We start from the raw sequence: 144,179 nt of genomic DNA on the forward strand, positions 1-144,179 counted from the left end.
CTCAGAATAAATTCTGCGACGGAACAGCTCGGTCTAGTAAAATTAGCGTTTGGAATTCATATAGCACTTTCGTCACGCTGCAATGTTTTAAATAGTTTAATGCAGCGCTCTCTCTTCTTCTTTATAATGCTAGAAGAATGAAGTAGTTTTGCTGCTCATATTCACACAGAGTTCTCACAGACTTCTTTCTTTATTATTTATCGTGATTTCATCAATATAATATTTTTATCTGTCACATCTACCGAAACTTTTTTTTTATGTTTTTATATTAAATAATTATTTTTGGATTTTTTTAACACCTGATCTTGTGTTTTTTTTTTTTTTTAAACTCCAGAATAGTTTTGTGTGTGTTTTGTGTGTCAAATTACCACAACACCATTATTATCTTGTATTATTTAATCTCAAGGAGGTTGCTTGGTGTTGGTGTCTCTTGTTAATTTCACATTGTATTTTTCACATTGTATTTTTGAAATGTACCTGCCTCCTCACAAACAAACTGTCCTCTTTGAAGGAAAACACTCAGGTGGCCTGAGGAGTCCTTATCTAAGGGAGTTCAATCTGGTCCAGAAGTCCAAGAGATCATGCACAGCAGCAGATGACATGTATGTCTCCAGGCTGTGGTCATACAAGAGCCTGCATCTTTTGTCAGACCAGACTGAACCCAGGGCCATCACTCTCTGGTCTTCCTTCCACGCTTTCTTCCACGCTGTGTCTGTGGTGGTGGAGTTGTGGCAGGAGGAGGAGGAGGAGGATGGTCCAACTCACTTAGGTGGGTATTGGGTGTGATTTCGCCCCTCAACCCCTTATTTAAGGTTTGATAAATGAGTTCCTCACACATGAGGCATTGGCCCTCCTGCTTACCCTGCAGTTTGGTGGCAGCCATGCAGGCAAAGGCCTCTTCACGAGTGAAGAAGGCTCTGAGGGACACAGAAGCCTCCTGAATCAGCCTGAGTGCTGAATCCTGCACGTTTCTCCCCTTCCTGGGTCTTTTGTTTGGAAGGTGGAGGGGAGGAACCTGCGATTCTGTCAGGCCTCTACTGGGCTCGGCCTTCTCCTGGCTGCCACTTAGCCCCGCCTCCTCCTGGCTGCCACTAACCCCCGCCTCCTCCTGGCTGCCACATTCCACAGCCTACTCCTGTGTGCCACATTCCACGGCCTCCTCCTGGCTGAGGTCTTCCTGTGTATGAAAAAGGGACATAGTTTTAATTTTTTCTTCATCAATCACACACAATTTTCACCTCATGACTGTTGCAAATTGAATGTTAACAAATATAACAGACTATCATTCTGAGCCCAGCATTTTTCATTCTTGTCCCAATTATTTTTGCCACTACTGTCTATTGATATGTAAAACACTTTATAAAATAAGCAATTAGTGATCAATAATAAAATCTAGTAAACCTCATTTATTTTTGGACAAGAAATCTGTAGAAGAATGCTATACCTGGCTCCAGCTGGGCTCTTCCACTTCTTCCTGACTGGAAGTCCCAGGTTGGACATCAGAAGCCTCAGCTGGGGTGGAAGATAGGGTGGAAGGAAGAATGGAAGGAAGGGTTGAGAGGGATTCCTTGACTTCAGTCTGGTCTGACAGAAATCGCAGTCTCTCATAGTACCACAGCCTGGGGACATAAACGTCATCTGCTGCTGCTCCGGATCTCTAGGAATCTGTGACCATCTTGTGCTCCCTAAGATAAGTGCTCCTCAGGCCACCCATTTTGGCTTTTAAATAGGGGATGGTAGCCGTGGGGACCACCGGCTTCACCAACTCCAGCAGTTTCTCCAGTGCTGCCTGCCTCTTTTGTTTATGATTATAATGCGGGTGTTTGATGTGCCACAGACAGGGCAGCTCCCTGTATTTGTCTATGAACAGGGGGAGGAAGTTGTGGTCATTGAAGCCATCCATTTTATCTACAATACACAAGACAAACCCTAATGTCAGGCTAAAGTCTCCTAATCTTGTCCCAATATAGGTCTCAATCTACAAGCAGTATAGGGCCAAGTTTAAATGTTACCTTTGTTATCACAATCGGCGCCTCCGATACTCCTTCCTCCGCTCACAGCTCGTACGTACTATGCACGCGTGTTACGCTTTATATACAGTGCGCATGTGTGAAACTCTGACCGCCCCTGACGTTCTTTCTAGTCTATTCCCCGCCCTTTCTCGTTCAGCGCAGTGGGGGAAGAGCACATGGCGGAGACACAACAGGTGCGTGCTAATTACAGCAACGAGGAGGAGGAGGAAAGCCCGCAGCCAGAAACGTCCCGATCCCGGAGGAGACAATTTAAGGCATCAAATATGTCCTTTGTGGAGATGGTGGAGATGGTCGACATACTGAAGAGGGCCGACTATGACGGGAAGTATGGACCTTACCCCAACCCCAATGTCAGAAAGGCCAAGATCATGGTGAAAGTTGTGAAGAGTCTGCACAGAAATTTTGGGGTACGGCGATCCAAGGATCAACTGAGGAAGCGGTGGTCGGACCTCAAATTAAGTGAGCACGATCAGTATAGAAGGATCAGGAGAGTGCTTCAAAAAAGTAAGTAGTTGTCCTGTGTTCCTAGTCTTTATTTTTATTATGTTTGTGCTGCTCCATGTGCTTTTCTTTACTGATGTACAGTTTAAAATGGCAACTTTCATGTTCATGGGCACATTATTCGTTCATAGGAAACATTGTTCGTTCAGCCAATAAAACACCATGCTTTGCCCAGATGCATTTCAATACATATTTTATGGCCTACTTCTCTTAAAATAATTTTGCTGTCTAGATGGATTAGTAACTAGAATGAACTGCAAACTAGATTCTTTGTAAGGAGAGGACACTCAGCAGCTGTTTACACATCTGGACGCTAGAGCACTAGTGTGGGACACCAGAACACCCTTTTTATTGGGGGCCCACACAGGTGCTCCAGTGTATACTATAGGGGTGACTCCATCTGTGAAGCTTGTACAAAACAGGTAAGTATTCAAGCTTTATGAAGGAAATCAATATTTCTTCATCTTGGAACTCTGCCAAAACAGACAATTTTACCCCACTTCCAAGCAAAGTTTCATATTCCTATTTCTGCCATCAAATATCTGTGTGCTACGTATACCTTTTTTTTTTTACATAGGATAGAAAAGACTCAGAGGACACCACTCATCAGAGGAGACAACAGACCCCCCAACTCATGGTGTGTTTTTGTTTCTATATTTTTAGGTGATCGTGATGTTGTGGATGAAGATCATTTCACCAGTGAAAGTGCCCAGATCCTGATCGGGGAGATCATGGGGTGTAATAGGGATTTGGAAAACATCAAGCAAAACATCAATGATGTTCAAAACAAAATGAAGAACATCATTGATGTTTTAGGGAGAGTTTAAAACCTCTCGAAATCCCTAATTTGGTTGGCTTTGTTTCCTGAAATTTTTTTTCACATTTTTTAATATATTCTCGAAAAGCCAAATTTTGAAGATGGAGAAAAGAGGGGAATGTGGGGGAAGTGGGACTTTAAAATGAGGCGCCGGAGGTGCCTCCATCCCTGTATGCGAAAATATCATAAAGGTTGGGACTTTAAATGAGGTCATGGAAAACATGCAGGTACAGGGGGTGACAATGCAATTTTATTGGTCAAGTAAATGCATAAAAACAATTCAAACAGAACCACATCCTGTAAAGAAAGACATTATGAAAAATATCATTCCAAAATCGCAGCACATGTATTTGTGCATAAGCGATCGGCATCAAGGATACAATCAACTTGGCGCCGCATAGTGGTCTCATTGAGCGATTTAGTGCATGTACAAAGATAAAATATACAAATGACAATACCACAGCACAACAAAGGAAACAAATATTAATATGTAAAAACCATAGTAATTGTTCTTGAGATGTTGCAATATAAACATGTGTAGGTGTCCCAAAATGTCCGACGCGTTTCGTGTGGGATACACTCATCAGGGGCCAGATAGTCAGGGATTTCTAAAAAAGTAAAGCAACATGAAGTGAGTCTAACTGATAGCGCATATTCACAGCGAAAAAGGAATGGGTCACCCTAAAACACTTACATGTGAATAGTGCAGTGGGACATGACAAGTACAGAGCCAGGACCAACAGATGCCTGTTGGTCCTGGCTCTGTACTTGTCATGTCCCACTGCACTATTCACATGTAAGTGTTTTAGGGTGACCCATCCCTTTTTCGCTGTGAATATGCGCTATCAGTTAGACTCACTTCATGTTGCTTTACTTTTTTAGAAATCCCTGACTATCTGGCCCCTGATGAGTGTATCCCACACGAAACGCGTCGGGAATTTGGGACACCGACACATGTTTATATTGCAACATCTCAAGAACAATTACTATGGTTTTTACATATTAATATTTGCTTCCTTTGTTGTGCTGTGGTATTGTCATTTGTATATTTTATCTTTGTACATGCACTAAATCGCTCAATGAGACCACTATGCGGCGCCAAGTTGATTGTATCCTTGATGCCGATCGCTTATGCACAAATACATGTGCTGCAATTTTGGAATGATATTTATCATAATGTCTTTCTTTACAGGATGTGGTTCTGTTTTGAATTGTTTTTATGCATTTACTTGACCAATAAAATTGCATTGTCACCCCCTGTACCTGCATGTTTTCCATGACCTCATTTAAAGTCCCAACCTTTATGAAATTTTGAAGATGCACACAGTGTGTCAACATGTGCTATCTGCCATCACGGGAGATCAATGTATGCATTTTGGGGGTGCAACCCCTTCCTCAATAATAAAGTAGCTGAGAGGAAAGGGTTGCACTAACAAAACACGTCCCTTGATCCCCCATGTTGGCAGTTAGCACATGTTGACATTTGGCAATTTGTGTGCATCTTCAAAATTTGGCTTTTCAAGTGGTGACTTCACCCCATCTGAATGCAATATCAAACACAGTTTATAAATACTCATGTCTATTATTCTATAAAAGTTGAACTTTGTAAGTTCCAGATTTGTGTATTTCTTGTTGGTTTTAAACATGCCTGTTTTACCTTAAAAAGACATTTCTACTTGTATTATTAATGTCACCTAAAAATATTTTATACAACAAACATGTTGGTTTTTTTAAAAACCTTTTATAAATGCACATGTGATTGTGCTTGTATTAAAAATCTTGATAATTAACAATGTGTGGCTTCTTCTTTCATTGCTCCTAAACTTTTTTTGTGTTAAAATTTGTGTTTTCTGAGAAAATGGGGGTTATTTCCTAAGGGAAAATCCACTTTGCACTACTGCAGTTTCAGTGCAGTCTCAAGTGCACTTGGAGTGCAAAGTGTCTTTGCCTTTAGTAAATAACACATTTGCATTTTACTAAATCATGCTATTTTCAGGACTGCCCACATTTCAGTAATGGTCAGCTAAAAGAAACACAAGCAGTAAATGTAAGCAAATAATTTTTCGGTTAAAAATATTTTTTTATTTAAAAAATGTCTCAGACATTGTCTGGCATATTGATGGCCCCCCTACCCGCAAAGTATTCCATGTATCTTAGACAGACCTCGTGGGGCACTCAGGGGGGGCAAGCCAGGATGGCCAGCTTCAAGCGCCGTCAGGGTTGGTTCATTGAGATTAATTCTGGCTTAGGGCCCAACTGAGCCAGCATAGTTCACAGAATGTCTCCTTAAAAAGTTGTGGAGAACACAGCAAGCCAGCATGATGTGATTAAGTTTATACTCCGCCATGTGTATGGGTGTAAGAAATAGACAGAACCAGCTGACCATTTTTCCAAACATGTTCTCCACCACTCTTCTGGCTCTGGCCAGCCGGTAATTAAAAACCCTCTGGTCCTCATAGGGAATGTCCGCATAAGATGGTCCCCCAGCGCAAACGATTCATCCGCAAGGAAGACGAATGGGAGTCCTTCCACATTGTCTTCTGGAGGTGGCAAGTCCAAGCTGCCATTCTGGAGACGCCTGTAGAACTCCGTGTGGGCGATGACTCCACCATCTGACATCCGGCCATTCTTCCCCATGTCCACATACAGGAACTCATAAGTAGCCGACACCACCGCCGACATCACGATACTATTGAACCCCTTGTAGTTGTAATAGTATGACCTCGAGCTGGGTGGTGGGACGATGTGAACATGTTTCCCATCAATTGCCCCTCCGCAGTTAGGAAAGTCCCACCGCTGGGCAAAGTGGGAGGCCACAGTCTGCCATTCCTGTGGGTTGGAAGGAAACTGTGGAGCCAAACAAGAAAAAAATATTAATAATCATTTTGCACATAAACATGGAAAGCAGATTAGACACAAACATTCTTGCCCAACATCAGTATAACATTTATTTTAGGAAGTATTTAAAGACAAAGGTCTAAGGTCCACCTATCAGATTCCCCCCCCCTATCATGGGCCATTTTATAAAATTTATGGGGGGGGGGAGATGTTTTGGACAGGTAACCCTCTCCACTTCACAGAGAGATGAATGCCTAAATAATGTATATTACTTTGGCCAGCCCCTTCTTACTTTACACAATTTTGTAGCCCACTGGACAGGTAAGAAGTGTAATAATACAAAGAGATAAATACACACTGTACACATTTTAGCACATGTTTACATTCTGCAATTACCTAGCAAGATAATAATAGGATACAAAAACTTTAAACAGTACCATTTGAAAGTATTCAGGCAGGCCCTTGCACTACATGCTTTGGGAATTCATCCATAAATCTGACCACAAAAGAGGTGGGTATAGTGTGTATGGGTTTGGCAAAGTCAGTAGATAGAGGATTGGTATCAGCTGAGTTAGCAGTTGGGGGAGGGAGGGTTCCAAATGATTTTGGGACCCAAAAAAAAGCCTCTGGCACTCTGCCTGAATTTTAAACACACATCACAATTTTCAACATTTTAGGGTGTGTTTAGGGTAAAGCACTACTATGGAGCTGACAAAATACATTGTTAATTGAGTAGATGAGGTGGATATAGGGCCAGGAGAGCATGCTGGGGAGGTAAGTGAAGGCAAATATGTATGAAGGACAAAAAAACATAAAATTCCAGCATGCATGAGGACAAAGGGGACATTCACAGCATATTATAATCATGGTAATTAGGGAATGAGGAAAGAAATACAATACATTATAAAACATTAAATACAATAAAATGTGATGTTAAAGGATAAAAATCTTACCTTAATATAATCCTTCTGCAGGACCTGGATGATGGCAGAACAGGTCTCTGGGATAATGATCCCCAGAGCTTGGGGGAGATGCCTGTTGAGAACTTAAGGTCCTGCAGACTTCTCCCCGTCGCCAAGTACCGCAGGGTGGCGACTAGCCTCTGCTCCGGAGTGATGGCTTGCCTCATGCAGGTATCCTGCCTGCTGATATAGGGGGTCAGCAAAGCTAACAAACGGTGAAATACGGGGTCCGTCATCTGGAGAAAGTTCCTGAAATTGTCAGGATTATTCTCACGGATCTCACGGAGCAAAGGCATATGACAGAACTGGTCACGCTGGAGCAACCAATTCTTGGTCCATGAACTCCTCTTTGCCCTGTTTATGGACTGGGCTTGTGTCAAAGTAAGGACCCCAACACCAAGCCCCCGCACAGCACAAACTCTACGATGAGTACGTACACGCAACATGGCTTCAAAACGGTCGGCTGCTCAGAACGAAGTAACAGAACGCACTGAAGAATAGCAAGGCCTGTGAAGACCGACCTGAAAATCAGTAACGAACGAACAAGAACACAATGACAAGTCAATGGTAACTCGCTGCACGCACTGAAGACCAGATACAAACCCACAAGCACAAACTGAACAGCAGAAATACGATCTAAAAACCACGAGTCTGAAAAAGCACAAATCGTCTCTCACCAAACTTTTACTAACACGAGATTAGCAAAAGGAGCCCAAAGGGTGCACGCTTAGTACTGAACTGCCCTTTTATAGTCTCGTCGTACGTGGTGTACGTGACCGCGTTCTTGACGTTCAGAAATTCCAACAACTTTGTGAGACCGTGTGTATGCAAAACAAGTTTGAGCCAACATCCGTCGGAAAAACTCCATGGATTTTGTTGTCGGAATGTCCGATCAATGTCCGACCGTGTGTACGGGGCATTAGACATAAGCATGAACTCTCAGCTGAATTTATTGTCAACTAATAAATCCAGGCTGATGCCTCACCAAGTGCAACAAGAAACTTGACCTCACATTTTTTAATTGGGGTCACTGTAAGGCCCCTTTCACACTGGGGCGGTAGGGGGCGTCGGCAGTAAAACAGCGCTATATTTAGCGCTGTTTTACCGCGGTATTCGGCCGCTAGCGGTGCAGTTTTAACCCCCCGCTGGCGGCCGAAAAAGGGTTAAAACCCCTCGTATAGCGCGGCTATAGCCGCGGTATTACAGCGGTATTACTGCGGTATAGCCGCGCTGTCCCATTGATTTCAATGGGCAGGAGCGCTTTAGGAGCGGTGAATACACCGCTCCTTCACCGCTCCAAAGAAGCGGCTGACAGGAGATTTTTTCTTCTCCTGCCAGCGCACCGCTTCAGTGTGAAAGCCCTCGGGCTTTCACACTGAACAAACAGCGGAGGCTGTTTAGGGGCGGTTTGCAGGCGCTATTTTTAGCGCAATAACGCCTGCAAACCGCCCCAGTGTGAAAGGGGTCTTAGGCACTGAGCTCTTTCGGCACAGTAGCAGCTCTCCAGCAATAGCAGAGTGAAACTCCTTACCCATAGTTATTGGACGTGTGCTCACCATTTGTTAGGTTGTTCATTTTTAATTTATTCATTTTCGCTGTGTTGGTCCAGTTCCTTTTCGGGATTCATTTCATTTCATTTCTTCGGGTTCATTATACCCGGTATGACTTTGGACAGATCTGAATTCATTGTGAGTAGCTGTGGTTGTTAACCACTTCCTAGCCCCCCTCCTCACCAGGCCATTTTTTGTGATAGGGCACTGCGTTATTTTAACTGACAATTGCACGGATGTGCGACACTGTACCCAAATATCATTTTTGTCCTTTTTTTCCCCACAAATAGAGCTTTCTTTTGGTGGTATTTAATAACCTCTGTTTTTTTTATTTTTTGCGCTACAAACCAAAAACGACTGACAATTTTGAAAAAAAAAACAATATTTTTTACTTTCTGCTATAAAACATATCCAATAAACAATTGTTAAAAATCCAATTTCTTCTTAAATTTAGGCCAATATGTATTCTGCTACAAATTTTTGGTAAAAAAAATCCCAAAAGCGTATATTGATTGGTTTGTATAAAATTTATATCGTCTACAAACTATGGGATATATTAATGGAATTTTTACTTTTATTTTTTTGTTAGTAAATTGGGGTGATCAGGGACTTAAAGCTGGACTGCAATATTGCAGTGGACAAATTGGACTCTAACTGACACTTTTGACACTTTTTAGGGACCAGTGACACTAATACAGTGATCAGTGCTAAAAATATGCACTGTCGCTGTATTAATGGCACTGGCTGGGAAGAGGTTAACATCAGGGACGATCAGAGGGTTAACTGTGTGCCTAGCTAGTGTTTTAGTTTGGGTTGGGAGGTGCTTTTACTAGGGAAAGGCATGGATTCATGTCCCTGCTTTGCAGGAACACAGGACCCATGCCTTCCTTACTGACAGAACAGCAATCTGCCTTGTTTACATAGGCAGACTGCCGTTCCGCCTGTGTATCGAATGAACAGCATGTGCCGTGGACAGCGGAACTCACTGATCGGCTCCCGCTGTGTAGAATGACAGTGGGAGCGAGGCACTCACGCACTTGCGCCCACTACCCAGAAGTAAAACTGCTATAGGGCGGTTGGCATCTGGTTAAGGAGCAGGCTGCCGTTACATCCTTAACAACCATGACTCATCTGCTGACAGCAGAATGTATAGAAAATAAATGCTGGTTAAAAAATGTAAACAAAATAAATGCTGGATTAAAAAAAAAAAGAAGCAAAACAGCATAGGGCCCTCCCAATCCATACAAGGCCATTTGGGTCTGGTATGAATTTTAAGGGGCACCTATGAGAAAATAAAAAAGAAAGAATAAATAAAACAAAATATGTCTGACAGCAGATGAGTCATGGTTGTTAGGGACACAGCAGCCACCTGCTCCTTAACTACCAGCTATTTACAATGAATTCTGATCATCATCGAATGAATTAAAAAATGTAATGTCATACGAATGAAAAAATGAATAAATGCATTTATTTTTTTTCATTATAACTTTTTTCGGATTCGTTGCCAATCAATTTTGAAATTCAGATACATTTGAATCTCCGAAAATTAAGTTTTCGTCCAAAAAACAAATCTAAACAAACCGTATCACAGATGTGTAATAGTTATAATAAAAACAAGTGAGACTGAAAGCTATTCCCGACCTCTCACAGGGCAGTTTTAAGAGGGGAAGGGAAAATATATGTAGGAAAAGGATGGAGCTTTATGTCATAAAGAGGTCTGGAAAATTAAGTCAGGCCAGGAAGTTTAGATCTGCTTAAAACCTGACAAGAGACAGCCTGGCAATTAACTTATGGGAACTCTGAGGTAGGTACGAAATGCGAGCAGTGTATGGGAGTGCTTGGTGCTGTGTGCTGAAAATATAGTAGTGTAGAGTTGGATGTGCTGTGTACAGGTGGGGTGTCCTCTCAATACACTGTGCTATATGTGATATATTCCACACATATGTTACATATTCCAAACCACTTCACTCTTAACACTGTAATCTATGTTAGATATGCCATATCTATGCCAGCCATCAAAGTATTGTCTTATACCTAAACATATGCTTATTGTACCACCCCAATCAACAGATAGGCACATGTTTGCTAGTTAATAAAATATAAATGATTCTAACGACATACTATAATGGGAATATTTTAAAACTGGAGCAGCTGTTCTTGGCAACCAATTAGCTTATATCTTTCATTTTCAAAGCCAACTGAACAATCCAAAGACAGAAGCTGATTGGTTGCCATGTACAGCTACTTCAGATATTTGATAAATTCTCTCATTAGTCTAATTCCCTTGAAAAATAGGTAAAAAGAATACTACTTACATTTCCTCCAAAATGTATTATAAATGTAAGTTGAAAATAGTAGAAGATAGAAAAAAAGAATTCTCACAGACTCAGTAAAAAAACTTCCCAGACATAAGCTGTGTCTGTACAGAAGCCTGACATATTAATGATGTGTGATGTAGTAGTTTTGAGCAGAAAGACATCCCAATGTGTCTAATACAGTGTATGTGACTAGGAGAATGGTCAGAGAATTGGACAGGGAGCTTGTTTAGACAATACATAAACAGTGTAATCTTGACGTGGTTTGAGATAAGAACTGGCCTGGAAAATGAGCGATAGTCTGAGTTATGCAGAGTGTGAATCATCAGTTCCTGCTAAGGGTAAAGAAAAATTTCTAATAGGTGTGACTATAACAGATAGTATCTAAAGAACAAATGTATGAGTTCACTTTAAAAAAATCCTAAGGCATGACATACTTTATTATGTTAATAAATTCTAATAGTGTACCTAGATCTAAGTAGAGTATCACTGGTGCCCTACTTTATGTCTTTATGTAGATAGATAGATAGATAGATAGATAGATAGATAGATAGATAGATAGATAGATAGATAGATAGATAGATAAGCAGTTAGTTAGGCAGGCAGATTACAGATAATTATAATTTCTATTAGGAAGTACATGGGTTTAAGAATTTAACAGGTTCATCGATTAAATGGCTGATACAATCCCCTGTTATGAGATCCATGAGCTATGGCTTGCTTACAGCCTATATTATTATAGACAATATCAGGTTGGAGTTAAAATCCACACTGCAGAGATGACCTAACAATACATTGTGCACAGATATGTCCATCCTTGTCCATTAAATAGTATGATTGGACTTGCTATAATAATGCCACCCCTGCCCCAAATATACTTTTCTTCCAAAATGCCATTGTCCATATACTATTTATTTTCTATGGCAATTTAGGATCATTTATAAATGGGGCAGTGTATCAATGAAGTCTAAGAAATACCAAATGATAAACAGAAATAAATATATTTGGAGTTGATATTCCATTTTGCAAAAGTGTCTTTTGTATAAAAAGCAAAACAATTTTTGCTAAACATGTTTGTTAAAGGAAGCCATTCCTGGGAAAAAGATGGAGGCTGTTGTTCATGACTCCTCATTTTACAGATATTAGTTGCCTGGCTTTTATGCTGAACCTTTTACTTGAGACAATACCCAGGATTCCTGGGCCAGGAACAGTATGCAGATAAAACACAATAACTGAGACTGGTCATTTTTGTTACCAATCTGCCATGGTAGCTGCCTTTTTTTAAAAAAAAAAAGGGTGCACAAAAATCACCTGATACTATCTCCCTTATTTACTGCACCCTCCCTATCTCTATAGTAAAAATAAAAGTTTAACTGATTAGGGCTACTGGCGACAGGCTATCATGACTGACATTGGATTTACATCATTGAATGCCATGACTGACATGGATTGCCGCGCTCGAGGCTGTGACTGACATTGATTTACTTCTGGAGACATTCATACATTTCATTTTATAGGAAGTATGTGTTTTTTTTTAAGTCAGCGTGTGTTTTTTTAACTTATGTTAAATGTACTTTTGTACTTATTCCCTTGGAGGGATGGATATTTGGTCACCCCCTTATTATGAAGGGGGCCACCAGATTCCACCATACTGTAATTCCCATTCCCCTACCTCTTTCTTTTCATTTTTTTTGTTTTCTTTTCTTTTTTTTTTCTTTTTTTACCATTTTGTTACATTCTGCCACCAAACCAACACAGTGTCACTATAGTGACACTGTACTGCTCTAGGGAGGGGACCAGGATTTTCTTTTTACACTATGATTGCTTAATAAAGTGATGATACTTATATGCTATCACATGATATCAGGGACAGTGGGTACAATGGTTTGTTTTCCACTGTGTCCATTGAACACTGCGGGTCACAGATAGAACCTCTGTGCGGCCCCTAGGGGCCTATGACATCCAACGAGGATAACAAAGCTCCATATTTTTATGATTGGCGGGGAAGGAGGTGGTTAAGCAACCAGTATCATTCTATCGCAGTAATATTTTAAACAAAAATTCATATAAAACATCAAGGGCTTTTTTGAGAAACTACAGAACATTCCCACCTAGTTTGCAAGAAAGTTTACACATTCTTCCACTTACAATGATACTCACATATTTATATGCTACATATGCTCAATATGCATAAGTGCCTTAAAGAGTTTTTAATCCCTCAAAACACTACTATAGGCCTCAAAATACTCATCCGTTAACAATGGCTTTTTATTTGTCTAAAATACACCAACAGCAAAAACCTCTTACCGTGGACAGTTTGCTCTTCTGTCCACTTGAGAATTTTTCCATGTTTCATCCCACGGTAAAATGTTTCAACAAATGCATTGTCCATCATATAATAAAATATCCATCTGGGGTGGTACTCCTTGTAATGGATATATTAGGTGTGCACACCCAGCAAAGCACAGAGATGTCACCAATAAAGTCCTGGGAGATACAAAAAAAGTCAGTGGTTTAACTCTTCAGTATCCACCATAAATGAAAACATCTTTTTAGAATGGCTTGACTATTTACAAATCTGGGAAGGAAAAAGGGAAGTGGAATATGGGACTTTAAATGAAGCCATGGCCTGGTAAGGCCACGTGCTTCCATCCCTATCAATGCGGTACAAAAAATGAGGGCAAGAGGGTGGTACTTTGAATGAAACACGTAGCAGCAACTGAGTATTGGGTGGACATGTAAAAAAGTATTTATTGGTACAAAACACTGATATACACACATAATATATATAGAGGAAAGTAGGGAAATGAATCCCACATAGTAACCATGATAATAATATGGATATGAATTGCATGACATAATAAATCACTAGAATGTATCGAATTTGATATGTATACAACATAATTTCAAGATAATGCCTGCATGACCTATGGCCTTACTATGCCCAGTAAGGTTGGTATGGATAAACATGATTATAAAAAATTGAATTGACCACATGATTGGTACAGTACATGGCATATATTGGCTCTACGCGTTTCGTGGTGTGCGAACCACTTGTCAGGAGCAGGCACATGGTAAATCTACAGTAAAAAATTGAATAAAAATTGGGTCTAAATATTCTTTCATATACCATTATGTTAGAGGGGGAACCCCCCTACAACATGTTACTTACAGTAAACCTTGTACTGGTGGTGTAACGCTAGGAATCGCGGGTCACCCGGAGGCATCATGGTCGGAAGCTGTGGTGGGGACATGTCCAGCATATATCAGTGTTTTGTACCAATAAATACTTTTTTACATGTCCACCCAATACTCAGTTTGTCAGGAAGGGCTACTTAGTCAGTTTCCAGACTCAGTGCTGTCTGCTCTACAGCGTTCCCTGTGTATCCTGCAATTACCTACCTGACTTCCGTTTCTGTTGTGACCCGGCTTGCTTCCTGACGTTCCTGTTTCCTGCCTGTATCCGACCCCGGCTTGTCCCCTACTCTGCATCTGCCTGCTCCTTCTGCCACTTTGCTGCCAGTCTGCTGACAACCTGGCCTGTAATTTGATTCTGCTTCCACTTCAGCCTCTGTTCCTGACGTTCCTGTTTGTGTATGACCCAGCCTGCCTGTACCTGCCTTCTCTTCAGCCTCGAGGGTGCCACCATCCTTTCTGCTGCACCTGCACTTCTGCCTGTGGGGACCGGTTGTCTACTCACTCCAGCTACCTGCCTACCACTGCTCTGGGATACCTACAGACACCTAAACAGCCCGGCTGAGTGGTCTGAAGGTCTGCTATAGATGTTAACAGGGGACAAGTGGGATCCCATGAAAGAAAACGGGCATCACGGCGGCTTCTGTCTTCTCCCTCCTCATCCGTCCTCCTTAGCGGCCAATCGGAATGCTTCTTCTTTCGGTCAATCGGGAAACGGTCTCAGACCCGCTAACTGATTGGCCGGGAGGAGAATCAGTGTGAAAATAGCGAATATTCATTCGCTATTGTGACACAACTGGGTTGGCTCGGTTCACAGTGCTCTGTGCCCCGAACCCACAGTGTTTTTAAGCCTTGTAGAGCCTCTGGCTTTGATCATGTGCTTCAAAAAAACACCCCCCATTGGAATTCATGCATCCAGCATCCTGCATGGAGGCCGGATGCATGGATAAGGGGGCCAGCGCCTCTGCACCCTTAATGGATGGACAGCCCCTGACTCCAAGTTATATTGTCTCTTAGATAATACACTCACTTTTATTGCAAGATAAAAAAATAAATCTTCTCTCCTTCCTAAACTGTGGCTTAATCAAGCTGTTTACATATTGTCCAACCGCTATAAAATACTTGTGGCTATTGTCTTTCAGCTATAACACTATAATTTTTATTGCAAGAAAATAACCACCTCGTCTATCTTAGAAGTGATTAATCCTTAGGGAGTATCTCACCAAAAAGGACATTTTTGTTGCAGATGATGCCTAAAACATGACATATACAGCTATCTTAACCCAAGCAAGAGATGACATTTCTGGGGGTGGTCTGTACACCAGCTGTGTAAGGAACACTTTCAAGTTGCAATATTGCATTGAATTTTACAACAAATGTCAGTGCTGCAGTTTGAAAATGAAAGGTAATATTTAATAAGGCTTGTGACGCAATTGTATATGCTATATTATTTTTTTTATTTGCTGTATTCCCACAAAAGTGTAGTTACCCTTTAACCACTTCAGCCCCGGAAGGATTTACCCCCTTCCTGGCCGCATTTTTTTGCGATTTGGCACTGTGTAGCTTTAGCTGACAATTGCGTGCTCAGGCAACGATGTGCCCAAACAAAATTGACATCCTTTTTTTCTCACAAATAGAGCTTTGTTTTGGTGGCATTTGATCACCTCTGCGGTTTTTATTTCTTTGCGCTATAAACAAAAAAAAGAGCAACAATTTTTTAAAAAAAGCAATATTTTTTACTTTTTGCTATAATAAATATCCCCAAAAATGATATAAAAAAACAATTTCTTCCACAGTTTAGGCTGATATGTATTCTTCTACATATTTTTGGTAAAAAAAAATCGTAATAAGTGTATATTGATAGGTTTGCACAAAAGTTATAGCATCTACAAAATAGGGGATAGATTTATAGCATTTTTGTTATTATTTTTTTTTACTAGTAATGGCAGCGATCTGTGATTTTTATCATGACTGCGACATTGCGGGGGACAGATTGGACACTTTGACACTATTTTGGGACCATTGACATTTATACAGCGATCAGAGCTAAAAATAGCCACTGATTACTGTATAAATGTCACTGGCAGGGAAGGGGTTAATCGCTAGGGGGCGATCAAGGGGTTAAGTGTGTTCCCTCAGTGTGTTCTAACTGTGAGGGGGATAGGCTCACTACAACAGTACAGAGATCACTGCTCCCGATGACAGGGAGCAGTAGATCCCTGTCATGTTGCTAGGCAGAACAGGGAAATGCCTTGTTTACATCTCCCAATTCTGCCTCTCCTCACCACAATCTTGGGCTCCAACGAACATCGCGTTCACTGGACCCGTGAGCCTGCTCCCGCAACCCGCTAGGCGGGAGTTTTAAAGGGACATATGGGTACGTCCTTTTGCCTGCCAAAGCCATTCTGCCGCCATAAATCAGCGTGCGGCGGTCGGCATGTGGTTAAGGCTGGGTTCACACTGTAGTACGGAGCAGCACACAGCAGGGGTCCAGTGCGGCCCTGTTCACTGTTTCAGGTCCAATTTCAATCCGAATCTTTGGCTGAATTCTGACCTGAAATGGACCAGAAGACGCACAGAACTTCTGTGCAAATCGCTCTGCAGCCGTCCTGGAAATGTGCACACCGGCTCCATTGAGAGCCAGTCACAATCTTCTGACATACCTGTACAAATTGGAAGCAGGGAACAGTGTGAACCCAGCCTAAAAGATTGGTGCTTTTTTCCATAATACATCATTCCAATGACCCTTTTTCCACTGTGTTTTTTTAAAACTTTGGCAGTGCCCAGCTCCTTTGCCTTTTTTTGCCTTATTTGGCCTCTTAGCTTAAAACTTGGACAGGATTTAACAATAGCATTCGCCCCTCTACGGACTTCAATAAGATTTGTCATTAAGTTTGAGTTCAGAAAATATTTACCCAGATTAGCCAAACTCTTGTAGAATCAAAGCAAGGTAGGTTCACCCATCAGTAATGAATAATATAATATTAGCTAAATGTTTGCAATCTTGTATGAGAATTGTGTGAAATAGCACAAAGTTTGAGGAGGGTGGAGGCATGTCTTGAGTAAGTAAGGTATTAGCATATTTTCCAGAGCAAAGTTTGTGATCAAAAATCCAACTTTTTTTACCGAGTCAATATTTACAAGCATAGCACCATATTTTTAGCATCTCTTGTAACTATTGCACCATTTATAATTACTTAGATAAATGTATATAGGAAAATACACTTTATGAATATGGTAGAGCAGTCTTCGTTATCAGCTCTAGTTCTATGCTCATTTTTAAATTAGAAGAAATTCTTTTTATTAAAATGTATATATAGAACATTACTTTAAAGTTAGCACAAAACAACCTTTCCCTCTCAAAGTTTGCAAGTAGAAGTATTTAATTGCACTATTTTACACCATTATTTCAACAATTCACAGTCTCTTTACAGCATGTGATACTGTGTGGCAAGGCAATTATTCTCAATTTCATCTAATTTACTGTACGTGTAATGTGTCATATGGACTCTTGCTGACAGCTGTTGCTCAAAATGGAAGTCATGGAAAGATTTCCTCTGAAGTCGTGTTGGGTTTCTTTCTATTATATATGTAATGCTGGCAATATAACTCCCTTTATAAAAATAAAAACATGCAAAGACCCTTGTCCTGTGAAGCTTGTGTACACTTTTTAGAAACTTTATATCTTGACTGCTCAGATTACTGGTGCTTGTGTACATTTATTTTTCATAATAAAAGAAAAACAGTGTTTTTAAAGCATGTTCATTAGTCATATAAAAAATCCAAAATTGTTATCAGCAGTTTGGGATATCTGATGCACTAATACCAAAAATGCCAGTGTGTATGCTTATTTTGAAGGAGAAACTTCAAGTACAGATGTAAAAAGAACACACAGCATTTTCATAAAAAAACAGAAATGTACCAATCTTTTCCAAATTGTATAAGATGGTACAAAGTTTCAGAGCACTCTGTAACTACCAGCTAATGTAAAATGAAAAATCACTTTCAGTGACCTGGTAAAATAAACCCATTATTATATCTGCCAGGCAAATATTCATTGCTCCCAGCTTAAAATGGAACCATACTCACCTCCAGCAATGCAATATCTGTGAACTCCCTCTCTAGAGCTGACATTTTTGCTAGCTTCTTCTAGGTTTGGCATCTTCAGCCATCTTGACTGCCTTGGCTGGGATGATGTAATGCCAGTGCATGGGGGTTAATTCACCCCCACTCCTGGAAGAGGCCAGAATTGTACACTGAGCTGCAAACTCATGCACAGCTCAGAGTGCAGTTTAAGAAGTTGAGTGCCTTTGTGAGTTAAGTGGCTTTGCACAAGCAACAAATTCTGTCTCTTAAAATGATAACATTATTTTATTAAAAAAACTTTCTGCTCTCAAAATTTTAAATGTACACTAAGGTTTCAATTATCTAATCAACAGGTAAAATGCTATCCACAGGACCATTTAGCACGTCATGTCACCCAGCTGCATTTTTTTCATGGATTTATTATAGTAACCAGAGACCTGGAAACTATACATGGCCATCTGTAATAGCAGTTTGAACTGTTTTGAGGCATTTTATGGAGCATTATGAACGCCTTGTATAAACACAAAAATGGTTCATATAGTGAACTCGGTGAAAAGTTGTTCATTTTAAGGTAATTGCAAAGGACAAGGGAACACTGGATCTGGAGGAAAACTGGTTTAACCTCCTCATACAGAAATACTTCCTCACAGTACGAGCTGAATTATGATCTGTGCTTCAGTCCGACATGGATGTACAGTCAGGGACACACTTGGAGATCTGTGCAGGTCTGTGCAGTTGCCTGCCTGTCATTGGCATGAACAAGTTGCCTATATGTGGCTGCACAGAACACCTGTACATTCTGTACTTGTGAAGATAGCTCTTCGCAAGGGTATACCAATCTGTGCACCCCTGTGAATCAGGCCTAATACAGTACAAAGACAGTGCAGTGAGAACTATTAAAAGCCCAGAGACAATACAAAATCAGAAAATCTGGATATGTCAGATTCAGAAATTTTAGATAGTAGGAGATCATTCTGAGAGAGTTTCTTAATTCAGAGCTGGTGGGATCTTAGGAAAATTCAGCACTGGGAAAGTTTTAGTAGATAGTGGCACTGGCAAAGTGTTAATAGAGTTTGGCCCTGGCATAGTCTCAAGACAACATGACAAAATCTTAGAAGAACGTGGCACTGTCATAGTCCTAACAGAGCATAGCACTGGCAAAGTCTCAGGAAAATTAGGAAAGTGAGCAGAAAAGACTGCTTCCATAAAAAGGCAGTCTCACAATAGGAAGAGACCATCTCACATTCAAAAAATGCCATCTCACATTCAGCAGATCCTGTCTCACATCTAACAAAAGTGTCTCACATTTAACAGGGTCCCACTCACGTTTATCAGTGGCTGTCACACTTTTAACAGAGGGCTTAATTAATCAGGAAATACATGTATCGAAATTTGGCCTGTTCATCAGGAACTGGCCTAATTTTGATGTGTGTGTTCCCTTCTCTGTTCAACAGAAGCCGATCTAACGAGTAAACAGAGGTTTCAGATCAAGCAGGAGGACCACTACTCGTAGCACACAGGATACCCCCAGTGTGGATAAACCTTGCGCATTCTGGGAATGAGACATGAGGGATATTGTAATTGTTTTGTTGGCATGTGAAAATGTAATGCACACTCCAGCACAGAAGGTGAGGGACTATAGCTGGCAAGTGCAGCTTCACCTATAGCATCGGGGGAGAGATCGGGGGGGGGTTCAGACATCCACAGCTAATGGTGAAGACAAGGGCCCAAATGATAGAAAAATTCTTAGGCAGACAGAGGTCAACTTAGACATCAGACAGTAAGCATAATTCATGGAAAGGCAGAGGTCAGGGTGGGAAGCGGAAAATAAGCATAATCCAACCACAGGCAGATGTCATGGCATGTGGCAGACAGTAAACACAATGCAAGGATAGGTGAGGACCAGGGAGAGTAGCAGAAAGTAAGCATAATCTAGGGAGATGCTGAGATCAGGGCAGGCACAAGACGAGCAATCTAGGAACGGGCTGGGGTCAAGGCAGGTAGCAGACAAGAGAGTAGACAGGGTCAGAATCAAGCATTAGAGTAAAAGAGTACAAAGTCTATGTAATCTACTGCAAGCCGGTGGCTTGTGATGTACAAATAAAGTGCCAAAGGTGCTGGGGTTAGTTAGGGCAGAGGTGAGCAGCAGGGACCCAGCCCCAGGGAGTGTTGCCACCAGCCAATTAGAGCAAAGGAGGCTCTAACTGGCTATATACACAGTATATATATATATATATATATATATATATATATATATATATATATACATACATATATATATCTATACACACTCACCGCCCACTTTATTAGGTACACCTTGCTAGTACCCGGTTGGACCTTTTGCCTTCAGAACTGCCTTAATTCTTTATGACATAGATGTTAGCATAAGATGATAGCATCACGCAGTTGCTGCAGATTTCTCGGCTGTACATCAATGGTGCAAATCTCCCGTTCCACCACATCCCAAAGGTGCTCTATTAGATTGAGAGATAGGAGTAGCCTCTATAGCAGTAATGGTGTTAAATAGTAGAGAATTGTACCATCATTCACAAACTTGGAGATAAAGAGGTCGGGAGCTTGGTCCCAAACCAAGCCTCCTTAAAGAACAAGGGCAATTGGACTATCTTGGTATGATATAAACTAAAGTAAGTTCAAGTATGTAGGCAGATATGTAAAAAAATGATATAAAGGTTTATTAATACAAAATTAATAACACATAATGAATAATCAGATACAGATTAAAAACATGGTAACAATCCATGTGTATCACCAAGATAATGATCCCCAAACGAGGAATATCACAGTGGGATAGTTGATCACGGATAACATCTCAACTTAGTTTCACGGTCTAATGCCACTTCGTCAGGAGGATATCTGTAATTTGATTGCCAAATGATCAATAACAATACAATTGACCAGAATAGTAACAACATTTAATACAATAATGTCAATAACAATATATATATGGGGGGGGCAGACCTGCTTACCCAGAACACTGGCAGGCACAGGACACAGGATGTTACCAAAGGTTCCCCTGCTGTGACTAGGGGGGACTTACAAATCACTGGACTTTTATCTAAATAGGTGGAATAAGACAGATGATATGGGTAAACTATGTACTTGAGGGGACTGGGAGTGAAAGGATGTGACTGTGATGAAAGTGTTGGAAAAAGAGGAAATTGGTGAGGTATTGTGTGTGAGTGAGGAAGTGAGAAAGCATGAAAGGGAAGGGCGGGGGGGAAGGGGTGAAAGGAAACATAAAACGGGGAAAGAGAAGGGGGAAGGGCAAAGGAGAGGACAAAAATAATGGAGGAGATAGAAGTTAAGAAACAAAGGGGTGGGGAAAACGGGGGGAGAGGAGGAAAAAAGTGAGGTAAAAGAGGGAAGGGAGGGAAAACAGAACAGGAGGGAGGGAAAAGGAAGATAAAGGGAAAGAAGGGAGGAGGGGGGGTTGAGGGGAGGGGAAAAGGAAGGGGGAGGGGGGAAAAGAGGGGAAAAGGGAGAGGAGGGAAAAGAAGGAAAGGAGGGGGGAGCGACGGGAGGGGGGAAGAAAAGGTGAAGAGAAAGAGGGGAGCAGGAAGGGTGAGGCCAGTGGAGGGATTGTAAAAGGGAAAAGGAGAGGGAAGGGCATAGTATATACCTTATATGCAATTACAATAAGTTTGGGGGGCCCGGGAAGTAGGATCCAGCTGAGGATGGGGGTACCAATTTGCACCACTTAAGGGGAGAGGTAAGAAGTGGGGGTGCCGTAAAGCACGCACACTCCTGCCCAATGTGAGTGACCTATAAGGAAGAAAACAGTGACCACAGATGAATAAACAGCCTAACTTACAGCTTCATTGAGAGAGACTGCGGGGTGGCTGCAATTAGAAGGTATACCAGCAAGGTATACTTACTGTGAGTTTGCTGAGGTAAGCGATTCCTGGGCCCAGCGTCCAGAGCACTAGCCTGCTTTATGTAGTTCCCGACCCAGCGGTGTTTCACAGGTGCCAGTCATCGCCGGCGTGTGACGTCACTAGGTCAGAACTCCCACAGTGCGCACACGTGAATGGATTGCGCGCACACATGCATGCTCATCCTATGGCCAGAGGGTGGAAGCTCATGCCAGGACGTGCACAAGTGGAAGAGGCGGTCCCATGTAAGCGAGACTTGTCTGTCCACCAGGGAGGTCATCTAACCGCCACATGGGAACAAATGGAGGGGGTGCCAAGATAGCGGAGCATGTCACAGGGGAGAGCAAGCAGCAGGGCTCAGATAATATGTCAATGTAAACTAGAAAATACAACAATTAATAAACAATGAAAATAAATATATAAGGCAGTAGAAAACAATAAGAAATAATGTAAATACAATTATGTACAGGGATTAAATAGATACCCTTTTATGCCAAGACAACCTTTAGTAACTCATATTGGAGGCTCATGGGTATGTGGGGCCTCAGGCTGCAGCAAAAAGGTAAGGCAGAGAGAAGCAAAAATACAGAAGGAAATTAGAACATGGCACAATACACAAAAAACAGGACCAGGCATAGGCAGAGCTAACCAAATTAAGCAAGTACTCATGGTACATATATGTAAATATACACATAAATATCTATGTGTCCATATTGTATAAGCCGGACATCAGAGAAACCTAAGAGACAACTTCAGGGGACAGGGTTTAGAGGAATGGTCTAAAAGAATTAACCTTGTTCAGGCCGGGTGGAATAGTGGCGTTGAGCCTCTTGATCCAGAGGGTCTCTCACTGCAAGAGCACCTTGTCACGGTCACCCCCCTGCAATCAGGGGGCACCGCCTCTAGGGCCAAGAATTTAACAGCTAAAGGATTAAACCTGTGGTAAAGGCCTATATGCCAGCCAATGGTGGTAAGTTTCCCATTCGTTGAATGATAGAGATGATCTCCAATTCTCTGTCTTAATTCCCTGATAGTCTTCCATAAATAAAAGGCCTTGCAGTTGTAGAACATTAGAGAGACAACCCCGGTGGTGCCACACTGAGTTAAAGTATGGGGAGTGAAGAGTTCCCCGTTGGGAAGTCTAAAGGTGGTGCCAGTAAAGATCCAAGGGCACCGATGGCATTGCCCACATTGAGAGGTGCCCCTTAACCCCAAGGGATGACTAGTGTCAGGTCGATAATGACTGCTGATTAGGCAATACTTTAGGTAATTGGCTCTTCGAAACACCAACTCTAGGGTGCTACGAAGATGTTTATTTAGGATATAGTGGTCTGTTAAGAGATGCCAGTGCTTGCAAAGGATATTACAATTGAGATCTGGAGACTATGGAGGACATTGGATTACAGTGAACTCATTGTCATGTTCAAGAAACCAGTTTGAGGTGATTTGAACTTTGTGACATGGTTCATTATCTTGCTGGATGTAGCCATCAGAAGATGGGTATACTGTAGTCATAAAGGGATGGACATGGTCCACAACAATACTCAGGTAGGCTGTGGCGTTTAAACAATGCTCAATTGGTCAGGAGGAAGTAGAGAAGAGACGTTGCTGGACATGGCAGCAGAGGAGATGAAACGTCTGTGGTAATTACTAAGGGAGTGAAACTGATAAAATCACCTGTGCAAAACATTGGCGATCCTGAAAACATGACCTCTTGGGGGTACTTGAGGACTGGAGCTGAGAAACTTTGCATTACATGACAGACTTGGAGGATTCCTTCCAGCTATATGCCGTGTTACAGAACAGCCTGGGATTCATAGACAGCATCAGTGCAGGAACATTCTGGAAGGGAAGATTTCTTACTTTTATAAGTGGTGGAAATCTATGAAGATGCTGTGGCTGTGACTGTTGCTGTGTTTAACAAAGACCTTGGCTGGGTATTAAGCTGAAAGCGCTTGTGATCCGTAATAGGAGATCATAGGAAGTTGGAAAGCGGCAGTGTGTCTAGTGGTGGAAGTCATCTCTCTCTTTCATATCACATTCATTGGGTGCATCATTCGTCATTTCACATTGATGTCACTACACTGGATGGACATTATTTGTTGTTATTTTTTTACTCATTCAATCACATTTTTTAGAAATTAGTGCAACTTCTTTATTGAAAAGTGTATGCTATTGTGTGTATCTCAAGTTGCAGCTTGGTTTAATTTATTCACTTTGATTTTGATAGCGCAGTAATTACATTTTGCTTGTACAATGTCAATTGGTACTAAGGGGCCAAAGGTGTGCCAAAAAAAAATATCCTCAACACCATTACACCACCACCAGCCTGAACCATTGATACAAGGCAGGATGGATCCATGCTTTTATGTTGTTTATGCTAAATTCTGACCCTACCATCTGAATGTTGCAGGTGAAATCGAGACTCTGCAGACCAGGCAACATTTTTCCAGTTATCTATTGTCCAATTTTGCTGAGCCTGTGCGAATTGTAGCCTCAGTTTCCTGTTCTTAGCTGACAGGAGTGGCACCCAGTGTGGTCTTCTGCTGCTTTAGCCCATCTGCTTCAAGGTTTGATGTGTTGTGCATTCAGAGATGGCATTCTGGATACCTTTGTTGTAATGAGTAGTTATTTGAGTTACTGTTACCTTTCAAACTAGTCTGCCCATTCTCAACAAGGCATTTCTTTCCACACAACTGCAGCTCACTGAATATTTTCTCTTTTTTAGACCATTCTTTGTAAACCCTAGAGATGGTTGTGCGTGAAATCCCATTAGATCAGCAGTTTTTAAAATACGCAGACCAGACTATCTGGCACCAACAACCATGCCAAGTTTAAAGTCACTTAAATCCCCTTTCTTCCCCATTCTGATTCCCATTTGAACTTCAGTAAGTTGTCTTCATCACGTCTAGATGCCTAAATGCATTGAGTTTCTGCCATGTTATTGGCTGATTAGCAATTTGAGTTACCAAGCAATTAAACAGGTGTACCTAATAAAGTGGCTGGTGAGTGTGTATATATATATATATATATATATATATATATATATATATATATATATATATATTATATATATATACTGTACATTGTATGTATACAATACTTGTGACTTTCACTAAGACGTTATATCTTGTGCTGAAGGACCAGACTTTGGAAAATTATTTTTAGTTGGCCATGGAAGTATACACCTGTGTAGTATTATTCCAGTGAACAAAACTGTAATGCAATGTAATTCTAGCCATAGAACGATAGACTAATTTAGAGATGACACTTGATACACTCGTTGATAGGAATTCACCCAAGTTACAAACAACTGCAATCCATATTTTAAAGCTTGCATATCCTGCGCAAGAAAGAAGGTTGTATTGGTCTCCTGTAGATGTCTTTGGATTGGTGCTATAAACCTCTAAGAATTTAAGTCATAGCTCCAACAAATCTCATGAAGGAAGCTACAGTCATGACTTAGACTCAGCAGAAATATCTTTTTATATGAGATTTGATATACTCATGAGTAATATCTATTTTATTCACGGTCATTGATATAGGTTGTTACCTCAGACGTTTCTCAACTGGCAGAAGAAAATGTCCTTGATTTTCTAACTCTGCACTGCAATTAGTCTCAGTTATTGTATGCCAGGTCTTTACTTAGGTGGCTCTTAAAATGAAATACAGGCTCAAAGTGAAATAAATTAATAATAACATAGCAGGGGTCTTTTGTAACAACATTTTTATAATGCAATAGGGTTGATTTACCTACGGGGTTGAGAAGGTTTACTTAGCAAAGTGAATGTTCAGTCAATGAATTGAACATTGTAAAGATGTGTTCCCTTTGAATACCCATTCAGGTGCAGTGAAAATTAAAACAAAAAAGAATACCTTATCATGATTGCATTAGTGATACTGATTCATTTTATTCATTAAGTTAAATGAATATTTAACTTACTAAGTAAAAATTCTGTGCTATTTTAGTACATCAATCCTACTGTGCCATGAACAGCTTGAAATGTAAAATCAAAACCGCTTGCAATTGAAAATGTGAAATACTAATGATGTGCATTAGGGAGTCCCTGGAAACATTTAAATATAACACATATAATATATCAAAGCTGTGTTTTTTCCATTCATTAAATAAAGCATTAATAGGAAAGGAGGGTCACCTGAAAGGAAACTATAGCTTTATGTAAAACTGCACTGACATATTAGACCTGGCCTACCCTGCCAAAAATAACTGAGACCCTCCTTAACACTGTCTGGACTGTATGGGGCATGCAGAAGTTGACGGGCACCCATGTAATACTAAAGACGGGAAATAGGGTCTTTGTCCCCACTTTTCTCTCCCATAGTAGGTCTTCCCTCTCCTGATTTTACTGGAGCCTGAGCTTCTGTAAAGACTAGGTACCCTCTTGTAAAAAAGAATAGGGTTCTATAGGCAATTTAGTTCTCCAATTTTATTAAACTGTATCTCTGGCTGGCCAAGATACATTTACACTGTTATGTTGACTCATTCCAAAGATGAGAGACAAGTATTTTTCAAAGTGTATCTCTAGTCAAAAAATTATTTTGGCTTTGAATAGTGTAGGAGCGGGTTAAATCCCAATTAAGTTTTTTTTTTCTTGGTGTCGGTGTTCCCTAAACTCCTTTTCTGGGGATATGTGTCCCATCAGTATCTTTGCTAGCGACTTATAAAGGGATAAACTTCCCAAAGGGGACACAGACAGTAAAAAACCTAGCAAAGGTTCTAACCATGGAGTTGAATGGGGCAAGGAGGAGGGCTGGCCAGCTTTTGCCATAATGTGTCAGTGACATCCTGGGTAATGTCATTGACCAAATATGTCCTTGGCCCAGGAGCTGTCATTCATAGTGAACAGCAGTCAAGAGAAGACATGTCAGTGGGCATTGTTCAGCCTGATTTAAATGGATCTGCATTTCTAGATTACATGACTGATGATTGATTCACATAGTAGGGCATATGTTTTTTAATAAAAGAAAAGTGTGGGTATTATGGTGTTCAAACCTCTGGTCTCTAGATGTCACTATTTGCAGTTGTTATATTTATAATACTTCCTATACTCTATACATGTTTGTTCCAGTTCCTTTTCTGTTATGAGATATATTTAGGCCTCATGCACACTATGCTTTTCTGAATGATTTTCCCTTAAGAGGAGAAAAGTAGCATTAAAAATCGTGCCTAAAACTGTGTTTTTCAAACAGGTTTAGGCCTGTTTAGATGTATTTAGGTGTGTCATTCTTTTGGGTGTCCATTAATTTAATTGGCCAGAATAGTAAATTATTACTCCTCCTAGCATTTAGGCATGTTTAGTAGTTTCAGACATTCTTTTCTCCCCAAAAGCTCTTTTCCTGTATGCAATTTTGGTGCATTCAGATTTTTCCTCTGCTTCTAAATACTAGGGATGGGCGAACGGTCGGCCTGAGCATAAGTTTGGGCCGAACTTTGGTTGTTCGGATGTTCTGAGAACACCGAACAATATGCGATGTTCGGGGCAAATTCGAAAGCTGCTGGAACACAGTTAAAGTCTATGGGACATTTTTTAAATTTGGCGCGGGGTTCCCCTTAATTTCCACATCAGACCCAAAGGGCCTGGTATGGGTTTTAGGGGGACCCCCACGCAATTTTTTGTTTTAAATTTTGGTTCGGGGGTTCCCCTTAATATTCATACCAGACCCGAAGGGCCTGGTAATGGACTGGGGGGATCCCATGCTCTTTTTTTCAATGATTTTTATCTACAGTGTATTCAGTATTCAGACCCCCTTAAATTGTTCTCTTTGGTCCTAAGTATTCAGACCCTTTGCTCAGTATTTAGTAGAAGCACCCTTTTGATCTAATACAGCCATGAGTCTTTTTGGGAAAGATGCAACAAGTTTTTCACACCTGGATTTGGGGATCCTCTGCCATTCCTCCTTGCAGATCCTCTCCAGTTCTGTCAGGTTGGATGGTAAACGTTGGTGGACAGCCATTTTTAGGTCTCTCCAGAGATGCTCAATTGGGTTTAAGTCAGGGCTCTGGCTGGGCCATTCAAGAACAGTCACAGGGTTGTTGTAAAGCCACTCCTTCCTTATTTTAGCTGTGTGCTTAGAGTCATTGTCTTGTTGGAGGGTAAACCTTCGGCCCAGTCTGAGGTCCTGAGCACTCTGGAGAAGGTTTTCATCCAGGATATCCCTGTACTTGGCCACATTCACCTTTCCCTCAATTGCAACCAGTCGTCTTGTCCCTGCAGCTTAAAAACAACCCCACAGCATGATGCTGCCACCACCATGCTTCACTGTTGGGACTGTATTGGACAGGTGATGAGCACTGCCTGGTTTTCTCCACACATACCGCTTAGAATTAAGGCCAAAAAGTTCTATCTTGGTCTCATCAGACCAGAATATCTTATTTCTTACCATCTTGGAGTCCTTCAGGTGTTTTGTAGCAAACTCCATGCAGGCTTTCATGTGTCTTGCACTGAGGAGAGGCTTCCGTCGGGCCACTCTGCCATAAAGCCCCAACTGGTGGAGGGCTGCAGTGATGGTTGACTTTCTACAACTTTCTCCCATCTCCCGACTGCATCTCTGGAGCTCAGCCACAGTGATCTTTGGGTTCTTCTTTACCTATCTCACCAAGGCTCTTCTCCCCCGATAGCTAGTTTGGCCGGACGGCCAGCTCTAGGAAGGTTTCTGGTCATCCCAAACCTCTTCCATTTAAGGATTATGGAGGCCACTGTGCTCTTAGGAACCTTAAGTGCAGCCAAAATTTTTTTGTAACCTTGGCCAGATCTGTGCCTTGCCACAATTCTGTCTCTGAGCTCTTCAGGCAGTTCCTTTGACCTCATGATTCTCATTTGTTCTGATATGCACTGTGAGCTGTAAGGTCTTATATAGACAGGTGTGTGGCTTTCCTAATCAAGTCCAATCAGTATAATCAAACACAGCTGGACTCAAATAAAGATGTAGAACCATCTCAAGGATGATCAGAAGAAATGGACAGCACCTGAGTTAAATATATGAGTGTCACAGCAAAGGGTCTGAATACTTAGGACCATATGATATTTCAGTTTTTCTTTTTTAATAAATCTGCAAAAATGTCAACAATTCTGTGTTTTTCTGTCAATATGGGGTGCTGTGTGTAAATTAATGAGGAAATAAATGAACTTAAATGATTTTAGCCAATGGCTGCAATATAACAAAGAGTAAAAAATTTAAGGGGGTCTGAATACTTTCCGTCCCCACTGTATATTGCCGAGACCCGACAATTCAGTACAGCCACGATCAGTTCTAAATGACAATTTTTCCTTTAGAAATGTCATTTTGCTGTGGTACTGTTCTAAACACGGGAAAAATGCGCCACTTTACAGGCATACTATAGACACCCCCCAGGCACGATAGTTAAAGGAATATTTCATTTTTATTGTTTCACTTAAAGCATTAAAAAAATCACTGCTCCCGAAAAAACATCCGTTTTTAAAAAAAAAAATTGCATTGATACATGTCCCCTGGGACAGGACTGAGGTCCCCAAACACTTTTTATGACAGTAACTTGCATTTAAGCCTTTAAAATGAGCACTTTTGATTATTCATGTTCGTGGCCCATAGACTTTAACAGTGTTCGTGTGTTCTGCCAAATTTTTTGCCTGTTCGGTATGTTCTGGTGCAAACCGAACCGGGGGGTGCTCGGCCCATCCCTACTAAACACCTGTAAACACCAGTGTGTGCATGGACACATAGGCTAACATAGAGGACAGGAAAAAAAGATGTCAAATGGCTGTAAAATAGGCGTTGGACAGCTGCAGTGATCAGGAGGCCATAGAAGTCTGCACATGTGATATGAATGCCTGAACCTGTTACTAAAGCCCTCTATAACTACTCTGCCTCTCAGACTATGGGACACAACACATAGTTGAAAAGAAAATACACTATCTTGAATCTAAAATCATCTTAGAACAATGTGCTAATATAAAAGCATTAAAAAATATAAATGCCAAAGTAAAATCCTTATCAGACTAAAGCTTTCAAATATGTGTAGATCTTTTTACTAAATGCATATGTTGTAGCATTCTAATATCTTATATATCAGAAATATTTACATAAATAAGCATGGGTCCCTGTTTCATCTGGCCACAATGCCTTTTTTTTTTTTTTACATGTAACGGCTGGGTAACTACTTTTATGAACCAAGATTCATAAGGGCGGCACAGTGGTCTAGTGGATAGCATTTTCACCTAGCAGTAAGAAGGGTCACTGGTTTGAATCCCAACCACGACACTACCTGCCTAGAGTTTGTATGTTCTCCCTGTGCCTGCGTGGGTTTCCTCCGGGTACTCCGGTTTCCTCCCACACTCCAAAGACATGCTGGTAGGTTAATTGGATCCTGTCTAAATTGTCCCTAGTATGTATGAATGTGTTAGGGACCTTAGATTGTAAGCTCCTTGAGGGTAGGGACTGATGTGAATGTACAATGTATATGTAAAGTGCTGCGTAAATTGATGGCGCTATATAAGTAACTGAAATAAATAAATAAAAAATAAAATTTGGCAGGATAATTACATACATTGTAAAGAATAAATATAATTAACACACATGAGAGGGATTCTAAACATTTCAGTGATAAAATGTTCCACAGTGAGAAACAGTATTGATCGTGTTTTTACACTTTGGGAGGTATTTAACAAAACTGGAGTACACAGAATCAGGTGCATCTGTGCATAGTAACCTTCTTTAGCTTGTTCAGTTAAGCTTTGGTTACTACAAACAGCTGCACCACATTCTGTGTGCACTAGTTTTAGTGACTCTCCCCCATTGTGTAATTTGTAGCACAACACTCAGTGTTCAGGTAGGATCCCAGAGATTATTAATGCATGTACCAAAAGACAAAAAGATCTCAATAAAATTAGCTCTACTACCAATAAGTCCAAAACATGTAAACTTTATTAAGTACCGAAACTAGTTAGAACAAATGTATAGCAATAATAACCAATAAAATAATTGGAACTACAGTGCCTTGATAAATTATTCTTACCCCTTGAAATTTTTCACATTTTGTCATGTTCCAACCAAAAATGTAACTGTATTTTATTGGGATTTTTATGTGATAGACCAACACAAAGTGGCACATTTTTTTATTTTTTACAAATAAATATGTGAAAAGTTTGGCATGCATTTGTATTCAGCCCCCCTGAGTCAATACTTTGTAGAACCACCTTTCGCTGTAATTACAGCTGCAAGTCTTTTTGGGTAGGTCTTTACCAGCTTTGCACATCTAGAGAGTGTAATTTTTGCCCATTCTTCTATGCAAAATAGCTCCAGCTCTGTCAGTTTGGATGGAGAGTGTCTGTGAACAGCAAATTTCATCAAGGCAAAGTCTTGCCACAGATTCTCAATTGGATTTAGGTCTGGACTTTGACTGAGTCACTCTAACACATGAATATGCTTTGATCTAAACCATTTCATTGTAGCTCTGGCTGTATGTTTAGGGTTATTGTCATGCTGGAAGGTGAACCTCTGCCCCAGCCTCAAGTCTTTTGCAGACGCTAACAGGTTTTCTTCTAAGATTGCCCTGTATTTGGCTCTATCCATCTTCTCTAACCAGCTTCCCTGTTCCTGCTGAAGAAAAACATCCCCACATTATGATGCTGGCATCATCATTTTTCACGATGGGGATGGTGTGTTCAGAGTGATGTGCAGTGTTAGTTTTTTGCCACACATAGCATTTTGCTTTTAGGCCAAAAAGTTCAATTTTGGTCTCATCTGACCAGAGCACCTTCTTCCACATGTTTGCTGTGATCTTATGTGCCACTTTGTGTTGGTCTATCACATAAAATTCCAATAAAATACATTTGTAACATGACAAAATGTGGAAAATTTCAAGGGTTATGAATACTTTTTCAAGGCATTGTATTCCCAACATATGCTCCCCATGTGACACGGTATGAAAGCTGAAACAATAAAAATAGTATTAAAAAAAGAAAAAACACATATAACCAAATGAGGGAATTTCAAAGGGAAAACATTAATTGCGGACCTGGGTCTTTAGTACAAATGTGCATAGACAATAAACAAAGTAAAACATGGCAAATAATAACAATAAGTAAGTTGTCTCCAACATGTAAATGTAGCAAATGTTATAAAAGAAAACCTCAGAAGCACAATATATGTACTACATTTAAAGCTGAAGTCTGGACTCAAAAATGTTCATTTAAAATTATTTCTCATTACCCACTAGGAATGTAAATTCACTTTGCATGCATGAAATTCCTATTCAGTTTCAGTTATTACCTTGTAAGAAAAAAAAAAAGCAGTGACATCATCATTGTGCTGTACATAGCCTGCACGGTGAGCAGAGCTGTTGGAGTTACCCAGCAGGTCCTTTTACTACTACAGGTTGCCTGGGGAAAACTACAGAAGGGCAGTTTATTCTAAACTAGCCACCCTGCACAGGAGGAATACCCAAAGCCCACCAAGTTTCAAGCAAGAACACATATGGCTCTGATATTTAAACAATATTTGCTAATACTGGATTTCAGCTTTATGCGCATCCAAAATAATAAGCCCCTATACAAATGGGGGAGGTGGTGGTGCCCAAGTCATATATCAAGTAAAATGTACAGCGAGCCATAAACAGGGAAGGCCAAGCAGTGCTCCACAAGAGTTGTGGCATGCTTTGTGGCATCATCTACTCTTTTGAGACAACAGATTGGAAGCCAGATTTATATAGTTTATTTAACTGGCTTTTATATGTTAATCTGTTTCGTGTTTGTTGAGAAGTGAACATAATATATAACTCATATGAGTCTAATATCATACTTAACATAGGCACAAATAGCAAGCCACTAGTTGATAGAGTATATATATTTTTTTTACATATCCTAATTCATGTAGGTAGTAGTTCCATACAGAAGCTTCCAGGTAATCAATTAATAAATCAGGATTTTCTATAATGAATACTTGTTTGGATAAACGGTAATAATAACTTAACATTTTTACAGTGCTTCACAAACTGTTGGCGCTGTATAAATCCTATATAGAAATAATAATAATAACACTTTTTCCCTTTTAACCAATGTCCATATAGTATTTTTATTGTAATAATTTACAATACACTTTTTATGCCAAAATAATAAAATACTGTATGTTACATTCATCTTGTCAGGATATGGCACCTCTTTTTATTAGTCATTAACTCCCACTGAAGCTTTTTAAAAACATTTGGGTTCATTTAACACATAGCCATATCATGTTGTACATTATATTTTATAATCAATTAATGAGCTATTAGTAATCAGAAAAAACACAAGAACTGTCTTATCTGAACATAATCCCTTTTTTTCTAAAAGACCGTTCTATTCTAGTTGTTACAGCTCATTACTTAAAACCAAAGCTGACCACTTTTAGCATCTGATTCTTAAAAGCTGGGATTATGTTTTGCAAATCAGTTTGCTTCCTAGCCTGAGATTAAGGTAAAATCTGCTAAGGACTAAAAGTTGACTTAGAGCATTAGGAAGGATTAATGTTTATCTATGGTGAAGCTGAAGTCTCAAGTTAGCATGTTTACACACTGCTACGGATCACAATTTATTCAAAATTACTATAAAAGATCCACACTCACTGCCCTTACACATTGGCATTATGTCATTATAAGACCAAAATCTATATCAGTAGGCCAGTTGTTTGTATAGTTAAGAGCCATCTATTATAATAAACTTGAAGATTTAATAAATACCATAATACAGCTTTACAGCTCTTGGTTTTCTTGTACATCTTGTTGCCGAGATTTCTCAAAGATTTGTTTCTTGTGTCTTAATTCTTATGTGGAAATGTTACACTGTGGGAGTTGATTTACTAAAACTGGAAAGTGAAAAGTTTGGTGCAGCTGTGCATGGTAGCCAATCAGCTTCTAAGGTCAGCTTTTGCAAGTAAGTTTTGACAAAATAAAATCTGAAAGCTCATTAGTTTTTGCGCAGAGCTGCACCAGATTTTGCACTCTCCAGTTTTATAAAGCATCCCTTTTGGGGTTTTTTACGCTAAAAGAAAATGAGTTCAACATAGTTATTAAGGCTTATCACTTGCTGATGGGACTAGAGGTCAAATTCAATTCAACTTACACATTAAAATATAATAAAACCAATAGACTCAATATGTGGTATGAATGGCCGCGGCCCTTTATTACTGGCATGATGATATATATAACCAATAATAATTACCAATACGTTTTACCTTGATGATATAACATTTATAACCATACATAGATTATAAATACCAATAGTTCAGCTTTAAAAGCTCAAACCAATCAAACAATGACAAAACCACTATCCCTTATAACAGAAGGAATGTTCAAAACAAAAAGGGAGGGGGAAGGACCGCGACAAAGGGAGCAAGGGGTGCCTTTTTCTTCTGCTGCAGCCGTTGTTCTGAATAAAATCGTTGGTTTTAATGCTTTTATAACCTCCTCTTTGTTTTTATAGGTTCGTTGGATCACCTGATCAGCTGTAGAATTTTCAAGAAGTTTAAAAGTCATCTGACAGGTAAGTGACCAATTAAATAACTGAAATGTAAAATATTTAGCAAACTGTTATTGATTTGTCCCTATTCCCATAGGTAGGGGGGCGCTATTGCGTTCCCTCTACCTTCATGGGACTAGAGGTGAAATTCAATTCAACTTATGCCCCGTACACACGGTCGGATTTTCCGATGGAAAATGTCTGATCGGAGCATGTTGTCGGAAATTCCGACCGTGTGTGGGCTCCATCGGACATTTTCCATCGGATTTTCCGACACACAAAGTTGGAGAGCAGGAGATAACATTTTCTGACAACAAAATCCGATCGCGTCGATTCCGACCGTGTGTGGCCTGTTCCGATGCACAAAGTGCCACGCATGCTCAGAAGAAATTCCAAGATGGAACAGCTCGTTCTGGTAAACTTAGCGTTCACAATGGATACAGCGCTTTCGTCATGCTGCAATGTTAAAAATGGTTTAATACAGAACACTCTCTTCTTCTTTATAATGTGACAAGAATTAAGTAGTTTTGCTGCTCATATTCACACACACTTCTCACAAAGTTTTATTTTTGTTTTTTTATTGGTATTCCCTGAATATATTGTTAATAGTTGTCACATCTGACATAATTTTTTTTTTTATTTAATTTTTTGGGGGATTTTAAGGCTTTTTTTTTATTTAATGTTTGTATTTTTTCAAAGGCTGATCTTTGTTCAATGTTATTTTTATTTTTACTCCAGAATATTTTTGTGTGTGTTTTCTGTGTCAAGTTACCCCAACACCATTGATATCTTTTATTATTTAATCTCAAGGACATTGTTTGTTGTTGGTGTCCCTTGTTCATTTCACATTGTATATTTGAAATGTACCTGAATCCTCACAAACAAACTGTCATTTTTGAAGTAAAACACATAGGAGAGTATAATTCAAAACAAAAATCCTTTATTAAGGGATCAGAACCAAACAAAGAGGAAGGCAACACTGGATCAACAGGAGAAATTAGCGAAGCCTGGGACCCCATGGCAGACATAAATTCTTGAACATCAAAATTGGTGGCCTGAGGAGTCCATATGTAAGGGAGGGCAGTCTGGTCCAGAATTCGCAGAGATAGCAGCAGATGACATGTGTGTCCCCAGGCTGTGGTACCACAAGAGGCTGCATCTTTTGGCCGACCAGACTGGATCCAGGGTCCTCACTTTCTGGTCTTCCTTCTACGCTTCCTTCCAGGCTGTGGCTGTGCAGTTGGAGATGTGGCAGGAGGAGGAGTAGGACCTGGAGGAGGACTGGGAGGACCTGGAGGAGAGGGAGGATGAGGAGGAGGACCTGCAGGAGGAGGAGGAGGACCATCGCAAAGGTGTGTCTGAGCTGTAATTTGGCCCCTCATATCTTTGTTAAGAGCCTCCAATATGAGCGACTCACACATGGCTTGTTGGCCCTCCTCCATCCTCTGCATTTTATATGCAATGACGGCAGCAATATCCTCCTCCACGGTGTGTGATGCTCCCAGGACCTCTGTAGCCCTCCAAAAGAGTCCTCTGGCAGCCTCCTCTAGGGCACTCCTCCTACTGCCACTTTCTCTTTTCAGGGGGGGTGGAGGGACCTGCAGATCAGCCAGCCGGCTCGGCCCTGCCACCTCCTGGCTGAGACTTCCCTGTGTATGAAAAAGGGACATGGTTGTAATGTTTTGCATCATCAATCACAATCATAAATTAGTACTCCCAACTAACATCTAGTTAACATCATTGATTGGACAAGCAGAAATATTTAGAGGAATGCTATACCTGGCTCAATCTGGGCTCCTCCACATGTGGCCTGGAAGGCCCAGGTTGGGCGTCAGAAGCCTCAGCCGGGGGGGAAGGAAGCGTGGAAGGAAGACTGGAGAGGGATGGCCTGGGTTCAGTCTGGCCTGCCAGAAAATGCAGCCTGTCATAGTACCACATCCTGGGGACATAGATGTCATCTGCTGCTCTGGATCTCTGTGAATCCAGGACCTTCTTGCGCTCCCTTAGATATGTGCTCCTCAGGCCACCAATTAATATCTTTAAATATGTGATGTCTGCCGTGGGGATCACTTGCTTCACAATTTCACACAATTGCATCAGTGCTGCCTTCCTCTTTGCTTGGTTCTTGAAATGGGGGTTTAATCTCCCACAGACAGGGCAGCTCCCTTAACATATCTACGAATACTGACATGAAGTCATTGTCTTTCAGTAGCATATCCATGTTCACTGCAAGACACAACACAAGACAAACCCTAATGTCAGATAAAACTCTCCTAATCTTGTTACAATATAGGCCTCAATGTAGAAGCAGTATAGGCACAAGTTTGTCTCTTACCTTCGTTCTTACAGTCGGCGCGTCCAATGCTCCTTCCTCCGCTCACAGATCGTACGTAATACGCACGTGTGTTGCGCTTTCTATACACTGCACATGCGTGTAACCCCGCCCACCCCTGACGTTCTTTCTATTCTTTTCCCCGCCCATTTTCGTTCGGCGCAGTGGGGGAAGAGCACATGGCGGAGTCACAGCAGGTGCGTGATAATTGCAGGAACGAGGAGGAGGAGGAGGAAAGCCCGGATCCGGACACGTCCCGATCCAGAAGGAGACGTTTTAAGGCCACAAATATGTCCTTTGGGGAGATGTTGGAGATGGTCGACATCATGAAGAAGTCTGACTATGACGGAAAGTATGGGCCTTACCCCAACCCCAATATCAGAAAGGCCAAGATCATGGCGAAAGTGGTCAAAAGTATTCACAAGAATTTCGGGATACGAAGATCGAAAGATCAGCTCAGGAAGCGGTGGGCGGACCTGAAATTAAGGGAGCCAGAGCAGTACCGAAAGATCCGGAGAGTGCTGCAAAAAAGTAAGTAGTTGTGCTGTGTTCCTATTCTTTCTGTCTTTATTCCGTTCGTGCTGCTCCATATGCTTTTCTTAATTATAACGTTTAAAAGGGCAACTTTAATGTTCATGGGCCCATTATTCGTTCGTATCAAACATTTTTCTTTCGGCCTCTAAAACAACATTGTTTAGGCCATATGCATTTTCCCACATTTTTTTTGGGCCTACTTGGATGCCAAATATTTGTTTGTGTAGATGGGTTTGTTACTCTAATGAAATGCAAACTAGATTGTGTGTAAGGACAGGACACTGAGCAGCTGTTTTCACATCTGGACACTGGAGCATTAGTGTGGGACACAAGAACACCCTTTTTATTAGGGGGGGCACACAGGTGCTCCAGTGTATACTATAGGGGGTCTCCATCTGTGAAGCTTGTACCAAACAGGTAAAGTATTGCAGCTTGACAAAGGGCAAGAAAAAAAATACATCTTGGAACTCGGCTAAAATAGACAATTGTACCCCACTTCCAAGCAATGTTTCCTATTTCTAGTTCTGCCATCAAATATCTGTGTGCTAATTATAACATTTTTGTTTTACATAGGGGAGAAAAGACTCGGAGGACACCCCTCATCCGAGGAGACCACAGACCCCCACCTATGGAAGAAGGTGAAATACCACCAACACAAGCTGAGCAGGAGGAGGAAGAAGATGTGGTGGAAATTGGCACCACAACAGGTGAGTGTCTGCGACCACAGACTCAGGTAAGAGATGGATGGTGGCAGATTTTTGATACCTGTTTTTGTTTTGTTTCTCTCTTTTTAGGTGATCGTGATCCAGATCCTTTCACATCAGAAAGTGCCCAGATCCTGATCGGGGAGATCATGGGGTGTAATGTCAAATTGCAAAACATACAGCAAAAAAGCAATGATGTGATTAAAAAAAATAATAACATCATTGATGTTTTGGGGCGAATTTAAAACCCCACAAAATCACTTTTTGGATTGTGGTCCAATCTTTTAAATATTTTTGCAATGTTTTGAAAAGCCAAATTTGGAGGATGCACACAGTGTGCCAACATGTGCTATCTGCCATCACGGGAGATCAATGGACGCGTTTTGGGGGTGCAAGCCCTTCCTCAATTATAAAGTAGCGGTGAGGAAGGGCTTGCTCCCCCAAAACACGTCCCTTGATCCCCCGTAATGGCAGATAGCACATGTTGACATTCGTAAATTGGTGTGCATCTTCCAAATTTGGCTTTTCCAGGGGTGATTTCCCCCCATCTTAACGCTATATCAAACCCAGTTCCTAAATACTGATGTCTGATATGGCCTTCAGGTTTTACCTAATGTGAACTTTGTAAGTTCAAGTTTTTTGCCTTTCTTGTTGGTTTTACACAGGCCTGTTTTATCTTAAATGGACATTTCGATTTTTGATAATGCTACTCCAAAAATTGTTATACAACAAACATGTTGGTTTGTTTTAAAAACCTTTGGTAAATGCACATGTGATTGTGCAGGTATAAAAAAGTTGGTTACTCAAGAATGTGTGGATTATTGTCTCAACACTACAACACTTTTGGGGTGATGTAATTGCTGTTTTCTGCGAAAATGGGGGTTATTTCCTAAGGGTAAATCCATTTTGCACTACAAGTGCAGGTTCAGTGCAGTTGCAAGTGCACTTGTAGTGAAATGTGTTTTTGCATTTAGTAAATAACAGCCAACAGTGCTTTGTATAATAAGGCTACACAATCACGACATTTTCTGGACTCAACACATTTCTGTCAGGGTCAGCTAAAACAAACACAAGCAGTAAATGTCCACAAAGAATTTCTTTGTTTTTTTATTATAAAAAGGCTTCACAGATTTGCTGGCATATTGATAGCCCCCCTACCCGCAAAGAACTCCAGGTAGCGTAACCGGACATCACGGGCACTCAGGGAGGGCAAGCCAGGACGGCCACTTTCAAGCGCCGTCAGTGTGGTTTGATGTATGATTCTGGCCTCAGGCCCAACTGAGCCAGCATAGTTGGCCGAATGTTTCCTTAAAAAGTTATGGAGAACACAGCACGCAAGTATAATATGGTTCAGTTTATACTCCGCCATATGGATGGGTGTCATAAATAGGCGGAACCGGCTGGCCAGGATTCCAAATGTGTTCTCCACCACTCTTCGGGCTCTGGCCAGCCGGTAATTAAAAACCCTCTGTTCCGGGGTGAGGGTCCTCATTGGGAATGGCCGCATCAGGTGGTCCCCCAGCGCAAACGCTTCATCAGCAACGAACACAAATGGGAGTCCTTCAACATTGTCCTCTGGAGCTGGCAAGTCCAAGCTGCCATTCTGGAGACGCCTGTAGAACTCCGTCTGGGCGATGACTCCACCATCGGACATCCGGCCATTCTTCCCCACGTCCACATACAAGAAGTCGTAATTAGCCGACACCACTGCCAACATCACTATACTATTGAACCCATTGTAATTATAATAGTATGACCCCAAGTTGGGTGGTGGGACGATGTGGACGTGTTTCCCATCAATTGCCCCTCCGCAGTTAGGAAAGTCCCACCGCTCGGCAAAGTGGGAGGCCACAGTCTGCCATCCCTGTGGCGTGGAAGGAAACTGTTGAGGAAAAAACAATAAACATTACTATTTTTGCTCAGAAACATGGCAAGCAGATTAGACACAAACATTATGGGGCAACCTCCAGATAGCATTTATTAAGGGGAATTTAACAAGGCCAAAGTATAAGGTACACCTATCATATCCCCCTCCCCTCTCATGGGCCATTTCTAACATTATAGGGGGTGTGTGGAAATCTTGGACAGGTAACCCTCTTCACTTCATTGAGAGATGAATGCCTTAATAATGGGTATTACTTGGAACAGCCCCTCCTTAGTTACAGTATTGGCAGCCCACTGGACAGGTAAGAAGTGTCATAATACAAAGATAGAAATACACACTGTACACATTTGAGGACATTTGGACATTCTGCTATTACCTATCAAGATAATAATTGGATCCCAAAACTTTAAACAGTACCATTTGAAAGTATACAGGCAGGCCCTTGCACTACATGCTTTGGGTAATTCATCCATACATCAGAGCACAAAACAGATGGGTATAGTGTGTATGGGTTTGGCAAAGTCAGCAGATAGATGATTGAGGATAGATAGAGAATTGGGATCAGCTGACTTAGCAGTTGGGGGAGGGAGGGTTACTAAAAATTATTTGGGGACACCACAAAAAAAAAGCCTCTAGCACTCTGCAAGAATTTAAAGCAAAAATAACATTTCCAAACATTTTAGGGGGTGTTTGGGGTAAAGCACTACTATGGAGCTGAAAAAATACATTGTTATGTGACTACATGAGGTGAATATAGGCCAGGAGACACCATGCTGGGGAGGTTATTGAAGGGCAATTATGTATGAAGGACCTAAAATAATAATTACATAAAAATCCAGCATGCATGAGAACAAAGGGGACATTCACAGCATATTCCAATCATGGTAATTAGGGAATAAGGAAAGAAATACAATATATTAGCAAACATTCAATACAATAAAATGTGATATTAAAGGATAAAAATCTTACCTTCATATACTCCTTCTGCAGGACCTGGATGATGGCAGAACAGGTCTCTGGGATAATGATCTCCAGAGCCTGGGGGGAGATGCCTGTCGAGAACTTCAAGTCCTGCAGACTTCTCCCTGTCGCCAAATACCACAGGGTAGCGACCAACCTCTGCTCCGGAGTGATGGCTTGCCTCATGCAGGTATCCTGCCTGCTAATATAGGGGGTCAGCGAAGCCAACAGACGGTGAAACACGGGGTTCGTCATCCTGAGAAAGTTCCTGAAATCGTCAGGATTATTCTCACGGATCTCACGGAGCAAAGGCATATGAGAGAACTGGTCACGCTGAAGCAACCAATTCTTGGTCCTTGAACTCCTCCCCACCCTGTTCATGGACTGGACTTGTGTCAAGGTCAGGACCTCAACACCAAGCCCCCACACAGCACGAACTCTACGAGGAGTATGCATACGCAACATGGCTAGAAAACGGTCGGCTGCTCAGAACGAAGTAACAGAACGCATTGAAGAACAGCAAGGCCTGTGAAGAGCGACCTGAAAAACAGCAACGAGCGGACAAGATCGCACAGAAAACTCCAATACGAACTGACTGTACGCACTGAAGAGCAGATACAAACCCACAAGCACAAACTGAACAGCAGAAAACGATCTGAAAACCACGAGTCTGAAAAAGCGCGAATCGTCTCTCACCAAACTTTTACTAACACGAGATTAGCAAAAGGAGCCCAAAGGGTGCCGCGCTTGGTTCTGAACCGGCCTTTTCTAGTCTCGTTGTACTTGGTGTACGTGACCGCGTGGTTGGCGATCGGAAATTCCGACAACTTTGTGCGACCGTGTGTAGACAAAACAAAACGTCGGAAAAAATCCTAGGATTTTGTTGTCGGAATGTCCGAACAAAGTCCGACCGTGTGTACGCCCTAATACACTTTAAAATATAATAAAAACCAATAGACTCAATATGTGGTATGAATGGGCACGGCCCTTTATTACTGGTATGACGATATATATATATATATAACCAATAATGAATACCAATACTTTTTTCCTTGACGATATAACATTTATAACCATACATAGATTATAAATACCAATGGTTCAGCTTTAAAAGCTCGAACCAACCAAACAATGACAAAACCACTATCCCATACGCCAGGCTCATTAATTAACACGAGCCTGGCACCCCATCTGGGCCACGGCCAGTTCAATACATTAATTAAAATCCAAATTGAGAATATCAAAGCCAATTGCCGATAGATGGACCTGGTCAAAATGATAAAGACCAGGCAAACCCCCTTCCAGATCAACATGACGGAAGGATAGACCATCAACAGTTATAAATTTAGCTACCAATCTATTAACCCTCTTACGGATTTTCTCTAAATATAAAAATTTTGGATTAATCAACCACTGCAACCTTGGAATAATTTCAGAGAAGATTAAAACAGTGGAAGGCAGAACAACATGAAGATGCAAAAGATCCCTTTTAATTTGAGCAAGCAAATCCAATGTTTTAGAAGAAACCAAATCATTTCCAGATAGATGAAAAATAATAATAGATGGAGTAGGTAAAGAGACAAATAGATCATCTAGAGCAGGACGTAGATTGAACCATGACATGCCTCTGTAGCCGAACCAAAAAACTTTGTAAGATGAATCGTCAAGACTCAAGTTGAGACCGTAGCATCTCAAGGAAGCTCTCCTTTTCGCCCAATAGACAAACAAATGTCCTATAACCCAGACATGACAGGAGCGCCCTAAAAGAAAATTAGAAAAAGCACAAATTAGGCCTGACATATGACGGGAAATAGTCAGATCGCCAACCACCCAGATTTTTGATAGCTTGAGATGACAAACCCAACTTTGAAGCTTCGGTAGCCGCCCCGATTCTAAAAGAATGCGAGGTAATATTCAAGTGGCCTAAACTGACATAGCAAAGACATTTATGCAAAATCGTCTTAAATTGGTATTGTGTAAGCGGAAGACCTGAACCATGCAGCAATAAATGGCCTTTCCGGTCAGGGCGCAACAACAAATATTTTGATAGTAAAGAAAGGACACACAGCGGAGAATCAGCCATTTTGTGAATGACAATCCCATGACCTTTCCCTAATTGATCTGTTTTGCTGAAGCGCAACAAGATTCTGACGCAATCAACATGCATAAAAACATCAGAAAACAAAAGGCCACTGCAAGAGGATGAAGATTTCGGCAATAATTCTGAAATGCGAAAAGCCCAGAGGAAACACAGACAAAAGGAAACATTCAAAAGAAGTGATTCATAATCAGAATAACAAATGATGGGCGAGGCAAGCAACAGACGATTTAAAATGTCAGAAGTAATCGGCACTCTGTCGTCAACCTGAAAATGTTTTTAACGGTACCCTTTAAGGGCTTGCTTACCAGAAAAGAAATGTGAGCACAGAGGAAGGCCTCGCATATTATTAAAAAATGAAATATCAAAATACCAAAATTTTAACCAAAGGAGAAGAAGAATAGGATCTTTTCATTAACTCATCAAGAAAGGCCAAAACCAACATTTCAGAGTAATAATGTACAGGAGCTCCACAGGGACCACGCGGCGTTGTACTGCGCCCACATGGAAGGAGCCAAAGAATTAGAAATAGCGAAAGTCACAGAGGACAAACTACCAACCACAAATGTTTCGAGCACGGAGAACCCAAAAGGTCCGCATCGGGCACCAAACTGCAAAATCGATCCAGCTGAAAACGGGATAAAGAATCAGCAATATCGTTAATGCAGCCTGGAATATACTTAACCCTAATCCATAAATTAAAGGCAAGGCATTTGAAAACTAATCTTCTTAAGACCGCTAAAAGAGGTAAAGATTTAGATGTCAAACAATTTATAGCAAACGCAACACCTTTGTTGTCGGAATGCAAGAGAATACGAGAATTCCGAAGACGATCACCCCAGAGTTCAAGGGCAACTAAAATAGGAAAGATCTCAAGCAGAACCACATTTTTTTGTTAAACCTTGATTTACCCATGAAGTAGGCCAAAAGTCCATAGACCACCTACTGCACCAATATGCGCCGTAACCGACCGAACCTGCAGCATCAGTAAACAAGGAAAGAGCAGAGGAATCACAAAAAGGACAAGACAAAAATTCATCCCAAATCAATAAATCAGAAACTAAGTCAGATGTAATACGAACAAAATGAAAAGGCGACTTAAAACCTACTAAAGCCTTATACAACCATTTAGAAAAAACCCGACCGATAGGTATGATTCTAGTAGCAAAGGCAAGCAGGCCCAACAAGGATTGCAAGGTGTGAACTGTAACCTTAGGTTGAGAAATAACAAAAGAAACCAAAGCAAGCAAACGTGCAATTTTCGCTGGAGGGAGACGACATTCCATCAAAGCAGTTTGATAGTTATGTCTAAAAACTCAAGACAGGTAGTAGGCCAAACAGATTTTTCTTCCGCAAGCGGAACGCCAAAAAGCTTACAGATGACACGGAATTCGGTAAACAAATATAGACAATGCAAAGAATCGGCCGTACCCATAAACAAAAAGTCATCCAAGTAGTGTAACAAGCTAGCAGAATCCGATTGAAAGGAGACTGACCATTCGAGAAAGCAAGCAAAAGCCTCAAAATATTTGCAGGACAATGAGCAGTCCATAGGAAGGCATTTATCGAAATAATAAGCTCCATCAAAATAAAAACCCAGCGAGCTAAAAGCTGTAGGATGAATAGGCAATAAACGGAAAGCAGACTTAATGTCAGCCTTAGCAAGTAAAGCAGATTGACCAATTAAACGAACTTTCGAAAGGGCATCATCAAACGATGCATAAGAAATGGAACTCTCAACATTGTCAATGCAATCGTTAAGAGAAGAACCGACAGGAAATGATAGGTGGTGTATCAAACGAAAACTATTTTTGTCTTTTTTATGTATCAAACCGAGAGGCGAAACTCTAAAATACGAAAAAGGCGGCGAAAGAAAGGGGCCCGAAACTACCCCCATCAAGTTCTTTAGAAATTTGAACAGCTACTACAGCAGGAAATCGACGAACCGAAGGGAGATTATCATGATGGACACAACCTGCGCCATCAAACACTGGCGATAGAAAACCATTAGAAAAGCCATCAAGAATGAGACCCGCCATCGGACGATCTGGCCAGATTTGAAGAAACGGCAACATTTCGACTAATTTCACTGGGGTAATTGCCAGAACGAAAATTATCCCTAGAATGGGATGGAACAGCCAGAGACAATTTTTTGAAGCAACGATTAGCAGGATGAGCACCTGCGCACGTGGCACATTCATGCGTGTAGTGACAAGAGTTAGTCCATTTACATTGCCCTTCATTAAAACCAAAACACAAGCCCTTTTTAAAAGGCACTGGCTGTGAAGAGTGAGAGGGCAGCAATTGTTTCCTTGGAATCAGCAGATTCAGCCATAAACCTACGTCTTTAGAACCCCATTTCAAATTTTTATGAATCGCTAACTTCTGACGGAACGACTCGTCATAATAGAACCAAGCTAAACTTGAAAATTTTTTAAAAGCTTTGAGAATGATGTCCACGTGTTGAAACATTCCACAACACAATTCTGGGTGTTTCTCGCCCATGATGCTAGCATATATACAGAATGCTTGAAGCCAGTTGTTGAAAGAACGGGGCACAGACTTGCGTTTTTCATCATCAAATTTATCAGAATCCTTTTTATCTAAACGATTCTCTTTAAAAGAAGGAAGGAGAGAAAGAAGGTCAATGTAATCGCCTCTCTAAATTCTTTCTTTAATAGAGGCTGATAAGTGAAAACCAAGAGGCGAGACTTCGCAAACCAACGCCTTTTTGAAACAACTCTCAGGAACCGAAGGAACAGAGACACGATCGGTTACAGAAAAAGAAGGTATAATATGCAATAAATTATGTGATTTTTCCGTAACATGTGAAGCTGATGTGTCAACATCTTTCCAAGCCTGCAATAATGAATTTTCAGAACTAGCAGGCAAGTTAGTAATACAACGTTTAAAATATTCAGTACAGGTGTTAAAGGACAATAATGACGAACGTAATTGCTCTGACTCACCAATATTCTTAACTTGTACATTATCAGATGAGGACACAGCCTGAGCAGCACACTCCAGCGAAATTTCAGCCTCAGGTGACAAATTCGATACAGGATCTGGCAAATGAACAAAAGGCAAAGAAACCGCAGGCAAAGCATTTGTAAAAGACAAAGAAGAAGATGGACATGACTCAGATAAACATGAAAAATTATTGCCAGCAGAGGAATTGACAGCAGTAACAAAATAATCATTTGTTTGCAAGGAACGATCAATACATTGCAGAGGTTGCTGACATTGAGATATATTGACAATACTAGAAGATGTACTATCTATTAAATTCTGTTTTGATAATGGCACAGAAGTGGAAGAATAAGAGCGTAAAGAATTCACATTTTTATGATCAATTTTAGACTTCTTCGTCGAAGGCTGGCCCCTGGATTCGATCCAGCGGACCGGCTTTTGTTTCAATCTCCGCAGGCGTCCAGTCGGAACTGCGCATGCTCCAGCATCGCCTTCAGTGACAAACTTGTTTTCGGATGATGGAGGAGGGCAGGAAACAAGTGATCCGGTCAGAACCAAAGAGCAGCCACTTGGAGAAATAGAGGAGGGTGGAATAAGCGGGTGCACAGGAGGAGGAGACGGAGTATTAGAAAAAAAAGACGAAGAAGGAATAGACTGGGCCAGAGGAATTGCGGAAAGCGAAAGGGATGGCACGGGAGAGACAGGAGGCAAGACGGACAAAGAAGGAGGAAAACCGGGAACAACGGAAAGGAGGGGGGAGAGGAGGCAGAGAAGCCGTGGAAGGGTCGGAAGATAAACAGGACCTCATCCAGGCATCACTATCCGGAGCAGAGACCCTCTCCATCAGCTGACGCAGCAAAGAATTCATGGCAAGTGAGAGAATAACACAGGGGTGCCTTTTTCTTCTGCTGCGGCCGTTGTTCTGAATAGAATCATTGGTTTGAATGCTTTTATAACCTTTTCTTTGTTTTTATAGGTTCATTGGATCACCCGATCAACTGTAGAATTTTCTAGAAGTTTAAAAGTCAGCTTACAGGTAAGTGACCAATTAAATAACTGAAATTTAAAATATTTAGCAAACTGTTATTGATTTGTCCCTATTCCCATAGGTAGGGGGCGCTATTGCGTTCCCCCTACCTTCATTTTTTTTACATTTGATATGTGCTTTAAAACTGAAATTTATGACTGCATTTCTATATACCTGATAAGTTCCTTGCTTTAGTATATTGTTCTCAAATGTTTCCAGTTATCATAGATTTTATTTCACTTCCTCTTTTATTTCCCCTTTTTTCTTTTATTTCCTGTCGTGCAACACTTAGCATCACCCAGCCATTTCCAGCTTTGAGCCAAGTTGTACAGACTCCCCTAGTCCTATTGCTATTTGCTATTTGGCACAGTGTTATGTAATTCTTCTTCAATTCAGCATTTTTAATAATAAAGGTTAAAACAGGTTGCAATAAACACAAATAATCTGCCTCATTATATTATCTGTACTGCCATGACCCCATCTGATACTACTGCCTACAAGTAAATCCTTCCTTGTAAAGTGGCAAGCAAGACTGGTCATCTAAGCCAGCTCCCTGTAAACTAGGTGACTGGTATCTCTAATCCCTGTAGTTCTTCTCAGTCAAGCCTGCCTGAAGTAGGTGGGGCACTTCATTCATTCATTCATTCATTTTTCCCTGTGCCTACAGGACCAGCACCACCTCCCTCTGCTGCCTCCACCCCTTTTCACTCCTCTATATATTTTAGAATTGCACAGAATTAGAATTTTTTTGCCCGTGAACTGTGGAAACTTACAGTTAGACCAAAAGGGTAGCTTTATTACTTTTTAAATGAAGCACTGCAATGCAGGTCCTCCCTGCTAGGAATTGTGTGTGTGTGTGTTGTGTGTGTGTGTGTGTGTGTGTGTGTGTGTGTGTGTGTGTGTGTGGTTTTAATGGCCAATACATCTGATAGGAATTAAGAAATGACACAGGGTGCTCTGGGGATTTCACCTCCTGCTTCTTGCTACTACATGTGTTTTAAGCCCCTGTGATGATGTTATAGGAATGAAAAACTACACACTGGGATGCAGTAAGTTACAAAAAAAGAACACTGGGTGACACTACAGAGGAGAGAGGGGTATGAATTTATTGTGATAGGCTACACAGAGACGAGCTTTAAATCAGTATTTCCAATGTGAACCCTTTGAAATTATCCTTTATCTTTTGTAAAACATGAGACAATTCTGCCATAGTGTATGTGGTATTTGTACTTCTGAATATGCAGATGAAACTTTCTTTCAATTATTTTTTAACATATTAACATATTACATATAAATCTTGTCAATTGTTATATTTATAGGAGGAACACGCAGGCACCTCTAAGTTAACATATGAAAGCATATAACAAACTAAAAAAGATATATATAAGCCTTCAACAAGATGCATAATTTTACTATGCCCTATCCACCTATCGCAGGGCGTTGAACTTCTCTATTTTGCCTTTCTAGTCGAGCTATCAGGTGTATGGTGCCAAATGTTGGTACAGGCCTGTTACATGGACTAGGAAGTGAAGGAAAAACAACAAATAATAACTAAAAGTTAAATAATGAAACACTTAATGTTGCTTGCACCATCTTTAAGATTAAATTTAGCAATTTAGTAACTTCAGAGTTGTAAACATTCTCAGTATTATCATTCTGATAATTTGAAAATAGAATCCCACATTTTCCACTTACATTGAAAAAGTTTTAAGCCTTGGTTGTTAATTGCTAGGAATTTCTCATTGTAGTAGTGGGAGTTAACCCTTCGAATGACTTCAGATACATTTAATGCGTTGGATGTTTTCCAAGCACAAGTGATAGTTAGCCTCGCTGCAATGAGAATATGGGACACTACAGTCTTGTACTGTATGGGGAAGGAGTCTATTGTCAGGCTTAACAGAGCCAGGTGTGAGGTTGGATTGATTAGGATAGCTGTGACTTGTGAAAAAAGGGAAAAAACTGAGTTCCAGAAACACCTAACGGATGTAGATGAAACTTTCTATGTATAAGAGCTACTGATTAGTAGTGTACCTTTACCCATAGCAGCTCATGTGGTTGCTAAGGGGCCGGGGGATGGAATGGGCCACACTAGGGAGGTTGCTGAATCAACAACCACAGAAAATCAGTGTACATGTAAAGCTAACACAGATCTAGTTTTGAAACATTAACCTTGTTCCTCTAAAATCTCCATTCTAGCAAAACTGACTGTCAGATGCACAGGACAAGTTTTAGAATCATACTGTTGCCAGTCAGATCTCCACCCCCCCCCCTCAATGAGTAGATTCATTGCATTCAGAGCTTTTATTCATCTTGGCCAGGCATTCTAATATTAACCCTGTGTGCCTAATATAGTCTTCCCAAGGATAAAATATCTCAGAGTATTACCTAAGCTGAAAAGCCATTTGAGGTTTGTTATTCTGCAAAACAAGCTACAGTTTAAATAAGTTTAAATTAAGGATGAAGAGTAATTGTGGGTAGGAGTACTAACAGTGATGTAATTTATCTACTAAACAACAAACAACAGCACGTAGAAGGACTTACATTTTACACCAAATCCCGATCCTATACTCCAAAAAAGATCAGTTGATAATAAAAAAAATGCTTGTGAGCTATTAAGTTAAATAAAGTTAATTTTCTGCAATGTTGCTATTCCTTGGTAACATCTGGCAGCATTCCTTCACAGCAATAGTCCCTAATAGTGTCCTAAGCTGACAATTCTCCTGCTTCTTGCCAACAAAATAAAAACAATCTACTTTTTGATACAGAGGGAGAATTAGGATACCTATCTGGTTCTCAACTGTTATTCAAGGCAACGTTAAAGTTATTTCCCCTAACTTCCTGTCCTGCTAACACAATTTTACCAAACAGGAAGCAAGGGAAAACCTGTGAAAGGGAAAAAAAACGGACAGAGGTTCTAACCTCCCACTTTTCTTTTAAGAAAAACATTTTATTTTTTGTTTGAGTTTTTGTTGGAGTCCCCCTCAGCTTGGATAGCAGTAAAAATTAGACATGAGTTCCAATTCTTCTTTACTAAGAATAGGTTTTGGCTTCACCTACATTTTAAGATCCAATTACACTATTGTCCCAATTGACTCTGTCAAGTGGTACACAGAGAGGTTGTTGGTGGCCCCATCAAAAGTTTGCTATGGGGCTCCATGAATTTTAGTTATGCTCTGCTACTAAATATTTGTTGATGTGTGATCAGAGGACCAGTGTCTCAATTTATGTCACCATAAATGTATTTGATGTGCACAGAAACATGTTAACAATAACATATTTTGTTGCTAAAACATATCTTATAATTTATATGTATAACAAAGCACATGTGTTGTCTATCATATAAAAAAAACAGCTGACACAGTGTGTTATTTTTAACACATGTTTTGTTACCTTTAACATTAATATGTGTCTTGAAACAGAAGCTGTCAAACTTCACTACACAAACATCACATCAATTTCAAAGTCTTCTGAAATCTAAAAAAAAGGTCATACACCCATCATACATAACGTGGTTATTTAGCAGTGAGTTCAACTGCAGTTCTTCTAAATCACAGAGAGCTAACTATGCCTTGTGGGAATGCTTTATCTCTGCCTTGATGCCATCTGGAACACATGAAGAGAGAAGTCACTGTTCTTACACTTTGCACTGGACTTTTAGATCACACTCTGAATAAGAGCTATTTGCTGCACAGTACATGGTGGCTTCATAGGGGTGCTGATTTATAGCCAAGAGGTCACTTAAATGTTATCATATCTTATGGTAGTCTAAAAGGTTGTAAAGTGATAATGGATCTTTAAATTCAGTTTACCACTGTATTCCATAATTGAAATGTTTATCACTCATCTAGGGCTTGAAATATAATAAAAGATTACAGACAGAACAGAATGTTAGTGTAACTTACATGGTAGAGCACACTTTAGAAGGCACAACAAGGGCACCTGCTATGTGACAATGAAAGCTTAAGCAGTACAACCACAGCTTAAAAGTTCAGTTAAACAAACATGACATTTTTACATGTAAATCCTGCATGTTTAATCGCATATCAGCTCCATATATGGCCTGATGACTATAGTGGAAAAATCGATCTTGCTATCAAAGCCAATACCAGAGGGTCTTACTCTCTTAGAGTTTCTATAAATGGGCCGTTATGGAGACTGGAAGCATATGACAACATTTCCATGGCCAAGGAAAGGCAGAGAAAAGAACTACTTTTTTGACAGTCACATGACAGATCGGACCTCTGTACATGTTCATTCTAAGGATAAGCCAAACTGGGTTAGGTTCAAAAATTACTATGTGGCTGGGCGGTCCTCAGTGTGATACAGCACCTCATCCCAAAAATCTAATGATGAAGTCAGAGAAAGGGAATATGGGGATTATGACGGTGCCAGGAAAAACACAGTATATTTTTTAAAATAAATAATTTTTATTAAGACATATCATGTATATAAAAAATATATAAACAGAAAGATTACAAAATCAAGGTGTGCATAAATGCTAAAAACATATCTGTAGTGAACTTCACAGGGCTTGGCCTCATGGATGTGACGGCCAATGCGAAGGGTAGGTATTTTAATTATCCGACATGTTTCGCCAGTATTGGCTTCTTCAGGGATAGGTTGTTAATACCTAGAACGCTACAATAATTCTGTGAAAATGACATAACAATCAGTAGATATAATCGAATGAATGATACAATAGAAAAAATCATTTAAATAGATATATATATATATGTTTGCGAGCTGACAGTATAGACTGACCTCCACCACCACCCAAAGGGCACCAAGAAAAAGTCCCCACACAACATCGGGCAGCCCAAAGATCCCCATCCCGGAACAATCACCCAACCAGACATTCTATAGATGGAAATGAGATACCTGCAAGTCACCAGGGGGGGGCCTCCACACACCTCCAGCACTAAACCTCCAGCCAAGATCACAATAGGTAGCTGCAGGGGGCAGTAAAAAGGACCTGGCCAAGTATATATCTAAAGAGGTATAAATTATTTAGAATAAGATCATTCTAAAAAGGACCTGGCCAAGTATATATCTAAAGAGGTATAAATTATTTAGAATAAGATCATTTATGATCTTATTCTAAATAATTTATACCTCTTTAGATATATACTTGGCCAGGTCCTTTTTACTGCCCCCTGCAGCTACCTATTGTGATCTTGGCTGGAGGTTTAGTGCTGGAGGTGTGTGGAGGCCCCAGCCTGGTGACTTGCAGGTATCTCATTTCCATCTATAGAATGTCTGGTTGGGTGATTGTTCCGGGATGGGGATCTTTGGGCTGCCCGATGTTGTGTTAGGACTTTTTCTTGGTGCCCTTTGGGTGGTGGTGGAGGTCAGTCTATACTGTCAGCTCGCAAACATATATATATATATCTATTTAAATGATTTTTTCTATTGTATCATTCATTCGATTATATCTACTGATTGTTATGTCATTTTCACAGAATTATTGTAGCGTTCTAGGTATTAACAACCTATCCCTGAAGAAGCCAATACTGGCGAAACATGTTGGATAATTAAAATACCTACCCTTCGCATTGGCCGTCACATCCATGAGGCCAAGCCCTGTGAAGTTCACTACAGATATGTTTTTAGCATTTATGCACACCTTGATTTTGTAATCTTTCTGTTTATATATTTTTTATATACATGATATGTCTTAATAAAAATTATTTATTTTAAAAAATATACTGTGTTTTTCCTGGCACCGTCATAATCCCCATATTCCCTTTCTCTGACTTCATCATTGGGTTAGGTTCAAGCAGAGTTCAGGAAGTTTGGATGCTGAACCAAACTGAAATCAAGCTGAATCTGTCAAATCAAAAATGACAATTTTGTGGACTAATAGACAAGGGGTTGTGAAAAAATAGCATGAAACCCTGGGAAACATGTACCATTGCAAAAAAATATTTTTAAAGAATTACAGTACATTCAGCCAGTGATATTTTTAAATGTGTAAAGTAATTACCATACCTGAGGGGGGTCCCTAATCCTACCTGTGAAGGGACACTTCTCTGTGATGCACAGAAAGTTCTGCAGCAGCACTGACATTTGCAAGAATGCTTATGTGGCAGGGGATTCCAGGCCATGCAAGTCAATGGTGTCGGTAATCTCACCGGTTGCTAGGAATGTGGCAGGTGCCAGTACCCATCCCTTCCTTAGCAACTGTTGACCATGAAAAGTTGTCATATAGAAGAGTGGTAAAAATACTGATTCTATATTTAATGTTCAGTGCCAAACTGGGGTCTGAATGTGTTAGGGCTAGGCTCTCAGTCCTTCCTTCTCTGTGCTCAGGTTGCTCAGCTGTTGGTTACTTGCCAGAACTCACCGTTCCACAGTGGTTCACCTGTTGATTATCTCCTGCTCGTCAGTCAAACCCACAGCCAGCCACTCCTGGCTATTTAATCTGCCTGGTTCATTTCATCAATTGCCTTCACCTTGGTCAAACGTATCTAGAGACTCTCTGCTGTGTTCCTGTTGAAGACTTGCCAGGCTGATGTCCCTTCTGGTTCCTGATCCTGTCTGCTGCCTCTGACTATGCTGATCTCTGACTCCCCGATTTCCTGGCTTGTTCTGACTACCCAATTTGGCTACCGAACCCTAGCTATGTTTTGACTATGTTTACCAGTTGTACCATTTTTACCATTTTAATAAAAGGTGATTTTTACTGCATTTTCTGTCTCCGTCTGTTTCATGGTTCCTAACAGAATGTGTTGACCATGGGAAGTTGTCTATATAGAAGTGGTAGAAATACTGGTTCTATATTTGATGTTCAGCGTCAAACTAGGGTCCGAATGGACAAAAGTTCAGACATCCTAGTCTCATCCTGTCTGGGTGGTAGGCAGGCAATTAAAGTTCTCATATATCATGGGAAGAAAAACACAATTAATTAATTTCATCTCTCCAATTAATTCCAGTATTTCTTTACCAAAATTTAGATTTGCATGAAATGTGAAACTGAAAACTCTTTTGCTTATCCCTGGTCAACAAAAAAACAAAACTGCAGCATGTTTTTAGTATACTACAAATAAAAGCTGCATGTGAACAGCTGCATTGTTCATAATATTGGGAAAAAAATACTTTTCCCATAACACATTGGAGTGCAGGTATTGCAAACTCTTGTACCAATCTATTACACAAAGCTTAGGATCTTGGTTGGTTACAAACTGTAATTTTATCATTATGAACAATAGTGTGCTGCTTCCATTTTCTGTGTGGCTACAGAAAGGATTTAATAAAAACAGCTAATAAACAAGGAGTCAAATTTCACAGTAACCAAATGGCAATTAAACAAGGATTGTGCAGTTATGATTTATATTAAATTTAGTACTAATTACAAGTATGTTTTGCAAAATAAACACTTCAGTATATTAACAATTTATTGTTTTCTCATATTTTAAAAGAGGTTTAGGAAATTGGCATCATCATCTAAATTAGATATGTATCAGTCACAGGAATACAGGGAAACAATAAATATCTTGCCAATGGAATCAAGGTGTTGATTCAAAGTAAAACTGAATATACAGTCAGGTCCATAAATATTGGGACATTGACACAATTGTAATCTTTTTGGCTCTATACACCTCCACAATGGATTTGAAATGAAATGAACAAGATGCTTTAACTGCAGACTTTCAGCTTTAATTTGAGGGTATTTAAATCCAAATCAGGTGAACGGTGTAGGAATTACAACAGTTTGTATTTGTGCCTCCCACTTTGTAAGGGACCGAAAGTAATGGGACAGATTAACAATCATTCATCAAACTTTCACTTTTTAATACTTGGTTGCAAATCCTTTGCAGTCAATTACAGCCTAAAGTCTGGAATGCATAGACATCACCAGATGCTGGGTTTCATGCCTGGTGATGCTCTGCCAGGGCTCTACTGCAACTGTCTTCAGTTCCTGCTTGTTTTTGGGGCATTTTCCCTTCAGTTTTGTCTTCAGCAAGTGAAATGCATGCTCAATTGGATCCAGGTCAGGTGATTGACTTGGCCATTGCATAACATTCCACTTCTTTCCCTTAAAAAACTCTTTGGTTGCTTTCGCAGTATGCTTCGGGTCATTGTCCATCTGCACTGTGAAGCGCCGTCCAATGAGTTCTGAAGCATTTTGCTGAATAATATTGCCCGAAACACTTCAGAATTCATCCTGCTGCTTTTGTCAGCAGTCACATCATCAATAAATACAAGAGAACCAGTTCCATTGGCAGCCATACATGCCCACGCCATGACACTACCACTACCATGCTTCACAGATGAGGTGGTATGCTTTGGATCATGAGCAGTTCCTTTCCTTCTCCATACTCTTCTCTTCCGATTACTCTGGTACAAGTTGATCTTGGTCTCATCTGTCCATAGGGTGTTGTTCCAGAACGGTGAAGGCTTTTTAAGATGTTGTTTGGCAAACTCTAATCTGGCCTTCCTGTTTTTGAGGCTCACTAATGGTTTACATTTTGTGGTGAACCCTCTGTATTCACTCTGGTGAAGTCTTCTCTTGATTGTTGACTTTGACACACATACACCTACCTTCTGCAGAGTTTTCTTGATCTGGCCGACTGTTGTGAAGGGTGTCTTCTTCACCAGGGAAAGAATTCTTTGGTCATCCACCACAGTTGTTTTCCGTGGTCTTCCGGGTCTTTTGGTGTTGCTGAGCTCACTGGTGCGTTCTTTCTTTTTAAGGATGTTCCAAACAGTTGATTTGGCCACACCTAATGTTTTTGCTATCTCTCTGATGGGTTTGTTTTGTTTTTTCAGCCTAATTATGGCTTGCTTCACTGATAGTGACAGCTCTTTGGATCTCATATTGAGAGTTGACAGCAACAGATTCCAAATGCAAATAGCACACTTGAAATGAACTCTGGACCTTTTATCTGCTCCTTGTAAATGGGATAATGAGGGAATAACACACACCTGGCCATGGAACAGCTGAGCAGCCAATTGTCCCATTATTTTTGGTCCCTTAAAAAGTGGGAGGCACATATACAAACTGTTGTAATTCCTACACCGTTCACCTGATTTGGATGTAAATACCCTCAAATTAAACCTGAAAGTCTGCAGTTAAAGCACATCTTGTTCGTTTCACTTCAAATCGACTGTGGTGGTGTATAGAGCCAAAAAGATTAGAATTGTGTCAATGTCCCAATATTTATGGACCTGACTGTACACCTTTGTAACCAATGTGTAACTGGCACAGTCTATAAAATTTAAACTATTTATGCACACTTTCATTGGAGAATTTTCTGCAGATGGCAACACATATGTACTTATTTCTATAAGTTACTGACAGTCTTACATAGTTATGTACTGGCTAGTCTTTTGTCCAGGGTTCAAAGACATCATTTAGTGCACTATAGTTCAGGTTTATTACACAAACTTAGGGTATGTTATTGTAGTTCTTCTTCTGTGATTTCGGCTGTCATACTAATAGAGATCCAGAGATATTATAGGCTTAGGCAGATTATGCAATTTTCTTTCCTTCCACCATGGGTGGAAAGAAAGAAAATTGCTTGATTTCCCCATCAACACAGTCAGTGTTGATAGGGGAATCCCTCCCGGAGTGCTATTGTGTTCTGCAGGTGGGGAGCCTTCCTTGTCAGCAGAACACAATGATTAGTGTTGCCGGCTATAGCCTGCGGCACTAATTGTTCTGGAAAAACCCAATAGGCTGGCTGTACATAAGTCGATCAATAGACTGACTTGTGTACAACCAGGGTTCCCATACATGGATCAAAATTTCTCCCTGCTGAACCAGACAAATTTTGAGAAATGTATTTTAAAAAAAACTATGATAATATTTTTTTTAATACAGCTGTATCCCTCTTTTTTATGGACATCATACCAACAACAAGGTGATTGACTCAGGATGAGCAAACTCTTACCTTTCCTCTCACTTACACTCATAAGTCCTTCACTGAACCCTGTTGGGTTTATCCCCACAGGGATTGCATACCCCCCACATTATGTTTTGCACATTGACATTCTATCATGATTTTCTACAATATTTTCACCATAATCACTCACTATTTATTTCTCTTATTGGCCGACACTTCACTGCAGTCTACCTTTATGGGGCATATTAGTAATATTATCAATTTACATTTTTCGTGGTCCAAATACACTCATTATATATTTACTAACCATCATTTGTTATAATTCCTTTGTAAGTCCATTAAGTTGAATTTTTCATTTAGACATTGAGAATTCATAATTCTATGGTACAATTATACATACTACATATATACAGTGGGGAGGGAAAGTATTCAGACCCCCTTAAATTTTTCACTCTTTATTATATTGCAACCATTTGCTAAAATCATTTAAGTTCATTTTTTTTCCTCATTAATGTACACACAGCACCCCATATTGACAGAAAAACACAGAAGTGTTGACATTTTTGCAGATTTATTAAAAAAGAAAAATTGAAATATCACATGGTCCTAAGTATTCAGACCTTTTGCTCAGTATTTAGTAGAAGCACCCTTTTGATCTAATACAGTCATGAGTCTTTTTGGGAAAGATGCAACAAGTTTTTCACACCTGGATTTGGGTATCCTCTGCCATTCCTCCTTGCAGATCCTCTCCAGTTCTGTCAGGTTGGATGTAAACGTTGGTGGACAGCCATTTTTAGGTCTCTCCAGAGATGCTCAATTGGGTTTATGTCAGGGCTCTGGCTGGGCCATTCAAGAACAGTCACGGAGTTGTTGTGAAGCCACTCCTTCATTATTTTAGCTGTGTGCTTAGGGTCATTGTCTTGTTGGAAGGTAAACATTCGGCCCAGTCTGAGGTCCTGGGCATTCTGGAGAAGGTTTTCGTCCAGGATATCCCTGTACTTGGCTGCATTTATCTTTCTCTCGATTGCAACCAGTCATCCTGTCCCTGCTGCTGAAAAACACCCCCCACAGCATGATGCTGCCACCACCATGCTTCACTGTTGGGACTGTATTGGACAGGTGATGAGCAGTGCCTGGTTTTCTCCACATATACTGCTTAGAATTAAGGCCAAAAAGTTCTATCTTGGTCTCATCAGACCAGAGAATCTTATTTCTCACCATCTTGGAGTCCTTCAGGTGTTTTTTTTTTAGCAAACTCCATGGGGGCTTTCATGTGTCTTGCACTGAGGAGAGGCTTCCGTCGGGCCACTCTGCCATAAAGCCCTGACTGGTGGAGGGCTGCAGTGATGGTTGACTTTCTACAACTTTCTCCCATCTCCCGACTGCATCTCTGGAGCTCAGGCACAGTGATCTTTGGGTTCTTCTTTACCTCTCTCACCAAGGCTCTTCTCCCCTGATAGCTCAGTTTGACCGGGCGGCCAGCTCTAGGAAGGGTTCTGGTCATCCCAAACGTCTTCCATTTAAGGATTATGGCGGCAACTGTGCTCTTAGGAACCTTAAGTGAAGCAGAATTTTTTTGTAACCTTGGCCAGATCTGTGCCTTGCCACAATTCTGTCTCTGAGCTCTTCAGGCAGTTCCTTTGACCTCATGATTCTCATTTGCTCTGACATGCACTGTGAGCTGTAAAGTCTTATATAGACAGGTGTGTGGCTTTCCTAATCAAGTCCAATCAGTATAATCAAACACAGCTGGACTCAAATGAAGGTGTAGAACCATCTCAAGGATGATCAGAAGAAATAGACAGCACCTGAGTTAAATATATGAGTGTCACAGCAAAGGGTCTAAATACTTAGGACCATGTGATATTTCAGTTTTTCTTCTTTAAGACTGGGCCGAATGTTTACCTTCCAACAAGACAATGACCCTAAGCACACAGCTAAAATAATGAAGGAGTGGCTTCACAACAACTCTGTGACTGTTCTTGAATGGCCCAGCCAGAGCCCTGACTTAAACCCAATTGAGCATCTCTGGAGAGACCTAAAAATGGCTGTCCACCAATGTTTACATCCAACCTGACAGAACTGGAGAGGATCTGCAAGGAGGAATGGCAGAGGATACCCAAATCCAGGTGTGAAAAACTTGTTGCATCTTTCCCAAAAAGACTCATGACTGTATTAGATCAAAAGGGTGCTTCTACTAAATACTGAGCAAAGGGTCTGAATACTTAGGACCATGTGATATTTCAATTTTTCTTTTTTAATAAATCTGCAAAAATGTCAACAATTCTGTGTTTTTCTGTCAATATGGGGTGCTGTGTGTAAATTAATGAGGAAAAAAATTAACTTAAATTATTTTAGCCAATGGCTGCAATATAACAAAGAGTGAAAAATTTAAGGGGGTCTGAATACTTTCCATCCCCACTGTATATATATATTTTTACTATTATTTCTATAGAATCTTTATTGGACGATAAAATCTATTCTATCATTACCCTGTGGTCCTCACACTGCAACTTACCTTTTGCCAAGATGGTCCCCTCAGTTCCCATGGTAGACAGTTATGGAGTCAGCCCTGTTGTTCAGCGACTGGCACTGACAATGGGAGCTGTTTCTTTCGTGAGTTATTACACAGTTATTTGCTCATTTTTGAGCTAACAATTTCAATACTGTTTAGATATAGTGACATTGATGCTTACTCATGTTTTTTATAGATATTTGGATTATGCCTGCTCCTGAGGAAGTGATTTTTTTCACGAAACGCGCAGAGAAAATTGTGCGTTAATCTTTCCAGTATATTATCATGTACATAATGTATGTCTTTATTTTACTGTTTATTTTGCTGCATCATTGCTATGGTATGCTATTGAGCAACTGTTACATTATGATACAACATGGTTTTATACATTTTTATACAATCCAATAAACATTGGTTTAATGTGTATTTATCTCATTTATGTATTCATATTAAGATTGTGTTCACTGCACCGACCATTGGAATACATGCCTCATTTAAAGTCCCTAATTCTCTCTTCCTTTTTGCAAATATACCAGGATGGAGGTCCCAAACTTGTTCTATATGTAATGATTACTGTATAAATGTCACTGGCAGGGAAGGAGTTAACACTAGGGTGCGATCAAGGGGTTAAATGTGTTACCTAGGGAGTGATTCTTACAGTAGGTGGAGGGGACTGACTAGGGGAGGAGACCGATCGGTGTTCATACTTAGTATGAACACACGATTTGTCTCCTCTCCCCGACAGGACATGGATCTGTATGTTTAAACATACAGATCCATGGTCCTGCTCTGTAACGAGCAATCATGAGTGCCCAGCGGACATCGTTGCCGCTGGGCATGTGCATCGACTCCTCAGTGACGCGGCAGCGCACAAGTGCTCCCTATACCCCGGGAAGTCGAGGACGGCATATGACGCCCCCCCAGGATGGGAGATCCCATCTGCACATGTCATATAACAATGGGCGGGTAGGGAAGTGGTTAAACAATGGGCTATTTGTGCACTCCAAGTCCAAACTTGTCCAAGTCCTAAAATGCATTAGAAATTAAGTGGTGTCTTCCCCCGTGCTATTAATTGAATAAAAATAAATAAATAAAACTACCACATGTGATAAATGAAACTAAATAAATCTAGATAAATCTAGAATGTTCACAAATAATAAGCAATAATAAATGTGTATATAGTGATCAACGCAATTTCTTTACATACACAACAAGTGAATGTGAATATAAATGTATAAACATATGATGTTGAAAATGACAAATTCAATTAAATCGCCACTGATAAAGTGAAATGTGCAAAGTAGTTAAAATGAAAAGTCCAAAATGGTCATCCAAAATTAAGTGAGTAAATAAATAGTCCTTCAAGAATAATCCCCTTAAAGAGAGTGATGCTGAAACTTCACACAATTGCTAAGTGCTCACAGAACTCTCACCTCCAAAAAATAATGAATCAGCCTTAAGGATATCCCTGGTGATGGGGATCTCCTACTTCCAGACTCCTGGCTATCGGCTCTCGATTTTTCCCTCAGGATTCCAGATGACATGTGGGAATGAAATAAATGCCTCCCGTAGTGTAGTATATTTAAACAATCAAAGATTTATTGAAAGACAAATGGAAGCTTACATTTAAAAAGGTTAAAAAGTGTATTGAATAAAACAGCAGCGTTATACACCTCTCACGTCACTTCCGGTACTTTCCTTACTTCCAGCCACTCCTGATAAAGTCCTTTCCTTACTTCCAGCCACGTCCTACATGTTACATCACGTGACTTTATCAGGAGTGGCCGGAAGTAAGGAAAGTACCGGAAGTGATGTGAGAGGCGTATAACGCCGCTGTTTTATTCAATGCGCTTTTTAACCTTTTTAAATGTAAGCAATGGGGATGTCACATGTGCATTCTCATCAAACACTTTATCTTTGCTGGGCAAGTGAGTAATATCTGCTTTGGCAATCAGAAAATGTCCATACAATTTGATATGCTTAGCATCTATGCTATTGCTACAAAAGTAAACTGGATAGAAGACCATTTGCTTTGGCATCCACAAAAATAAATTAAAAAAGCTGAAATAATTATAATCTGCAAATAATATAAAAAATGTAAATGCAAAAAATAGTAGTGGAGGATGGGAAAATAGCTTCATCTGAACCGGTACTTGGCCTCTTAGCACTATCAAAGCAAAGTAGTTTGCCCTTTCTATCTTGTTTAAAAGACCATTGGCTTCTCACTGTTTTAATAAAACCTAATCTGTGTAAAGCAGATCTGCTGCTACATATGGTTTTTTTAGCACATGGTCTCTCCTTCCATGCTACACCATGCTTAGTTCTAGGACTGGGAGGTATAGGCATCAGGGAGCTCACCTGCTGGTTTATATAGCACCTACAGGATAAGTCCCCACCTTGTATACCAATGAAGCTCAGTATTTTAGCTATACACAGACCGATACCTGTTGCCTTAGCCCCAGTCCATGTTAATTACTGTGTTCCTGTTCCTTTGTTTACCAGCTTTAAGGGCTGTACACACAGTCTGAATATCGGGCCGCACCGGCCAGTTCAATAGAAACCGGACAACGTTCAGCCTGTGTGTACGGCCGCTGGTCCAACAGATGCCAGCCGAAAAAAGGCCTGCCAATCGACATCCGATCAGCGCTCTCAGCCATTGGCTGAGAGTGCTGACCAGTGTGTTCTGGTGGGGGGTGCCGCCCCCTGTCAGAACACAATAGCTTAGCAGGGGAGACCACATTACTAGCATCCCATAGTTAGTACAGTGGCTCCTCCCAAGCTCTTCAGTTTTTTTTTTTCATTCAGCCCGCTGGGTTGAACAAAAAAAAAAAAAACAATAGTGTGTAGTATGCTTTAGCTTACATCTGACTACAGTCATTAACCTTCTAGCCCCCTAACTTATTGCCTTGTTTCTGAGATTGCCTGTTGATTATGTACTGTTTTCTGGTTCTATTCACGTTCAGCTGCCATCTACACAGGTGTATCTGCTATTAATTTTTTCTGTGACAATCTGGTTTTATTCCTGGTCAGCCACCATCTGCTCAGGTTTGTCTGAAGGCCATAACCTGGTACACCCACCAGTAAGGCTGGCCATACATGGTCGAATTTCGAAAGAATTTTCTTTTGAAAATCAGAAACTTTTTGAGTTTTGTGATCCGATGATGTCGCCATTGATTTTGAAATTTAGCCAACCAAGCCTTCAATTTCACCTCATGTTGCTACAGAAAAGGATTTTTGTGGCTGGGAATCTTCTTTTCTTTCCAGGGAATTTTCTTTTCTTGCACATGCGCATTTCTTTTTCAATTATATTTCTCGCACGATTCTCCCATCGATTAGAAAATCGTTCGTTTTTCAAAAAATTTCCAACATGTCCGATTACTCAAATTCGATGGCCGCACAAAAATCGACTGTTGCTGAAGCCCACTAATGGTGCGAAATACGAACGAAAATTCTTAGATAAGAAATTCAACCCATGTATGGCCTGCCTAAAGTTCATCACTACTTGCAGTGTGCTTTGGTGTATGCTTAGACTCTGCGTCTTTTTTTTTTAATCCTTTTAACTGCCAGAGCTTTTCTTGCATTTTTTTTTCATATACGCTAAAAAACATTTTATATATTATAAATATTTATAAATATTATTTAAAACCCCCAAACTATATTTACTGAATCTATGTTTTCTGAAAGCAGATAATAATAATATATTACCCATTTGTTTGGTCAAATATAAAACACAAGGTTGTACTGAGTAAATAGTGTTAATTGTCAAGCCTTAAAACTGTGATGAACTTCTGTTCCCAAAATTTTTCATAGGGGGCACTTTAAAAGCCCGACAGTTCATCAGCTTAGCATTGTAAAAAATTACCCAATAATTATTGCTCTCACTCTGGCATATGCTGTGTTATGTAACGTGTTTCACACCCCCCCCCAACATGTGTGTTTGCATACATCTGTGTGTGTATGTGGTGGTGTTTGGGCTTAAAGTGCACTCTTTTTTTTTTTATTTGTATCATGTAGGACCAATAGCCCCCTATGTGATAGCATTGTTACTGTCACAGGTTCTCTTTAAATGAGACATCAAGGGGCTAATAGACCCCTGATGTCTTCCCTGCACTTCACTGAAGCTAACAGCTATTTTAATTCAATTTTTTTTTAAATAGAAAACTCTAATAGGAGGAAAATACTGTGGAAAAAGTCATGGCCTATTTGTAAAAATATTTGTTCATTTCTGTTGCTATTAATATGCCTGAAGCTTGTTTACAATATTTATTTGGAAAAGTCCTACACATTTCAAGTAATGTTCAAATTCTCACACCTTTCATTAAAATAATGCTTGGTAATCTTACCATGCTGGTTCATGATCAGTCACTTCCTGTCACAGACCGAGAATGCTCTTTCCTTGTCTCCTAATTGTACTCCTGTGTTGTCAACCTGCCATGCAGGTTGCTGATGGATGCTACAAATGGCAATTTTAACTAGGGATGGGCCAAATGGACCCCTGTTCGTTTCGGACCAGAACTTCCGAACACCGCGAACGTTCAAGCCCAAAAAATGAACCCCATTAAAGTAAATGGGACCCGAACGTCAAATATCAAAAGTGCACATTTTGAAGGCTTAAATGCAAGTAATTAGGCATACAATGGTTATAGGGGTTCGGGTCCTGCCCTGGGGGACATGGATCAATAAAAAAAAAGTTTGTGAAAAACGTGATTTTTAAATGAGCAGTGATTTTTTTTATTTTTAAAGCGAAAGCCTAAAAATGAAAAATTCCTTCCAGTATAGTTCCTGGGGGGGGCCCCTTAGTCTACCTGTAAAGTGGCAGCAATAATTGAATTTATAAAGCCAAAAAAAATGACATTTTTCCTGCAAGATGCCTTTATTTTGCTCAGCAACAGCTGGGGAGCCAGTGTGTATGATGGGGCCACAATGTAGTGCACTGGGAACAAGATTAGAGATTTTTTGGATACATTCTGGTGTCACTTTGACTTTGGATAGAAGTAACGAGTGCGTTAAAATTGGTCTTTGGGTGTCGGTGGCGCCTTCCCACCATAACCCTATTGAGGTACTCTTGATGTAAGCAAGAATTTGCCTTGCTGTAAAAAATTGCAATGCTATGCATCTGTCAAACAGGTGCAGAAAAATTGGTCTTTGGGTGTCGGTGGTGCCCTCTCACCGTAACCCTATAGAGGTACTCTTGATGAAAGCAAGAATTTGCCTTGCTGTAAAAAATTGCAATGATATGCACCTGTCAAACAGGTGCAGAAAAATTGGTCTTTGGGTGTCAGTGGTGCCTTCCCACCATAACCATACCTGTCAAACAGGTGCAGAAAAATTACTGTTTGGGTGTCGGGGGAAGCCTTCCCACCATATCCCTATATAGGTGCCCTTGATGAAGGCAAAAAAAATTGCATTGATATGCACCTGTCAGAAAAATTGGTCTTTGGGTGTTAATTGTGCCCATGAAACCTATACCAAAAACATTCTTCCATGTTAAATGATTGAACACCCTCAAAGCTAAGCAGCCTGCTGGCCCCCTTACAGTGCCAAGGGAACGTCTGCCTCTCCTTGTTGTTCTCCCAGACATTATTAGGAGGGAGGGGGCGGTGCTTATAAGCAAATGTAAAGGAGAAGTTGAAATCTGTACGTAGATGCACTTTAATCAATGTAAAGAGGTGTTTGGTGCCCTTTAATTTGAGTACTCACACTACACAGACACACTCCACGGATGCAATATAATATACTGCAACATAGTGCGCCAAACGTACAGTGATGCACAGAACTATATGGTGTTAAACTGGCAGCAACGCACACAGAAGTAAATGGCGTTAAACTGGCAGTAACGCACAAAACTATATGGCGTCAAACTTGTAGTAACGCACACAGAACTATATGGCGTTAAACTGGCAGTAACGCATGCAAAACAATATGGCGTTAAACTGGCAGTAACGCACGCAAAACAATATGGCGTTAAACTGGCAGTAACGCACGCAAAACTATATGGCGTTAAACAGGTAGTAATGCATGCAAAACTTTATGCTGTTAAACTGGCAGTAATGCACGCAAATAGACGGTGTTCAACCGTCACTACACTGAAGCTATCTGAACTGTCCCTACTCTAGCTATATACTAATGTCAAGATTACTGACACGGTCTCACTACACTACACTGAAACTATCTGAGCTGTCCCTACTCTAGCTGCACACTATGAAAAGCTGAATGATGGTCCTCCTCACTACACTCACACTATCCCTAGACTGACACTAAACTAATATTCTACACTGACAATTGCAGTAAAATAGCACAGTATAGCACACTAACTAATAGCACTGAACAGAGCCCTGTTCTATCTCTCTCCGCACCAAAATCACACTGAAAATGGCTGCCATTGAAAGAATACTTTTATACTGTGGGGCGGGAATGAATCATGATTGGATAAAGTCATGATGACAGTGTCCAATCATGACATTGACAGTGTTCTGTGCCCTGATTGGCTGAAGCTTTCACTGCTTCGGCCAATCAGGGCTTGCAATGCACTGTTCAATGCCACAATGCATTGTGGTTGGTTCGGGGGGGGCGAACAAATGGTCGAATGATCCGTTTGTTCGGCTGTTCTCCGAACGTCCGAACAACGAAAGTTCTGCCCGAACTTATGCTCAAGCCGAATCATTCGCCCATCCCTAATTTTAACACCTATTATAGTCTACATATAACCATTTGTAACACTGTGCACTTTTACTGTAATGTAGAATTATCTTTGACCACAAGATGCCAGTGGTTAGCTTTCCTGCTTATCATAAGTCCCAGTGCAGGAGTGCAGAGGCTACTGGGAAATGTATGCTGAAGGCAGAACTTTCCTTGTAGTTTAACTGTAAACAAACTACGTAACCCAAAAACAATTGCCAGGGGGCGGAAGCAGATAAAAGCAAAAGCCCATGAACACAGAGCTAAATTAGTGAGAGGATTTGTTGTTAGAAGGAAGTGTGTGCAAGAACTGTGTGGAGCCATGTGAGGCTGGATTGGACTGGGCTATGCTGGAAAGCTGCAATTGCCACTGGAAAGCCAGGTATCCTGAGAATGGCAGACTGGTGGAGACCTGTTTGCATATTGGATCAGGAGGTCATCATCATCGCAGCCATTATTCCCTGCTATGCAGAATGTTGTATTTACTTTGACCTAAGTTCAAGCCATCCCAGGAAGGAGTGTACCGCTCAGGTTCAACTTATCTATTTCAGAGAAGAGAATGTACCAAATAATTCTGCGCCGCCCCAAAAGAAAAAGAATAAGCAGCTAACACGGCCAATAGGATATATGCATATAGAAAAGAAAACAAAACAAATGTAGCGCTAAAACAATCTTAAATGTCCAACACAGAGACAATATAGTCCAAGAGCTGGTAAAACCTCTAGGTACAAATTAGAAGAAAGTCCTCCATGTTTGTATGACTCTTAATGACTGATAGTCCATAGAAATTACATTACTTCATGTGAGGAACAAATCAATAGGTGCGTGACATCTGAAGTGAAGACAAAACAAGCACACCACCACCGACAATAAGGAGGCCTACCGGATCTAATGGACCCAAAGAGACATATGCCCAGTTGGGTCAAATCAGGCTTAGGTGGTGAGCGGCTGTAGGGGATCCAGAAGGGTTGTGAGGATGGAGATCCTGGGATGAACCATGGACTGGTGTGTCCCTTTAGAACAGCATAACTCGCATATGCATGACATGCCCCATGCCATCCCCGGGTGCCTGGATGGTACCAAGAATCACAAGGATACCCAGAGGGATCAATCAAAAATTTGGCTATGGAGATGTAAGAGTTTCAATATCAAGCCTAGCGGGTTTACCTGTACCAGACTGGACTCTAGATGAAAGGACAGTGACTGTGGGCTCAAAAGAGAATGATGAGGCCTTAGAACATATGCAGGAAAAATATCTCCATAGGGCACAGTATGTGACCATCAAAGGTCTCCTGGTTAGTATATTCCAGGGCCCTGTGCTGTCACAAGGAGTCCAGCAGTGTTACACAGTTTTTCTATTTAAAAGAAAACACACCTTACACCCCCCCTTTCTTAAAGTGACTCTTGCGTTTACTCAATACCCTTTCAGTGAACCTTTTCCTACTGATTCATCACCTCTTAAAGAGAACTCTGGAAATCACTTCACTGCCAATAAGGATTATTATATTTTTTTACATCTTAAAGGGACTGCATCTTTTACTGCATACCAACTTAAGGGCCCCAACTAAGCCGGCAGAAGAACCCAATGCATAGTTTAGTTGTGGGTGGTAGATTTGTCAAACTTCCTGGAGCTTAAACTTAGTCTCTTCTGACTGAGGGCCTACAAGTGAGTTGTGTTTTTGTTTACCCTTCTTTTGCTCACTTGGGGAAAATCTCCCAGTGTGAGAGCTATCACTTACATCTTCAGTCCTACAAGATGGGTGTCCTAAAGGTGTACTGTACTAGGTTGCATTTTACCTTTGCTGAACTACCTCTCTTGTTGTTAGCTCTTGTTACCTGTTTCTTTGCCTGCCATTCTATTAATTGATCTTAATACAACCCAATCATTTATTTTATATGTGTGTGCATATTTTTTTTTCCTGTGTGACAACCAGGAAGCTCCTTGGCCAAGGTACTTTGGTGGTGTCAGCAGAGGTGGTGCTCTGCCCAGGGCTCAGAGACAAACCCAAATATACTAGCCGCTCCTGCGGGGGTAGCGCTACACATTTTAACACATAGTATATAGTCATGGTTTAATTTTGTCACCATCAGTAAACCTACTTTGGCAAATGCCATGCAGCTATCGCTGGAGTGCACAAATGTAGATAGGAAGTGATTGCAAAGAGGATGCAGGAGATTAGCAAGATTGATATGTAACAAAGGATTAAATAAGGATGAAAACAAGTATTTATTTTTTATTTTTTTAATGGCAATTGTTTAAGGAACACAGTACTTTAGCAACTTTTGAGGTTTACTGTCCATATACTTTAAAGAAAAATTGGTTATAAGATCTGTCTTTTAAAAGTTCAAAAAAATATATAATGAAAACAAGTAATAGACTTAATGTCATGAAGAAATGCTACTGCATGTATTTCTTTATAGGCCAAGGAGAGAAACAACCTTAAGTGCTTGTGAATAGGAGCAACTGAACCTGCCATAATCACATACAGATGATGGGAATTTGTCTTATGTTTTATGGCAGTTCATAGAGGAGGCCTCCACAAAGAAAATTTGTAGAAATAAAATCACCTTGACAGTAACGCACTAAGGTCAAGAAGCAAAGTAAAGTCAATGTTCTTTTTCTTAATAAAAACAGTATGATCTGTCATCGATGCAGAATTTTTACACTATTGGACAATGCACTCCGGGAACTCCTGCTGGATTTTATTTCATTTTCGCCTAAGCTAACAAAGGAAAGTCATAACTGCTAATTCATCATGGCAGCAAAAAAGCAGTAAAGAAGCTGTTGTTTAGGACATCCCACATAATCATGCTATTAAAGGAGCCACTGTGCATCCAGCTGCTTTGCAATTAAGAGATTCTATAGATTATATATCACATTGTTAAAGCTGAACTCCAGAAAAATACAAAAAACATCAATCAATGTCAATACAATAATTAAAAGTGTTCTTAATTGCAACTACTGTTAAAATAGCACTAAAGACAGAACATATTTCGTTTTGGATAGGGTAAGGGAGGGTTATAACACTTGTAAGGTTTATTTCTGCCTTCTGTGTGCCATTGGGGAGATTTCCCTTAATTTCCTGTCCCATAGCCAAAACAGGAGGTGAGAAGAAATCCCTCCAAGGTGGGAGAATCCCTGGTGGACACTACGGTCACCAGAACTAGTGTCCCCCATTGGAAGATATCCATCCCCATTATTCCTGTGGGGACAACACAAAATGTGTGATTTTCTTTTTCTTTCACTTTTGTTGATAATGGTAAACAGGACAAATAGAGAGGGCGAATCTGTTTAACGTGGGCACAAACATCAATAACAAATGACAGGTATTCTAATCCCTCTCCTCCATCCAAACCTAAAAACGCTTTGCCTTTAGTTATACTTGTGTGTCTGTGTCTGAATTTGTATTAGCCTCTAGTTACCCCCTGTAGAACAACAGTAATGCCCCGTACACACGGTCGGACATTGATCGGACATTCCGACAACAAAATCCATGGATTTTTTCCGATGGATGTTGGCTCAAACTTGTCTTGCATACACACGGTCACACAAAGTTGTTGGAAAATCCGATCGCCCTGAACGTGGTGACGTAAAACACGTACGTCGGGACTATAAACGGGGCAGTAGCCAATAGTTTTCATCTCTTAATTTATTCTGAGCATGCGTGGCACTTTGTGTGTCGGATTTGTGTACACACGATCGGAATTTCCGACGATTTTGTTGTCGGAAAATTTTATAGCAAGCTCTCAAATTTTGTTTGTTGGAAATTCCTATGGGAAATGTGTGATGGAGCCTACACACGGTCGGAATTTCCGACAACAAGGTCCTATCACACATTTTCCATCGGAAAATCCTATCGTGTGTACGGGGCATTAGACTGAGAGATGTAGGTACATAAGTAGGAAGTTGTAATTTTTTTTTTGTCACAATTTTTTGGAAAATTAAGAAATTTCATTTTTTTTTTTACATACTGTCACAAGTGCAGTACAGCACCATCATATAATTGGTGTGTGTGTGTGGAAGTGATCAGGACACTGACTGGTGACAGTTTGTAAAAAAAAAAAAAATATATATATATATATATATATATATACACAGTGGGGACGAAAAGTATTCAGACCCCCTTACATTTTCCACTCTTTGTTATATTGCAGCCATTTGCTAAAATCATTTAAGTTAATTTTTTTTCCTCATTAATGTACACACAGCACCCCATATTGACAGAAAAACATGGAATTGTTGACATTTTTGCAAATTTATTGTAGCACTAACCCCCGAAGGAGCTGCTGAAATAATTTGGGTTGTTGCCGTCACCCCTTTACCTGTAATTTCACCACATCAGGAACCTAAAGTCCATGTTCAGCTTTGTATCCAACAATGTATGCACCAGTCACTTTAGTATTTTTCCAATGCTTTAATGAAAGAACTTGAAAGAAGTAGCAGTGAAGAGGTAGAAAGGGAGTTGCAGGAAAATTCAAATACCTTTTTAGATCATTTAGGGATTGAAGATCTTAGAGACGATTATACCTTCAGTCCAAAGATCTTTGCCCACCCTTATAGGTCTCTCTCACTGACCTAGAAGCCGGAATGGCGCACAAACAAAATCTTTAAAGTCTCTGCCACAGACTTTAAAGGAACAAAATTGTTGTACGATCCTCTGCCACAGGATGTAGTATTAGATGAACAGTCCTCTGCCACAGGATGTAGTATTAGATGAACAGTCCTCTGCCACAGGACGTAATGGCTTTAGATGAACAGTGACACAGTACCAGAACCTTTAAGCCGACCCGGCAGTACTGTGCCATAAGTTAGGTTAGGATGCATCCTCCAGTTGAGTCACCAGGCCCCTCTTGAGACCAGCTTCCACACGGTCCTTTCCAAAATGAGTCCTCCCCTGGATCTTCTCAATTGCTTGGCTTCTTCCCACAGGACAGACAACACAGGACCAGCTCTAAACCAGCGGGCCCCAGACAACCTCTGGGCCCACTTATAGCAATGCAGCCTCGGGCCAGCATGGTCCCGAGACTGAAAGGAAGCCGTCACATACCTCTAGGCCAGGAGGGCCAGCAGGTGAAAGAGAACCAAAAATGGCGTCTGCCCGTTATGTACTCTCTCCCAGAATGCATAGCAGTGGATAACATCTGCCGAGTTGCTTCTGAGAAAGAAGAGCACTCAATACACTTTAGCCTGTTGCTTTTCAACACCGGCCTGTGGTGACAACGACACCTACAGGCAACAGTGTGAAACTATAAGAAAACCTAGAATCACGCTAAACAAATGAGTGAATATGTGTCATCATATAATGACCAATCAAATGAACGGTCATATGCCTGGTGAGTAAAAATATGAATCAAAGGTGTACAAATTAAGAATGATGAACTATTGGACACCCCACCTAATCATATGGGAATATCACACCAATATTCCAATAACAGTGTGATAAACAAAAATTATAAATAATAACCACAGGTAAGTGTCAAAAATAGTCTGAAAACATTATCCCCCGTGATAAAAAGTCCATCCATACAAAGTGTCTTTTACAGATGATAAGAAAAAACTTGTGTAGGAAATCCATCACCGGTGAGTAGGGGGTAACTGCTTACCAGAAGCCCACGATCCCCCACTACAGAGGACCACAGGGAGCCTGTATACAGAGAAACCTCGCAGGGCACATCAAAGGGATCAGCTGTTATCAGTGAAGTGGGAATGTTGCTGCGATCTCCAAGGCTCCTCAGCAGGACTCCTAATCATTCAAACTTTTCCTCATACCATTGTGGGGTCAGGGATGGATATACATGGCAGAAAGAAAAATAAACACCTCATAGTGTAAAATTTTCTAGTTTATTAAAGATAAAAAAGTAATGCACTTACATAAAAAGCAGAGTAGTAAGCCTTGTTGTCTGGTGCGCCGGCCAGTAGCACACAGACCAACCCGTCCTGCTGAACGATCAGTTGCGACACCATTCAAGCCGAAGGGGGTATACGTCCTGAGTCTGTATATCCAGGCCATCTCTTGTTTTGAGATTTCTCGAACTAACGAGCTACCCCCTCCAATGGGGTCTATATTTATCAATCCCTACAAACAAAGTGTTTGATGGATCTCTATCGTGTGTTGGTCGTAGTGTCTAGAGACTGGGTGTTTGTCAAACCCTCTCCTGATGTTGCCAATATGTACACGCATTGCCCTTTTGGTCCTCCCTACATACTGTAGCCCACACGGGCACTGTATGAGGTAGACCACACCTTCAGATGAGCATGTAATGAAAGGTTCCACATCAAAGGTCTGTGAGGTGCTGGTTGATGTAAATGTACAGATCTTTTTCTCCTTGCACCTATTAAGAGAACAGACCTGACAACTCCTACACCTATAGTAGCCCGTGAGATTTTGAAAAAAACATCTGTTGTTTTTTTGGGGGGTCTTGGACACTTGGAGCAGTTCTAATAGCCAGGGAGGATGCCCCCTTAAAAATAATCCGAGGCCTATCTGGCAAAACCGTGCTGAGTACCTGGTCACTAGTCAGCAGGTGCCAATGTTTTTGAATCAATCTCGACGCTACGGCATTGCACCGAGAATGTAGTAATAGGATAACATGATACATTCCTAACAGTTTTAATTTATTTTTCGATGTCTCTCTGTGTCCCCTTCTTTGGTTTGGCCAGTGAGAGGATGTCCTTTGAAGTTGGGCATCTGTTTTATTGTATTACTCACCATTGATCCTAGCTTTGATATGCTATAGGTAGCCTTCAGGCACTATCAGCCTGTTTAGCGCTAATGCGTATGTCCAATGAGTGGCTAAACTCCAAAGCGAGGTCTGGTGGGGTTTCTAAGGTATTTAGGGAAGTGACGCAGCGCGCCACCCGTGCCCCTGGATGACGTGACCTATCACGAAACGCCACGTAGGGCGGAGCGACGCGCTGACGTCACCTCGTGTCGCAACTGATCGTTCAGCAGGACGGGTTGGTCTGTGTGCTACCGGCCAGCGCACCAGACAACAAGGCTTGCTACTCTGCTTTTTATGTAAGTGCATTACTTTTTTATCTTTCATAAACTAGAAGATTTTACACTATAGAGCGTTTATTTTTCTTTCTGCCATGTATTTCCATCCCTGACCCCACAATGGTATGTTATACAGGAGAATTGCTGCTGTTTTTCACGTATTTATTTAATTTTATTTATTTGTCAATTTTGAAAGGGTTATAGTTTAGTATTTACCATAGTGCAGTTTGAGCTTTTCCCCTTTAACAGTGTGAAACTGCACACAACACAGCCAATGCTGGAATAGAAGCTAATTTAGCCATAGTTTTAATCTGAACTATATACAGAACAGATAACCCACTAAATTTACATATAAGCGCCTGATCAACAGGAGCAGGGCGCTACATTATTAAAAAAGAAAAACTGAAATATCACATGGTCCTAAGTATTCAGACCCTTTGCTCAGTATTTAGTAGAAGCACCCTTTTGATCTAACACAGCCATGAGTCATTTTGGGAAAGATACAAGTTTTTCACACCTGGGTTTGGGGATCCTCTGCCATTCCTCCTTGCAGATCCTCTCCAGTTCTGTCAGGTTGGATGGTAAACGTTGGTGGACAGCCATTTTTAGGTCTCTCCAGAGATGCTCAATTGGGTTTAACTCAGGGCTCTGGCTGGGCCATTCACGAACAGTCACGGAGTTGTTGTGAAGCCAATCCTTCGTTAATTTAGCTGTGTGCTTAGGGTCATTGTCTTGTTGGAAGGTAAACCTTCGGCCCAGTCTGAGGTCCAGAGCACTATGGAGAAGGTTTTCGTCCAGGATATCCCTGTACTTGGCCGCATTCATCTTTCCCTCGATTGCAACCAATCGTCCTGTCCCTGCAGCTGAAAAACACCCCCACAGTATGATGCTGCCACCAACATGCTTCACTGTTGGGACTGTATTGGACAGGTGATGAGCAGTGCCTGGTTTTCTCCACACATACCACTTAGAATTAAAGCCAAAAAGTTCTATCTTAGTCTCATCAGACCAAAGAATCTTATTTCTCACCATCTTGGAGTCCTTCAGGTGTTTTTTAGCAAACTCCATGGGGGCTTTCATGTGCCTTGCACTGAGGAGAGGCTTCCGTTGGGCCACTCTGCCATAAAGCCCCCGACTGGTGGGGGGCTGCAGTGATGGTTGACTTTCTACAACTTTCTCCCATCTCCTGACTGCATCTCTGAAGCTCAGCCACAGTGATCCTTGGGTTCTTCTTTACCTCTCTCACCAAGGCTCTTCTCCCCCGATAGCTCAGTTTGGCCAGGAGGCCAGCTCTAGGAAGGGTTCTGGTCATCCCAAATGTCTTCCATTTAAGGATTATGGAGGCCACTGTGCTCTTAGGAACCTTAAGTGCAGCAGAAATTTTTTTGTAACCTTGGCCAGATCTGTGCCTTGCCACAATTCTGTCTCTGAGCTCTTCAGGCAGTTTCTCTGACCTCATGATTCTCATTTGCTCTGACATGCACTGTGAGCTGTAAGGTCTTATATAGACAGGTGTGTGGCTTTCCTAATAAAGTCAGTATAATCAAACACAGCTGGACTCAAATGAAGGTGTAGAACCATCTCAAGGATGATCAGAAGAAGTGGATAGCACCTGAGTTAAATATATGAGTGGCACAGCAAAGGGTCTGAATACTTAGGACCATGTAATATTTCAGTTTTTCTTTTTTAATAAATCTGCAAAAATGTCAACAATTCTGTGTTTTTCTGTCAATATGGAGTGCTGTGTGTACATTAATGAGGAAAAAAAATAACTTAAATGATTTTACCAAATAGCTGCAATATAACAAAGAGTGTAAAATTTAAGGGGGTCTGAATACTTTCCGTCCCCACTGAATATATATATATATATATAACATTTATATTTTTTTCAATATTTTTTTAAATTTCTTTATTTTTTTTAAATTTTTTCTTATATTTTTTTATTGTTTTACAATTTTGCTTTCATACTGTAACCAGTGCAACACAGTGATATCTTAGTAACATTGAACTACTCTGGAAAGTTTTCTTCATTCCTTTATAACAGTGAATATCAACCATTTTTACTGAGAAAAAAAAAAAATTCCCCTCTGGGTGTTAAATGTACATTGCAAGGATTTTAACAAACTTTGTTGCAGATTGCTACCTTTTGTTATTCTGAAGAAATGACTGTGTTTGTCTGTGTCCCTGTGGAAAATTTATCTAATGGGAGTGGTTTCATAATTATCAATCAGCTGCTGCACCTGCAGGGCTCTACTGAGGAAAACTGCAGGGTCTGCATGCCTTTAGACATGATTTGCTACTGGGAGTACTTCACAAAAAATGAAATTTTTGTTGCAGGGGATGCTTGATATCGGACTTTTATCTTCGTGCAGACTTCTGGGAAAATCGGTGAGCCAATCACACAAGCATTAAATGATGTTTTTCGGGGCGGCGTTCTGTACACATTCTGTGTACAGGACACCTCCAAGTAGCCATATTGCATTGCATTTACAGAAAATTACAGTCGCTGCAGATTGAAAAAGAAAGGTAATTTTTATTAACATTCAAGTACAATATGACTTGCGTTGCAGTTTTTTTTTTTTTTTTATAAGCGTATTTTTTTTCCCCTTTAAGCTTGGGAGTTTGTTGCAGAGGTTGTAGACACCTATATTTGCAAATAGATAAACAGAAAGAAAAAAACATTTAATATAGATAATGGAGATTACACCATGTACACAGTTTTTAAATTTATGACTATGTTGGAAGCTGCTGCGATTATTTGATATTTAAGGGATGCAAAAATATGAAGTGATAATCAGTTTTAATGTTTGAAAGTACTGATTTCTTCATCCTGCAGTGAGGGGATTAACTTTGTAATTCATCGGTCAATAAGGGTTGAGAATTGAGTGTCCCCTCCAAGCTATTTCTTCACCACATGAAGCTGGGCTCTGTTCCAGGAATATATGACAGCCAACAGTATTTCTGACCAGTACTGCCCATCTGTCTGCTGTGAGTACAAACTCTGCACAACCCAATGTACCTTGTAAATGCAGCACACTGGCCATACATGACACAAAGAAAATTGTAACATTCTGAGTACAAATAGGATTGCTCGCAACATATACAAATAGCAGTATCAGTCACAATAAATGTTCTTGCAAATTTGTTCTCTGCAGACCAGTATATGCAATAAAAAAACTCATCTGTTTCCTAAAGTGGAAAGCAATATGAAAATTATGGAATTATATCTTAAAACCAAGGGACAGAGAGGGAAGGACCCCTTTATTGTACAAAATTGCTTTATAGCAGTCCAAGTCAAAGTTAGAGAAAAAAGGAAAAAAACTTCTAGATCAGCTTCATTCTGGTTTTAAAAGAGCATGTTATCCTTGCTCAGAAAGGGGTTAAAAATGATCTCTGGATCCCCCCCCCCAAAAAAAATACTATATTTTTCTCCTCTCATTCTTTATTTTCTGGTCTATTGTGCAGGAGGGTCCTTCCTATGCCGCGTACACCATGGATTTTTTTCCAAAGGATGTTGGCTCAAAATTCCGAACATGGGAACGCTGTGACATACAACACGTACAATGGGGCTATAAAAAGGAAGTTCAATAGCCAGTGCGCCACCCTTTGGGTTCCTTCTGCTAATCTTGTGTTTATCTTGTGTTAGTAGAAAGAGAGAGACGATTTGCACTTTTCAGCCTCATGTTTTTCAGTTCGTTTCTGCTTGTCAGTTTGTGCTTGTGGGTTTGTATCTGTTCTTCAGTGCGTATTGTCAGTTCGTTCCTGTCTTTCAGTGCGTTCTATTTATAGTTCGCTTCTGTTTTTCAGTGTGTTCTTGTCTGCCCGTTTCTGATTTTCAGCTCGTTCTTCTTAGGTCCTTTCTGATTTTCAGTTCGTTCTGACCAGCCGACCATTTTCTAGCCATGTTGCGGTTACGTTCTCGTTGGAGACCTCGTGCCCTTGTTGGGCTTGGTGTTGGAGTTCCTGCTTTGACCCAAGTCCAGTCCATGTACAGGGCGAGGAGGAGTTCATTGACCAAGAATTGGTTACTCCAGCATTACCAATTCTCTCACATGCCTTTGCTGCGGGAGATCCAGGAGAATATTCCTGATGATTTCAGGAATCATCTCCGGATGACGGACCCCGTTTTTCACTGTCTGTTGGCTTTGCTGTCCCCTTATATTATGAAGCAGGACACCTGCATGCGGCAAGCCATCACTCCCAAGCAGAGGCTCGTTGCCACCTTGTGGTACTTAGCGACGGGGAGAAGTCTCCAGGATATTAAGTTCACGACTGGGATCTCCCTCCAGGCTCTGGGAATCATTATTCCAGAGACCTTCTCTGCCATTATTCAGGTCCTGCAGAAGGACTATATTAAGGTAAGTTTTATCCTTTAACATCACATTCTATGTAGTTAATGTTTGCTAATGTATTGTATTTCTTTCATCATTCCATAATTACCATTATTGTAATATGCTGTGAATGTCCTCTTTGTCCTCATGCATGCTGTAAGCTTTTAATGCTCCTTTTTTTGTCCTTCATGCATATTTGCCTTCACTAACCTCCCCTGAATGCTATCCTGGGCCCATACACACCTAGCCTAGTCACTTAACAATGTATTTTTTCTGCTCCATTGTAGTGCTTACCCTAAACACCCCCTAAAATGTGATGAAATGTTATTTTTGTCCTTAAATTCATACAGAGTGCAAGAGGCTTTTTTTGGGGGGCCAAAACGCATTTTGAACCCTCCCTCCCCCCAACCACTAAGTCAACTGATACCAATACTCTATTTGCTGACTTTGCCAAACCAATACACACTATACCTACCGCTTTTGTGTTCATATTCATGGATGAATTCATCAAAGCATGTAGTGCAAGGGCCTGCCTGAATACTTTCAAATGGTACTGTTTAAAGTTTTGTTCTCCTATTATCTTGATAGGTAATTGCAGAATGTAAAAATGTACTTCCATTTGGACAGTGTGTATTCTTATTTTTGGATTATGACACTTCTTACCTGTCCAGTGGGCTGCCAAAAGTGTAAGTTAGGAGGGGCTGGCCAAAGTAATACATATTATGCATGCATTCAGCTCTCAATTAATTGGAGACGGTTACCTGTCCAAAACATCTCCCCGCCCACCATAACATTTTTACAATGGGCCATCAGAGGCGGTGAGGAATCTGCTAAGTGTACCTTATACTTTTGACTTTAAATACTCATTTCAATAAATTTTCTACTTATGTTGGCCAAGAATGTTTGTGTCTAATCCGCTTGCAATGTTATGTGCAAAAGTACTATTTTTTTGTTTGACTCCACAGTTTCCTTCCAACCCACAGGAATGGCAGACTGTGGCCTCCCAGTTTGCCCAGCAGTGGGACTTTCCCAACTGCGGTGGGGCAATTGATGGGGAACATCCCACCCCCAGCTCGGGGTCATACTATTATAACTATAATGCCCCGTACACACGGTCGGACATTGATCGGACATTCCGACAACAAAATCCTAGGATTTTTTCAGACGGATGTTGGCTCAAACTTATTTGCGTACACACGGTCGCACAAAGTTGTCGGAATTTCCGATCGCCAACCACACAGTCACGTACACCATGTACGACGAGACTAGAAAGGGCCAGTTCAGAACCAAGCGCGGCACCCTTTGGGCTCCTTTTGCTAATCTCATGTTAGTAAAAGTTTGGTGAGAGACGATTCGCGCTTTTTCAGACTCGTGGCTTTCAGATCGTTTTCTGCGGTTCAGTTTGTGCTTGTGGGTTTGTATCTGCTCTTCAGTGCCTGCAGTAAGTTCGTATTGGAGTTTTCTGTGCGATCTTGCCCGCTCGTTGCTGTTTTTCAGGTCGCTCTTCACAGGCCTTGCTGTTCTTCAGTGCGTTCTGTTACTTCGTTCTGAGCAGCCAACCGTCTTCTAGCCATGTTTCATATACGTACTCCTCGTAGAGTTCGTGCTGTGCAGGGGCTTGGTGTTGGGGTCCTGACCTTGACACAAGTCCAGTCCATGAACAGGGTGGGGAAGAGTTCATGGACCAAGAATTGGTTGCTTCAGCGTGACCAGTTCTCTCATATGCCTTTGCTCCGTGAGATCCGTGAAAATAATCCTGATGATTTCAGGAACTTTCTCAGGATGACGGACCCTGTATTTCACCGTTTGTTGGCTTCACTGACCCCCTATATCAGCAGGCAGGATACCTGCATGAGGCAAGCCATCACTCCGGAGCAGAGGCTCGTCGCTACCCTGCGGTACTTGGCGACGGGGAGAAGTCTGCAGGACTTGAAGTTCTCGACAGGCATCTCCACCCAGGCTCTGGGGATCATTATCCCAGAGACCTGTTCTGCCATCATCCAGGTCCTGCAGAAGGAGTATATGAAGGTAAGATTTTTATCCTTTAATATCACATTTGATTGTATTTAATGATTGATAATATATTGTATTTCTTTCCTCATTCCCTAATTACCATGATTGTAATATGCTGTGAATGTCCCCTTTCTCCTCATGCATGCTGGATTTTTATGTAATTAATTTTTTAGGTCCTTCATACATATTTGCCTTCACTAACCTCCCCAACATGCTCTCCTGCCCCTATATTCACCTCATGTAGTCACTTAACAATGTATTTTGTCAGCTCCATAGTAGTGCTTTACCCCAAACACCCCCTAAAATGTTTTTAAATGTGATTTTGCTTTAAATTCATGCAGAGTGCCAGAGGCTTTTTTTTGTGGTGTCCCCAAATCATTTTTAGTAACCCTCCCTCCCCCCAACTGCTAAGTCAGCTGATCCCAATTCTCTATCTATCCTCAATCATCTATCTGCTGACTTTGCCAAACCCATACACACTATACCCACCTCTTTTGTGGTCAGATTTATGGATGAATTCCCCAAAGCATGTAGTGCAAGGGCCTACCTGTATACTTTCAAATGGTACTGTTTAAAGTTTTTGTATCCTATTATCTTGATAGGTAATAGCAGGATGTCAAAATGTGCTCTAATGTGTACAATGTGTATTTATATCTTTGTATTAGGACACTTCTTACCTGTCCAGTGGGCTGCCAATAGTGTAACTAAGGAGGGGCTGTTCCAAGTAATACCCTGTATTTAGGCATTCATCTCTCAATGAAGTTGAAGTATGATAGGTGTACCTTATACTTTGGTGTTGTTAAATTCCCCTTAATAAATGCTATCTGGAGGTTGGCCAAGAATGTTTGTGTCTAATCTGCTTGCCATGTTTATGTGCAAAAATATTAATTTATTTTTGCTTTCCTCAACAGTTTCCTTCAACGCCACAGGAATGGCAGACTGTGGCCTCCCACTTTGCCGAGCGGTGGGACTTTCCTAACTGTGGAGGAGCAATTGATGGGAAACATGTCCACATCATCCCACCACCCAACTCGGGGTCGTACTATTTCAACTATAAGGGGTTCAATAGTATTGTGATGTTGGCGGTGGTGTCGGCTAATTACGACTTCTTGTATGTGGACGTGGGGAAGAATGGCCGGATGTCCGATGGTGGAGTCATCGCCCAGACGGAGTTCTACAGGCATTTCCAGAATGGCAGCTTGGACTTGCCACCTCCAGAGGACAATGTGGAAGGACTCCCATTCGTGTTCGTTGCTGATGAAGCGTTTGCGCTGGGGGACCATCTTATGCGGGCATTCCCTATTAGGACCCTCACCCCGAAACAGAGGGTTTTTAATTACCGGCTGGCAAGAGCCAGAAGAGTGGTGGAGAACACATTTGGAATCCTGGCCAGCCAGTTCCACCTATTTCTGACACCCATCCATATGGCGGAGTGTAAACTTAATCATATAATCCTGGCGTGCTGTATTCTCCATAACTTTTTACGCAAACATTCCGCCAACTATGCTGGCTCAGTTGGGCCTGAGGCCGGAATGATCCATGAAACAACACTGACGGCGCTTGAAAGTGGCCGTCCTGGCTTGCCCTCCCTGAGTGCCCGTGATGTCCGGTTACGATACCTGGAGTTCTTTGCGGGTAGGGGGGCCATCAATATGCCAGCAAATTTGTGAAGCCTTTATCAAATAAAAAAGCAAAAAAAAAATAAATCTTTGTGGACATTTACTGCTTGTGTTTGTTTTAGCTGACCGTGACAGAAATGTGTTGAGTCCAAAAAATGGCGTGATTGTGTAACCTTATACAAAGCACTGTTGGGTGTTATTTACTAAAGGCAAAGACACTTTGCACTACAAGTGCACTGAAACTGCACTTGTAGTGCAAAGAGGATTTGCCCTTAGGAAATAACCCCCATTTTCACAGAAAACAGCAATGACATCACCAACAAAGTGTTTTAGCGTTGACACAATAATTCACACATTCTTGCTTAACAATCTCTTTAATACCTGCACAATCACATGTGCATTTAGAAAAGTTTTAGCTAACAAAACAACATGTTTGTGGTATAACAATGTTTGGGGTAGCATTATCAAACAGATAAATGTCCATTTAAGCTAAAACAGGCCTGTGTAAAACCAACAAGAAAGCCACAAATCTTGAACTTACAAAGTTCACATTTGGTAGAACTTGAAGGCAATATCAGACATGAGTATTTAGGAACTGTGCTTGATGTTGCGTTCAGATGGGGTGAAGTCACCCCAGGAAAAGCCTCATTTGGAAGATGCACACCAATTTACGAATGTCAACATGTGCTAGCTGCCATCACGGGGGATCAAGGGACGTGTTTTCCTCTCAGCTACTTTATTATTGAGGAAGGGGTTGCACCCCCAAAACGCGTCCATTGATCTCCCGTGATGCCAGATAGCACATGTTGGCACACTGTGTGCATCCTCCAAATTAGGATTTTCGACAAATCTTTCAAACATTTTGAACATTGGAGCACATAAAAAAACAAAGGGATTGTGAGGGGTTTTAAACTCGCCCCAAAATATCAATGATGTTTTTATTTTTTTGAATAACATCATTGATGTTTATATTGAGGTTTTCCAATTCTAAATTACACCCCATGATCTCCCCGATCAGGATCTGGGCACTTTCTGATGTGAAAGGATCTGGATCCACAACATCATGATCATCTAAAAAGAGAGAAATACAAAAAAAAAGGTATCACAAATATGCCGTCATCCATCTCTTACCTGAGCCTGTGGTCGCAGACACTCACCTGTTGTGGTGACAATTTCCACCACATCTTCTTCCTCCTCCTGCACTTCTTGGGTTGGTGGGATTTCACCTTCTTCCAGAGGTGGGGGGTCTGTGTTCTCCTCGGATGAGGGGTGTCTCCGAGTCTTTTCTCCCCTATGTCAAACAAAAATGGAATACTTAGCACACAGTGATTTGATGGCAGGACTATAAATATAAAACATTGCTTGGAAGTGGGGTACAATTGTCTATTTTGGCAGAGTTCCAAAATGTGGCACTTTCAGTGTCCTTTGTCAAGCTTCAATACTTTACCTGTTTGGTACAAGCTTCACAGATGTAGCCCCCCCTATAGTATACACTGGAGCACCTGTGTGGGCCCCCTAATAAAAATGGTGTTCTTGTGTCCCACACTAGTGCTCCAGCGTCCAGATGTGAAAACAGCTGCTGAGTGTCCTCTCCTTACACAGAATCTAGTTTGCATTTCATTCTAGTAACAAAGCCATCTACACAACCAAAATAGTTTCATACAAGTAGGGCGTAAAAATTGTGGCCAAATGCATATGGCCTAAACAATGGTGTTTTAAAGGCCGAAAGAAAAATGTTTGATACGAACGAACAATGTACCCATGAACATGAAATTTGCCATGTAAAAATGTAGATTTGTAAGAAAAGCACATGGAGTAGCACGAACGTAATAAACATCAAGAATAGGAACACAGGACAACTACTTACTTTTTTGCAGCACTCTCCGGATCTTTCTGTACTTCTCATGTTCTCTTAATTTCAGGCCCGACCACCACTTCCTGAGCTGATCTTTCGATCGTCATACCCTGAAATGCCGGTGCAGACTCCTGACCACTTTTGCCATGATCTTGGCCTTTCGGACATTGGGGTTGGGTAAGGTCCATACCAGCTTTCAAGTGGTTCCTGCACTCTGCGAATCACATGGTATGTTAGCATTAGGGATGAGCTTCGTGTTCGAGTCGAACCCATGTTCGACTCGAACATCGGCTGTTCGATCGTTCGCCGAATTGCGAACGATATGGGCTGTTCGCGCCAAATTCGTGTGGCGCGTCACGGCCCATAATTCACTGCGGCATTGCAGTGCATTGCTTGCTGATGATTGGCCAAGCATGCACTATGACCCGCATGCTTGGCCAATCACAGCGCCGCCTTAACAGAGAGCCATAATTGGCCAGCCAAGGAGGCTTTGGCCAATTATGGCTCAGGGGATTTAGTACACGCCCCACACTATATAAGGCCGCCTGCACGGCGGCCCTGTGCAGTGTGTTCCGGTGTGCTTAGAGAGAGAGAGAGACAGTGTCATTTCATTTGAGTTAGCTAGATTAGGCAGGACAGTCAGTCAGTTAGCTGCACTTAAAGTGTATTGTGTATATATATGCATCCCAGGTGTTGCATATATATATATATATATATACACTGTATTCAGTTTAGCTAGATCCATTCCTGTTATCTTCTAGACTATTTACATTTAGTGCAGTGCGTCCTGCTCACAGTGTTCAGCTAGATCCGTTCCTGTTATATTCCTACTGACAGGCAGGCTTGTCTTGTTACAGTATTTTGAAGAAAATTACTGGTGTTCTTTTGATCCTATTAGTACCACAGTCAGGCAGCTAGACTATTTACATTTAGTGCAGTGCGTCCTGCTCACAGTGTTCAGCTAGATCCGTTCCTGTTATCTTCTTACTGACAGGCAGGCTTGTCTTGTTACAGTATTTTAAAGAAAATTACTGGTGTTCTTTTGATTTTTTTGATTAGACTATTTACAGTTAGTGCAGTTCGTCCTGCTCACAGTGTTCTGCTAAACCTACAAGTTAGTGGGGTGCGTCCTGCTCACAGTGTTCTGCTAAACCTACAAGTTAGTGGGGTGCGTCCACCTCACAGTGTTCAGCTAAACCTACAAGCTAGTGGGGTGCGTCCTGCTCACAGTGTTCAGCTAGATCCGTTTCTGTTATCTTCTTACTGACAGGCAGGCTTGTCTTGTTACAGTAAATACAGCTACCTGAAGAAAATTGCTGGTGTTCTTTTGATCCTATTAGTACCACAGTCAGGCAGCTAGACTATTTACAGTTAGTGCAGTGCGTCCTGCTCACAGTGTTCAGCTAGATCCGTTCCTGTTATATTCCTACTGACAGGCAGGCTTGTCTTGTTACAGTATTTTGAAGAAAATTACTGGTGTTCTTTTGATCCTATTAGTACCACAGTCAGGCAGCTAGACTATTTACATTTAGTGCAGTGCGTCCTGCTCACAGTGTTCAGCTAGATCCGTTCCTGTTATCTTCTTACTGACAGGCAGGCTTGTCTTGTTACAGTATTTTAAAGAAAATTACTGGTGTTCTTTTGATTTTTTTGATTAGACTATTTACAGTTAGTGCAGTTCGTCCTGCTCACAGTGTTCTGCTAAACCTACAAGTTAGTGGGGTGCGTCCTGCTCACAGTGTTCTGCTAAACCTACAAGTTAGTGGGGTGCGTCCACCTCACAGTGTTCAGCTAAACCTACAAGCTAGTGGGGTGCGTCCTGCTCACAGTGTTCAGCTAGATCCGTTTCTGTTATCTTCTTACTGACAGGCAGGCTTGTCTTGTTACAGTAAATACAGCTACCTGAAGAAAATTGCTGGTGTTCTTTTGATCCTATTAGTACCACAGTCAGGCAGCTAGACTATTTACAGTTAGTGCAGTGCGTCCTGCTCACAGTGTTCTGCTAAACCTACAAGTTAGTGGGGTGCGTCCTGCTCACAGTGTTCAGCTAAACCTACAAGTTAGTGGGGTGCGTCCACCTCACAGTGTTCAGCTAAACCTACAAGCTAGTGGGGTGCGTCCTGCTCACAGTGTTCAGCTAGATTCGTTTCTGTTATCTTCTTACTGACAGGCAGGCTTGTCTTGTTACAGTAAATACAGCTACCTGAAGAAAATTGCTGGTGTTCTTTTGATCCTATTAGTACCACAGTCAGGCAGCTAGACTATTTACAGTTAGTGCAGTGCGTCCTGCTCACAGTGCTCTGCTAAACCTACAAGTTAGTGGGGTGCGTCCTGCTCACAGTGTTCAGCTAAACCTACAAGTTAGTGGGGTGCGTCCACCTCACAGTGTTCAGCTAAACCTACAAGCTAGTGGGGTGCGTCCTGCTCACAGTGTTCAGCTAGATCCGTTCCTGTTATCTTCTTACTGACAGGCAGGCTTGTCTTGTTACAGTAAATACAGCTACCTGAAGAAAATTGCTGGTGTTCTTTTGATCCTATTAGTACCACAGTCAGGCAGCTAGACTATTTACAGTTAGTGCAGTGCGTCCTGCTCACAGTGTTCTGCTAAACCTACAAGTTAGTGGGGTGCGTCCTGCTCACAGTGTTCAGCTAAACCTACAAGTTAGTGGGGTGCGTCCACCTCACAGTGTTCAGCTAAACCTACAAGCTAGTGGGGTGCGTCCTGCTCACAGTGTTCAGCTAGATCCGTTCCTGTTATCTTCTTACTGACAGGCAGGCTTGTCTTGTTACAGTATTTTAAATAAAATTGCTGGTGTTCTTTTGATCCTATTAGTACCACAGTCAGGCAGCTAGACTATTTACAGTTAGTGCAGTGCGTCCTGCTCACAGTGTTCTGCTAAACCTACAAGTTAGTGGGGTGCGCCCTGCTCACAGTGTTCAGCTAAACCTACAAGTTAGTGGGGTGCGTCCACCTCACAGTGTTCAGCTAAAGCTACCTGTAGAAGGTTGGTGGTGTTCTCATACTACAGGCAGGCAGTTGATTTTGCTAGCTGCAGTATCAGTACATATATATATATATATCCCAGCTTAGTGCAGCTACAGGCCATTAGTATGTCTGGAAGGCCAAGAAGGAGAGGCAGACAGTCACAAGCCAATAAGAGAGGGCAAGCAGGCTCTGTGTCTAGTGCTGGTCGTGGAGACGGTGCATCCTCATCAGCACGTGGCCATGGGACACGCTTGGCCTTTTTTTCGGCAGCTGGCCATGTTGAGCCGCAACATGCGGAAGACTTGGTCGAGTGGATGACCAAGCCGTCCTCATCCTCCTCATCCTCTCTCACCCATGCCCAGGGTACTTTGTCTGGCAAAGCAGCGGCCTCTTCCCTTGGCTCAATGTCATCAGTGACTCCTTCCCTAGCCCCACCATGTCCTCCTGAGGAGTCCCTCGAACTGTTTGACCACAGTGTTGGGTACATGCTCCAGGAGGATGCCCAGTGTTTGGAAGGCTCTGATGATGATACTGAGCTCGATGAAGGCAGTAACACGAGCACGGACAGAGGGGGTGCCCAAGAAGGACAGCAATCTGGCAGTCATGCTCCCCCTGCTGCAGCATACTGCCAGGTTTGCTCCAGTGATGAGGAGGGAGGGGATGATGAGGTCACTGACTCAACGTGGGTGCCTGATAGGAGAGAGGAGGAGGAGGAGGAGGAGGCGGCACATCACCAACGAGGCAGGATGCCCTCCAGGGGCCAGCCTAAGGGCAGCACATTGACTGCATCACACCCCAAAGCTCCACATGTGCAGGGCGCTGCAGTCTCTGCGCGTTATTCAAAAAGTTCTTTGGTGTGGGCCTTTTTTGAGACGAGTGCATCAGATCGCACCGCTTCTATTTGCAACATATGTCTCAAGCGTATCTCGCGTGGCCAAAACATCTCCCGCTTGGGTACCACATACTTGACCAGACATATGTTGACCTGCCATGCAGTTCGTTGGCAAGCGTATCTAAAAGACCCACACCAAAGAACAAAGAAGACCTCTGCTTGCTCCTCATCAGCTGAGATTTCCAACCCCACTAGACCTTCAGTCCTCTCTGAGACCTGCACTGAGAGGAATGAAGGTGTAGAATTAGGTGTGTCACAGCCACGTACTTGTGGGCAATCTGATTTTGGTACACCGACGTCAGATTGTACCAGGCAAATTTCCCTGCCCCAGCTGCTGCACCGCCGAAAGAAGTTTGCTCCCAGCCATCCACATGCCCAACGGTTGAATGCTAGCTTGGCAAAATTGCTAGCACTTCAACTGCTGCCTTTTCAGTTGGTAGACTCTGCCCCCTTCCGTGAGTTTGTGGAATGTGCGGTTCCTCAGTGGCAGGTACCCAAACGCCACTTTTTCTCACGGAAGGCAATTCCGGCTCTCTACCAGCATGTGGAAGGCAATGTCCATGCCTCGCTGGACAGGGCGGTCAGCGGTAAGGTGCATATTACCGCTGACTCATGGTCCAGCAGGCATGGACAGGGACGTTACCTAAGTTTCACGGCGCATTGGGTGACTCTGCTGGCAGCTGGGAAGGATGCAGGACAAGGTGCAGTAGTGTTGGAGGTTGTTCCGCCACCACGCCTCCAAAATGCTAATGATTGTGACACACCTCTCTCCTCCACCCCCTCCTCTTCTTCTTCCTCCATGGCCTCTTCCTCGGAACCAGCGGTGCTCCGTAGTCGTTCAAGGGGCTACGCAAGTACGCAGGCCAAAAGATGCCATGCGGTGCTTGAGCTGGTGTGCTTGGGGGACAGGAGCCACACTGGGGCAGAGGTTCTGTCAGCTCTGCAGGGGCAGGTTCAGAGGTGGTTGACGCCATGCCAACTTAAGGCAGGAATGGTGGTTTGCGACAATGGCACCAACCTCCTCTCTGCCCTCCAACAGGGACAAATGACCCATGTGCCCTGTTTGGCTCACGTCCTTAACTTGGTGGTGCAGCGGTTCTTGGGCAGGTACCCAGGCTTACAGGATGTCCTGAGGCAGGCCAGGAAAGTCTGTGTGCATTTCCGCCGGTCATATAATGCCAGTGCTCGGCTGACGGACCTCCAAAAGGAGTTTAACCTGCCCAAGAACCGCCTAATCTGTGACATGCCCACCAGGTGGAACTCAACGTTGGCCATGCTGCAGCGGCTGCACACGCAGCAGAGGGCCATCAATGAGTACCTGTGTGACTATGGCACCAGGACAGGGTCAGGGGAGCTTGTTTTTTTTTCCCCACGCCAGTGGGCCATGATCAGGGATGCATGCACTGTCCTGTCACCATTTGAGGAGGCCACGAGGATGGTGAGCAGTGACAGTGCATGCATCAGTGACACTGTCCCCCTTGTCCACCTGTTGGAGCACACGCTGCGTGGAATAATGGACAGGGCACTTGAGGCAGAACAGAGGCAGGAAGAGGAGGACTTCCTTAGCTCTCAAGGCCCCCTTTATCCAGACAGTGTTCCTGCGTGCCCGCCGATCACACAGGAAGAGGACGAGGAGGAAGAGGAGGAGGAGGAGGAGGAAGATTGTGTCAGTATGGAGGTGGAGCCTGGCACTCAGCATCAGCAGCAGTCTTTAAGGGATCAGTCCCAAGAAACACATGGACTTGTACGTGGCTGGGAGGAGGTGGCTGCGGACCATGTCGTCCTTAGTGACCCAGAGGACTCCGGACCGAATGCCTCAGCAAACCTACGCTGCATGGCCTCCCTGATCCTGCAAAGCCTGCGTAAGGATCCTCGTATTCGTGGTATCAAGGAGAAGGACCAATACTGGCTGGCAACCCTCCTTGATCCACGTTACAAGGGTAAGGTTGCGGACCTTATCTTGCCATCGCAGAGGGAGCAGAGGATGAAACATCTTCGGGAGGCCTTGCAGAAAGGTCTGTGCAACGCGTTCCCAGAGACTGGGAGGTTACAAACTCCTGTTTCTGGACAACGTGTTGCTGAGGCTTCGGTCAGTCAAAGAAGGAGCGGTGGAGAAGGTGGCCGTCTGACCGATGCGTTCAGACAATTTTTTGGTCCGCAGCCCCAAGGTATGATCGGTTCCAGCAACCATCGCCAGCGTCTGTTTTACATGGTGCAGGAATACCTAGGGGCAAGATCAGACTTGGACACCTTTCCCACCGAAAATCCTCTGGGTTACTGGGTCTTGAGGATGGATCACTGGCCAGAGCTTGCACAGTATGCAATTGAGCTACTGGCCTGTCCTGCATCCAGCGTTCTTTCGGAACGCACATTCAGTGCTGCTGGAGGCGTGGTAACCGATCACAGGGTACGTCTGTCCACTGACTCGGTCGATCGACTGACCTTCATAAAAATGAATGAGTCTTGGATCACCACCAGCTACCAAGCACCTGATGCTGATGTAACCGAATAATTTTTTTTGAAATCTCAGATCCCTTCAAAGACTGCCTATGCTGATGCTGAGTGACTATCCCTGAGTAATTATCCTCTTCCTCCTCAATCATCACGCTGATAGCTTGTAAGAACATTTTTGGTTCTGGGTGCCACCACCAGTGCCTAAGGCACAATTTTTCAGCCCCTGTTTAACAGGGGCGTGTAATTACGATTTTTGATGTAATACTTTGCAGCAGGGCTCGTTCCTGCATTCCAACTAGAGTGTCTGTGAGGGGTTGCAGTGTTGTGGCACCAGCACCAGTGCCTAAGGCCTAATTTTTCAGCTCCTGTTCAACAGGGGCATGTAATTACAATTCTTGATCTAATATTTCACAGCAGAGCCCTGTGAGGGCTTACAGTGTTGTGGCCACAGCAACACCTAAGGCCCAAATTTCTGCTGAGTATATAGGGCAGGACCCTACTTTCAAACAACTAACTTACAAACGACTCCTACTTGCAAACGGAAGGAGACAACAGGAAGTGAAATCTACCCCTAGGAAGGGAAATTCTCTCCTGTAAGAGTTAATATGGGAAAAACATTTCTCCTTTCCACTGATGCTTTCCAATCCATTGGGACAAAAAGTGAGGTGAAATCTTCTGAAGAGGAGGAAAGACAGCAAAACAAATGTCACAGGGGTGATAACCCTTCCCTATGTTTTCCAAAAAGCTTAAAAAAGATTTTTTGGCTGGAGCTAAACACGTTAAAAATGTACCCGTTCAAAATTACAAAGAGATTCTACTTAACAACAAACCTACAGCCTGTATACTGCTGTTCAGAGTATATAGGGCCTGGTGGCCCCACACCTTTCCTTATTTTAATTTGGGTGCGGGGTTCCCCTTAATATCCATACAAGACCCAAAGGGCCTGGTAATGGACTGGGGGGTACCCATGCCGTTTGTCTCACTGATTTTCATCCATATTGCCAGGACCCGACATTACATTAAACCCGCAAGCAGTTTTAAATGAGATTTTTTCCTTTAAAAATGACATTTGGTGCAGGGACTGTTCTAAACACGGGAAACACGCGTCACTTTACAGGCATACTATAGACACCCCTCAGGTACGATATTTAAAGGAATATTTCACTTTTTTTTTTTTACTTTAAGCATCATTAAAATCACTGCTCCCGAAAAAACGTCCATTTTTAAAAGTTTTTTTTGCATTGATACATGTCTCCTGGGGTAGGACCCGGGTCCCCAAACCCTTTTTAGGACAATACCATGCAAATTAGCCTTTAAAATGAGCACTTTTGATTTCGAACGTTCGAGTCCCATAGACGTCAATGGGGTTCTAACGTTCGTGCGAACTTTCGGTCCGTTCGCAGGTTCTGGTGCGAACCGAACCGGGGGGTGTTCGGCTCATCCCTAGTTAGCATGTTCTTCACCAGGTGAACTTTATCACTTACATTCTGTACAAGGTGCAATGTATCAGTCTTCTGCAGGTAATCATAGTAACGGATCATAGTCGGCCTTCTTCAGGATGTCGACCATCTCCAACATCTCCCCAAAGGACATATTTGAGGCCTTAAATCTCCTTGTGGATCGTGACGTTTCAGGCTCCGGCCTTTCCTCCTCCTCCTTGCTATATTTAGCACGCACCTGCTGTGTATCCGCCATGTGCTCTTCCCCCACTGCGGCGAACAAAAAGGGGCAGAGAATAGACTAGAAAGAACGTCAGGGGCGGGCGGAGTTACACGCATGCGCAGTGTGTATAAAACGTAACACGCGTGCGTATTACGTACGATCTGTGAGCGGAGGAAGGAGCATCGAAAGCGCCGATCGTGATAACGAAGGTAAGATCTAAACTTGGGCCTATACTGCTTCGAAATTGAAGCCTATATTGTAACAAGATTAGGAGAGTTTGCCCTGACCTTAGGGTTTTTCTTGTGTTGTGTCTTGCAGAGAAAATGGATGGCTTCAATGACCACAACTTCCTCCCCCTGTTCATAGACAAATACAGGGAGCTGCCCTGTCTGTGGCAGGTGAGACACCCCCATTACAATAATAAACAAAAGATGCAGGCAGCGCTGGAGAAACTACTGGAGTTGGTGAAGCCGGTGGTCCCCACAGCAACCATCCCCTATTTAAAAGCCAAAATTGGTGGCCTGAGAAGCACTTATCTTAGGGAGCGCAAGAAGGTCACAGATTCCCAGAGGTCTGGAGCTGCAGCAGTTGACATTTATGTCCCCAGGCTGTGGTACTATGAGAGACTGCGATTTCTGTCAGACCACACTGAAGTCAGGGAATCCCTCTCTACTCTTCCTTCCACTCTTCCTTCCACCCCAGCTGAGGCTTCCGATATCCAACCTGGGCCTTCCAGCCAGGAAGAAGTGGAGGAGCCCAGCTGGAGTCAGGTCTAGCATTGTTCTACTGATTTCTGGTCAATAAAGAAATGATCTTTACTAGATGTTATTATTGATCACTAATTGCTGATTGAAAAAAGTGTTTTACATATCAATAGACAGTAGTGGGCACCCAAAATTGGGACAAGAATGAAAACTGCTGGGCTCAGAGTGATAGTCTGTTATATTTGTTCACATTCAATTTGCAACAGTCAGGAGGTGAAAATTGTGTGTGATTGATGAATAAAAAACTAAAACTATGTCCCTTTTTCATACACAGGAAGACCTCAGCCAGGAGGAGGTTGTGGAATGTGGCAGTCAGGAGGAGGCGGGGATTAGTGGCAGCCAGGAGGAGGCGGGGCTAAGTGTCAGTCAAGAGAAGCCTGGGACCAGTCGCAGCCTGACTGAATCGCAGGTTCCTCCCCTCCGCCTTCCATATAAAAGAGCGAGGAAGACGACTCCCATGCAGGATTCAGTGCTCAGGCTCATTCAGGAGGCTTCTGTGTCCCTACGAGGCTTACCCACTCCTGAAGAGGCCTTTGCCTGCATGGCTGCCATCAAACTGCAGGGCATGCAGGAGGGTCAACGCCTCCTGTGTGAGCAACTTATTTATAAAGTCCTAACTAAGGGGGTGAGTGGGGAACTAACACCCAAGACCGATGTGATTGAGTTGGACCATCCTCCACCTCCTCCTGCTGCCACAACTCCACCACCAGAGCCACCGCGTGGAAGGAAGCGTGGAAGGAAGACCAGAGAGTGATGGCCCTAGGTTCAGTCTGGTCTGACAAAAGCTGCAGTCTCGTATGACCACAGCCTGGGGACACAGATGTCATCTGCTGCTTTCCGGATATCTGGGACTTCTGGACCAGACTGCACTCCCTTACATAAGGACTCCTCAGGCCACCAATTTTGCTTGAAAATAGTTGATGTGTGCCCTGGGGGTCCCAGGCTTCACCCATTTCTGCTGTTTCTCCAGCGTTGCCTCCCTCTTTGTTTAGTTGTGAGCCCTTAATAAAAGTTATTTTTTTGAAAATTATACTCTCCTATGTGTGTTTTCAGCCAAAAAGGACAGTTTGTTGTTGACGATTCAGGTACATTTCTAACATAAAATGTGAAATTAACAAGGGACAACAACACCAAACAATCTACAGATTAAATAGAACAACATATCAATGGTGTTGTGGTAACTTGACACAAAAAACACACACAAAAATTACAGTACAAATAAAAATCCCCCCCAAAAAAATAAGCCTTGAAAAAAAGACAAACCAAAAAAAAATAATCGGCCTTAAAAACCAAAAAAAAAAAAAAAATAATGTTGTCAGATGTGACAAATCAAGATATATTGAGGGAATCCCGATAAATAGTAAAGAAAGAAGTTTGTGAGAAGTCTGTGTGAATATGAGCAGCAAAACTACTTAATTCTTGTCACATTATAAAGAAGAAGAGAGTGCGCTATATTAAACCATTTTTAACATTGCAGCGTGACAAAAGTGCTGTATCCATTGCGAACGCTAAGTTTACCAGACTGAGCTGTTCTGTGTCGGAATTTCTTCTTAGCATGCGTGGCACTTTGTGCGTCGGAACAGGCCACACATGGTCGAAATTGACGCGATCGGACTTTGTTGTCGAAAAATTTTATCTCCTGCTCTCCAACTTTGTGTGTCGGAAAATCCGATGGAAAATGTCCGATGGAGCCCACACACGGTCGGAATTTCCGATAACATGCTCCGATCGGACATTTTCCATCGGAAAATCCGACCGTGTGTACGGGGCATAAGGGGTATAGTGTTGTTAGCGGTGGTTTCGGTAACTTATGAATTCCTCTATATAGACGTGGGGAAGAATGGCCGGACGTTGGATGGTGGAGTCCAGGCCCAGACGGAGTTCTTTCGACGGCTCCAGAATGGCAGCTTGGGCTTGCCACCACCAGAAGACAATGTGGCGGGCCTCACATTCATATTTGCCGCAGATAAAGCATTTGCCCTGGGGGACCATCTTATGCGGCCATTCTCTATGAGGACCCTCACCCCGGACCAAGGGATTTTAATTACTGGCTGGCCAGAGCCAGAAGAGTGGTTGGAAATGCCTTTGGCATAATGGCCAGCCGGTTCCACCTATTTCTTACTGCAATCAATATGGCGGAATATAAACTAAACCACATTGTTCTTTCCTGCTGCATTTTGCACAACGTTTTACGAAAAAATGCAGCCAACTATGTGGCGTCAGTTGTGACTGAGGCCGGCTCACTGGACTGAAACATGACGGCACTTGAAGCTGGCCGTCCTGGCTTGCCCCCCCAAAGCGCCCACGAAGTACGGCAAAGCTATGTGGAGTACTTCGTGGGTAGGGGGGCAATTGATATGACAGATACTATTTAAAAATTATGGAAAATAAATTTGTTGTTATAAACTGAACTCATATTTCATTTGATTTACTGCTTGTGTTTCTCTTATCTGTCTCCTAGGTTCTCCAATGGCCTTTTTTTTAGGCATTTTCCTCAATAGTGCAAACGTAACTTATTTGATACATGTGGTGACAATCTCTTCTTCAGCTATTATGTTGTGCTATGGATCTGCTACACACACACAATGGTTTGTTGTTAATGTATGTAATGCATTAATGATAAAAATAATAATCCTTTTTCAACTCCATTAATTAATTGTTTGGAGTCCCTAAAATGGCCTTATTGGGGAAAATTTTAGAGTACTGCGGGGGTTATTTACTAAAGGCAAATCCACTTTGCACTACAAGTGCACTTGAAAGTGCACTGAAACTGCACTGAAAGTGCACTTGTAGTTCAAAGTGGATTTGCCTTTAGTAAACAACCTCCATTGTCACTGTAATTACACCAACTTACTCCAAAAACTGGTATTGAGCACTGAAAGAAGAAGCCACACATTGTTGAGTATAAAACATTTTACTCGAAGCACATTCACATGTGCATTATAAAAGGGTTTATTTAACAAACCAACATCTTTGGTGTATAACATGTATGTGTGACAGTATATAGCCTTTTTGTGTCTAAACAGGCATGTTTAAAACCATAACATACACATCCACAACTCAGTAACTTACAAAGTTCAACTTTGATAAAGTGATGGCAATATGAGACATTATTATGTCAAAACTGTGTTGATTTTGCCTTCATCAGATGGGGTGATGTCATCCCTGTACAGTAAAAGCCAAATTTTGAAGATGCACACAAATTGGGACTCAAAAATGTGGATTTCCATTATGATCCCATGCCTAAAATGTGTGTCTTTTCCCTAAATCTAGTTTGATAGATGTCAGGAAAAGACACACAGTTTGTCAACATGTGCTATCTGCCTTCATGGGATATCAGTGTACGCATTTTGTGGGTGCAACCCCTTCCTCACAACTAAAGTAGATGAGAGGAAGGGGTTGCACCCACAAAACGCGTACATTGATATCCCATGATGGCTAATAGCACATATTGACACACTGTGTGCATCTTCAAAATTTGGTTTCAAATTACTTTAAAATTTATATAAAAACTTAAAAAATAATGACAACATTGAATTTTTTTTTTTTTTTGGTTATATTTTGGCTAAAACATCAATGATGTTGTTGAGTCTTTTTTCAACATCATTGATGTTTTCCTTGACCTTCTCTAATTCACGATTGCACACCATTATTTCGCTGATCAGGATTTGTGCACTTGCACTGTTGAAGTGAGTTTCTTCTTCCACAACATCCACATCACAAAAAAAAAATACACAACATGTATTATAAATATGCAGGCATACATCTATTACCTGAAGCTGTGGTCTCAGACACTGACCTTTTGTGGTCACTATTTCGCCCACTTCATGAACCTTGGAATCCACATCTTCATGGTGTGTGGGGATTTCCGCTTCTTCTGGAGGTGTGGGGTGCGTGGTGTCCTCAGATTCTTTTCTCCCCTATGTGAATACAAAAAAGGTATACTTAGCACTTACTTTTTAGAAGCAGTTTCCTGATCCTCCTGTTCTGATCATGCTCCCTCAATTTCAGGTCTGACCAGCTTTTCCTCAATTGCTCCTTGGATCATCGTACCTCAAAATTCCTGTGCAGACTTCTCACAAGTTTGGTCATGATCTTGGCCTTTCTCACATTTGAGTTTGGGTAAGGTCCATACTTCCCATCATAGTCGGCCCTCTTCAAGATGTCCACCATCTCCACCATCTCTACAGAGGACATATTTGAGGCCTTATGTCTCCTCCTGGATGTGGAACTGCCTTGCTCCGGGCTTTCGTCGTTGCTGCTCTCTGCATGCACCTGCTGTCTCTCCACCATGTGCTCTCCCACTGCGCCAAAAGAGAAGGGGCGGAGAATACACTAGAAAGAAGGTCAGGGGCGGAGTTTCACACATGCACAGTGTATATAAAGTATAACGCGCATGCCTCGTACATATGATCTGTGAGCAGGGGATGGAGTATGGCAAGCGCTGATTGTGCAAATGAAGGTACAATTTTAACTTGGGGCATCAGTGGTTAGTGGCCTATACTGCTTATAGATTAAGGCCTATATTGGGACAAGATTAGGAGAGTTTAGCCTGACATTAGGGTTTGTCTTGTGTTGTGTCTTGCAGAGAAAATAGATAAATTTACAGACCCAGACTTCCTGCCAATCTTCATAGACAGGTACAGGGAGCTGCCATGTCTCTGATAAATCAAAAACAGTGACTACTCCAACAAGCTAAAGAGGAAGGCAGCACTGGAGAAACTGTTGGAATTGGTGAAGCCAGTGACTCCCGCAGCAGACATCACCTATTTTAAGGCCAAAATTGGTGACCTGATGAGCACATGTAATAGGGAGCGCAAGAAATTCCAGGATTCCATGAGATCAGGAGCAGCAGCAGATGACTTTTATGTCCTCGGGCTCTGGTACTACGACAGACTGTGTTTTTTGTCAGACCAGAATGAACCCAGGCTATCACTCTCAACCCTTCCTTCCACACTTCCTTCCACATCAGATGTGGCTCCTGAACTCCAACCTGGGCCTTCCACCCAGGAAGACATGGAGGAGCCCAGCTTGAGCTAGGTATAACATTGTTCAACATATTTCTTGTCAAAAATGTAATGATGTTAACTAGATGTTATTATTGATCACTAATTTCTGATTTAAGAAAGTGGTTTACATATCAATAGACAATAGTAGCCAAAAATGAGTGGCACAAGAATGAAAAATGCTGGGGTCAGAATAATAGTGTTTTCTATTTGGTAACATTCAATTTGAGCTCAAAACTGTGAGTGATTGATGACCAAAAAACTAAAACTATGTCCATTTTTTATACACAGGAAAGTCTCAGCCAGAAGGGGGCCGTGGAAAGTCTTAGCCAGGAGGTGGCCATGTAAAGCAGCCTGACTGAATCCCAGGTTCCTCCCATCCACCTTCCAACAAAAAGGACCAGGAAGACGAGGAACCTGGAGGAGTCAGCAACAGCTTTGGTTCGGCAGGCTACTGTGGTCCTCACAATAAACCCTGGTGGCCCCGAGTCATATGGCTGTCTGACAGCCAGTAAACTGGAACGAATGGAGGAAGGCCAACGCCTCATCTGTGAGGAGATAATACTTCAGGCCCTAAAAAAGGGGACGAGAGGTGAACTCACAATTAAAAGCCACCTGTGTGAGTTGGACCATATTACTCCTCCACCACCTCTAGCAACACCACCACCACCTCAAGCAACACCACCAACAACACAGCCACCCAACCCACCACAGCAGCATGGAAAGAAGTGTGGAAAGAAGTGTTGAGAACGATGGCCTGGGTTTGGTGTGGTCTGGTAAAAGACGCAGGCTGTTGTAAGACCACAGCGTTTGGGCATATATGTCATCTGCTGCTGCTGCTGCTGATCTCTCGGAGTCCTGGACCATATTGTGCTCCCTATTAAATGGACTCCTCAGGTTACCAATTTTGCCTGTCAAATAATTGATGCCTGCCCTGGGGTACAAAGGCTTCACCAATCCCAACTGTTTCTCCAGCGTTGCCTTCCTCTTTATTTTTTATGACCCCAATACATTTTAAATTTTTGTTTTGTCAAATACTTGGCTATGTGTTTTACTTCAAAAAGGACAGTTTGTTTGTGAGTAGGCAGACACAAAAATACAATGTCAAATTAACAAGGGACACCAACACCAACCAACCTCTTTGAGGTCAAAAAATACAAGATAATAATGGTGTTGTGGTAACTAGACACACAAAACTACAAGAAATATTATGGAGATCACTATAAAAAATTTAAAAAAAGATTATTCTGGAGATCTGGAGAAATAAAAATAAAAAAAGGAGATCACTATAAAAAATTAAAAAAGAGATTATTCTGGAGATCTTGATTGATTAAAAAAAAAACCCAACAAAAACAAAGATTATTCATGCGATCATGAGAAATAATAAAAAATCAGTTTGTCAGAACTCTGTGTAAATATCAGCAGCAAAGCAACTTCATTATTCTAGCATTATAAAGAAGAAGAGAATGCGCTGAATTGAAAGATTTAAAAATTTGTAGCGTGACGAATGTGCTATCTCCATTACGAACGCTAGTTTTACAAGACCAAGCGCTTCCGTCTCGTACTTGATTCTGAGCATGCGTGAACTTTTGTGCACGGACTTGTGTACACACGATCGGACTTTCCGACAACAAAGCTTTGGCGGAAAATTTGAGAACCTGCTCTCAAACATTTGTGTGCGGAAATTCCGACAGCAAATGTTTGATGGAGCATACACACGGTCAGACTTTCTGACAACAAGCTCACATCGAACATTTCCCGTTGGAAGATACGATCATGTGTACGAGGCATAAGGGTGTGGCCATGTTGCTTTTTCGATTATGTGGACATTTTTCAGTGACTGACAAAGATGTCTATTGCAGGGTTCCTTGCAGGGTCTTTTTTCTTGAAAGAGGTAACATCCTGATGTCACAATGTGAGGAGTGGTAACAAGCCTGGTCATCACCACTGTGTCCTACAGTGAGTCTCTCTGCACACACATATGCGCATTCGCAGACTAGCAACTGGCAGATGTGCATAGTCATGGGCATACACCAAATTCCCATGACACATGTTCCTGGAAAAGCTCTCAAAGTTTGGGTGCTGCAGCAACAACCAGCTGGAGACTGGTTCAGAAAGTCACAAAGTAGATATTTGCCAGCACACCGTGAATCAACAAAGTAGCGCCCAAACAGATTATTTGTTGCATGATAACATCACAAGAAAAGTGCAAAAACTTTTCTTGTGATGTGGTCATGCAATAAATAATTAGTTTGGGTGCTACTTTGTTGATTCATGGTGTGCTGGCAAATATCTACTTTGTTTTTTTTAGTTGTGGGCATAGGCGCGTATCTGTCACTAAAACTCCTAGGTGTGCATCACGACGTTGGCCTAGGAACAAAATAGAATACATTAAAAAGAAGCAATGATGTCATCAGTTCAGGTGTATCTAAACCCAATCAATGGAGGGAGCTATGCTTGTCACCCTAGGCTGCTCTCCTGATATGGACTACAAACAACAAAAGAAAAGGTCCTACTTCTAAAGTACCTAAAAAACAGGGTGACTCTGTAGGTACTTAGTAACAACTTGTGCCAACATCCCCAAAATTGTACTTGTAACCCTATAGAAACTAAAGAATGGGACTTTGGGGGCACAACGGTATTAAACTACAGAAAAATAGGTATGGTTTTTTTGGTTTTTGAAGTTTTATTAGCAAAGTACAAAAAACAAAAAATAAACATATAAGTTTTAAAAACAAATCTGACTAAACATGGAACCTAGTACTATACACCATATGGATCCTATCCTGCAAGCTCTCATGATAACTCTAGTATCTAAACATATGCTGTCCGAACATTCATTCCAAGCGGAAAAGAATAAACTTCCCCAAGTAAATGATAATGGGAGAATGTGGAGTTGTAATTGAAGAGGAGCTTCAGGTTTGGTAATCCAAGGTGAGGTGCTTTCTAACTGCTCGACATGTTTCACGTTTAACAAAACGCTTCTTCAGGAGCTAGAGGTTCAATTGTGTATAATAGTTGTGGATACTACCAGTAGGACAGACAGTCGATTGATCGCAAAACAATCGGAAGTAAAAATGTCTGATTTGTATCAGAAAGGCAGCGGTCAGAGCCAGGAACCTCCCAGGTAGCATAACATCAAATAACTGTGGGTAAGAGAAAGCCGTGGGTAAAAAGACTTTTTATAGATGAGGCGCTGGCTTAACTGAGCGGTGTACCCCCGAACCTCCTCCCATCTGCCCCTGGACTATGCTCCTTTCATACATCAGCTCATAAAAGCTATTTCTCTCACCCACGGCTATTTGATGTTATGCTACCTGGGAGGTTCCTGGCTCTGACCGCTGCCTTTCTGATACAAATCAGACACTTCTGATTGTTTTGCGATCAATCGACTGTCTGTCCTACTGGTAGTATCCACAACTATTATACACAATTGAACCTCTAGCTCCTGAAGAAGTGTTTTGTTAAACGTGAAACATGTCGAGCAGTTAGAAAGCACCTCACCTTGGATTACCAGACCTGCAGCTCCTCTTCAATTACAACTCCACATTCTCCCATTATCATTTACTTGGGGAAGTTTATTCTTTTCCGCTTGGAATGAATGTTCAGACAGCATACGTTTGGATACTAGAGTTATCATGAGAGCTTGCAGGATAGGATCCATATGGTGCATACTACTAGGTTCCATGTTTAGTCAGATTTGTTTTTAAAACTTATATGTTTATTTTTTGTTTTTTGTACTTTGCTAATAAAACTTCAAAAACCAAAAAACCATACCTATTTTTCTGTAGTTTAATACCGTTGTGCCCCCAAAGTCCCATTCTTTAGTTTCTATAGGGTTACATGGACTACAAACAGGCCTATATCTCTTCATATACATGCCGCTGGGGGCAAGGCAATTGGTAGTTTACAGAAGATAGCTAGGAAAGAAGATATTCTATAGCTCACTGGAAATGACATGGACACTGTTTCTGACACAATCAACAGGTATTTAGTTGAAAATGCTTTTAACTAAGGCATCCTGTAAAGAGCTGTAAGCTGCAATATATTGCATTTTTGTTCTTGGGTTTAGTTATCCTTACATCACTGCTCTGGAGTAAAGTGTCACTAAACCCAGGATTCTGCATTCACTATATCTAGTCTCCCACAATACACAGAACATGGAAATGCAATCATTTTGGTAAATATAATCTGCTAAATAGATTTTGTCATCAACAGTTATGGCAGTCGTGTGACTTCTATCAGTGCCTAGTTAAAGTTTGTAGGAGGAGATTTCATACTGCACTAGCTGTCCTATGTGGATGCAGGACCCCTGACCCTCTGTCTGGACAGTGTTGATCGAATGCACTCTCCCAAGAGAAAAAAAAACTCTCTAGCACTACACACCAAACTGAGCATGTGCAGCCTGACTCTAACTAACTCTGTCTTATCCGGACATGTTTTGGAGACAATGCAAGATGGGGGGGATCTGTGCATATGGGTTCAAACAGCCTTTTTACACAATGAAGAGGATTAATCTCTTTTTGAGATGATCTGAGTTTGGTTTGTGACGTAAAAGCTCAGGGAAAAACTACAAGACTGTGGCTACAGATAATGAGACTATGGGCTCAGGACCTGGAGACTGACCAAATAGGTTAGGAAAGTCTCTGAGGCCATTTAGAGGGCTGGGTACAGAATAGACACGTGCAATTTGTTTCGTTCTGAATTTGTTTTTTAACAAATTTTGACTAATTTGTTAATTCGGAAATATCCGAATTAATGAAAACCCGCTTAACAAATTTTTCCGAATATTCATAAATTCAAATATTCTAAAATTCGAATATTCGAAAATTCGTACATTCGAAAACCCATAAATTCGTACATTCATAAGTTTGTAAATCCGTACATTCGTAAATTCATACATTCGTAAATGTGTAAATTCGTACATTCGTAAATTCCAAAATTTGGAAATCTGAAATAATAACTAATAATAACTTAACCATTACTAACTATTAAATTATAGGTATTGGAATTTCCTTTCAAATTTGGCTGTTAGTGAACGTAACTAATACAAATTTATCCGAAGTTATGAAATATCTGAAATAACGAATGCCGTATCTAAACAAATGGAATTTAATGAATTAATAATAATAAATAATATAATAATTAAAACTTTTTATTATTATTATTTATTATTAATTTGTTCCGTTCCATTTGTTTCGATGCGCAATAATTATTTTGGATAATTCATAAGTCAGGAAAGATGATTTTTGTATGGAACAACTAAGAGACACCAAACTCAATAGAGCCAGAGAAAACATTAAAACGATGGATGGGGAACCTGTTGAACTCATTGTAGAGGTGTCTTTCCCCTACATGGCTCTTAAAAATAATTTTCTGTATCAGGTGGTAAAGTGGAGGAGGTAGAGCAGCTAGTGGTTCCCAAACCCTATCGCCAGATGGTACTAAATTTTGCCCATGGTCATGTAATGGGTGGACATCTGCGTACAGAAAAAACCAAGGAGAGAATAACCCAGAGATTATTTTGGCCTGGGTTATATGCAGATATCAAAGAATATTGTGAGTCATGTCCAGAGTGTCAGTATTCTGCGCCATCGCCCCATTTTTGCAGTCTGCTGGTACCGTTACCAATAATTGAAGTGCCTTTTGAAAGAATTGGCATGAATCTGGTGGGACCAGTAGTAAAGTCTGCCCGGGGCCATCAGCACATACTACCACCCCCAAACTGATGGTCTTGTGGAGAGATTTAACAAAACGCTCAAAAACATGGTAAAAAAAAGGTGGTGGACAAAGATGTGAGAAATTGTTTTTTTTTGCTGCCATACCTCATGTTTGCCATATGAGAGGTACCTCAGGCATCTACAGGGTATTCCCCTTTTGAACTGCTGTATGGTAGACATCTCAGGGGATTGCTTGATGTCACAAAAGAAATGTGGGAGGGAGAGACCATGCCTTATATAAGCATCATTGAGCATATCTCACTGATGCAAGATAGAATCGCAGCTTTCATGACGCTTGCATGGGAACATGTGGAGCAAGCCCAGGAGGCCCAGGGAAGGGTTTATAATCAGGCTTCTGATGACGTCATTTACTATGGCGAAACATGTCAAGCTAGGATACACGGTGTGTTGGAGCAGGCTTTAAAGGCTTTACAGCAAGTTTTAGATGGTATACAGTAAGCTTGTCGCTGTTTTGGAGAATTTGTGAGGACCTTTTACATCCCATCAGTGATTATAGCAACCTGTTGTTACTATCATTTTTGCTGAGAACTGTTTTTAACCACTTCCAGCCCAAGGCCATCATATGACATCCTTGACTTTCAGTGGGAATATCTGAAAGATGCCTGCAGCTACAGCCGGCGATTCTGTGCACCGTAAGAACAATCATAATGGCAGTTCAGCTGCTAGATCATTCTTACAGGCCATGGGAGGGAACATCCCCTCTCCCGCTGCCCTCAGGTACTTCTCTGGGCTCTCCCTTGCAATCGGGAACCCAGAGAAAGAATTGGCCACTGCCGGATGATGATCATAGAGATTTCCGGTGACCACATGGTCACCAATCATCTCTATGATCGTTGGAGGCCCGGGCGTGGCGTTATGACGTCACCTCTGGGCCGCGCTTGTAAACAAAGCCGCGATCGCGGCTGGAAAGCCTGTGATTGTGAATTTTTTTTATCTCATGCTTTCCAGTCTGGAGGAGAGATGTGGGGTCTTATTGTCCCCACATCTCTCCATAAAGAGAACCTGTCACACACCATTCCTATTACAAGGGATGTTTAAATTCCTTGTAATAGGAATAAAAGTAATAAAAAAAAATTAAGAGTAAGTGTAAAAATAAAAAAAAGAAAGTAGCTCGCGAACAGAAGCAAATGCACTCGTAAGTCCCGCCCACATATGTAAATGCCGTTCAAACCACACATGTAAGGTATCACCACGTGCGTGAGAGCAATAATTCTAGCACTAGACCTCCTCTGTAACTCTAAACTGGTAACCTGTAAAAAATATAGAGACTTTTAAGTACCAAAGTTTGGCGTCATTCCATGATTGTGTGCAATTTTACCACATGACATGTCAGGTATCTATTTACTAAGTGTAACTTCGTCTTTCACATTATACAAAAAAATTGGGCTAACTTTACTGTTTTGTTATTTTTTAATTCATGAAACTGTTTTTTTCCCCCAAAAAACGCGTTTGAAAAACTGTTGCGCAAATACCATGTGACATAAAAAGTTGCAAAAACCACCATTTTATTCCCTAGGGTGTCTGCTAAAAAAACATATATAATGTTTGGGGGTTCTGAGTTATTTTCTAGCAAAAAAATAATGATTTTTACACGTAGGAGAGGAGTGCCAGAATAGGCCTGGTATGGAAGTGGTTAAATTACTTTTAAAGTTAACGATAGCCATTCTGGTTTACTCTATGTGGACCCCATTTTTCTTTTAATTTTTAAATGCCATTTGTCCATCTGGAGCAAGGATAGTGGAAGTGAGTTATCGGCTGGAGTCCATTAGTGGAGCCTGTGATTGCTGAGATCTGATTGCAGTTGGACCTCGCAGAGTGTAGGGGAGTGGAGGATCCCTTTCTAGGCTGTTCCTTGGGAACACGGATCATCAGTTACAATCGGGGACCGGTTCCTGTTTCCACGGGTCTTTGAGACCACAAAGTGCATTTGACCTCTCTTGCTATAAGGTAATGAGTGTCAACTCCATTTGGTGAGTGGGAATTTCACCTGTTTATGAATTGGCTGGGAGTACCTACCTTTGTTGTATCTTTCACTGTGGGATAGCAGGAATTTCACCTGTTTATGAATTGGCTGGGAGTACCAACATTTGTTGTATCATTCACTGTGGGATAGTATGAATTTCACCTCTTTATGAATTGGCTGGGAGCACCAACGTTTGTTGCTTCTTTCACTGTGAGATATACAGAACGTTCATATTTGAGCAAGGACGTTTATTTCACCTTTATGCCAACATTGCAGCCACACTGACAGATCTGACGAAGGGTAAAAGGTCAGTCATGATTAAGTGGAATCCCGAGGCCGAGAAGGCATTTCATATGTTGAAGCAAGCTCTTTGTGTACAACCTGTGTACAACCTGTGCTCCACAAGGAGTTTTTGGTACAGGCAGACACCTCTAATGTGGGACTGGGTGCGGTACTGTCCCAAATCAGAGACATTGAGGAGCACCCAGTGGTCCAACTGAGCAGAAAGCTTAACAGACATGAGAAAACCTATGCCATTGTTGAGAAGGAATGTTTAGCTATCAAACAGGCCTTAGATTTCCTGAAGTATTACCTGTTGGGGAGACCATTCAAACTAGTCACTGATCATGCCCCTCTCAAATAGATGTGTGATAACAAGGAGAAAAACAGTCGTGTTACAAGGTGGTTCCTTGATCTTTAAGTATTTAAGTTTACAGTGGAGCACAGAGCTGGGAAACTTCATAATAATGCAGATATCCTTTCCCGTATTCGTTGTCTGTTTGGGATAGTTGCTCAGCCGCAGGGGCTTGAGCAGTGGTGGGGATATGTGACATTATGAAAGGCAAGGTGATTAATGGACGTTATGTTTCATCTCACATGCATTAATTTGCAGGGAACTAAGGTGGAATCCGGTCCTGGTTTTACCAGCCACCTTGGTAGGGTTGGTTCCAGACCAGATTTTGATGTCTACTTGTGTCCACCAACAGGTGGTATAAATTAAGTAGGACTAGAGCAAAAGATTGCTCTTGTGGTGGGACTCAAGAAGCCAAAATCTGAGAGAGCTGCTTATGTAAAGTTTGCTTTGTGAGAGAAAGAAAAGTTTTGCATTATCTTTGTTTTGTGGGTGACTAGGAGAAGCCCTTCAGCTCTGAGTTAGAAACCTGCAATGTTTAGGTAGTGCCTGGATGGCAAGGATTTATTTTCTGTTTTGTTTGTGTAATTTTCATGCAACCTTTTAAAATAAAACTGGCTACAAGTCAGATTTTTAAGAAAACCTGCGGTTTGGACTACCTTTTTCCCAGGGAAGGTGATCCCCCTTGAGTTAACCCCTGACAGGCTCACAGTGAGAATAACAGGCATGCTTTACTCCATATACAGACTGATTTTACTGTTTCTGTGGGTTTAGTAACACTTTAAAAACCCCCACCACCACCGCAGGAAGAAAATGAACTTGGGACATCATGTGACCAGCTAGTAGACTGTTATAGTTGAGGTATGTATAGAGGGGTATTTAAAAAAAATGTGTGAAGTGGGTACTGTTTTTTTTATATATATATTATTGAAATCTACTACAGTACAGTACAGCACTTTACAATATTTTTTGTAAACAGCAAATATGCACTGCCTGTCTTAAGAATAATAACTAATGCTTGCATAAGTGGCACTGCTTATTTTTAAGATGTGCCACTAACTGCTAGTCAAGTCTTATGTATCATAAATTGAACGGTCAAGTAGCTGAGTCCATTTTCTTCCAGCAATGTAAAACAATCTAACCCACTGCCTAATTGTACTCTGAGCCAAGTGAATGACATTCACAACAGTTTTCACTTCTGACCTGATCTTGACCTGGTCAAAGTTTGCTGGTCAATAAGTTCTTTTCAGTCTGGCATCTATTAAAAGAGTGGCAGTTTGCTTTTTACTGAGTCACTTACTGATAGTTTAAAGTAAATGTTATGGTTTGCCACAGGAACCAATTTGGTTACTGTTTGTTCTTCCTGCAGATATTTTTGCAAGTGTTCTTCATTTCTTAATATCTATGAAGATAATAGCCTTCTGTTATTTTAAACTTCTGCATCTCTCCTTTGTAATAATTAACATTAAGCAATTGGCAGGGCAACTAAGGTTTAATCAGAGCTTGCCATCTTCTAACCTAAAATCTCACCTCTTGCTAGCTTTTTATGAATCATATATAGGCTATCACTATGATTAGTCCATTCTATAAGAGTAAGACCAGTTAGACATTAAAAATTTGACCTGTTCTTTTACCAAGGCTTAGAAAAACTTGCTTGCTCATGCAATGATACAGTATTTTGCTGCTCTTGTGAAACTGGTTAAGTTGATGCGTAAACTAAAACCATTACACAAAGCAAAAATATACCCTGACATTAAATTAGGTTTCAATATGGGCTGTTTTGACAACATCACTGTTCTTAAAGGCATTATAATGTTTTTTTTACATACATTTGCATTGTTCATGTAAACGTTATGTTTTCACTTGTTGCCCTGTAAACACACCGCCTATTAGTGTAAATCTTCACATTCCTGTGTCAGATGTTTCTGTGTTATTTATTTATTTATTACAGGTACTTATATAACACCATCAACTTATGCAGCACTTTACATATTTATAATACTTTCACATCAGTCCCTGCCCTCGTGGAGTGTACAATCTAAGGTCCCTAGCTAACATTCATACATACACATACTAGGACAACTTTAGACAGGAGCAAATTAACCTACCGGAATGTCTTTGGAGTGTGAGAGGAAACCGAAGTACCTGGAGGAAATATGATGCATGCAGCATTGCACTGCGCAGGTTAATCAATGACCTAATTCTGTAGTCTAAGAACTGACACTTCCTATGAAAAAACTGCAAATTCATCCAATTCCTCGATCTCTCAGTCTAGTGTTCTGCAGGTGAAAGCTAAATAATAATTCGATCTGACAAACACAAGCAGGCAAAGCAAATAACAGCGAGATCAACAAGAAGTCTTTCCTCACATTAGCACTCTCACATTTGTGATGCAACACAGAGGAGATGGCAAGGCACAAGAAGTTGTCTGAGTCTTTAGCAAATAGGGTGAATGAATACATGAAAATAGGGGAACTGATTGGCCATGAAATTACAAACTGCAAGCACGATATATAAGCCCACCATTACAATGTAAAGGCAAACAAATGATACAGGAAATATAACTACATTCAAACCAAGTTAAAAACTACAAAAACATTTAAAAGTATACAACACCTTTAAACAGGTTGGCTAATGTTTCTCTGTTGTTCACTGTTATATGTATGTTTGAATTCAAAATTCATGAGTTTTCTCCTAATTGCCACTCCTAATCTTATTCATTTAAACAGTGCAAACACCAACAACCATGGTTTGGCTCATTTTTGTAGCTAAAATAAATCAATTACAAAAAACTAAGAATAAGTGAAATTGAGGATTTCATTTCACCAAAATGTATGTGAAAATTGTGAGCTTTCTTCAAAATTCTGTAATTTGAAATAATGCATTGGAGTCAAGAAGGAAGGTAAATGTAACTACTTCCTGCCCGCGCTATAGCTGAAAGATGACTACAATGCTGGCTTAATTTGCCGGGAGGACATCCATGAACGTCCTCCTGTGATCGCCGAGTCCTTCGGACTCAGCTGATCACAGATCGGGGTAAAGGGCCAGGCCAATCACAGTGGCCCCGTAACCACATGATCAGCTGTGTCCAATGACAGCTGATCACAGAATGTAAACACAAGCCGGTCATCAGCTTTTCTTTCCTCACAGCGTGAGTAGTGGAGAAGAAAGCCAATAACCAGTTTGTGTTAAAGGGACATCGGCACTGATAATCAGGGCACTGATTATCAGTGTCCTGATTATCAGTGTATTTCGTCCAGCGCCCACCAGTGCTGCCAATCAGTGCTCATCAGAGCCACCTATCAGTGCCCTTCAGTGCTGCCAATCAGTACTCATCAGTGCCTCCTTATCAGTGTCACATACCAGTGGCCATCAGTGCTGCCTGTCACTACTCATCAGTGTCGCCTATTAGTGCTACCTATTAGTGCCACCTCTCAGTGCCCTTCAGTGCCGCCTATCAGTGCCCATCAGTGCCAATCAGTGCCACCTATCAGTGCCCATTAGTGATGCCTGTCAGTGCAGCCTCATCAGACCCTCCTCATCAGTGCCCACCAGTGCCGCCTCATCAGTGCCCATCAGTTCCACCTACCAGCGACACCTCATCAGTATCCATCAGTGCAGCCACATCAGCGCACATCAGCGAAGGGGAAAAATTACCTGTTTGCTAAATTTTAGAACAAACTATGAAAAAAATGTTTGTTTCTAAATTTTCAGTCTTTTTATGTTTGTTTAGCAAAAAATTTAAAAACAGTGGTGATTAAATGCTACAAAAAGAAAGCTCTATTTGTGTGAAAAAAATTATAACAATTTTATTTGGGTATAGTTTTGCATGACAGTGCAATTGTCATTCAAAGTGTGACAGTGCTGAAAGCTGAAAATTAGCCTGGGCAGGAAGGGGGTAAAAGTGCCCCGTGGGCAAGTGGGTAAGCTGGCTTTTGGTGGCTTATAAGGCCAAAGGGCTTTAAAAGGCTCCTGGGAGCTACAGAAGCTCCCTTTGGCTATCCTGGACTTGCATGACTTTATGCCAAAAACACAAAAAATGGCCCCTCATTAGCATAATTAATAATCCTTTTTTCACAGAAAGGAAAAGACAATGAAAAAAGTTAAAAAAAACATTTAACATGATCGCATATTTTACTTAAAAAAACACAAATACAAAGAACACAAAATTAAATAAACTATACTACTCTAAATACACAAAAATAGCTATGCAAAATAAGCATCTAAACCAGTGGCGTCACTAGGGGGTGGCTTATGAGGCTAGAGCCCCGAATCTGGGGCCCAAAGCCCCGAGTCAAGGGCCTGCCCTACCGTGAGAGAGTCGTAGGCTGTATGACACAGTGCTGTCCCACACAGCCGTGGCACTCTCACTGAGTCTGCACTCCATGCTTTAGTGACATCCAGAGACCAGAGATCAGTGTGAGAGCGAGTCTCCTCCCTTGCTCATATCATAGAGGCAGGAGAAACTTTCTCAAAAGAGCTCTTGAGCTGGGGAGGTGGCAGGTGAGTGCATACCATGGAGGAGGGGGAGGGGGAAAACTCTGTACTACCCTAGTCTTCTGTATACCCAGCCTCTCTGTATACCCAGCCTCTGTAAACCCAGCCTCTCTGTATACCCTAGTCTCTCTGTATACTTAGCCTCTCTGTATATCCAGCCTCTGTATACCTAGCCTCTCTGTATACCCAGCCTTTGTATACCCAGCTTCTCTGTATACCCAGCCTCTCTATACCCAGCCTCCCTGTATACCCAGCCTCTCTGTATACCCTAGCCTCTCTATATACCCTAGCCTTCTCTGTATACCCAGCCTCTCTGTGTACACTAGCCTCTCTGTATACCCAGCCTCTGTATACCCGGCCTCTATTTACACCAGCCTCTCTGTATACACCAGCCTCTCTGTATACCCAGCCTCTGTATACCCACCCTCTGTATACCCAGCCTCTCTGTATACATTACTTCGCTGCTATGGGCTCTAGCCCCAGATCTTTTATAGACCTAGCAATGCCCCTGCTCTAAACAAAGAACATGTCATTGCCTCTGAAGCCCTAAACATTCTGCCTTCTTCCCATCTTTTCTCTTTGGTCTTTAACTTTGAAGCCCAGCCAAAAGTTTCATGGCACTCATAAACGTCTTTTCACATCATTCACACTATTGGGGACACCTCTTGTTCGTTCTTTTTATTCCCTTTGGTGTAATTTATGGAAAATAAAAATCCACATGACTGTTAATTCTCTAAGGAGTTCGAGAGGACTATTTTATATTATTGTAAGTGTTTACTCCCCAATTTCCTGCCCCTCCTCCTCCCTCTGTTTTGCCCTTCCTTTAACAACCTTGTCTCTAATTTCAGACGTTTACATATCTCTCCTGAGGAAGCGGGCATTGTCTCGCAGACTGCGTAGCAAAATCTGTCAGGTAAACATCCACATCTGGAATTGTAAATTATGCCTTGATTCATGGATATTTTTGTACATGCTTTGTGTCTATCAGATACATTTTAAAAGTAAGTGTTAATTCTGTCTAAACGTTCAATACAATTTGTACATTTTTTATATTTTTGTGTGTGTCTCTGAAGGTTCCTTGGGCAAATTTTTCCTTTGTATGTATATAATTTGGGACTGAGACACTCTCATGCCCTACACATGCCAGCACCATGTTTGTATTTTTTTCATGATTATTTTCATTATGCTCCACAACTTTCCCTGTGCCAGCATATAGGACTTTTGCATCTCAAAAAAATGTCTAATTTGATCATCTTTTTTTGTGAATTCATCATTTTATCTGACATTATTTTCCTAATAAAACATTTATTTCATACACCACCAATTATTAAATAGGTGCAGAATTAAAGTGGTTCTTAGGGCAGAAGGTTTTTTTTATCTTAATTCATTCTATGTATTAACCACTTCTGGACCGCCGCACGACGATGTACGTCCAAACTTTGAAGGGGGATACCATTGTTATGGCAGCAGCTAGCTGCCATAACCCCGGTATCCCCATTTTCGTGCGGCGGCTGGCTTTCTGATAAAAGTGGTCCCTGTGGCAGATTCGCCGCGAGATCACTTATCAGTGGCGGGAGAGGGCCCCCTCCGCCGTGATCCAGTGCCCTCAGCCGCTTACCGGAGCCGTCGGTAGTGGCGGAGACGATCGCGTCCATCTACGTCCTGTGTCTGGAGATGAGTGAGGCTAAGATGGCGCCCACTCGTCTCCATGAGGCTGCTGGGCAGAAGCGACGTCAAAACGTCACTTCCGCCCACGCCTCTTAAAGGCATATTTTTTTCAATGTCATTTTTTTAAATGACTTTTTTTTATTGCATTTTAGTGTAAATATGAGATCTGAGGTCTTTTTGACCCCAGATCTCATATTTAACCACTTAAGGACCGCCTCACGCCGATGTACTACGGCAAGGCGGCACGGGCAGGTAAAATCACGTACATATACATGATTTGCCTCCCGCGGGTGGGGGGTCCGATCGGACCCCCCCGGTGCCCGAGGCGGTCCTGTTATGTCCCCCGGCGATCGGAGGTGAGGGGGAGGCCATCTGTTCGTGGCCCCCCCCCTCGCGATCGCCGCTGGCCAATCAGATCATTTCCTTTGCTGCTGTATGCTAAACAGCAGCAAAGGAAATGATGTCATCTCTCCTCGGCTCGGTATTTTCCGTTCCGGCGCCGAGGGGAGAAGACAGGTATGTGAGTGAAAACACACACACAGTAGAACATGCCAGGCACACAAAACACCCCGATACCCCCCCGATCGCCCCCCGATCCCCCCCCAATCACCCCCCCTGTCACAAACTGACACCAGCAGTTTTTTTTTTTTTTTTGTTTTTTTTTTCTGATTACTGCATGGTGTCAGTTTGTGACAGTTACAGTGTTAGGACAGGTACTGTTAGCCCCCTTTAGGTCTAGGGTACCCCCCTAACCCCCCTAATAAAGTTTTAACCCCTTGATCACCCCCGTCACCAGTGTCACTAAGCGATAATTTTTCTGATCGCTGTATTAGTGTTGCTGGTGACGCTAGTTAGGGAGGTAAATATTTAGGTTCGCCGTCAGCGTTTTATAGCGCCAGGGACCCCCATATACTACCCAATAAATGTTTTAACCCCTTGATTGCCCCCTAGTTAACCCTTTCACCACTGATCACCGTATAACCGTTACGGGTGACGCTGATTAGTTCGTTTATTTTTTATAGTGTCAGGGCACCCGCCGTTTATTACCGAATAAAGGTTTAGCCCCCTGATCGCCCGGCGGTGATATGCGTCGCCCCAGGCAGCGTCAGATTAGCGCCAGTAGCGCTAACACCCACGCACGCAGCATACGCCTCCCTTAGTGGTATAGTATCTGTACGGATCAATATCTGATCCAATCAGATCTATACTAGCGTCCCCAGCAGTTTAGGGTTCCCAAAAACGCAGTGTTAGCAGGATCAGCCCAGATACCTGCTAGTACCTGCGTTTTGCCCCTCCGCCCAGCCCACCCAAGTGCAGTGTCGATCGATCACTGTCACTTACAAGGCACTAAACGCATAACTGCAGCGTTCGCAGAGTCAGGCCTGATCCCTGCGATCGCTAACAGTTTTTTTGGTAGCATTTTGGTGAACTGGCAAGCACCAGCCCCAGGCAGCGTCAGGTTAGCGTCAGTACCGCTAACACCCACGCACGCACCGTACACCTCCCTTAGTGGTATAGTATCTGAACGGATCAATATCTGATCCGATCAGATCTATACTAGCGCCCCCAGCAGTTTAGGGTTCCCAAAAACACAGTGTTAGCGGGATCAGCCCAGATACCTGCTAGCACCTGCGTTTTGCCCCTCCGCCCGGCCCAGCCCAGCCCACCCAAGTGCAGTATAGATCGATCACTGTCACTTACAAAACACTAAACGCATAACTGCAGCGTTCGCAGAGTCAGGCCTGATCCCTGCGATCGCTAACAGTTTTTTTGGAAGCATTTTGGTGAACTGGAAAGCACCAGCCCCAGGCAGCGTCAGGTTAGCGCCAGTACCACTAACACCCACGCACGCAGCATACGCCTCCCTTAGTGGTATAGTATCTGAACGGATCAATATCTGATCCGATCAGATCTATACTAGCGTCCCCAGCAGTTTAGGGTTCCCAAAAACGCAGTGTTAGTGGGATCAGCCCCGATACCTGCTAGCACCTGCGTTTTGCCCCTCCGCCCAGCCCAGCCCACCCAAGTGCAGTATCGATCGATCACTGTCACTTACAAAACACTAAACGCATAACTGCAGCGTTCGCAGAGTCAGGCCTGATCCCTGCGATCGCTAACAGTTTATTTTGTAGCGTTTTGGTGAACTGGCAAGCACCAGTGGCCTAGTACACCCCGGTCGTAGTCAAGCCAGCACTGCAGTAACACTTGGTGACGTGGCGAGTCCCATAAGTGCAGTTGAAGCTGTTGAGGTGGCGAACTCAAGTAGTGTCCCGCTGCCACCAAAAAGACAAACACAGGCCTGTCGTGCCCATAATGCCCTTCCTGTTGCATTCGCCAATCCTAATTGGGAACCCACCACTTCTGCAGCACCCGTACTTCCCCCATTCACATCCCCAACCAAGTGCAGTCGGCTGCATGAGAGGCATTTTCTTTATGTCCTCCCGAGTACCCCTACCCAACGAACCCCCCAAAAAAGATGTTGTGTCTGCAGCAAGCGTGGATATAGGCGTAACACCCGCTATTATTGTCCCTCCTGTCCTGACAATCCTGGTTTTTGCATTGGTGAATGTTTTGAACGCTACCATTCACTAGTTGAGTATTAGCGTAGGGTACAGCATTGCACAGACTAGGCACACTTTCACAGGGTCTCCCAAGATGCCATCACATTTTGAGAGACCCGAACCTGGAACCGGTTGCAGTTATAAAAGTTAGTTACAAAAAAAGTGTAAAAAAAAAAAAAAAATATATAAAATAAAAAAAATAGTTGTCGTTTTATTGTTCTCGCTCTCTCTATTCTCTCTCTCTATTGTTCTGCTCTTTTTTACTGTATTCTATTCTGCAATGTTTTATTGTTATTATGTTTTATCATGTTTGTTTTTCAGGTATGCAATTTTTTATACTTTACTGTTTACTGTGCTTTATTGTTAACCATTTTTTTGTCTTCAGGTAAGCCATTCACGACTTTGAGTGGTTATACCAGAATGATGCCTGCAGGTTTAGGTATCATCTTGGTATCATTCTTTTCAGCCAGCGGTCGGCTTTCATGTAAAAGCAATCCTAGCGGCTAATTAGCCTCTAGACTGCTTTTACAAGCCGTGGGAGGGAATGCCCCCCCACCGTCTTCCATGTTTTTCTCTGGCTCTCCTGTCTCAACAGGGAACCTGAGAATGCAGCCGGTGATTCAGTCAGCTGACCATAGAGCTGATCAGAGACCAGAGTGGCTCCAAACATCTCTATGGCCTAAGAAACCGGAAGCTACGAGCATTTTATGACTTAGATTTCGCCGGATGTAAATAGCGCCATTGGGAAATTGGGGAAGCATTTTATCACACCGATCTTGGTGTGGTCAGATGCTTTGAGGGCAGAGGAGAGATCTAGGGTCTAATAGACCCCAATTTTTTCAAAAAAGAGTACCTGTCACTACCTATTGCTATCATAGGGGATATTTACATTCCCCGAGATAACAATAAAAATGATAAAAAAAAAAAAAAAAATGAAAGGAAAAGTTTAAAAATAAGATAAAAAAGCAAAAAAATAATAAAGAAAAAAAAAAAAAAAAAGCACCCCTGTCGCCCCCTGCTCTCGCGCTAAGGCGAATGCAAGCGGCGGTCTGTCGTCAAATGTAAACAGCAATTGCACCATGCATGTGAGGTATCGCCGCGAAGGTCAGATCGAGTGCAGTAATTTTTGCAGTAGACCTCCTCTGTAAATCTAAATTGGTAACCTGTAAAGGCTTTTAAAGGCTTTTAAAAATGTATTTATTTTGTTGCCACTGCACGTTTGTGCGCAATTGTAAAGCATGTCATGTTTGGTATCCATGTACTCGGCCTAAGATCATATTTTTTATTTCATCAAACATTTGGGCAATATAGTGTGTTTTAGTGCATTAAAATTTTAAAAAGTGTGTTTTTTCCCCAAAAAATGCGTTTGAAAAATCGCTGCGCAAATTGTGAAAAAAAAAATGAAACACCCACTATTTTAATCTGTAGGGCATTTGCTTTAAAAAAATATATAATGTTTGGGGGTTCAAAGTAATTTTCTTGCAAAAAAAAAAAACTTTTTCATGTAAACAATAAGTGTCCGAAAGGGCTTTGTCTTCAAGTGGTTAGAAGAGTGGGTGATGTGTGACATAAGCTTCTAAATGTTGTGCATAAAATGCCAGGACAGTTCAAAACCCCCCCAAATGACCCCATTTTGGAAAGTAGACACCCAAAGCTATTTGCTGAGAGGCATGTCGAGTCCATGGAATATTTTATATTGCGACACAAGTTGCGGGAAAGAGACACATTTTTTTTTTTTTTGCACAAAATTGTCACTAAATGATATATTGCTCAAACATGCCATGGGAATATGTGAAATTACACCACAAAATACATTCTGCTGCTTCTCCTGAGTACGGGGATACCACATGTGTGAGACTTTTTGGGAGCCTACCCGCGCACGGGACCCCGAAAACCAAGCACCGCCTTCAGGCTTTCTAAGGGCGTGAATTTTTGATTTCACTCTTCACTGCCTATCACAGTTTCGGAGGCCATGGAATGCCCAGATGGCACAAAACCCCCCCAAATGACCCCATTTTGGAAAGTAGACACCCAAAGCTATTTGCTGAGAGGTATAGTGAGTATTTTGCAGACCTCACTTTTTGTCACAAAGTTTTGAAAATTGAAAAAAGAAAAAACAAATGTTTTTTCTTGTCTTTCTTCATTTTCAAAAACAAATGAGAGCTGCAAAATACTCACCATGCCTCTCAGCAAATAGCTTGGGGTGTCTACTTTCCAAAATGGGGTCATTTGTGGGGGTTTTGTGCCACCTGGGCATTCCATGGCCTCCGAAACTGTGATAGGCAGTGAAGAGTGAAATCAAAAATTTTCACCCTTAGAAATCCTGAAGGCGGTGATTGGTTTTCGGGGTCCCGTGCACGGCTAGGCTCCCAAAAAGTCCCACACATGTGGTATTCCCATACTCAGGAGAAGCAGCTAAATGTATTTTGGGGTGCAATTCCACATATGCCCATGGCCTGTGTGAGCAATATATCATTTAGTGACAACTTTGTGCAAAAAAAAAAAAAAATGTGTCACTTTCCCGCAACTTGTGTCAAAATATAAAATATTCCATGGACTCAATATGCCTCTCAGCAAATGGCTTGAGGTGTCTACTTTCCAAAATGGGGTCATTTGGGGGGGTTTTGTGCCACCTGGGCATTCCATGGCCTCCGAAACTGTGATAGGCAGTGAAGAGTGAAATCATAAATTTACACCCTTAGAAATCCTGAAGGCGGTGATTGGTTTTCGGGGCCCCGTACGCGGCTAGGCTCCCAAAAAGTCCCACACATGTGGTATCCCCATACTCAGGAGAAGTAGCAGAATGTATTTTGGGGTGCAATTCCACATAGGCCCATGGCCTGTGTGAGCAATATATCATTTAGTGACAACTTTTTGTAAATATTTTTTTTTTTTTTTTTGTCATTATTCAATCACTTGGGACAAAAAAAATAAATATTCAATGGGTTCAACATGCCTCTCAGCAATTTCCTTGGGGTGTCTACTTTCCAAAATGGGGTCATTTGGGGGGTTTTTGTACTGCCCTGCCATTTTAGCACCTCAAGAATTGACATAGGCAGTCATAAACTAAAAGCTGTGTAAATTACAGAAAATGTACCCTAGTTTGTAGACGCTATAACTTTTGCGCAAACCAATAAATATACGATTATTGACATTTTTTTTTACCAAAGACATGTGGCCGAATACATTTTGGCCTAAATGTATGACTAAAATTGAGTTTATTGGATTTTTTTAATAACAAAAAGTAGAAAATATCATTTTTTTTCAAAATTTTCGGTCTTTTTCCGTTTATAGCGCAAAAAATAAAAACTGCAGAGGTGATCAAATACCATCAAAAGAAAGCTCTATTTGTGGGAAGAAAAGGACGCAAATTTCGTTTGGGTATAGCATTGCATGACCGCGCAATTAGCAGTTAAAGCGACGCAGTGCCAAATTGGAAAAAGACCTCTGGTCCTTAGGCAGCATAATGGTCCGGGGCTCAAGTGGTTAATTTAGGCCTCTTCTTTTAAAGATCATCAGTCTCTTCCAGGCTTTTGGGAGCTGACAGAGACAGGTGGTGGATTCCCCTGCATGCACACAAATGCCACCAGCTTCTGCTATGTTCACTATGTGCCATAAACTTGTTGCTTAGTAAAACACTGCCTCCTGGCATAGCTGTGACATAACAATCCCAGGAGGCAGTGGGGACTGCCCTAGGCCAGAAACCCAGAAGGACTGGCTTGTAGACCAAAAAGATTCAAAAACAGTAAAAGAAGTTGAACAAAAAATTCTAGCATTTGTGCAAGGGGGTGGGTAAGTAAGACATTTTTGTTTAGGCAAGTTAAAGTGGAAGCTCAGGTAGGTTCTAACTAAAGCCATATCTAGTCCCACACCCATTTCAAGACTATTATATCTAACCCTGTAATGAAAAGATCTGTGCACTTACCTATTCAAAAGCCGCTCTGGTCTGGTCCCATGATCAGCTGTGAGCAGCAGCTTAAGTTTAAGGGATGGGCAGCCAAAAATATATGCTCCGTATGTGATGTCACCACACAGGCATTGGAAGCCTTTGTTGGCATTCTTTCCTCTACACAAAAGCAGCTGCTGTAGAGATCATGTGACTGGATCAGAGTGGCTTCAGAACAGGTAAGTAGACATATGTTTTCTTTACAGGGTTAGATAGAATAGGCTTACAGTCTGGGTGGGAGTAGGTTTAGCCTTTTGCCTGAACTTCCACTTTAAGTTGCCCTTTAACTGGTGACAGAAGAGGTGGAGCCAATAAAAAACATTATATGCTATTATTGATGTCTAAAAGGTCATGTACAATTGCAAAATTTAGTCCACAATAGAAGGATTGTATGGATTTGAATGTGCTTCAGTTGAGCTAGCTGTACTCTAGTGGTCAGGAACTGGAAACAACCCACACACATGCATTGCCTATCTTTTGGAATTCCCTACTCCAATCTGTCAGACTGACTCCAAATTTATCCACTTTTAGGCAATCCTTGAAAATGTTCCTCTTCAGAGAAGCCTATCCTGCCTTCATCTAACAACTGCACTATTTTCTCCATTAGCTCATCCCCCACAGCTATTACCCTTTTGTATAACTTGACCCTCCCTCCTAGATTGTAAGCTCTAACGAGCAGGGCCCTCTGATGCCTCCTGTATTGAATTGTATTGTAATTGTAATGTCTGCCCTAATGTTGTAAAGTGCTGAGCAAACTGTCGGCGCTATATAAATCCTGTATAAAATAATAATAATAATATAATTTTATCTGTTAATACAAAAAATGTTGTGCACTCTCTAATATTAAACCACAAGCAAAAAAGTCAAAATTCATATATCAGAATTGCCACCTAATATTTGTGCAGAAAATTATTATATATTAATTATTTTCCTAGTTACGCATTTAGAATTTATTATTAACCATTTTAGAGCTCAGTACCTCTGTTCCTGCCTTTCCTACGCCCTAATCTGTCAGAAAGCAGCTTCTGCACACCATTTTCTTGTAACAGAGGTTACATTCCATGCATTCTGCTTGAGTATAAAATCTGTTTGATGAAAATCCCACTGGGAGAGTAAAGAATAACACATCAAATAACTGCTGTATCTAGCCACAGTACATTGTCTGAAGTTTTTCGATCATCCACAAATAAAATATTGCAGTTAGATACATGATAGATAGACAGATAGACAGATAGATAGACAGATAGATAGATAGATAGATAGATAGATAGATAGATAGATAGATAGATAGATAGATAGATAGATAGATAGATAGATAGATAGATAATGTTGCTTCAATTTTTACAGGATTAAAAACTACTAATAGGACATAGGTTCAACTCAAAATATGCAAATCATGCTCTCGGATTAAGCTGCCCAGTGTGTTATTATAGCAACATGATTTTGTTTGTGGATCTACAGGGGACTGTTTTGCTAATTAGTGGCTAACTGGTGACAAAGGTCCAGGCATCTATGCCTCTAATTGCATCCATGACAAATTCTCAATGTAATCTATACTAAATGCTTGGCTCAGTTTGATGCCTTTCAGAAACACCCCTGTTCCCATTTTGGTGCAAATACATTTTGTTCCTTCTAAAAAGCCAAGACATACACTGCTGGTATATCATGTATTTGAAAGGCTATAGAGATTGCTATATTTGATACTGTAAAAATTGCATCTACCAAATCTTAATGGGCCTTATACTGTAATTTAAGGATTGTGTTCAACAGATTTTGAGTGTGAATCATTTTAGAAATTGTTGCAATGCAATGAATATTAGTTTTCACACAATAGAAAATTGATGCTGTAACCTGTATGGAAGCATTACCTATAAAAAACAACATATAGTATTGTGTTAAGTCTACATTTTAACATACATCCAGAGCCAGTTAGCTATAGTATACTGTATGTGCGGCTTTTACATGCAGAATTAACAGACACATAACAGATACAGAAAAGGCACTCCGGCAAAAATATGATTTGACACAAAGACAGATAGAAGTTGCCCAGACACATACAGAAAACGCATACAGTAGTATATAAAGACAAATACGCAATAAATCTGCTTGTGTTCTGTGTTGTAAAATTAGCTTGCCTGTCCTGTGACATGTGTGTGTGTGTGTGTATATGTGTGTATATGTGTGTGTGTGTGTCCAATGTAGTTACAATGTAATAAAAATTAACAGTTCCAAGCAGAAATGTATTATTTGCCACATGTCAATATCTATTGTTGCTTCTATGATTGCCACTGCTGATCTTAAAATTATATAATTGTATATATATATATATATATATATATATATATATATATATACACACACAGTATAAATAAATATATATATATATATATATATATATATATATATATATATATATATATATATAGTCGTGGTCCTATGACCAAGAGAGATGTGGATCACATAAACACGCGACAAGACTTACAACATAAATAGACCTGAAATGTGCCTTGGTGGTCTGGTCGGTATGCCAAGAAAAGGGGGCATACCCAAGATAAGTAATGGGTAGTTTATGGAGAAGGATGTGCTGAGAAGTGCTCATAAAATGGGAAGGGCGGGAGGTTATTGTGCACTGGAACCAACAAAGAGCATGGGCGAGTGGACTGCTTAAATACCCTCCAGGCTCCTCCCATAAATTCAGCCCACCATTCTGGCCTTCTTATTTATGGTCGTGGCCCTATGACCGAGAGAAATGTGGATACCACAAACATGTGACAAGACTTACAACATAAATAGACCTGAATTGTGCCTTGGTGGTCTGGTCGGTATGCCAAGAAAAGGGGGCAAAAGACTCATATAGGGGAATAACTCTTTATTGATTCTTGTGATTATTGAGCCAGCTTGGTGAAGGTTTGTGCCATTTCTTTCTGAGGATTTGGGATGTATGTGGCAAAACAAGCGGACTTCCATCTGCCTAGCTTCTTGATTACGTGGTCTGGTACTCCATGTTGGGAGGCAGCTGAGGCTGCTCCAATCCGGAAGGAATGACCAGAGAACTGACTGGGGTTGAAGCCCACGTTGCTTAGGAGGATCCCAACATGCTTGATAAACTGCCTGCCACTCAGCGGGCTGGTTAGAAAGGGTAGCTACGAGCTACCATCAGATTGGCTGGGTAGATGAGACATTGGTCTGTCAAGCACCATCATTGGGCACCAGGCGTTGTTAGTCTGAAACAGGTTAATGTGAACCCCGGGGCCGGTTTGTTGCATTTTGCAGACTGTGAGATGAAGGGTGTAATGGTTCGGAAAGCGAGTCAGGTGGCGTTGGAGCAGTGTCTGACTGCTGGAGCAGTTGACGGTAAATTCACTAGGTCGTAGGAAACCGTAAAAGGCCTGGTAGATGGCCGTTTGGATGACTAGACTGGGCAAAGCCCCAAGTGGAGAACATGTAGGGATTTCAGACATGTCCATGAAGAGGGCACTCGTGAAAGGTAGGCGTTCGCCACTGACTACAGGTTGGTGCTTCTGTATGCCCCGTAGGAGGGACTTGACTGCATGGGTCGAGAATACTGACAGTTTACTGGGGTCCTGTCAGGACAGGAAATGCTGGACACCGGCTAGTAGGGATGAGCCGAACACCCCCCGGTTCGGTTCGCACCAGAACCTGCGAACGGACCGAAAATTTGCACGAACTTTAGAACCCCATTGAAGTCTATGGGACTCGAACGTTCATTTTAAAGGCTAATTTGCATGGTATTGTCCTAAAAAGGGTTGGGGACCCCAAGGGGACATGTATCAATGCAAAAAACACTTTTAAAAACGGACGTTTTTTCAGGAGCAGTGATTTTAATGATGCTTAAAGTTAAAAAAAAAGTGAAATATTCCTTTAAATATCGTACCTTGGGGGTGTCTATAGTATGCCTGTAAAGTGGCGCGTGTTTCCCGTGCTTAGAACAGTCCCTGCACAAAATGTCATTTTTAAAGGAAAAAAGTCATTTAAAACTGCTTGCGGCTTTAATGTAATGTCGGGTCCTGGCAATATGGATGAAAATCAGTGAGACAAACGGCATGGGTAACCCCCGTCCATTACCAGGCCCTTTGGGTCTTGTATGGATATTAAGGGGAACCCCGCACCTAAATTGAAAAAAGGAAAGGCGTGGAGCCACTAGGCCCTATATACTCTGAACAGCAGTATACAGGCGGTGCAAACAAGACAGGGACTGTAGGTTTGTTGTTAAGTAGAATCTGTTTGTAATTTTGAACTGGTACATTTTTAACGTGTTTAGCTCCAGCCAAAAAATCTATTTTAAGCTTTTTGGAAAACATAGGGAAGGGTTATCACCCCTGTGACATTTGTTTTGCTGTCTGTGCTCCTCTTCAGAAGATTTCACCTCACTTTTTGTCCCAATGACAAATGTTTTTTGAAAATTTGGGTTTTTTTGTGAAACAAGGATTGGTGATAAAGCATCAGTGGAAAGGAGAAACGTTTTTCCCATATTAACTCTTACAGGAGAGAATTTCCCTTCCTAGGGGTAGATTTCATCTCACTTCCTGTTGTCTCCTTCCGTTTGCAAGTAGGAGTCGTTTGTAAGTTGGATGTTTGAAAGTAGGGGCCTGCCCTATATACTCAGCAGAAATTTGGGCATCAAAAATTGTAATTACATGCCCCTGTTAAACAGGGGCTGAAAAATTGGGCCTTAGGCACTGGTGGTGGCACCCAGAACCAAAAATGTTCTTACAAGCTATCAGCGTGATCATTGAGGAAGAGGATAATTACTCAGGATAGTCACTCAGCATAGGCAGTCTTTGAAGGGATCTGAGATTTCAAAAAAAAATATTCGGTTACATCAGCATCAGGTGCTTGGTAGCTGGTGGTGATCCAAGACTGATTCATTTTTATGAAGGTCAGTCATTCGACCCAGTTGTTGGCCAGATGCACCGTGTGATCGGTTACAAAGCCTCCAGCAGCACTGAATGTGCGTTCCGAAAGAACACTGGATGCAGGACAGGCCAGTAGCTCAATTGCATACTGTGCAAGCTCTGGACAGTGATCCATCCTCAAGACCCAGTAACCCAGAGGATTTTCAGTGGGAAAGGTGTCCAAGTCAGATCTTGCCCCTAGGTATTCCTGCACCATGTAAAACAGACGCTGGCGATGGTTGCTGGAACCGATCATACCTTGGGGCTGCGGTCCAAAAAATTGTCTGAACTCATCAGTCAGACGGCCACCTTCTCCACCGCTCCTTTTTTGACTGACCGAAGCCTCAGCAACACGTTGTCCAGAAACAGGAGTTTGTAACCTCCCAGTCTCTGGGAACGCGTTGCACAGACCTTTCTGCAAGGCCTCCCGAAGATGTTTCATCCTCTGCTCCCTCTGCGACTGCAAGATAAGGTCCGCAACCTTACCCTTGTAACGTGGATAAAGGAGGGTTGCCAGCCAGTACTGGTCCTTCTCCATGATACCACGAATACGAGGATCCTTACGCAGGCTTTGCAGGATCAGGGAGGCCATGCAGCGTAGGTTTGCTGAGGCATTTGGTCCGGGGTCCTTTGGGTTCACTAAGGATGACATGGTCCGCAGCCACCTCCTCCCAGCCATGTACAAGTCCATGTGTTTCTTGGGACTGATCCCTTAACCACTTCCTGACCGCCGCACGACTATATACGTCCTAAGTTTGAACGGGGATATCGTTGTTATGGCAGCAGCTAGCTGCCATAACCCCGGTATCCCCATTTTCGTGCGGCGGCCGGCTTTCAGATAAAAGTGGTCCCTGCGGCGGATTCGCTGCGAGATCACTTTTATTGGTGGCGGGAGAGGGCCCCCCCTCCCGCCGCGATCCGGTGCCCTCCGCCGCTTACCGGAGCCATCGGTAGCGGCGGAGGCGATCGTGTCCTTCTGCGTGGTGTGTCTGGAGACGAGTGAGGCCAAGATGGCGCTCACTCGTCTCCATGACACTGCTGGGCGGAAGCGACGTCAAAACGTCACTTCCGTCCACGCCTCTTAAAGGCATATTTTTTTAAATGTAATTTTTCTAAATGACTTTTTTTTTTATTGCATTTTAGTGTAAATATGAGATCTGAGGTCTTTTTGACCCCAGATCTCATATTTAAGAGGTCCTGCCATGCTTTTTTCTATTACAAGGGATGTTTACATTCCTTGTAATAGGAATAAAAGTGACACAATTTTTTTTTTTTTTTAAACAGTGTAAAAATAAATAAAATATTTTAAAATAAATAATAAAAATAAAAAAAAAAATGTTAAAACCCCCCTGTCCCGACGAGCTCGCGCGCAGAAGCGAACGCATACGCGAGTAGCGCCCTCATATGAAAACGGTGGTCAAACCACACATGTGAGGTATCACAGTGACCGGTAGAGCGAGAGCAATAATTCTAGCCCTAGACCTCCTCTGTAGCGCAAAATATGCAACCTGTAGAATTTTTTAAACGTCGCCTATGGAGATTTTTGAGGGTAAAAGTTTGACGCCATTCCACGAGCGGGCGCAATTTTCAAGCATGACATGTTGGGTATCAATTTACTTGGCGTAACATTATATTTCACAATATTAAAAAAATTGGGATAACTTTACTGTTGTTTTATTTTTTTATTCAAAAAAGTGAATTTTTTCCAAAAAAAGTGCGCTTATAAGACCGCTGCGCAAATACGGTGCAAAAAAAAGTATTGCAATGACCGCCATTGTATTCTCTAGGGTGTTAGAAGAAAAACCATATATAATGTTTGGGGGTTCTAAGTAATTTTCTAGCAGAAAAACCTGTTTTAAACATGTAAACACCTAAAATCCAAAATGAGGCTAGTCCTTAAGTGGTTAAAGACTGCTGCTGATGCTGAGTGCCAGGCTCCACCTCCATACTGACACAACCCTCCTCCTCCTCCTCCTCGTCCTCTTCCTGTGTGATCGTCGGGCACGCAGGAACACTGTCTGGATAAAGGGGGCCTTGAGAGCTCCTTTTGGAGGTCTGCCAGCTGAGCACTATATGACCGGCGGAAATGCACACAGACTTTCCTGGCCTGCCTCAGGACATCCTGTAAGCCCGGGTACCTGCCCAAGAACCGCTGCACCACCAAGTTAAGGACGTGAGCCAAACAGGACACATGGGTCATTTGTCCCTGTCGGAGGGCAGAGAGGAGGTTGGTGCCATTGTCGCAAACCACCATTCCTGCCTTAAGTTGGTGTGGCGTCAACCACCTCTGAACCTGCCCCTGCAGAGCTGACAGAACCTCTGCCCCAGTGTGGCTCCTGTCCCCCAAGCACACCAGCTCAAGCACACCGCATGGCATCTTTTGGCCTGCATACTTGCGTAGCCCCTTGAACGGCTACGGAGCACCGCTGGTTCCGAGGACAAAGCACAGGAAGAGGCCATGCAGGAAGAAGGAGAGAGGTGTGTCACAATCATTAGTAGTGGCATTTTGGAGTCGTGGTGGTGGAACAACCTCCAACACTACTGCACCTTGTCCTGCATCCTTCCCAGCTGCCAGCAGAGTCACCCAATACGCCGTGAAACTTAGGTAACGTCCCTGTCCATGCCTGCTGGACCATGAGTCAGCGGTAATATGCAGCTTACCGCTGACCGCCCTGTCCAGTGAGGCCAAGACATTGCCTTCCACATGCCGGTGGAGAGCCGGAATCGTCTTCTGTGAGAAAAAGTGGCGTTTGGGTAGCTGCCACTGAGGAACCGCACATTCTACAAACTCACGGAAGGAGGCAGAGTCTACCAACTGAAAAGGCAGCAGTTGAAGTGCTAGCAATTTTGCCAAGCTAGCATTCAACCGCTGGGCATGTGGATGGCTGGGAGCGAACTTCTTTCGGCGGTGCAGCAGCTGGGGCAGGGAAATTTGCCTGGTACAATCTGACGTCGGTGTACCGAAAGTAGATTGCATACAAGTACTTGGCTGTGACACACCTAATTCTACACCTTCATTCCTCTCAGTGCAGGTCTCAGAGAGGACTGAAGGTATAGTGGGGTTGGAGATCTCAGCTCATAAGGAGCAAGGAGAGGTCCTCTTTGTTCTTTGGTGTGGGTCTTTTAGATATGCTTGCCAACAAACTGCATGGCAGGTCAACATATGTCTGGTCAAGCATGTGGTGCCCAAGCGGGAGATGTTTTGGCCACGCGAGATACGCTTGAGACATATGTTGCAAATAGCAGCAGTGCGATCTGATGCACTCATCTCAAAAAAGGCCCACACCAAAGAACTTTTGGAATAACGCACAGAGACAGCAGCGCCCTGCACATGCGGAGCTTAGGGGTGTGATGCAGTCAGTGTGCTGCCGTTAGGCTGGCCCCTGGAGGGCTTCCTGCCTTGTTGGTGATGTGCCTCCTCCTCCTCCTCTCTAATATCAGGCACCCACGTTGAGTCAGTGACCTCATCATTCCCTCCCTCCTCATCACTGGAGCAAACCTGGCAGTATGCTGCAGCAGGGGGAGCATGACTGCCAGATTGCTGTCCTTCTTGGGCACTCCTTCTGTCCGTGCTCACGTTACTGCCTTCATCTAGCTCATTATCATCATCAGAGCCTTCTAAACGCTGGGCATACTCCTGGAACATGTATCCAACACTGTGGTCAAACAATTCGAGGGACTCCTCAGGAGAACATGGTGGGGCTAAGGAAGGAGTCACTGATGCCATTGAGCCGAGGGAAGAGGCCGCGTTGGCAGCTGCTTTGCCAGACAAAGTACCTTGAGCATGGGTGAGAGAGGATGAGGAGGATGTGGATGGCTCTCATCCACTTGACCAAGTCTTCCGCATGTTGCGGCTCAACACGGCCAGCTGTCGAAAAAAAGGCCAAGCGTATTCCACGGCCAGGTGCTGATGAGGATGCACCGTCTCCACGACCAGCACTGTTGCCTCTAGACACAGAGCCTGCTTGCCCTCTTTTATTGGCTTGTGACTGTCTGCCTCTCCTTGTTGGCCTTCCAGACATACTAATGGCCTGTAGCTGCACTAAGCTGGGATATATATATATATATATATATATATATATATATATATATATATATATATATACTGATACTGCAGCTAGCAAAATCAACTGCCTGCCTGTAGTATGAGAACACCACCAAACTTCTACAGGTATCTTTAGGTGAACACTGTGCAGAGCTCGCAAAAAACTAACTTGTAGCTTATTTAGCTGCCTGCGGTAGTGATAGGATCAGGAAAATACCACCAACCTTCGACAGGTAGCTTTAGGTGAACACTGTGCAGAGCTCGCAAAAAACGAACTTGTAGCTTATTTAGCTACCTGCGGTAGTGATAGGATCAGGAAAACACCACCAACACTGTGCAGAGGTCGCACTACACTAACTTGTAGTTTTAGCTGAACACTGTGAGGATGACGCACTACACTAACTTATAGCTTTAGCTGAACACTGTGCAGAGGTCGCACTACACTAACTTGTAGTTTTAGCTGAACACTGTTCAGAGGATGCACTACACTAACTTGTAGTTTTAGCTGAACACTGTGCAGAGGTCGCACTACACTAACTTGTAGTTTTAGCTGAACACTGTGAGGAGGATGCACTACACCAACTTGTAGCTTTAGCTGAACACTGTGAGGAGGACGCACTATCCTAACTTGTAGCTTTAGCTGAACACTGTGCAGAGGTCACACTAAACTAACTTGTAGCTTTAGCTGAACACTGTGCAGAGATCGCAATACACTAACTTGTAGTTTTAGCTGAACACTGTTCAGAGGACGCACTACACTAACTTGTAGCTTTAGCTGAACACTGTGCAGAGGTCGCACTACACTAACTTGTAGTTTTAGCTGAACACTGTGAGGAGGATGCACTACACTAACTTGTAGCTTTAGCTGAACACTGTGCAGAGGTCGCACTACACTAACTTGTAGTTTTAGCTGAACACTGTTCAGAGGATGCACTACACTATCTTGTAGCTTTAGCTGAACACTGTGAGGAGGACGCACTACACTAACTTGTAGTTTTAGCTGAACACTGTTCAGAGGACACACTACACTAACTTGTAGCTTTAACTGAACACTGTGCAGAGGTCGCACTACACTAACTTGTAGTTTTAGCTGAACACTGTGAGGAGGACGCACTACATCAACTTGTAGCTTTAGCTGAACACTGTGAGAAGGACGCACTACCCTAACTTGTAGCTTTAGCTGAACACCGTGCAGAGGTCACACTAAACTAACTTGTAGCTTTAGCTAAACACTATGAGGAGGACGCACTACCCTAACTTGTAGCTTTAGCTGAACACTGTGCAGAGGTCACACTAAACTAACTTGTAGATTTAGCTGAACACTGTGAGGAGGACGCACTACACTAACTTGTAGCTTTAGCTGAACACTGTGCAGAGGTCGCACTACACTAACTTGTAGTTTTAGCTGAACACTGTGAGGAGAACGCACTACACTAACTTGTAGCTTTAGCTCAACACTGTGCAGAGGTCGCACTACACTAACTTGTAGTTTTAGCTGAACACTGTGAGGAGGACGCATTACACTAACTTGTATCTTTAGCTGAACACTGTGCAGAGGTCGCACTACACTAACTTGTAGTTTTAGCTGAACACTGTGAGGAGGATGCACTACACTAACTTGTAGCTTTAGCTGAACACTGTGCAGAGGTCGCACTACACTAACTTGTAGTTTTAGCTGAACACTGTGAGGAGGACGCATTACACTAACTTGTAGCTTTACCTGAACACTGTGTAGAGGTTGCACTACACTAACTTGTAGTTTTAACTGAACACTGTGAGGAGGACGCACTACACCAACTTGTAGCTTTAGCTGAACACTGTGAGGAGGACGCACTACCCTAACTTGTAGCTTTAGCTGAACACTGCGCAGAGGTCACACTAAACTAACTTGTAGCCTTAACTGAACACTATGAGGAGGACACACTACACTAATGCCCCGTACACACGGTCGGATTTTCCGATGGAAAATGTGTGATAGGACCTTGTTGTCAGAAATTCCGACCGTGTGTGGGCTCCATCACACATTTTCCATCGGATTTTCCGACACACAAAGTTTGAGAGCAGGCTATAAAATTTTCCGACAACAAAATCCATTGTCGGAATTTCCGATCGTGTGTACACAAATCCGACGGACAAAGTGCCACGCATGCTCAGAATAAATAAAGAGATGAAAGCTATTGGCCACTGCCCCGTTTATAGTCCCAACGTACGTGTTTTACGTCACCGCGTTTAGAACGATCAGATTTTCCTACAACTTTGTGTGACCGTGTGTATGCAAGACAAGTTTGAGCCAACATCCATGGAAAAAAATCCTAGGATTTTTTTGTCGGAATGTCCGAACAAAGTCCGACCGTGTGTACGGGGCATAACTCTAAATAGTCTAGCTGCCTGACTGTGGTACTAATAGAATCAAAAGAACAACAGCAATTTTCTTCAGGTAGCTGTAAATACTGTAACAAGACAAGCCTGCCTGTCAGTAGGAAGATAACAGGAACGGATCTAGCTAAACTGAATACAGTGTGTATATATATATATATATATATATATATATATATATATATATATATATATATATATACACAACACCTGGGATGCATATATATACACAATACACTGTAAGTGCAGCTAACTCACTGACTGTCCTGCCTAATCTAACTAACTCAAATGAAATGACACTGTCTCTCTGTCTATCTAAGCATGCTGGAACACACTACACAGGGCCGCCGTGCAGGTGGCCTTATATAGTGTGGGGCGTGTTCTAAACCCCCTGAGCCATAATTGGCCAAAGCCACCCTGGCTTTGGCCAATTACATCTCTCTCTACTGACGGCGCTGTGATTGGCCAAGCATGCGGGTCATAGTGCATGCTTGGCCAATCATCAGCCAGCAATGCACTGCGATGCCGCAGTGAATTATGGGCCATGACGCACCACACAAATTTTGCACGAACAGCCCATAACGTTCGCAATTCGGCGAACGATCGAACAGCCTATGTTCGAGTCGAACATGGGTTCGAATCGAACGCGAAGCTCATCCCTACCGGCTAGGTATAGCCTGATAGTATTGTGAGAGAGGGCCAGCTGGTAATACGATATAAAGGCTAGGACATGTCAAACGTCGCCTATCGCTGCTCCGGGGCAAGAGACCAAAAACTTGCGATAAGTGTTCCAAGCAGTGTGATAGGCCTTTAGAGTGTTGCGTACCAAGGAGTGGTTAATGAGCTGGGTTGCGTTGGTGAGATGCGACTTCAGTCCATCGTCAGCAACGACCAGAGTGGGACAGGAGTAGTTGTTGGGTCAGCTCCAGGCTCCTGCTGGAAAAACAAAGTAAGGTTGAAACAGGACAGTGCATCAACTGCAATTTTGCATTTGCCTGGAATATGTCTACAGAAGATATTAAACTGGTGATGGAGTGACAGCTGCGCGAGCCTGCACTGGAAGGACATGATGGGGAGTGACTTGAATCTACCTTTATTGATAATGTTGGCCGTAGCCTGATTGTCTGTGGTAAAAAGCACCATCTGTTTGTCCAAGTGTGGCCCCAGACCTGGGCAGCTGCCACTATGGGATATAGCTCGAAGACATGAAGACTGGGTGAAACCAGGGATTAAGAGAATTTCTGGGGTCCAAGGTTGGAGCCAGTGGCAGCCAAAAATGGCCATGAAGCCTGTGGATGCTGCGGCATCGGTGACCACCTGTGGTGACTCGGCTGACACTGCTAGGATGAATATTGAAATGCTGTTCCAGCTGGTGAGGAACTCATCCCACATAACTAAGTTTGCTACTGCTGCTTGATCTAGTTGCTGACATCTAACCAGCCTAGACCAGACTTTCCCTCCTGTTTGAGTTGAAAGGTGGTCCTCGGTGAGCTTTATGGCATGATGTGCAAATGTAGAGTAGCTTGCACTGGCTATGGAAGCATCTGCGTTATTAAAATTGTTGCAAATTGGGGCTTTTCCTAGAGAAAGGATAGGCCGCCTTAGTCTGTCCACTGGCTGTGGCTGACCGGGGGCTGCAAAGCCCTGACTGGTGCTGGAGGAGGAAGGGGGGTAGAAGGGGCACCTTGTGGTCACTTCAGAGCATCAATTCGCCATGTGGGTAGCGGACTGGCAAATAGTGCAGAGCAGGGAGCGGAGGCCTGCAAAATGGTGGCAGAATAGCTCTGTGTCTGAAATGCTCCAGTCCGTCTTGACCTGGACCTGGCTGAGCTTGGCAACTGCCTTAGCCGAAAATGAGTGGTGGTAGTCATAAAAGCTGTGCCCTCCATACTTGTACCCTAAATCCATGACTGAATGAAGGTATAGGTTCAGCTCTTCCCTCCTGTTGGGGCGGCTGAGCAGACAAAATCCCTGAACATCCCAAATGCCAAAACGAATTCAGTGACTGTTATTTTGCGGCTGAGCCCGGGGTCTTTTGACTTGATGACCACGAGATGTCCCGCCAGGGGGAAGGCTCCGTTATCGGCCACATTGTACAATGAAATCAGCAGAGATGCTAAATTTACGTCCCTGCCCTCTAAGATGTCCTTCCTGAGGCTGGCAGGGACCAGATGAGCAGGGAGAACGATAGAAGTAGACTCTGGCGTACCTGCAGGAGGGGATGCCAGCGCCATGACCATGACTGGGTCCGGGCGGGTCGTGGAAGGGCGAATCTCCAGGGCTGCAACTGTCAGTAACTGTTGCAGACAGGTAGGAGACCATGGAGTAAAGGTGGGAGCTGGCCCCAGATATGGACTGCAGGGATGCCTGATGGGTGCTGGGTCTGTAGTAGCTGTCAGTGGGAAGAGTAGCCTGAAGAGCTCTGCCTTCCTGGCCGTAGCCAGGTAGGGGATGCCCTTGCATCTAAGCTCAGCTACGAGCTTGGGAATGGTCCATGTGTTGAGGGACTGCACGCTGCCACTCTCAGAGCCCATGGAGGATGACAGAGGGGCGGGTGTGAGGTCATCACTGCCGACCTGCAATCATTTGTAACTGTAGGCCTTCTTAGACTCTGCCCATTTGCCACTGCCTTTGGCCTGCAACTTGGTTTTGCATTTTGGCCGACACACCATTTACCACCAGTCCACTATGATTTTTGTAGAGATTTCCTTGGTCTGCCTGTTCTGGCAGTTAAATACATAGTGGTTCCTTCAGGGCTAAAGAGGACCTGTCCCTGCTGCAGAAGCAGACTGACTCTCCTCTTCCTGTGAAGTGGTGTTGGTGTTGAGGGCTGGAGAGATTTACAATTCACTATGCCCATAATGTGCACTCTTTTAGGATATAGAACAGTGTTTCTCAACTCCAGTCCTCAAGGCGCCCCAACAGGTCATGTTTTCAGGCTTACCATTATTTTGCACAGGTGATTTAATCAGTATCACTGCCTTAGTAATTACCACAGCCATTTCATCTGAGGGAAATCCTGAAAACATGACCTGTTGGTGCGCCTTGAGGACTGGAGTTGAGAAACACTGATATAGAATATACCTACCTGCCCTCACCCTAATGAATGTTGCTGGTCTCTAGGAAGGCTGATTGCTTCTGGTCCACAGATGAGCTTAAAGACTGGAGCCATGCCTGGGAGTCCATCAGTAGTAACCACTACAAACAGCAAACCACATATCCCTCTGTGGTGTACCATGAATAACAGAAGCAATTACACATTGCTAACAGGTAATGTAATTAAGCAGATCCTGATTTTCATTTCAGCATCAAGGTCAGCATGTAAATGCATAGAGATAAACGCATAGCAGTCATAGTACTGTTGAGTCAATATAATCACAGGCAAACAGTGCAGATTAATAGTCATCAGACAATTAGCACTAGCAGGTTAAACTTACCTTAGACACATGTACCACAAAAAAAGGTCCATACTACAACCAAGCCTAATACACAGAAAGCTCAGCCTGCAGGGCCAGGCCCTGCATTGATAGGAAAGGCTCAGCACCACCTGAAATCAGTAGAAATAAAAAAATAAAAAAAAAATATATAGGGCGCACAGGACTAACGTAGTCCAGATAGTGTCTCTATTAGAGGTAGGCAGTCCAGAATACAAGGAGAAAGTGTTGATAAGGATGATGGGAATGGTGGGATGATCTTCAGCAAAAAGGGCTGCAACTTTAAAAGACTGAAGCAGAGTCTACAATGACACAAAAAAACAAACAAAGGTGCCTCTAAGTGCAGAAGATAAACAGTTTTAATGCCCCAACTGGGTTAAAAAACACTTACAAAATAGGAGTAATAATCAGGCACATCGTGGGTAAAGCTGCATTGGAAGAGGTCACGGTCAGAGGAAGCCTTCAGAGAGGATGGATGTAGTCACTGACAGCAGCGGTGTGTAACACAGGAAGCCGCTGTGAAGCCGGCGTCGTCAGTGTGGAAAGACGGCAAACCCGGAAGTGATGTCATCCGCTGAGCGGCTCTGTAACCAGCCTGAACCGCAAGCAAACAGCCAGAGAGGGGATGTGATGTCATCAATAAGGGACGCGTTTCGGAACCGTCGTTCCTTTTTCAACCTATGACTATACTGATGACTGGGGAAGATATATATACACACACACTAACAGTGGATTGGCCAAGGGGCGGGGGCAACAAAATTTAATAACAATGAGACCATTAAATGCATATAAACAAACACCTGCAACAGCATTCTTAAGAACGGGGCAGTAAAAAAAAGAAAGAAAAGAGAAATAAAATAAAATAAAGGATTTGGAACGATAGGAGTTTAAAAAGCAGATCTGTAAAATGTCTAGTAATGGCAGGTCATAGAACTTGCAATGCACCTAACAAAATATGATATATAAAAACAATTGGAGCAAGCAGAATAATATCAGTGTAAAGATTTAAACCAAAGAGGGGCATACATGACATTAATAATATCAGAGTATCATCATTTAAAATTGTGTAAATATGGCGTCAAAAACACCCATGAATTAAAAAATAAAAAATAAAAAGGGGGGTATTTTGAGGGGGGGGTAAGATTAGTAATAATGAGGGATCTTTAAAAGAAGAGGCCTAAATTAACCACTTGAGCCCCGGACCATTATGCTGCCTAAGGACCAGAGGTCTTTTTCCAATTTGGCACTGCGTCGCTTTAACTGCTAATTGCGCGGTCATGCAATGCTGTACCCAAACGAAATTTGCGTCCTTTTCTTCCCACAAATAGAGCTTTCTTTTGATGGTATTTGATCACCTCTGCAGTTTTTATTTTTTGCGCTATAAACGGAAAAAGACCGAAAATTTTGAAAAAAAATGATATTTTCTACTTTTTGTTATAAAAAAAATCCAATAAACTAAATTTTAGTCATACATTTAGGCCAAAATGTATTCGGCCACATGTCTTTGGTAAAAAAAATGTCAATAAGCATATATTTATTGGTTTGCGCAAAAGTTATACCGTCTACAAACTAGGGTACATTTTCTGTAATTTACACAGCTTTTAGTTTATGACTGCCTATGTCATTTCTTGAGGTGCTAAAATGGCAGGGCAGTACAAACCCCCCCCCCAAATGACCCCATTTTGGAAAGTAGACACCCCAAGGAAATTGCTGAGAGGCATGTTGAACCCATTGAATATTTATTTTTTTTGTCCCAAGTGATTGAATAATGACAAAAAAAAAAAAAAAAAAAAATATTTACAAAAAGCTGTCACTAAATGATATATTGCTCACACAGGCCATGGGCCTATGTGGAATTGCACCCCAAAATACATTCAGCTGCTTCTCCTGAGTATGGGGATACCACATGTGTGGGACTTTTTGGGAGCTTAGCCGCGTACGGGGCCCCGAAAACCAAGCACCGCCTTCAGGATTTCTAAGGGTGTAAATTTTTGATTTCACTCTTCACTGCCTATCACAGTTTCAGAGGCCATGGAATGCCCAGGTGGCACAAAACCCCCCCCAAATGACCCCATTTTGGAAAGTAGATGACCCAAGCTATTTGCTGAGAGGCATATTGAGTCCATGGAATATTTTATATTTTGACACAAGTTGCGGGAAAGTGACACTTTTTTTTTTTTTTTTTGCACAAAGTTGTCACTAAATGATATATTGCTCACACAGGCCATGGGCATATGTGGAATTGCACCCCAAAATACATTTAGCTGCTTCTCCTGAGTATGGGGATACCACATGTGTGGGACTTTTTGGGAGCCTAGCCGCGTACGGGGCCCTGAAAACCAAGCACCGCCTTCAGGATTTCCAAGGGTGAAAATTTTTGATTTCACTCTTCACTGCCTATCACAGTTTCGGAGGCCATGGAATGCCCAGGTGGCACAAACCCCCCCCCAAATGACCCCATTTTGGAAAGTAGACACCCCAAGCTATTTGCTGAGAGGCATGGTGAGTATTTTGCAGCTCTCATTTGTTTTTGAAAATGAAGAAAGGCAAGAAAAAACTTTTTTTTTTTTCTTTTTTCAATTTTCAAAACTTTGTGACAAAAAGTGAGGTCTGCAAAATACTCACTATACCTCTCAGCAAATAGCTTTGGGTGTCTACTTTCCAAAATGGGGTCATTTGGGGGGGTTTTGTGCCACCTGGGCTTTCCATGGCCTCCGAAACTGTGATAGGCAGTGAAGAGTGAAATCAAAAATTCACGCCCTTAGAAAGCCTGAAGGCGGTGCTTGGTTTTCGGGGTCCCGTACGCGGCTAGGCTCCCAAAAAGTCTCACACATGTGGTATCCCCGTACTCAGGAGAAGCAGCAGAATGTATTTTGGGGTGTAATTTCACATATTCCCATGGCATGTTTGAGCAATATATCATTTAGTGACAACTTTGTGCAAAAAAAAAAAAAATTGGTCTCTTTCCCGCAACTTGTGTCGCAATATAAAATATTCCATGGACTCGACATGCCTCTCAGCAAATAGCTTGAGGTGTCTACTTTCCAAAATGGGGTCATTTGGGGGGGTTTTGAACTGTCCTGGCATTTTATGCACAACATTTAGAAGCTTATGTCACACATCACCAACTCTTCTAACCACTTGAAGACAAAGCCCTTTCTGACACTCATTGTTTACATGAAAAAGTTATTTTTTTTTTGCAAAAAAATTACTTTGAACCCCCAAACATTATATATTTTTTTAAAGCAAATGCCCTACAGATTAAAATGGTGGGTGTTTCATTTTTTTTTTTCACACAGTATTTGCGCAGCGATTTTTCAAACGCATTTTTTGGGGAAAAAACACACTTTTTTAAATTTTAATGCACTAAAACACACTATATTGCCCAAATGTTTGATGAAATAAAAAAGATGATCTTAGGCCGAGTACATGGATACCAAACATGACATGCTTTACAATTGCGCACAAACGTGCAGTGGCAACAAAATAAATGCATTTTTAAAAGCCTTTAAAAGCCTTTACAGGTTACCAATTTAGATTTACAGAGGAGGTCTACTGCAAAAATTACTGCCCTCGATCTGACCTTCGCGGCGATACCTCACATGCATGGTGCAATTGCTGTTTACGTTTGACGACAGACCGCCATTTGCGTTCGCCTTAGCGCGAGAGCAGGGGGCGACAGGGGTGCTTTTTTTTTTTTTTTTTTTCTTTATTATTTTTTTGCTTTTTTATCTTATTTTTAAACTGTTCCTTTCATTTTTTTTTTTTTTTTTATCATTTTTATTGTTATCTCGGGGAATGCAAATATCCCCTATGATAGCAATAGGTAGTGACAGGTACTCTTTTTTGAAAAAATTGGGGTCTATTAGACCCTAGATCTCTCCTCTGCCCTCAAAGCATCTGATGACACCAAGATCGGTGTGATAAAATGCTTCCCCAATTTCCCAATGGCGCTATTTACATCCGGCGAAATCTAAGTCATAAAATGATCGTAGCTTCCGGTTTCTTAGGCCATAGAGATGTTTGGAGCCACTCTGGTCTCTGATCAGCTCTATGGTCAGCTGGCTGAATCACCGGCTGCATTCTCAGGTTCCCTGTTGAGACAGGAGAGCCAGAGAAAAACACGGAAGACGGTGGGGGGGGGGCATTCCCTCCCACGGTTTGTAAAAGCAGTCTAGAGGCTAATTAGCCACTAGGATTGCTTTTACATGAAAGCCGACCGCTGGCTGAAAAGAATGATACCAAGATGATACCTAAACCTGCAGGCATCATTCTGGTATAACCATTCAAAGTCGTGAATGGTGTACCTGAAGACAAAAAAATGGTTAACAATAAAGCACAGTAAACGGTAAAGTATAAAAAATTGCATACCTGAAAAGCAAACATGATAAAACATAATAACAATAAAACATTGCAGAATAGAATACAGTAAAAAAGAGCAGAACAAGAGAGAGAGAATAGAGAGAGAGAGAACAATAAAACGACAACTATTTTTTTTTAACTTTATATGTTTTTTTTTTTTTTACACTTTTTTTGTAACTGTAACTTTTATAACGGTAACCGGTTCCAGGTTCGGGTCTCTCAAAATGCGATGGCATCTTGGGAGACCCTGTGAAAGTGTGCCTAGTCTGTGCAATGCTGTACCCTACGCTAATACTCAACTAGTGTATGGTAGCGTTCAAAACATTCACCAATGCAAAGACCAGGATTGTCAGGACAGGAGGGACAATAATAGTGGGTGTCATGCCTATATCCGCGCTTGCTGCAGACACGACATCTTTTTTGGGGGTTCGTTGGGTAGGGGTACTCGGGAGGACATAAAGAAAATGCCTCTCATGCAGCCGACTGCATTTGGTTGGGGATGTGAATGGGGGAAGTACGGGCGCTGCAGAAGCGGTGGGTTCCCAATTAGGATTGGCGAATGCAGCAGGAAGGGCACTATGGGCACGACGGGCCTGTGTTTGTCTTCTTGGTGGCAGCGGGACACTACTTGTGCTTGCCACCTCACCAGCTTGAACTGCACTTATAGGACTCGCCACGTCACCAAGTGTTACTGCAGTGCTGGTTTGACTACGACCGGGGTGTACTAGGCCGCTGGCGCTTGCCAGTTCAATAAAAAGCTACCAAAAAAACTGTTAGCGATCGCAGTGATCAGGCCTGACTCTGCGAACGCTGCAGTTATGCGTTAAGTGTTTTGTAAGTGACAGTGATCGATCGATACTGCACTTGGGTGGGCTGGGCTGGGCAGAGGGGCAAAATGCAGGTGCTAGCAGGTATCTGGGCTGATCCCGCTAACACTGCGTTTTTGGGAACCCTAAACTGCTGGGGACGCTAGTATAGATCTGATCAGATATTGATCCGTTCAGATACTATACCACTAAGGGAGGGGTACGGTGCGTGCGTGGGTGTTAGCAGTACTGGCGCTAATCTGACGCTGCTTGGGGCTGGTGCTTGCCAGTTCACCAAAATACTACCAAAAAAACTGTTAGCGATCGCAGGGATCAGGCCTGACTCTGCGAACGCTGCAGTTATGCGTTTAGTGTTTTGTAAGTGTCAGTGATCGATCGATACTGCACTTGGGTGGGCTGGGCTGGGCCGGGCGGAGGGGCAAAACGCAGGTGCTAGCAGGTATCTGGGCTGATCCCGCTAACACTGCGTTTTTGGGAACCCTAAACTGCTGGGGACGCTAGTATAGATCTGATCGGATCAGATATTGATCCGATCAGATACTATACCACTAAGGGAGCTGTACGGTGCGTGCGTGGGTGTTAGCGCTACTGGCGCTAACCTGACGCTGCCTGGGGCTGGTGCTTGCCAGTTCACCAAAATGCTACCAAAAAAACTGTTAGCGATCGCAGGGATCAGGCCTGACTCTGCGAACGCTGCAGTTATGCGTTTAGTGTTTTGTAAGTGACAGTGATCGATCGATACTGCACTTGGGCTGGGCCGGGCAGAGGGGCAAAACGCAGGTGCTAGCAGGTATCTGGGCTGATCCCGCTAACACTGTGTTTTTGGGAACCCTAAACTGCTGGGGACGCTAGTATAGATCTGATCGGATCAGATATTGATCCGTACAGATACTATACCACTAAGGGAGGCGTATGCTGCGTGCGTGGGTGTTAGCGGTACTGGCGTTAATCTGACACTGCCTGGGGCGACGCATATCACCGCCGGGCGATCAGGGGGCTAAACCTTTATTCGGTAATAAACGGCGGGTGCCCTGACACTATAAAAAATAAACAAACTAACCAGCGTCACCCGTAACAGTTATACGGTGATCAGTGGTGAAAGGGTTAACTAGGGGGCAATCAAGGGGTTAAAACATTTATTAGATAGTATATGGGGGTCCCTGTCGCTATAAAACGCTGACGGCGAACCTAAATATTTACCTCACTAACTAGCGTCACCAGCGACACTAATACAGCGATCAGAAAAATGATCGCTTAGTGACACTGGTGACAGGGGGTGATCAAGGGGTTAAAAATTTATTAGGGGGGGTTAGGGGGGTATCCTAGACCTACAGGGGGGTAATACTAACTGTCCCAACACTGTAACTGTCACAAACTGACACCAATGCAGTAATCAGAAAAAAAAAAAAAAAACTGCTGGTGTCAGTTTGTGACAGGGGGGGTGATTGGGGGGGATCGGGGGGCGATCGGGGGGGGGATTGGGGTGTTTTGTGTGCCTGGCATGTTCTACTGTGTGTGTGTAGTGTTGTGCACTCACATACCTGTCTTCTCTCCTCGGGCTGGAACGGAAATTACCGAGCCAAGGAGAGATGATATCATTTCCTTTGCTGCTGTTTAGCATACAGCAGCAAAGGAATGTTCTCACTGGCCGGCGGCGATCGCGAGGGGGGGGGCCACGAACGGATGGCCTCCCCCTCATCTCCGATCGCCGTGGGAGAAAAGACGACCGCCTGTCCATGCCACCTTGCCGACGTAAATCGGCCTGAGGCGGTCGTCAAGTGGTTAATATCTATAAAAAAGGATTATCATGTCAAAGTATGGCGCTAACTTCGAAATCCTCATTTAACCCTCCAGGCGCTAAAACATTCAATAAAAATATCCAATACATTTCTCTGTGGCATAGTCGTCGGTAGCGTTCAGCAGGGGGAAGATCTTTTGGCATTCCCTCAATAACCCATACTTTGAGGCCACTGGTAGACTTATCATGGACGTGAAGGTAATGTCTAGGGACACTATGGTTATCTAATCCACCTTCGATTAACCGGTTCGCCAAACCGTTTACATAGTGGCCGGATAGTGCGCCCTACATAAAATAGACCACAGGGACATGTGAGGCAATATATAACATGGTCAGATGAACATGTGTGAAAGCCCTTAATTGGGTATGTTTTGCCTTTGACGTGAAAGTCTTTCTGGCCATGTGTCACAAAACTACAGGTCTTGCAGAGGAGCTTGCGGCACTGATACATCCCAGAAATTGCTAAGAACGTGGGCATGTGGTGGCCCGGAGGCAGAGGTTTAGCCCTAAGTTTACTGGTCGCTACCTTACTTTTGATGTTGGGTGCCTTTCTATAGGCAAATTGAGGTCTATTAGGCAGGGTGGAAAGTAGATGTTCGTCTTGTAGTAGTAAAGGCCAATGTTTTTTAATGATATTTTCCATTTGTTTATGTTGGGTATGGAATTGGGTAATGAATCGTAGATTACTTTTCTGGGTATTGGGACGTGGGTGAGGTTTCTCAATAGGCGATGTGCTCTTGTATTTTTGGTAAGCTATATCTACAAGATCAGCAGGGAAACCCTTTTCGAGAAATTTTTCTTTCAAAATTAAACCTTCAGTATCATAATCTCTCTTCAGAGTACAGTTCTTTTTTAACCTACAAAACTGACTCTTAGGTACATTGTTTAGCCATAGGTGGTGATGACAGCTTTTATAGTGGAGGAATGAATTCCCAGCTGTAGGCTTGGTGAAATTTTTTGCATGTATCTCCTTACCTATCCAAAAAAGTTTGAGGTCCAGGAAGGCTAACTTATTTTGATCAATGACAGAGGTAAAAGTGAGGCCCATGTTATTAGTATTACAATATGTCACGAAATCTGAGAATATTGATACACTGCCATCCCAAATGATGATCACGTCATATATAGCGGCCATAAAAAACAATGTGGGAAAAAAACGGATTGTTGTTCCATATATATTGGTGCTCCCAGTGCCCCATGGTGAGGTTAGCATATGAGGGTGCAAAATGCGCCCCCATAGCTGTCCCCTGTAGCTGCAGAAAAAAATTGTCCTCAAATTTAAAATAGTTATGTGTAAGACAGAAAGAAGTGGCTTCAACAATGAAGGAAGCCTGCCTTGGGTTTAGCATGGGGTCTTGACAAAGAAAAAACTGTAGGGCATTGAGGCCTACTTCATGAGGTATGGAAGTATATAAAGATTGGACATCTAGAGAGGCCCAATGGTAGTTATTTTCCCAGGAGTACATGGTTAGAGTTTCCAGCAGATGAACACCATCTCTTATATGAGACTGGAGGGATTGGACCAATGGCTGGAGGAATTGGTCTATATATTGTGAGAATCCGCTGCTAATGCTGTCCATTGACGCCACAATCGGTCGCCCAGGTGGTGTTTTAAGGTCTTTGTGCACCTTGGGCAAGTGGTAGAAATAAGGAGTAAAATGTATTTCTTTAACTAAAAAGGAGGCCTCTTGCTGTGTAATGATGTTTTCATTCAGTGCTCTTTTAACTAGAGAGGAAGCTTCAATAGTGAATAAGGGTAAGGGGTCTTTGTTGAGTCTGATATATGTATTGGTATCAGATAATAGTCGGGTAGCTTCAGAGACATAATCAACTCTGTTTTGTATCACTATACCTCCCCCTTTGTCAGCACTCTTTATAACCAGATCTAAATTGTTAGTAAGTGTGTCAAGGGCTCTTTGTTCATGATGAGTGAGATTGGAGATGGATTTTTTATTTTTGTTTTTATTATTATCACACAGTTCCTGTATTTCTGCATGAACGATGCGATAAAAAGCATCAATGCATGAGCCTTTGGACTGGGTAGGGTAGAAAACCGAAGAGGGTTTGAAGGTGGTATTTTGAATGGGTGGAGAAGTAATCAGATGTTGTGTGTATAACACAAAGTCATTCTCGTAATCTACTGGAGGAGAGGATAAAGTGGAAGGATGACTATATAGATCTTCTAAGATGGAAAGGGGATCACTATCTGTATGGACCTCAGTGGTATCTTGAGACACATCAGGTGTGTTAGAATCAGTATGTGAACGATATTTATTGGATTGAATGTTGAAGAATCTCTTCAAGGTAAGGAGGCGAACAAATTTGTTCAAGTCTTTAAAGAGGAGGAAGGGATTGGGTGCAGCAGATGGAGCAAAGTTTAAACCTCGACTGAGTAAGGAGATTTCGTCTTCAGTTAGGACATGGGTGGAGAGGTTAAAGATTTTAACAGTACTCTCTTTTTGCTGGGGTCTGGAGTGAAGCTTGTTGCCTCTACCTCGACATCCTCTTCTGCGTGTTTTCTTTTTTGTGGTTTTGTCCGAGGAGGGTCGAACACTAAAAAAGGGACCGCAGTTAGCTCTGAGGATGGAGTAGTGGCAAGGGGTGTCATAAGTGAGGAGTTGGGGCCAAAAGACACAGAAGGAGCAGGGGTAGCTCTAGATGGAATACCTGTGTCCTTTACAGTGGTATTATGTTGGCTATCTGTAATAGTGGTTGAGCAAGAAGAGGCATCAGAGGTATTAGGTGCAGTATAAATAGGAGTGGCGAGTATTGCCTGTGTAGGCTGGGCAGGACCTAAACTGTCAGTAGGGGATGGCATCATGGGTGCCAGAGCAGTGGTATTAATTTCCTTATTCTGTATACTTAGTCCAGAAGCAGCTACTGTATTGGAAATGGATGTTTTTTTAGGAAAGATTATATTACGAGGGACAATAACGGCAAACAGATTGATATCCATGAGGGATGGAAGGTCGTGGGCGGATTTACGTTTCCAAGAGAAGATGTTGTTACTACTATAATCTTTCAAATCTCTGCTTAATTTCCCCAATTTATGTTTAATCAGAAAATCTTCCTTCTTGTGGGTTAATTTAGTCAGAATAGACAGCCATAGAGATGGTAAATGAGTGGTAAGGTATGCAATTTGGGAGAATACTATTTTTATTTGATGAAAACATTGTTCGTATTTGACATGTCTCTGTGCGGAGATAATTTTGATCCATTTGTGCCAGTGCAAAATTCGGATATGGAGGACCATTCTCTTTGTGACTCTGGGTCTAAAAAGGAACATGTTTTTAAAATTCTTAGGCCCCTAGGAGTAATATGAGCTGACAGATATTTGAGAAGGAAAAATTCATCCCACCACTGCTGGTTGGCAGAGATTACTAACCTCTCTAATTTACGGAATAGTGAACAGAGAGATTTGTATTCTACGTGAGAAAAATGTGGTATAGGTATAAAGAAACCTTTGGGTATAATGGCTAAAAGGTCATTTATTTTAGAATACTTCAGGGAGTCTATTTCAGACAGAAAATCCATAGCTGGAGGGGAAAAAAGATATGATGGAGAAAACAGAAGAGAGAAAAAAAAAAAAAAAATTTTTTTAAATTGAGGAAAAAATAAAAAATAAAAAATAAAAACTAAAAACTATAATAAGTGAAAATGCTATGCAGCGAAGATACACACATGGATAATGTGAATAATTATAAAAATATGCATATGTATATACACATGTAAACAAGAAATATATAGGCAAAGGATATAAAAAACATGTATATAAAAAGAGACCAACAATATAATGCCTGAATACAAGAGTCCGTGCGTCAGCCTAAATTTGGCTTCATATGAAACAGTAGAAATAAAAAAATATATAGGGCGCACAGGACTAACGTAGTCCAGATAGTGTCTCTATTAGAGGTAGGCAGTCCAGAATACAAGGAGAAAGTGTTGATAAGGATGATGGGAATGGTGGGATGATCTTCAGCAAAAAGGGCTGCAACTTTAAAAGACTGAAGCAGAGTCTACAATGACACAAAAAAACAAACAAAGGCGCCTCTAAGTGCAGAAGATAAACAGTTTTAATGCCCCAACTGGGTTAAAAAACACTTACAAAATAGGAGTAATAATCAGGCACATCGTGGGTAAAGCTGCATTGGAAGAGGTCACGGTCAGAGGAAGCCTTCAGAGAGGATGGATGTAGTCACTGACAGCAGCGGTGTGTAACACAGGAAGCCGATGTGAAGCCGGCGTCGTCAGCATGGAAAGACGGCGAACCCGGAAGTGATGTCATCCGCTGAGCGGCTCTGTAACCAGCCTGAACCACAAGCAAACAGCCAGAGAGGGGATGTGATGTCATCAATAAGGGACGCGTTTCGGAACCGTCAATCGTTCCTTTTTCAACCTATGACTATACTGATGACTGGGGAAGATATATATACACACACACTAACAGTGGATTGGCCAAGGGGCGGGGGCAACAAAATTTAATAACAATGAGACCATTAAATGCATATAAACAAACACCTGCAACAGCATTCTTAAGAACGGGGCAGTAAAAAAAAAGAAAGAAAAGAAAAAAGAGAAATAAAATAAAATAAAGGATTTGGAACG

Source organism: Aquarana catesbeiana, linkage group LG01 (assembly GCF_042186555.1).
Source record: "Aquarana catesbeiana isolate 2022-GZ linkage group LG01, ASM4218655v1, whole genome shotgun sequence".
NCBI classification, from domain to species: domain Eukaryota; kingdom Metazoa; phylum Chordata; class Amphibia; order Anura; family Ranidae; genus Aquarana; species Aquarana catesbeiana.